The sequence below is a fragment of the Pseudorasbora parva genome, chromosome 20 (assembly GCF_024679245.1).
Source record: "Pseudorasbora parva isolate DD20220531a chromosome 20, ASM2467924v1, whole genome shotgun sequence".
In the NCBI taxonomy this organism is placed as follows: Eukaryota; Metazoa; Chordata; class Actinopteri; order Cypriniformes; family Gobionidae; genus Pseudorasbora; species Pseudorasbora parva.
The window spans coordinates 2,883,577-2,994,641 of record NC_090191.1 but is presented as its reverse complement, the minus strand read 5'-3'; the positions used below and the strand labels follow the sequence as shown (position 1 = coordinate 2,994,641).

Below are 111,065 nucleotides of genomic sequence, written 5' to 3'. Positions count from 1 at the left end.
TAGCAGAGGGCTCTGGCGAGGCAGCGGTCATCTTGGCAGAGGGCTCTGGTGTTGTGGTGGCAGCCATCTTGGCAGAGGCAGCTCAGAAAGAACTAAACAGTCCTGTATCAAATGTACTTTTTAGTTATAATCATGTTTAGTCAACCTTGTCCAGTTTTTGGTTAGTCAAGTTTTAGTCAAATAAATGTCTAAGCATTTTAATGAAAATAATAAAGTTACATTTATATAGTGCTTTTTCTGGGTCCTCAAAGCACTTACATATAGAAGGGGGGAATCTCCTCAAACACCACCATTGTGCAGCACCACCTGGATGTGACTGCAGCCATATTGTACCAGAACACCCACCACACACCAGCTGATTAGTGGAGAGGAGAGAAGCCAATCAGGAGAGGGGGATGATTAGGAGGCCATGATGGATAGGGGCCAATGGGCAAATTTGACCAGGATTACACCCCTACTCTTTTTCTGAAGTACATCCAGGGGTTTTTAATGACCATAGAGAATCAGGACCTCGGTTTAACATCTCATCCAAAGGACGGTGATCTTTGAGAGTATAGTGTCCCCATCACTATACTAGGGTTATATGATCCACTCAGACCACAGGGTGATCACAACTCCTCCCTGAACCTCCTGCTGCCCTGTATCTTACTCTCTCATTGGCTTTCGGTCATCGCTGATGTGATTTTCAGTCAGAACTCATTTCACACAGCAGGAGTTTGAATCGCCGACAGGTCCAGATATTTAGCATGGCAAATATCTCACCGGCGTTGGCGACTCGTCTGCGATTCTCTCTGATCGCGTCTTTGATCATTCACACTGCGTGATTGTCACTCGCGTGCACGAGCACCGATTTGCCTGTGATCTCGGGCATTTGTCTGTGATTTCGCAAAACCTGTCGGAGACTCAAAATCGGGCAGTGTGAACTAGGCTTAACACAACCTACTCAGACACTCCCAAAAATGATGAAATTACTAGAAGAATTTGTTTTCATCTCGGGTTATAAAATTAATAACAACAAAACTCAAATATTAAAATTGAACTATGACCCACTGACCTTTAATTAAGACCATGTATAATTAGAAATGGGATACTGTGTTTACTGTCCACCAGACGCTGACACACGAGCAGCAGCAGAGTTAATAGCGGAGAATGCGAACCCAATGCTATGTAAATACCCCCGAGCCCCGGTGTTTTATATGGGCGATTACAACAACCAACTGCAGTCTTGACAGCGTACTGCCTTCCTTCCATCAGTATGTGCATTGTCCCACAAGGAAGGGAAATACCTTGGATCTGTGTAGCGGGAATGTTTTGGATGCGTTTACAGTTCGGGCTGATCCTCCTCTGGGCTCTTCGGACCATAATGTTTTGGTCTTCTTCCCTGGTTACAGACAGGAACTGAAGCGCATCAAGCCACAAGTCCACAGCGCTCCTCAGTGGTCGGCGGATGCAATTGCATGTCTGCAAGGTTCTCTTGCATGCACAGACTGGACCGTTTTTAACGGCACTTTGGACCAGAGACTGTCAGTTATAACGGATTTTATAAAGTTTTGTATGAGTAACTGCATACCAATAGCCTGACGTTGTCATACTCAATTCTAGTCAGAATATGAAGTCTGAAACTGCTCCATTGGGCTGTGATTATGAGGCGCGTTTCATCCAAACCAGGAAAGACATCAATTGGATAGACCTTGGTAGGTCTCAACTACACTGTGTTGCCAAGTCCGCGTTTTTTTCGGCGGGTTGTTTTCTAGGTCCAAAGGTTGAAGCGACTATTATGTGATATATAGACCCATGAGTGCGAATTTTAGCTGGCAACCTTGCTAAAATAACACACATTTTACCCCCCAAACACCATTTTTCCCCGGAGAACCCCCCGAGAAGTTTAGGGCTAGTAGTTGGCGGATTTTGTTGTAAAAACTTGGCAACCCTGTCTGCACACGCGCTGGAATAAACGATCTTTGCCGGTGATGTAAAAAAAAAAGGAATTTATTGATACACAGAGTACTTACCCAACATGATCATCATCTTTGAGAGAAATTATGAAGGTGAATGCATATACAACCAAGCTCTCCGTTTAGGATTCGAGTAAATATAATCCAAGCTTCTTTGATGAAGTGATGATTACGTTACTGTTTATCATCTGTCCGTCATCATCTAAAGCCCGCCCTGATGATTTCATTGGTCCGAACAGTTTCTGTTTGGAGATAATTACTCCTCTATGGAGCAATGCCAGACCGAATTGCCCGACCTAAAAATGTTGTGGGCGGGGCTAAGTTCGGCTGGCATCCAGGCTAGCATACCAACAAAAACCTACAAAACTTTTCCCAACTGCAGGCCTTGAATTACACCACAGATTAAACAAAAATCTTGTTGAAAAACACAAAATATTTCAATGCAAGGATTGGCTTTCACTTTAAAAAATAGACATTATTAAGGAAAAAACTTAAATACAAAGAGAAAAGAGAGCATGAGTTTTCCACAATGAACAAAACAAGCCTTCCAGAAAATAAAAATATTGACAGGACAGAATGTGAACCAAGATCATAGCACAATCACCCATCCCACAACTTTTGCAAATAGTCTTAATACCTTCTATTCTAGATTTGACGTCACTGACTATTCAGCTGTCTGCAATGAGCTACTGAACGCTCTCCCTTTAAATCCACCAACAACTCCTCCCTTTACAGAGGCGGATGTTCGACAGGAGCTGAGTAGGTGTAAAATTGGCACGGCCACTGGGCCGGACGGCATTCCATAATGCATGAGTCATATAGTACAGCACGGTGGCCCACCCTATGGAAAAATTCCACCATCATTCCTTTACCAAAGAAGCCACGCCCATCAGAGCTCAACCATTACAGACCTATTGCTCTCACACCAATAGTGAGCAAATGTTACGAAAAACTGATTCTGCGCACCATCCTGTCAACTGTCAATCCACAGTTGGACAAACATCAGTTTGCTTATAAAGCAAGGCGAGGGACGGAGGATGCTGTCGTATGTCTCCTTCATTCCCTCCTTCAACATCTGGAACTATCTGGTAACTTTGCTGCTGTTCTTTTCGTGGACCTAAGCTCAGCTTTTAATTCAATCCAACGTCATCAGATGATTACAAAAAAATACACCAACTGAACGTTGAACCTCAATACATCCATCTGATTCACAGTTTCTTGAGCAACAGGCCACAGGCTGTAAGGATAGGGTCTGCCACATCGGACACCATAAAAAACTAACACTGGAGCTCCTCAAGGTTGTGTCCTCTCTCCCTTTCTCTACACACTCTACACTAATGACTGTATTAGTCCTTCACCCAGTACAACATACTATAAATATTCTGATGACACTGCAATTTTGACTCAGAACTCAATGATAGAGCAAAGCCTGCCTTGCCCAAAGCATAATAACAGACCCAGAGCAGCCCCTCAACTCTCACTTCACTCTCCTTCCCTCCGGCCAGAACCCTGACATGGAGAAGGGCTCGTTTCAAAAGGAGCTTTGTACCATCAGCAATTTCAACTCTTAACAGGCAACAAAGTTGAACTTTTACCTTCTTTTTTTGTGTGTTCTTGTTGTTCTTGTTTGTTTGTACATAAGTTTCGCCAGTTTGCGTGTACTGTATGATAGTTTGTGAAAACAAATTAATGTCAACAATAAATGTCTATCTATCTATCTATCTATCTATCTATCTATCTATCTATCTATCTATCATACTGAATGTATAAAATATTTGAGTGTTTTATTACCTAGGGCCCTCTCAAGATTATATGACATCAATTACGACCCATTAAGGTTTAAGATAAAATCGGACATACAGAGATGGAATGTTATTCCCTTTTTGAGTTTAAGTTCCCAGATAGAGTCGTTCATTCCATTTAAATGTGTAACTGTGTATTTGGGCAATCTAGGGGTTGAAACATGGAACATTAATGATAAAAAACTGCTGCCGATACTATTGGCAGCAAGTAAGAAATCTGTTACAAGGAAATGGTTAAAATAGACCCAACGACCATTGATGAATGAATGGATTGAAATTGTCTATGAGGTGATGTTTTAATTACCTGAAGTGGTGCGTATACCGGTTCTGTTTTGTTTTGTTAATGTTCTCAACTGGAATAAGTATTGGTCAGTAAAATAAAATCTCAGAAGGGCAATATGGACAAACTCATCTAAAATATCTGAATCCATCCCTACCTATGTACTTGAACTGAAGTTGTAATCTATGTATGTGATGGGAAATTGCCTTTGCAAACAAAACGATAATAAAAGAAAAGAAAAAAAGAAAAGAAAAATGAAACCAACCTGTTTGCTCTTCAGTTTCTTCATGTTTGACTCTCAATGTTTCTTCAATCTTCACGTCTTCACTCTCCTCTTTAATAAACGCCATCTTTGTTTGCTCTTCAGTTTCTTCATGTTTGACTCTCAATGTTTCTTCAATCTTCACGTCTTCACTCTCCTCTTTAATAAACGCCATCTTTGAGATAAGAATAATCACAGAAATAAAAAACACATCCAAACTAAATCAGTAGTTCAGTCACTGGTAAGAGAGTCAGTCAGAGTGAGAGTTAATGGCCTTAAATGACCAGGGGCGAGTTTCGCAAACTTGTGTGGTTGGGACGACAGCTCTTAACCCGTGATTAGAAGCAGAGCTTCTTGTTTGCATGACATGTGGATTTAATAAACCCTTATCTTGAGCAAAATAAGCAAACTGGCATTTACAACAATCTAAATCTTTTATTTTGAATACATACAAATGTCATTTACGTTTTTTAAGTTTGTCAAGAGATTTAAAGCTCCTTTTTCGAAAAGTGCGCATGTTTGGACGTGCTCGAGTACGTAAGAACGAGCCTATTTGAATACGGAAAGAAAGCAAAATAACTGAGAAAAATAAGAATTAGTGCCATGTTAAAATAATGTCCATATTTTATAGCAAAAAAAATCTACCATGAATTCGATCGCACAATAATTCATTAAAAGCAGTTATTACTCCACCATATCCGTCACATCATTAACCAACGTGGTTTATTGACAATACGTATGCGACAAAAAATATACGGTTTCGGGACTAAAAACAGTCGTGACTAGCTAATTGATTTCCTCAATGATGCAACATACTATGGTAGTTAAGCAGTGAGTAATGTCGTTGGATGGGAAACGCACCCCTGATTAGACAAAAACAAACTCTAAATACTGCAAATTAATAAAAGAACACAATTTATATAGTAGGTTCATATTTAGACATTTTATACTGCATTTTACATTTTTGCTGTTTGCTGTTCTTGTTACTTTACACATTTAACATTATTACATTTAATTTGGCTAACTTTAGGCATATAAGACCATATTTAACAACAGAGGCAGCAAAACTATTTATACACTCGATGATTTTTGCTCATGCTTTACTATCTGGTCACAAGCAAACACAACAACTTTAAAATCAATCGACTCTCTTTACAAACAGACACTCAAAATATTTCTAATAATTACCATCATTACAATACTGTTCAAATACATAACCTATTGAGTTTTGATAGTACTAAACATTTAGTTAATGCTCACTTGATTTTTTAAGATTTTAAATGTGTTTGCACAGCCCCCTTTATGCCAGTTTATAATGCAGAAAGAAAATAATGTCGAACAACGAGAGCAATTACTAGAGGAGACTGTGTTGAACAGTTTAGATGGACAACATTTGGGTGATCAGTCTTTTCAGTTAAAGCCATTCATTACTGGAATACTCTACTAACTCAATTAACGGATAGTACAAATTACTCAACATTTAAACAGACACTAAAGGAATGGCTAAAAGCTGATCAAACTAAGCAGTCATGTGTAAATTATATAATGTTTAATGTTTCTGCTATTATTATCTCTAGGAGTGCTACTGTGTCCGTGATTTGGCACTATACTGCTTTGATACCAATTCTTTGTGTTTGATAAATGTTTTATTATTTGTGGATGATAGTGAATTTAATGCATATATTGTATTTACATGTAATAATTTACTCTCCATGTTTATGATAAACTGATTCATGATATATAGAGAGAAATGAGACGCATCTTTTCTGTTACACATGTGTGAATGAAAAATAAAGTTCATTAATGTTAAACGCATTATAATGTAAAGTTCAATAACCAAACATTCATTTAACTGTTCTTGTTGAAACTATAACATTGACCGAACAGTTTTTATTGATTTAAACACTTTAAACGCTTAAAACACAAACCTTTCTTCAGCAGAATCACAACAGATGCAGGAGCGCGGCGCAGCCTTATGACGTCACATCTCCACTACAAAATAAAAGTCCTTAACTCACGCTCAAGTCACAGATGAGTGTAGACATTCACATACAAACAATAAAACACACATCAGTTTAATTCTTCATTATATATTGGGGTCATTCCACGAAATCGGTGCCTTTTCAACTTTGAAAAATTTAAATTTGAATAAGTTAAATCTATGTTTTAAAAAATATCAATGAAATGAAGACAGCTTAAAATTACAAGAAAATGTATTGTGCCATCTCAGGCTATGATTTTTTTATTTTAAGACTATTTATCTTCCTCATGTTTTGATATTTTTGTCTTCCTTGTTACAGACACAAGCGTTTATTTTTTTATAGAAACAAATAAAGGAAAATGTATGAAATGAACGTTATTGTAACGTTGCGGTAAGGACACTTTTTAAGAAGATGACCCAAAAAACATAAAAAATAAACATGTTCCAGATTAAAATCTTAACGACTACATTACATTTTGTGTACATTGTTATATGTATTACAGACCATGATTGTTAAAATGTAAATTCAAAAAGGTTGATTTTTTAAAAATTGGGATAGTTAAAAGTGCCCATAGTTGCAGAAACACCCATATACAATAGTTTTAATGTGAACTATGTTATAGTTTTAACATATTTGAGCTGTATTTTAGTCCTCTTTTCAGTTGGATTGTTTCAAATTTTGGATAATTTTGTTTTATCTTATATTTGTCAATCATAGGACCAGAAATGTACTAATTTTAGAGGATGATCACACGCCAATATTTTTTTGCACGTACTTGGCAAAGTTGTATTAGTGAAGCACATTACATTTCAAAGATATCTAACATTTTGACTACCATAGTACAGGAAAAAAATAGTACCATTTTAGTCAATGGAGGGCGAGATCTGCTTGGTTACAAACATTTGTTCCAAAATTCTTCCGTTGTGCAGAACAAAGAAACAGATTTGGAAAGACTTCGTAATCATTACAAAAAGATATGCCGTTTTGTTGGGCGTTCACAGTGATCCCGACCAAGTCTGTTATTTAAAACCGCCACTAGACAGCAGCAATTCACTTTTATTGAGCGAGTCACTGATTCAACCGTTCATTCAAACGGCTTATTCATTTACGAAAGAAATAACAGTTTAGTTTCAAATAAAAATATCCTATATATATATATATATATATATATATATATAATTACTGTTATTTTAATACAAAAAAGTCAACCTTCAAATAATTATGTTCAGTTATGCACTCAATACTTGGTGGGGAATCCTTTAGCAGAAATGACTGCTTCAATGCGGCGTGGCATGGAGGCGATCAGCCTGTGGCGCTGCTGAGGTGTTCTGGAGGCCCAGGATGCTTCGATAGCGGCCTTAAGCTCATCCAGAGTGTTGGGTCTCACGTCTCTCAACTTTCTCTTCACAATATCCCACAGATTCTCTATGAGGTTCAGGTCAGGAGAGTTGGCAGGCCAATTGAGCACAGTAATACCATGGTCAGTAAACCATTTACCAGTGGTTTTGGGACTGTGAGCAGGTGCCAGGTCGTGCTGAAAAACCAAATCTTCATCTCCATAAAGCTTTTCAGCAGATGGAAGCATGAAGTGCTCCAAAATCTCCTGATAGCGAGCTGCATTGACCCTGCCCTTGATAAAACACAGTGGACCAACACCAGCAGCTGACATGGCACCCCAGACCATCACTGACTGTGGGTACTTGACACTGGACTTCAGGCCTTTTGGCATTTCCTTCTCCCCAGTCTTCCTCCAGACTCTGGCACCTTGATTTCCGAATGACATGCAAAATTTGAACAACAGTCTTCTCTGCAGCCCAGGTCAGGCGCTTCTGCCGCTGTTTCTGGTTCAAAAGTGTCTTGACCTGGGGAATGCGGCACCTGTAGCCCATTTCCTGCTCACGCCTGTGCACGGTGGCTCTGGATGTTTCTACTCCAGACTCAGTCCACTGCTTCCGCAAGTCCCCCGAGGTCTGGAATCGGTCCTTCTCCACAATCTTCCTCAGGGTCTGCTCTCCTCTTCTCGTTGTGCAGCGTTTTTTGCCACACTTTTTCCTTCCCACAGACTTCCCACTGAGGTGCCTTGATACAGCACTCTGGGAACAGCCTATTCGTTTAGAAATGTCTTTCTGTGTCTTACCCTCTCGCTTGAGGGTGTCAATGATGGCCTTCTGGACAGCAGTCAGGTCGGCAGTCTTACCCATGATTGCGGTTTTGAGTAATGAACCAGGCTGGGAGTTTTTAAAAGCCTCAGGAATATTTGCAGGTGTTTAGAGTTAATTAGTTGATTCAGATGATCAGGTTAATAGCTTGTTTAGAGAACCTTTTCATGATATGCTAATTTTTTGAGATAGGAATTTTGGGTTTTCATGAGCTGTGTGCCACAATCATCAGTATTAAAACAATAAAAGACCTGAAATATTTCAGTTGGTGTGCAATGAATCTAAAATATATGAAAGTTTAATTTTTATCATTAGATTATGGAAAATAATGAACTTTATCACAATATGCTAATTTTTTGAGAAGGACCTGTAACTGATCCTTATATACCACCCACAATATAGGCATTAGCTCAATAATACATGCAGGATGATATTTAAAAATGTCTATGTTTTACTCAGAGAAACTTTAAAAACAGTGTTGCTTAGGTGACACATAATGTAATGTCATCCCTGTTACCCACAAGTATGCAAATCAAAATGCACCCCGATCCAGAGCACTACCAGACCCAGAGCCTGTTTCACCACCAGGGACCACGGAGAAGTCACGTGAGCCCCCCGCAGACCGAGCGGCACCATCCGTCGCAATGGGCAAGCCAGAGCAGGATAAAAGGGCAGAACTTGCTATCGCCCCAGAAGAAGTGCCCAAACGTGGATCTGGATCTGACCACCTACAAGTGACAGCTGCAGGCATGCTTCAGAGCCTCAGAAATACAAACATTGATCTAAAGTAAAATGTCATCTAATCCAGCGCACATGTACTTCACTGAGAACAGCCTTTCCTTGGCTAGTCGGGTGATATTTGGTTTCATGAATCTATCATTTGTTCCTGGGCAAATCATTCTGGCTGAGGGCAATAATTGTATATATTTAGGCTATTTTACTTAACCATTGTAGCTACTAGAGCGCTGCCTTTGTACATTTGACTGAATTGCTTGCTTTATTTTACATTTAATCATTTAGCAGACACTTTTATCCAAAACGATTTTTTATCAGATAGCTTCCTATTCCCTTTACTTGTACTTTTATAATGGTTATTATTGATAATTTAAACTGACATTAACAAGAAGAGGGTTGTTTGTCATATTTCATTTTATTACAGTGATGATAATCATAGTACATATTCACATATTGCCTGAACCATATATTAACTCTTTCCCTGCCAACATTATATACAATGGGTACCGAAAGGATTCAGACCCCCTTAAACTTTTCACTCTTTTATATTGCAGCCATTTGCTAAAATAATTTAAGTTAATTATCTCATTAATTTTAATAATTAATATTAATTAATATTAATAATTAATAATTTTAATAATTACACAACACCCCATATTGACAGATTTATTTAAAAAAAGAAAAACTGTAATATGGTCCTAAGTATTCAGACCCTTTGCTGTGACACTCATACATTTAATTTAGGTGCTGTCCATTTCTTGGACAGAAGAAGGCTTCTCTCCAGTGGGAATATTCATGTGTTCTTCAAGTCTTCCTTTTCGAGTGAAACTCTTTCCACACTCTTGGCAGGTTTAAGGCTTCTCTCCAATGTGAAGTCTCATGTGTTCCTCAGGTTTTCCTTTTCGAGTGAAACTCTTTCCACACTGTAGGCAGGTGTAAGTATTTTCTCCAGTGTGAGTTTTAATTTGTTGCTCAAAGCTTCCTTTATTAGTGAAACTCTTTCCACACTGTAGGCAGGTCTAAGACTTATCTCCAGTGTGAACTCTCATGTGGGCTTTAAGATGCTCTTTTCGAGTCAAATTCTTTCCACACTGTTGGCAGGTGTAAGCGTTCTCTCCAGTGTGAATTTTCATGTGTTCCTCAAGGTTTCCTTTTCGAGTAAAACTCTTCCCACACTGGAGGCAGGTGTACGGCTTCTCTCCTGAGTGAATTCTCATGTGTTCCTCAAAATGTACTTTATGATTGAAACTCTTTCCACACTGTTGGCAGGTGAAAGGCTTCACTCCAGTATGAATTCTCAAGTGGACTCTGAGACTCCCTTTGTCAGTGTAACTCTTTCCACACTGTTGGCAGGTGAACGGCTTCTCTCCAGTGTGAACTCTCATGTGGGCTTTAAGATGCTCTGTTTGAGTGAAACTCTTTCCACACTGTTGGCAGGTGTAAGGCTTCTCTCCAGTGTGAATTCTCATGTGTTTCCCAAAGCTTTCTTTATAAGTGAAACTCTTTCCACACTGCTGGCAGGTGAAAGGCTTCTCTCCAGTGTGAACTCTCATGTGGGCTTTAAGATGCCCTCTTTGAGTGAAACTCTTTCCACACTGCTGGCAGGTGTAAGGCTTCTCTCCTGTGTGAATTCTCATGTGTTGCTCAACGCTTCCTTTATAAGTAAAACTCTTTCCGCACTGTTGGCAGGTATAAGGCTTCTCTCCAGTGTGAACTCTCATATGTTGCCCAAAGCTTCCTTTATAAGTAAAACTCTTTCCGCACTGTTGGCAGGTGTAAGGCTTCTCTCCAGTGTGAACTCTCATGTGGACTTTAAGATGCTCTGTTTGAGTGAAACTCTTTCCACACTGTTGGCAGGTGTAAGGCTTCTCTCCAGTGTGAACTTTCATGGGGACTTTAAGTTGATGTTTTCCAATTAAACTCTTTCCTGGCTTTTGATTGTTTTTTTGTAAGAAAATCTTATCAGTCTGTGAGCAACTAAAAGATTGTTCTCCAGTTATGAAATCATTATGTCGCCCATACATATCTTTCTCTTCCATTACATTTAGTTCTTGACTCTCCACTTTCAGAGCCATCAGACCTAAAAGAGACAAAAACAAGTTAACCCCAGTTAAATGGCACAAAACAACAGACATCAAGACATTAAAACATTTAAAGGGTTAATTCGGCGATTAGCATATGGCCATTTGTGACTTAATGCCAAAAGCGACTTAAATGCCAAAAGCCAAACGCCTGGCCTTCTTGCTGGCAAAATCCTCAATAAAATACAGTTTTAAAGCCAACTTGCTTTCAATGGACAGTATGGCAAGGTTTTTCAACCTCTCCTGAGCCATGGTTGACCTCAAGTAGTTCTTTATCAATTTAAGCTTACTAAATACCCTCTCTCCACCAGCAACAATGACAGGAAGAGTGCAAAAGATCCTAAGGGCAAAGCACACCTCTCCAAAACTGCTCTGGAGTTGCATTAAGGAGAGCAAGAGGAGAACAATCAGAGGGGAAAGTGGCTAAAAATACTGCATTGAGATGCCTGATTTCAGCCTCAAACTGTGGTGTGAGGTCCCTAGTATACTTAATTATGAGTGGCTGATACACAGTTGCAATATCACTGTCACTCAACTGCCCCAGTTTTATTATGGCAGCAAATTCCTCTACAATACCTGCAGTTGTTTGGAAGCGCATGTCCAAACCACAGATAATGAGATCCATGGCAGAGAAAAAAACAGTGTTGCCAAACACTTTGTCAACACTGTCCTTCTTCAGAGCCAGGGATCTCGTCATGTTATCTCTTTCTCTTCCTCTCACAACCTAGTTCCTTAATAAATTTAGGTGGTACCCCCATCTGACTGGAAATCAAAGATGCCTCTGAGAAGAGAGCATCCCAACTCTCCCTGGGATTTTGCATCTCATTTTTAAGATCCCTTACATTAGCTGCCTCTGCCTCAATGGATATTTTCCCTGACTGGAGAATTGGTCATCAATGCATTGCAAAACTTTTACCCAAATAGTTAAAAGCACAATAGCATCAAATGAGGTAAAGTACTTTCTGAGTCCAAAAGCTTCTGCCCTAGCCTCATATGAAAGACTGCATGTGCTCAGTATGGTACTCAGGGCCTCTATGACATCCGGCAAGTGTTTTGCCACAGGCTTGACAGCATCAATTCAAGCACTCCAGCGAGTGTCAGATAAGCTATGTACAGAGCAGCCTACAATGTCTTTGTAAATAGCCCATCGCTGTGGACTGGCACTTACAAAACTGTACAAGCGGTTGATGAAACCAAAAAATTTAGACACTTCAGGGCTTGACCTTGCAGCATGCACACTGACTAGATTCAATGTATGGGAGGCACAAGGTGAAAATGTGGCAAGATTATTTTTTTGTAATATTTGGGCCTGGACTCCCTTGATCTTCCCTGATATATTTGCCCCTTTATCATACCCTTGCCCCCTGCAATCACTGATGCCTATCCCTCGATCCACAAGGACACTCTCTATCATCTCTGCTATTTCACTTCCTGTTTTCTTGTAGAAATCCTTGAATTCAAGGAATCTTTCAGTAATCTCTCATTCATCCACATTTTTATTGTAATGCACATATCGCATGAGCACAACATTCTGCTCAGTGTGGGAAATGTCAGGTGTAGCATCACAAATGATCCCATAATATATGGTATCCTCCCTTTCCTTCAAGACTGTTTTCTGTACTCTTTTGCAACACAATTCAATGAACTCATTTTGAATGTTTGGGCTCAAATAATGGGTTAACCTGCTTTCTTTTTTGGATTCCTTGACTTTCTCTAAGTGGTCTTTCAACAGTGGATCATAAAGAGACAACAGCTCTAGAGTGCCTAAGAAATTTCTGTTATGGACATCATCTATGTCTGTAGTTTTACCTCTGAAAGGTTAATTCCTTGACGCCAAGTGCAGAGTTACAGCAAGGAGCCTCTGCAAGAGAGCTTTATTGCTCTCAATTTCAGACTGTAACTCTCTCTGCATCTGAATGTTGATGCCACTTGCAGCTTTTACAGAATATTGCAGGTTTTCCTATTTAAATAGTAGTCCCTGTGAGCCCTGTTATTTTCATGGTTTGGTAGTTTATCATACATACGACGCCATTTAACATCACACATCTTGTAGCCCTGGTCACTATTTAGAAGACTATGAGAAGGTCGTTTCTGCCCAAGAGAAAAAATAACACATGGGATGCAAAACTGTGCCTCTGCACTCTCTCTATAAATTAACCAATCCCTTTTCATCGTTTCTCTACCATTTGCTGCCTTACTGTATTTCAAGTAGTCTGGAAATGGCTTTCCCTGTGAATCATTAGGCATTTCTCTTTCTTCTCTTTGTGCCAGTTTACCAACGATAGCTGCTCTGTCTTTGTCACTTATTTTTTTAGGCCACAAACCAGGTCAACTGACAGCAGGTCATGTTGCTCAGTATCCAAAGTGTCAATCTTAACCTCACTCTGTCCCTTGTACTGTAAACTCCTGACTGCTTCCTCCTCCTCATCTGTGCTGCTGTTACTGATACACTCCTGAGCCTCATCTGCTGTCTTAAAATCTCTTTCTGTGTCCTCTCTGACAGACTGGCCTGAGGAACATCCTGGCTCTGGAATATCCAAAGATCTACAATTAATTCAAAACCTTTTCTACGTGGACATAGAGTTTCTGTACAACACTATTCTGCTGATATGAAATGAATTTGACTACTTAATTACTTAATTAGTACTTAATATACTTTATAATGTTATATTAATAGAAAACAAAAAAGACTAAAATAATAAAGACTACTTTTGTAACACCAGCATTTCCAGCAGTATCCAACATTTCTCAATCATGATCTTACTACAAAAAGTAGATTCAGCTAAGTGTGACGATTAGCTTAACAGTTGTCCAACCTATGCACGTTTACAGCATACAATGTTAAAAAAATGTCACAAAAAAATGTGTGTGTGCTGGCTAATATTAAAGATATAAGTGTTATTTTTACAGAATGTTGTTTATATATATATAAACATTCTGTAAAATATATAACATTTATATTTTTAATATTGACATAATTAGGCCATATCAGAGATTGAAATCATAGTCTAGTGAAATGAATGCTTGAAATTAAACTGTGATCCTCTTTATCTCACAATTATTTAGATTTAAGACTTAGTCTGGTTTTCACAAACAGGCAGAATCTCAGTGACATGCTGATTAAGTTACCTCCTTTAACTGGGAGAAGAGTTGGGGGGGGGGGGGGGGGTCCTGGGGAAGAGTGGGTGAGGACGAGGCTGCATCTGTATGAGGTAGATGTAGACCTCATTAGTGAACTAACTAGTTATCCGCTAGCTAGCAGACGCCCCTGACCGTACTCTCCAGACGATGTTCCAAGTGACCAAACTGCAAACTAATTTTACCTCCAGCGATCTCCCTTCTCCAGACTTGCTGAATGTTCCAGATAGTTGCGACAAGGTTTGTGCTTATTGACTCATCCCTCTCCTTCCACGCTCTCTTGTGATTGTAAGATTCTTAAGATTGGACTGCTTATTCCCTTCCTTACTCCAACCGTTTGCAAGAGATTCTCATTACTTACCTGAATTCATTTGATTTATTTAATTTATCAATAAATCACCCTTGCACTGCATTCTTTCTGTCACCGAGTGTGCTTCTGTAACAGAAAACGGGACCCATAACAGACTGCAGTACGATGGACATGTTCCTTATCCCACAGGGCCAAGCCAATCTGCTTCTCTCCATCTCCCAAGACCACCGCCCCATTGATGAATATATCAAGAAGTTCCTCGAACTTGCAGACCAGGTGCCCTGGAACAATGTGACCCTCAAGATGATTATTTTTTGGAGCAGTTTAGATGATCCACACGTCAGACAATTACCAGCCAATGCCACCTCATGCTCTTTGAAGAGGTACATTCTTTGTGGTTCAGTCCAAGGGAAAGAACTCTCAACCATGTCACCAGTCATCCATCAGGAATGTAAAGCAGTTTCAGACTCCCACCCAACCTCCCTCACCCAGTTTCAGCCCTTCTTCCATCTCTGTCTGCCAGCCCCTCTGCTTACCTTCGGAGTGGGGTGGTCGCCGTGGGTCTGCCAGTCTACAGCTACTTTTGGACTAGTGGATCCATTATTGCTGCCTCCGGCCTTCACAACCAGGACTCCATCTCAGCCCGTTGAGCCATTGGCGCTATCATGGCTCTTACCTCCCTCAGCACCACCGTGGCTCAGCAGTCCAACAGCTACGCCGGGCTCCCTCCAATTTCGCCTTGATCGTTCATCAACCCGCCCTCGCCTTGAGTCATCATTTCTCTGCCACCATCCTGGGCCTCAGTCGCTCCAGCTCCACCGTGGCTTTATGGGTCCCTGTCAGCACCTCAGTCGCCAGAGCCTTGGGCATTGCCAGATCTTCAGTGTCTGCTCGTCAGCTCTGCGGCAAGACCCTGGCTCCCACTGGCACTTGCTCCGCTATCTGTTAGTCGGCCCCCTGAGGTCATCGGTCCTGTCTCCTCCACGAGTCTTCCCTCCATCAGCTCTGCCCTGGTTCCGGTGTCGCCCTGTGTCATCTGTCTACCCTTCACCTGAGCCCCTCTCTCCTGCCACAGTTGCTCTATATATGGCACCTACAGGGAGGGGAGAGTTCTGTTACAGAACCACCATGTCACCACTACCTTTCCCATCATCCTCCCTGGGTACAGAAAGTATTTAGACCTCTTTACATTTTTCACTCTGTTTACATTGCAGCCATTTGCTAAAATCATTTAAGTTAACTTTTTTCTCATTAATGTACACACAACAACCCCACATTGACAGAAAAACAAAGAATTGTTGACATTTTTGCAGATTTATTAAAAAAGAAAACCTGAAATATCACATGGTCCAAGTATTCAGACTCTTTGCTCATTATTTAGTAGAAGCACCCTTTTGATCTAATACAGCCATGTGTCTTTTCTGGATGTAGTGAAGGGACATGTAGATAGTCGGTCTGAGAGAAGAGGATACAGAGGATAGGACTGGATGGAGGCAGATGATTCGCTGTGGCCAACCCTGAAGGGGAAAGCTGAAAGAAGAAGAAGATCAAAGAAAAAATCTGGGATGCTCTTTCAAAAAGATACCAAGTGGTTCAAAAAAGGTTACAAAAATGGTTAAAAAAGATACCATTATACCTCGTAATAATATTTATTTGTCAATTGTTTTCATAAGGTATACATAGAAACCTAACTTCTATGCTATGTTCTTGTCTTGCAGTAGGAGTGCATTCAGCAGTTTTTGGAGGAAAGCACGGCCTTAGACCCAAGATTTAAGTCAAGATTGGCAGCCATAGATGCAGTGTGGGACAGAGTAGAGAAGGAGCTGATTAGGAGGAGCTTTTTTTTTTTTTTTTTTTTTTTGACAAACAAACAAAATTTAAATGGATAGTTAACCCTTTAGGCACCAGAGTTTTTTTTCCTAAAACGTTCGATTTTGAATTTTAACAGGCTATATCTTAAACGTGATAAAAGATAGACATTTTATGTAAATTAGAGAAATATTAAGGATTACCCAAAGTTTGTGTAGGGTTTACATTTTCCCATCTAATTTGCATATTATGATGTCATAAAGTGAATCTTGGATTATAGAATTTTCATGAAAAGCCACATGTTTACATGATAAAATGTAGCACTGCTTTCCCCCTTCAGTCAAGTGGCCGCTTTTGAAGCCGGATTGGTTGTTGTCCAGGAGGTTGTTCTGTTCAAGAAACATAGAGAGTTGATTGAACACAACTCGCTCATGTGTCTTTGCAATGAAAGGCAGAAGGGATACCGGTCTGTAGTTTTCTAAAAGTGATGGATTCAGAGAGGGTTTCTTAAGCAGTGGGGTTACCCCAGCCTGCTTAAAAGCTGTGGGAAAGGTTCCTGTGTGGAGAGAAGTGTTGACAATGTGAGTTAGTGCAGGAGTGATTACAGAAGAAATGGCCTGAAGGAGGTGAGTGGGTTTTGAAGAGTATGCGAGAGTCAGAGCAATTGTTGATTTTGTTGTGGTAATATGTTGTTTTAGCAGTGGAGACATTTGTAGACAAAGAAGAGAGAAGAGACTGATACAAGGTAAGGTCAGTATAGTTTTTAGATTTCCGCCATTTCCTCTCTGCCGCCCTGAGTCCAGAGCGATGTTCACGGAGAACATCAGACAGCCAGGGGGCAGATGGGGTTGGGCTGGCTGGTCTGGATGAAAGGGGGCAAAAACTGTCTAAGGAGGATGTTAGAGTGGAGCAAAGAGTGCCAGTAGCACTGTTAGTGTCCAGTGCTGAGAACTGAGCAGGTGGAGGGAGTGAAGATGAAACCATAGTGGATAGGCGAAAGGGGGAGAGTGAGCGTGGATTACGCCGAAAGCTAATCTATGTAGGAGTGTGTTGTGTCAGGAGTCAGTATGAGGGCAAGAGTGATGAGAAAGTGGTCTGAGGTGAGTAATAGAGTAAAGTGTTGTCCGTGGAGCAGTTGCGTGTGTAGACAAGGTCTAATTGGTTACCTGATTTGTGAGTAGCCATAGTAGATACTAACTTAAGGTCAAATGAAGTCAGTAGAGTGGTGAAGTCTGTGGCAAGGTGTTTATCAAGATGGATGTTGAAGTCACCAAGCAGAATCAGTGGAGTGCCATCCTCAGGGAAGCTAGAAAGTAACACATCCAACTCCTCCACAAAGTTACAGAGGTGACCTGGAGAACGATAGACCACTACCACATGGATTTTAACAGGGTGAGTAATAGTGATTGAGTGTGATTCAAATGAACTGGCCGATAGAGATGGTAAGGGATCAAATTTCCAATTTCCAATTTGAGATAAGCAAACCAGTACCCCCACCCTTCCCAATTGGTCGAGGGGTGTGTGAAAAAGTCAAATTAGTTGAGAGGGCTGCAGGAGTGGCAGTGTCCTCAGGTTTGATCCAGGTCTCAGTTAGGGTCATGAGGCTGAGCTGAGAATGAGTCCCAATAGATGAAATAAAGTCTGCTTTGTTTACAGCAGACTGGCAATTCCAGAGACCAATTGGAATAGAGGGTAAAGTAGCAGAGGATTTATGTAGACTGCGCAAATTATTAGGATTGCGGCGTCTTGCCCGTACAGAGCATGATTTACGAGTGCTAGTAGTAATAGTAGAGATTTGAAAGCACATGGTGAATACAGATCAGAGAACAGGCCAGATAGAAATAAGAAAACTGAACACAAAAATGAAAAGGAAAAATTATACTCAAGTGCCTTGTCGGGGTCCTTGCTTGGAAGAAGTTGCACAGGGAAGAGTTGAAGTCTTTACATTCGGTCTTCACACAAGGGCTGCCGCTTCCGCGGACTATCACGCTATTTATACTCACCTGAGTATCGTGATTGAAAGCAGCTGTGAACGCCCCCAACAAACACGTTCCCTCACAAACGTGGCAATGATCAAACAAATGCTAACTCCGCCACACACACACCGCGAGAATACACCAAAACTACTAATACACACCACTGCACTACACAGACACACTTATCCAACAGGTACCTCTGTGTACAAGCCTTATCGACGCCCTCAGAGTGTACATTTTCCACTGCTGGGGACACCATTAGACAGGAGCTGGCCTGTCTGTTACCAGAAAAAGCCGACATGTGGATCTTTTTGAGGAAAAGCTACTGAGTGTTTAATCACAAATGCAGTTTGATTTTGCACTAAAACGTTTTTTTTTTTTTTTTACATTCCTTTGCAATTAAGTTGGTTCAATAATAGCATGTACACAATGTAATTTGTTCATTTATTTATTTATTGTCTGTTCATGTTGTGGCAAAAGGGTCTCTTTTTTTGTTAATTTTGGCCAAGTTAGGATTGATACCAATCCTGAGTGTCTGCTGGCGCACCCCTATCCAAAAAGCACAACCAGTTTTATTAACAATGTTAACCTGAGTGAGAAGTGTTACCATAATTTGTTTTAATTAAGGTGAAAAATAAAATTATGTTTTATGACATGATTTCAAAACATATGGTATCAAAAAATCATTAGGAACCGGTATCGAAACTGAGGTATTGAAATTGGCACTGGATCGAAAGATTTTGAACAATACTCTGCCCCAGTCCTCAGATCTTTACACTGGCTTCCAGTTATATCTAGGATCGATTTTAAAGTACTTGATTATAAATCACTCAATGACCTAGAACCTCTATACATTGCAGATATGTTGATTAAATACAAACCCAACAGATCACTCAGATCAGCAGGATCAAGTCAGTTAGAAATACCAAGAGTTCACTCAAAGCAAGGAGAGTCTGCCTTTAGCTATTATCCCAGCCGTAGTTGGAACCAGCTTCCTGAACAGATCAGATGTGCTCCAACAGTAGCCACATTCAAATCCAGACTCAAAACACATCTGTTTAGCTGTGCATTTACTGAATGAGCTCTGAGCACTGTATGTCCGGCTGATTGCACATTATCACCTGATTGCAGACAGTGAAGAGGACTCGAGAAAGGGGAGGCCCTGCGGGGAAAATCTAACGTCCCCTACAGGAGCCCGTCTTGGAAGGTCTAGGAGACATTGCGAACCTGCTCCATCTCTTCCATCTCAGATAGCGGTACCTGAATTTATCAGTATGAGTCAGGCAGATAGGGATCTATTTATCACCATTTTATGTTGAATTCTCTTTACAACACAGAAATAAAAAATAAAAACATTCAAAACATTAGCAAACAAATACAGGCTAAACAAATACAAATGAATGAAAACAACAATTCAAAACAATACAAACAAAACCATGACAATAAATACATGATCAGTGAGTACAAGTAGAACTGTTTAGAAGAAACTGTTTGTAGAACTTTTTAAAACACATGATGGATGGTATTTTTCTTATGTGATGTGGAATATCATTCCAGATTTTGGTGTATGTATAAAAAAAGATTTCTTACCATAGTTATTTTTATATGGAGGGACTGGTATAAGTGCCTGTGAAACTGACCTAGTGAGATGTACCGGTCTCATATTGTATGACCGATGAAGTGCAGGAAGTGTTGAAGAAGTGGCCTTCGGAATTTGAAAATAAAATTTAATAGCATGACTATTTATATAGTGTTGAAAAGTCAGAGCATTTGAAAGTTTAAATGCAATGCAATGATGGGATTACTGTGGATCTTAAAAGCTTGATTATATAATCGTGCTATCGGTTCAGTACTTTCCTTAGTGGTAAGAGACCAGATTGGAAGACAATAAGACATTTTTGAGAGCACAATTGCATGTAAATAAGTTTCAGAAACAGAAAGAGACAGATATGATCTAATCTTGTTATATGCATAAAGTTTCTGATTCAGTTTTTTTGTTAAATTAGAAATATGATCTCGGGATATGTAAGATGTGTATCAAGTCTTTGTAATGACAAGATCTTGGTTTGGCAAAGGTGAACTTTTTCTAGGTGTATGAAAATACATATTTTCAGTTTTTTTTTTTTTTACATTTATGGTCAGATGGTTCTTTTTCAATCAATCATGTAAGCACTGAAGATCAGATGTCAATTTAAAATTTAAAACGTCAGGATTTGAGTCAGAATCAAAAATTCACAGTATCATCAGCATACAGTTAGCATCCTGAGTATTTACACACTAGAGGGAAATCATTAACGTATAAAAGAAAAAATAGAGGTCCAAGAATACTGCCTTGAGGAACACCCATATCACAGACTAAAGATTGAGATGTTACATGATTAATTTTAACAGCTTGCGACCTGTTTGTCAAAAAAAGAATAAAGCATTTTTATCACAGATGAAGACAAATGAAATGAATGAAGTTTATTAAGCAAAATCTGATGGTTCACTGTGCCGAAGGCTTTACGAAAGTCAATAAAAACAACTCCAGTGATATGACCTTTATTAAGAGCGTTCGTATTTTTTCAGTAAAAAATAATGCTGACATGGTAGATCGCTTAGCACGGAAACCGTGTTCACAATCGCTAAGCAAATGATTCATTTCTAAATAAGAGATAAACTGGTTGTGCAAAGTTTTTTCAAGCAACTTCGACATTATTGGAAGTTTTGTGATAGGTCTATAATTTGAAACGAGTAGAATCATCAGATTTAAAATTGGAGTGATTTGTGCTCTTTTCCAGTCAGTAGGAAAGATCGAAAGCCTGATGCAAAGGTTGATTAAATGCTGAAAAAGAGGTACAAGGCTATCAGCATCAGTCTTAATGAGTCACCCAGATAGCAGACAAACAGTGAATCAGCGTTGAATCAATGTTAATGCATCAACTAAAATATCATTGAATCAATGTTGAGATTTATCATTGATTTTTCATCAGGTTTGCACCCTGAAATAATGTTATTTCAACGATGAAAAATAGATCAAGATGGGCTTAAAATCAATAGTTTTTCAACTAAAATTAAACCACTTATTTAAGTGAATCAATGTTGAATCAATGTTAATGCATCAATCAAAATATCATTGAATCAATATTGAAATATAACATTGATTTTTCATCAGGTTTGCACCCTGAAATAATGTTATTTCAGCGATGAAAAATAGATCAATCTTGCTTTATGTACAGCAGGATTCTATGCCAGTTAATTTGTCTCTTTATTTTATTCATTTTAATCAGAGACCATGTGTGGCTGCAGTCGATATGATTTTGCATCAAAAAGTCACTCAAAGTAAACACCATCCTTCAGTTTAGATGCAAATGTCTTTATTTATCCCCCCACAGTTACAACAGGAAATCTCACATTGACTTAAAACAATTACATCTGAATTTATAACACAAATGAGAAGAGCCCGGAAAAACACGACAACGTGCATCTGCAAAATGGAAGTAAATACAAATGTAAACTTGCCAATAAATACAGAAATGACACAGTACTACTGAAAGAAAGAAGGTAGAAGAAAGAATAAAATCCTCCAAACTCAGGGGGTTCCACCATGAGCAATGTCCCGAAGCCTTTCAGGTTGTAATGGAGCCAGTTTTGCACCGTCCCAGCAAAGATAAATTCTGATGCCTCTTTTTATCAGCATTCACAGCATCTAAAACAATAAGAAGTTAGTAAATATTTGGAAATGTGATTAATTATACATTACAAATATAGCCTACTACAAAATGAAGTGAAACTTGAAATTTTATCAAAATCTTGATATCCCAGTTAAAACACGGTAACATTAAATTCAGGACTATTTAATGCATTTTAGTATAGATGTCAAAGGACCTGCAGACACACAATGAATGAAAGAGCAAAGTGACTATATCCGGTGTTTTATCTAATATTATTGTATTTAATAGTAAATAAATAAAGTGTGAAAATGAAACAAGTAAATGAATGACCAAATAGCTAAATTAAGAAAATAAAAGAGGAGCTGTATAGGCTACATGGTGGTTTGGAAGAGATTTTTTTTCCATTTACAACACGAACTGGAGGCACAACTGTTTACTAAAATTTCTGTAGTTTGATATAGCTGCCTACAGAACTTAAAGATCTCACTCTTTTCTTTTTTCTTGCTGCGTTAAAGATTAAACTGTAATGATGTCATTGTGATCTGCTCTCGTGATGATATCGTACAGCTGAAGCAGAGCTGAGCTGATTGTATTTCCCCACACCGCTAGCAGGTCAATCAGTTCTAGCTCTGCTTCAGCTGTGAGATACTCTCACGAGTGGCGAACACAATTACTGACAAGCCAGAAATTCATCTAACCTTCCGATCGCCTCTCGTTTATACACTGGACGAATATAGGATGATTCAAAATGATTCATCTGTGTGTGCAACGAGTAAGATACGTTTGTGGATCCGTGCCGCGCATTCATTGACTTGTGAGTCGATCCTATATGGTCTCAAAATCCAAATGAATCAAATAGGATCGACTCACAAGTCAATGAATGCATGCGCAGCACCGTTTCCACAAATGCACATTTTACTCGTTGCACGCACAGATGAATCATCGAAATACTAAAAACATCTCATAAAATAGATGAACACCTCACAACAAACGACGCACGACAAAAAAAAAGGGAAAAAAAAGAGTTGCACGAGTCAGCATTCGGACGCAATTCACAGTGTATATGCCAATCTTAAGAAAAAAAAATGATGGTGAAAAACAAACTGAAACTCAATGTATTAAGATTATCCTGGCCGTTGGTTGTGTAACTTACGAGGGCGCTCATGTGACTATTACGCTCAGGAGAAGAACACAAGTTGTAAAACATAAAGATGAATAAAAACACTAAATTAAAATTGAGATGAATTTTATAAATATATTTTTGTAGGCCACTTACCTCTAAAAAACACGGTCGTTGTCCTGTGTCTCTTTTTCGCGATTGAAGTCTGTTCAGCTGCGCTTGCTTTGGTTGATTATTGGATGTCTTGAAGGTGCATTACCGCCACCTGCTGGATTGGATTGTGGCGCATTCGATATTCGATAGGGGCACATATTCTAAATTCTTCATTAACCCTGTATTCTTTAGATAAATAATGAAATGCACGTACATTTTACATGATTTAAATAATAATAATAATCGCCTACATTTTTATTTATTTAAAACTGATAGACTAAATTTATGGTAGAAGTTCTTTGTTTTTATTTTTATTTGTTTTTTACATTTTTTATTATAATAACATGAAATGTTATTAATGACAACATTACATGCCAGTAAGCAGGAAAATAATATCGTTTTTACAGCTTTCTTATTGGAAGAGTCAGAAATCAAACACGCATACAATTTTAACTCTTCCAGAAAAAGGTTAAAGAAAGGCTTACAATTACAAAATCAGGGCTCTCAAGTTTTGAACTGAGTTCAGAGTGAGATTTCGGCCGTGGGTTTGGCTGGGTACGGGGGTCTGATATGAAAAATGACAAATTCATACAAATAAAATAAATATGTATTTAATTAGTGTGTGTGTGTTTGTGAGAGAGAGAGAGAGAGAGAGAGAGAGAGAGAGAGAGAGAGAGAGAGAGAGAGAGAGAGAGAGAGAGAGAGAGAGAGAGAGAGAGAGAGAGAGAGTGTGTTGTTTATTGGTGTTGGTAGCAGGTTTCTGAGGCCTTCAGCCCAGGGGTTGGTGGCACCTTAACATGAGCGTGGTCGCGCTGAAGTGAGCTGTGGTTTACAACAGAGATTATTTTACTCTCAAATAATCTTAGACAAGCTGCCTATGATTATTGTGTGCTATATCAGTATGGTTGTATTTTTTCCTCTCTTTATGACAGCGGAAACAACTCCCACACCAATACACCATCATTTTTTAGCCATACAGATAGGCTAAGTACAAGACATAATTATAAACTGTCTACTTTTATTTGTGTACACTCAAAATAACAACAAAGGCTGTGGATTCAGGGAACGGAGCACCCAACTCCAAACAGTCTTTATTTCAAATATGTATTTTGTTTATTAAAGGCAAAGTTTTTCATTTCAAAAGCATTTAATTTAATTAATGCTTGAATAACACCTATGTCTCCTTTCCATTAAAAATAATGGCTAGTGCGGTGATGTGGCATAATTTTTGGAATTGCTTGAACATGTTAAACACATCTAATTATTACTGTAATACATTTTAATTTTAATTTTGCAACTTATATAAAGTATTAGCCTACAATATACAATTTATTAGGGGTGTGCATTGGCACTGCCTTCACGATTCGATTCGATTACGATTCACCAGGTAACGATTCGATTCAATTCGATTCTACGATGCATTGTGATGCATCAAAATTATACTGCACACAAAGCAAATTTTTCATCAGTCATGAGGCAATACAAGCAGATATTAAACAACAGATTGTATTGGCTGCTATGTGTCTCCTGTATCTTTGACATAAAAGTTATTAAATAAAATAAAATGTAATTAAATAAAATTAAATAAAATGCAATTAGCCCTTAAATGCATGACTGTTTCACCAAACATTCTTACATATTCAGGTCGTTAAAGACCCGGATCTATATTTAACATGGATGGACCTCTACCTGTCGTGATAATAATTAAAACTCCTGATTTTAGAGTAACAGCTACAGAAGAATAAAATAAAACCTATTTCGTTACCTTTTGGAGATTGGAAGGATTCAGTTTGAGCAGATGTACCATCATCATATGATCTCGTCAGAGCTCGTTTACCAGTTTACCAGCATCTGCCTCATATTCGCGATCTCACGCATATTCTCCAAACTCACATCCATCATCAAGAGACAGTGACACTAACATATGATTGTGTTTAGTACTTGCTCTCTGAAGTAAATCACTAACCCATTTCAAGTTTTGCAGATTATTGTTTCGTTTTCTGTCAGAGGGAACTATGAGTGAAACGTCACTTCATCAATGCGTATCAGACATTGCCACCTTGTGGAATAAAGGTGAATTGCGCCGTATTTCGTCATTATAGATTAATTTATTATTGTGCAAAAAAAATATACGTACAATCCTACACACCTCGGGTCGTTAGCGCGTTTTTAATAACCCGTCTATCGCGGTCATCTTCCTCCGCCTCAGCCATCTTCCTTGTTGTTGTTGTTATTTTCCTTGAACCGGAAGTATTTGAAACTTCACAACTTTATCGTCCGCCAGAAAATAAACAGAGACATAATCGATTATGGCACTTTGCCGCATCGATGCTGAATTGTTCATGCCCCGCATCGCGATGCATCGCCGAATCGATTATTGTTGACACCCCTACAATTTATGTTTAAATTTTATGTTAAAATTAGTGTAGGAAATAGCAAATGTAAATTATATTATTCAATTTTAATTATTATTTTGCTTCAAATGTTGCACACATGGTATGGAAAATGTAAATGTAAATTTTGAAATGCATTGTCATTTTAAATATTGCATTGCAAATTTTATATCGCTACACTTCAGCTTCCATAAATAGGGGTGAGCACAAATATATTTGTTCTGTAATTAATGTTCGAAAAATAAAAATAATATTGAAATTTTACTATATTGCTTCGCTGGCCTAAATGCAGTAAATCCATTATAAATCCCTCGAAATCTCGCAGTTATAACTAAATCCACTGGGTGGTGCTGTGGAGCGTGTTAATAACTCGACAGTATTTGATCACTAATGCCGTCTGCCTCGTGATGTTTGGAATTACTTAAATGAAAATGATCTTACAAAATGGAGTTACTTTTAATAAATTAATGAATGAAAGTGAGTTTAAAAAAATCACATCCAAAGAGCAGTGGAATGAGGACAAGCTGGAATCAGAACGTAAACGTTCTTGGGTGGAGGAAATATCTATATCTTACCCAGATACAGCAAATCTATTTTATGATTGGCTGTTCGGTCTCCATTTTTATTAGATTAACTGGTGCGTGGCAGGGCCGTCAGAACTCTATGGGGAACTCGCTTGATTCCTCTAATTGCGCGCGTGTTACCCTGGCGATTTCTCTGCGTGAGAAATACAAGGTGTGGCGTGTGAGCGTGTTGAAATGTGTGTCTCACGCCCATTGCGTGAGACTTGAGAGCTCTGCAAAATGTACATTTATGTATTCTTTGTTAATCCACACACTCGTTGGTGTACTCATCGTATCCTTTGAGGATAATAAATGTGCTCACTTTTACACAAATGTACCCAATTGATTTGGATTAGCTTTAACATGTTGAATAATGTGACAGATAGATTGACCGTAAGCCTCACCGGTGGAGAATTAAGCGGACCAAACATCAGCATTGATTCAATGTTTGTCTTTTCAACACTGAAAAGCATGAAATTATCAACATTGATCCAATATTATTTAGCAGTGAATTTTCAACCTCAACCAAAATGATGATTCTGATGGAATTTCAACATTGAATCAATGTCACAATGCTATCTGGGCAATGAACACAATATTCTTCACTCTCATTCGGTGTAATTTTGGAGAATGAAAACTGTTCAGATGTTAAAGTAAGTACAGCTGAAAAGAAAGGAGTTGTGAAATTAATTGCCAATTCGTTAACAGATTATATAAAATAATCATTAAAAGGCATTTGCAATCTTTTCTGAATCTGAAATCAGAGTACCCTGTAGTGAAATTTGAATTTTTTTTCTTTCTCATTATTGCCGGTGATGACTTTAAGTATTTTCTGAAGTTTAGTGTGAAATTGCGTTAAAATTGTATCTGGATTTTCCATTTTCATCTCATCGCTCCTATCAATAACACTACATTCCGCATTAAATTGCGGTAATTTTGAAGTTGGTATTCTTGGTACAGAATGAGGAGCCTGAGTTTTCGAGGATTTTAGGATTGTCCTGACTGCATCTAAATAAGAAAATGAACTGAAATAACCGAATCTATAACACCAGACATTGCATGTTTTGAAGGCTAATTCGTAAAGATAAGATCTAAAAATGAGCTACGCGTTCTGCCAATTCTTGTTGGTTTCTTAATTGATAAAGTCGAAATTTAATTGCAGTGGCTTTTAAAGAATTTGATGAACCATCATTCCAGTCAAGGTTGATATCACCCAGAATTACAAGCTCCTTTGTTGTAACAGATTTAATTATGTTAGAAAGCTGAAATAAATAAGCACTAACAGTAACATTAGGAGGTTTGTAAGTCACAATAATAGTAATTGCATGTTGTGGGGTAAAGTGTAATACCAGTTTTAAAGTTTCAGTTTCAGTGTCAGGTTTTAAAGCTCCACTGTGTGATATTTTCCCCCATCTAGCGGTGTAAAGGTATATGACCATCCAGTGAATATTAGTTTAAGTTCCTCTCAATTCTGATTTCGTTTGAACTCCTACGGTGGCCGATTTAGTCCAAGATTAACACGGCAATCCCCCTCTTCACATTCGACACGGTGCCATCGAGTGTTAAAACGCGAAAGGCGAAGCTTGAATTTACGGGTATGTCCCTCTTTGGCTACTGTACTTTCAAGATGGAGGAGCAACATGGCGACCGGCACTCGAACCCCTCACCCGTATGTATTTTCAATGGCATATTAAAAACTTACGAGAATACTTTATTACGTGAAAGAAGTAAATATACATTAATGAGCACATATATTTTTGAAAGAACTAAGTGATTTTAGCTAAGAATAAACTTAAAAAATTACAGTGTAGCTTTAATATTTGGTGTGCATAGTTCTGGTTCACATAAAAGAGCACTCCACGCCAGTCTTAATAGTACAATCTTTACGATACAATTTATCATTTTCTATGGAAAGGAAAGAATCAGGAATACTAGGAGTTAACCATGATGCTCTTTTATTTCCAAGATGGTGCCTCTCCGTGAACGCGTAAGGCACTATGTTTATAAATTCTCTTCTTATTAAACTGTTTGTACTCTTACAAAGTTCTCAATGCTTCGGTTTGCATGTAGGGACCCTCATTATGCTGCCGTGTTAGTGTGAGGCTATTTTGAGCCTTGTTAGTGGTATTAACTAGCGATTTAATTTTACCACCCTGTGTCTACCCTGTGCCCCATAGACTAGCGTTATAAGCTAATCTGTTTTTAAAGATAAAACTCTTTACATTCGATTTTCATTAAAACGCATCCCAGAGAACGATCTACTCGGTAACCATCTGTTAATTACCCCTAGGATCATTTCTCACCGGAGTTGTCCTTTAAACTAATCCAGTCCGAATAGGGCTATAGTCAGTAAAGATTACCGAGACTTTTACCTTCTGTAAAAAGGTCTGGAAAAATTCTGACATTTCCTGTTTAAAAGTTTTTAAAAAGCGCATTTCGCGAACTTGGAGGCGCTTGAAGCATTCGGTTGCGTTGTAGGTGGTGGGACAAATCTGTGGAAAATGTCCAGTATTTTTTGCATATCATTTAAAGCCAAAAGAAGATCAAACTCACTTATTAGAGGCACAACACATTTTAGCTCTAGGAAAGTGTCTATTACCAACACAATCCAATCAGAATCGTTAGACTGGACCTAACTGTTTATTAAAACACACATATATATTGGAGACGGAGTTCAGACTGGGGCTCAGGTTGTGTGTTTGCTCACGTTATAACGGTAACGTCATACGCACATGACGTCAAGGAGGTGCGTAAAGCCAGTTACTCCTCCCACTTCTGCTAGTTTTACTGAGATGTCTTATCCCGTGCGAATTGGCCATTAATATTACAGACGTCCTGAGGTAAAATGACTTCACCCCCATGTCCCCATGTTAATCTAATCCTGTCCGAATAGGGCTTTAGATTAATTGGACTTTTTCTTGGATGAAAATGTTTTCTTTGTGCTTTAAAGCTCCACTGTGTGATATTTTCCCCCATCTAGCAGTGTAAAGCTATATGACCATCCAATGAATATTAGTTTCAGTTCCTCTCAATTCTGATTTCGTTTTAACTCCTACGGTGGCCGATTTAGTCCAAGATTAACACGGCAATCCCCCTCTTCACATTCGACACGGTGCCATCGAGTGTTACAACACGAAAGGCGAAGCTTGAATTTACGGGTATGTCCCTCTTTGGCTACTGTACTTTCAAGATGGAGGAGCAACATGGCGACCGGCATACGAACCCCTCACCCGTATGTATTTTCAATGGCATTGTAAACTTACCAGAATACTTTATTACTTGAAAGAAGTAAATATACATTAATGAGCACATATAAATTCCAAAGAACTAAGTGTTTTTAGCTAAAAATAAACTAAAAAAGTTACACAGTGTAGCTTTAATTGTTGTTTTGACCAACGGACAAGCAAAGGCTATTTCAGAAGGCAGAGTCGGAATAGATGGAGTAGCAAGAGTCGAAGCTGGATTTCTAAAATAGGGTAAATAGTTTTGTGTTGTAAGTTAAAACATACACAAAGGTTGTTGTGGTACAGCAGTAAAAATCTATTACAATTTGCATATATCATTGATAAGTTTCATTTTTTGTGAAGTTTCATTCACATAAACTTGCCACTTCTTTCCTAACTGGTGTCTGGTTCTCTGAATCAACCATCACAGGGACAAAGCTTAATTTTCAAGTCTACAACGCAGCCACAATGCAAAAATGGTTCAGGAATGGTTTGAGGAGCACAACAATGAGTTTGAGGTGTTGAATTGGCCTCCAGATCCCCCAGATCTCAATCCAATGGAGCATTTGTGGGAGGTGCTGAACAAACAAGTCCGAACCATGGAGACCCCACCTCGCAACTTACAGGACTTACAGGATCTGCTGCTAACATCTTGGTCCTTTTGTAAGAATCACCCTTACATCTGATGGTTTGCTTTGGTGGATATGGAAGAAACCAAATTAAAAACTATAAGTGAAATTGCAAAAGAGTGTGATTACAAACGCAGATGGGGCAATTTTACTTCTATTGTGCATTTCATTAAATTAAGTTAGTTTATATCTCTTTCCTGTTCTTATTAATAAGAACTAGTTACTTTTAACTAGTTAACTTTTAGTAACTTTGCACACTTCATATCACAGTCCTGCAAGGATGACAAGGATGTATTCACATAATTTGCTCACCTGTGTATAACTTTATGATGTCTGTATCATCTCAGTGAGCTTTTATGAGGTTTTACACATTGGCAGTAAGTTGAATTTGGCGTTTCAGTGTGGATGAGAAACTTTTGGACAACGTTAGTGTGGATGGAGAAAATTTTGAAACGAAAACTGTTTTCGGATCTATCCAGATTAATGTAGACGCAGCAGCATTAGTGTTTGTCAGGTCATGTGATCTCAACAAGTCTGTCCACGAGGCAACCCACTTTATGTCAAATAAAAGTGCTTTGAATTAGGACACAAAAAACATCACTCATATCTGTAGAGATGGACATTTGAATAAAGATCAATCGAGTTCAGCTTTGAGAAATAAACCAACCTGTTTGTTCCTCAGTTTCTTCATTGTTGACTCCAAATGTTTCTTCAAACTTCAAGTCTAATCTCTCCTCTTTAATAAACGCCATCTTTGTTTGTGTCTCAGTTTCTTCATGTTTGACTCTCAATGTTTCTTCAATCTTCACGTCTTCACTCTCCTCTTTAATAAACGCCATCTGTGTTTGTGTCTCAGTATCTTCATGTTTGACTCTCAATATTTCTTCAATCTGCGAGTCTGCACTCTCCTCTTTAATAAACGCCATCTTTGTTTGTGTCTCAGTTTCTTCATGTTTGACTCTCAATGTTTCTTCAATCTTCAAGTCTTCACTCTCCTCTTTAATAAACGCCATCTTTGTTTGTGTCTCAGTTTCTTCATGTTTGACTCTCAATGTTTCTTCAATCTTCAAGTCTTCACTCTCCTCTTTAATAAACGCCATTTGTGTTTGGTCCTCAGTTTCTTCATGTTTGACTCTCAATGTTTCTTCAATCTGCGTGTCTGCACTCTCCTCTTTAATAAACGCCATCTTTGTTTGTGTCTCAGTTTCTTCGTGTTTGACTCGCAATGTTTCTTCAATCTTCACGTCTTCACTCTCCTCTTTAATAAACGCCATCTTTGTTTGTGTCTCAGTTTCTTCGTGTTTGACTCGCAATGTTTCTTCAATCTTCACGTCTTCACTCTCCTCTTTAATAAACACCATCTGTGTTTGGTCCTCAGTTTCTTCATGTTTGACTCTCAATGTTTCTTCAACCTTCGTGTCTTCACTCTCCTCTTTAATAAACGCCATCTTTAAGATAAGAATAATCACAGAAATAAACACACATCCAAACCAATGGCGTTTCACACACACTCTGTCTGCAGTGCATATCTGATCCACCACAAACACAACATTTAATCATTTAAAATTAATTTTTATTTCAAATCCATATTATTTTAGCCTAAAATCACAAACATCTTAAATTAAAACTCACAATACGACAAAAACAGCTGACTCTGAACTTGTATTTAATTTTTTATTTACAAGATATCCTGCAGGTCATAAAGAACTTTTTTTTCACTTCCAAGAAAGGACAAGTGCTATTATTTACCTAAATGCCGGGAACACGTCTTTTTCTGCAGCTCAACATGTCTTTTCAAGTTAAAAAGGTAAATGTAAAGAATAAGTTGATTGTTGAAGCAATAATTGTTAAAATGAATGTTTTGTATGTAATATTTCAGACTTGATGAACTTTCTGTGTTCATCTTGCGGTGCCGGCGAGGAGGAGCGTGAATGACCAGAGGGAAAGACGGTTTATGGTGCACAATGATGTAGCATCAGCATCAGATTTTGATGTTGATTTAGTGACATAATGTTGACAACAGAATGTTGATTTAACATAGTTTCAATGAATGTTTGCTATCTGTTCATTTTAACGGGGGCTGCTGTTTTCGCACCGCTCCTGGAACGGACCGCCGCATGCAGTGTGAAAGATTTAATCGGTTAACTTGTACAGAAAAAAATATCCACTGCATACACACAGCAATGTGTGAAAGGGGCATCAGTAGTTCAGTCACTGGTAAGAGAGTCAGTGAGAGTGAGAGATAATGGCCTTAAATGACCTGATTAGACAACAACAAACTCTATAAATACTACAAATTAATTTAAAAAAATAGTAGATTCATATGGTAAGTCCATTTTATACTACATTTATCTATTTGTAGATGTGTATCACATCTCTTTACTCAAACAAAATAAAGCTCATTAATGTCAGCTAACACATTACAATGATACGTTCAGTAATCAAACATTTATTGAACTGTTCTTGTTAAACCTATAAAATTGCCTGAACAGTTTGCTTTGATTTAAACAATTTAAAAGCTTAAAACACAAACCTTTCTTCAGCAGAATCACAACAGATGCCGGAGCGCGGCGCAGCCTTATGACGTCACAACTCCACTACAAAATAAAAGTCCTGATCTCATGCTCAAGTCACAGATGTGTAGAGACATTCACATACAAACAATAAAACACATTTCAGTTTAATTCCTCAATACATATTTAAATGTGTGTTGGTCAATGATGTGCTAAAATAACTACCAAAGAGAGATTTTGAACCACATCTAATATGTGAGGTTCAGTCAATGCTAAACACAAATGTTTGTGTGCAGAAATCATTTATACAAGGGGTAGAGAACTTTTAATTTATTTATAATTATTTTTAAAGTGTTTCATCAAAAACAATAAACGTTTTTCAATATTATTATAAAACTATAATGTTTATGATAAAATTATATGTATTATTTTTATAATAAAATTATAAACAAACATTTATTGTTTTTGATGAAACGCTTAAAAAAAGAATTATAAAAAATTAAAAGTTCTCTGCTGTACATCACCGCTGACGTTGTGATTTTTGGATCACCCATCACTTAAAGTTATATTTCATCCTTTTGTATAATTTTAGTAAAGTTTTAGCCTGGTTGCTATTTACTGCCGTTATATGGAGGAGCGCATGCAGGACTATTTTTAAAATGTTCTGTTTTTGAGGTCATGGCTGTATGAGAACACTAATCTAGGGATTAATGTAAAGTGGGGAGAGTTGGTCAGCTGATTTATCTGAAAGATTGGTGAGATTTCTAACTTGTAGAGCCTCTTCTGTATTATCAACACAAGGAAGACACAATTGTAATAAAATTGATTTTATTACTAAAAGATTAACAGAACACGTGGTTGAGTAGGCAGTCTGATGGTGATGACTTCTTCCACTGGTTTTTCTGGGAGACGATGCAGTGGGTAAAGGAACTGGAATCCGTTTCAACAGTCTTGAACATGAAGATCTGTGGGATGCTGATCTCCTAGGGCACCGAAGGGTCCTAAAATCTGGAACACGTAAATGAGGCCCTGAGGTAGGTGCAGAAGGTCCTTAATCTGGAACATGCAGATGAGGCCCTGAAGTAGGTGCAGAAGGTCCTTAATGTGGAACACGCAGATGAGGCCCTGAAGTAGGTGCAGAAGGTCCTTAATCTGGAACACGCTGATGAGGCCCTGAAGTAGGTGCAGAAGGTCCTTAATCTGGAACACGCAGATGAGGCCCTGAAGTAGGTGCAGAAGGTCATTAATCTGGAACACGCAGATGAGGCCCTGAAGTAGGTGCAGAAGGTCCTTAATCTGGAACACGCAAATGAGGCCCTGAAGTAGGTGCGGAAGGCCCTTAATCTGGAACACACAGATGAGGCCCTGAAGTAGGTGCAGAAGGTCCTTAATCTGGAACACGCAGATGAGGCCCTGAAGTAGGTGCAGAAGGTCCTTAATCTGGAACACGCAAATGAGGCCCTGAAGTAGGTGCAGAAGGTCCTTAATCTGGAACACGCAGATGAGGCCCTGAAGTAGATGCAGAAGGTCATTAATCTGGAACACGCAGATGAGGCCCTGAAGTAGGTGCAGAATGTCCTTAATCTGGAACACACAGATGAGGCCCTGAAGTAGGTGCAGAAGGTCCTTAATCTGGAACACGCAGATGAAGGAACCTTTAAGTGAAGGTTTGCTCTCCTGAGCTTAACCTTGTTGCAGATGTCTCCGTGTGAATTCTGCCTCTTTGTGCCAGACACTCAGAAGTTGGTCAATCTGCTCTGATATCTTTAGCATGGAGAATTGGGACATGCTGTAGTCGTCTCGCTGGACTGAAACTCTGAACGTAATGTTGGTTAATGTCTCTTTCCTCACAGGCTGGAGGCTCAGACCGTTGTCGTATCTGTTGCTGCCTCACAAGCTGTAGATTCAGATCCTTGGATCTTGTGTTGTCTCTCTGGTTAAACCAGAGGCTCAGAATTTGGTTGCTCTGTCATAGTCTCATCCTTGCCGGACAGACTCAGTACTTGGTTAACTGTTTGTCTCTGTAAAGGCCGGAAAACACCAAGCTGCCGGTCGGCCGTCGGGCAGTTTTTGTCATCGGCCAACTAAGTTTCCTCTGTGTGTTTTTTATTTAAGAATAAAAATGAACATTTTGCTTTTGGTAAAGTGGCCACTGAATGTCCAGATGGGTCTATTTACAAGTAACTCAACACATTAACTTCCACAATGTGCATCTGAATAGATCCATTTCGCCAATTTGCAGGGTATTGTTTTAGCTATGGCCTGTTATTGCTATAGGTGATTGGTGAACAAGTGTAAGAATCTATGTTATCACATCGTTCACATTTTGATTGTTTTTTTAAGGAACCTTTGTCTGAAAGTGATCCTGTTCACCCTCAGATGGTTACCTGATGGGTACTGCCACATTTCCAGCACGAGGTTGATACATGCATTTCCAAATATTCAGTGGGCCACAACCATGCACTGGATGCATCTGTCAGTCAGTATACAAACCTGTAATGTTGTCATATTTAAGGCACGATGTAAAGTGTAAACAGATTTTATAGCATATTGTAAATATGTCATGCACAGTTGTAATTTACTTTGTATAGTTACTAAGTGTTTTACATCGCTTTTAAATATTTTTGTTTTCTATTTACTATTTTTGATAATTTTGTATCAGCTTTATAGCTATTCGTTCCCATTGTGCTAAACATTGGAAAATAAAACACTTTGACTTTGGGTACTTGCATTCACAGTTCTTTATGTAAAAAAGGATCACAAAACACAAGATGATGTAGAATTCTAACCCTTATTTTGCAATTTCACATCTAACTATCAGGGTAAATAAACCAATCTATATATGTTTATATTTCTGATTAATAAAGACATTTTCATCATGTGTTACTTCCACAATACAATGTTATCAAAGAGCAATATCTGTAAACTAATATTACTGTCAGTTAAGTTCAGTGTATGGTTTTAGGTGACATTATTTTCATCAACATTTCCGTGCAACTTACTGGTGATTTAATTTCCAAACTGCTGTTATGTGATGTGCAAGAAGCAGATTATGATCATTGGCAAATCAACATTTAAATCTTAAAATGTAACCTTAACATGTGTTTATTTAAATCCAGTCAGGCAGAATGTATCTAAATATATATATTAACAATATTTGGGGTAAGTGGCCATTGATTGTTCAGATGGGTCAATTTATAAGTAACTCAACACAAGCCATTAAATTAATGCGCCACATTAACTTCCACAATGCATCTGAATGAGCCATTTCGCCAATGGCTAAAGGGTATTGTTTTTAGCTATGCCCTGTTATTGTTATGGGTGATTGGTGAACAAGTGTAAGGATCTATGTTATCACATCGTTCACATTTTGACTTTGGGTAAAAGGTAGGTGAGTTCACAATTCTTTATTAAAAAAATAAATAAATCTCAAAACACAGATTTAGAATTCTAACCTTTATTTCACACCATCGTCATAAAACTGAAAGCAAGGTCAATGATGGGAAACAAACAAGTTTGCCACATGTTTATATTTTGCCCCACTGAAACGGCACTGCACCAATGTCTGAGTTAAAGTACTGGCACAGTTTATTCCTGAGCTGTTTGGCATGTGTTGTACTGTTGGTTTTGTGTGGCAGAGCGGCCTGCTGTAGGCCAGGGTCTTGTCTCCATCTTCCTGGGACAGTGTCATGATCTAGTCCTTCCTGGTCTATTCCTTCCATGTATACTTCACCGCACTCTGTACGCAGAAAGTTGTGCAGAGCACAACAAGCCAAAACAATGTCCTCCACTTTGCCAGTGCTTTGAATATTCATGGTGGTTAGAAAGACTCGAAAACGATTTGCCAGGATGCCAAATGCATTTTCAACCACCCTTCGAGCTCGCGAAAGCCTGTAATTGAAGATGCGTTGCTCTGCAGATAGCCTGCGGTTCGGATATGGCTTCATGAGGTACTCCTTCAAGGGAAATGCCTCATCTGCCACAATGCAGTAAGGGGCCAGCTGGTCAGATTCCGGAAGTGGTGCAGGGGCAGGCGTGTTGGATATTCTTTTCTCCAAGGCATCCTGCAAGGAGCATCCACCAAACACTCCACCATCTGAAATACGCCCATTGCAGCCCACATCAACATACAAGAATCTGTAATTGCTATCAACCAGTGCCATTAGAACTATGGAAAATGTATGCTTGTAGTTGTAGAATGTTGATCCCGTTCCTGGTGGGGGACGAATGTTGATGTGCTTCCCATCCAGAGCACCCAGGCAGTTTGGGAAGTTCCACTGAGCCTGGAATCCAGTCGCCACTTGTTGCCACTCTTCCACTGTGTCTGGGCACTGAAGAAGAAAAGAAAATTTAAAAGAATTTTTATTTTTATTTTGTCACACCCTTGATAACTCAGTCATTTAGGCATGTTTCACTGTCAAAATGTGAACAAAGTGCAGTATAAATGTTGAAGAAAAAACAAACAGACACATGCATACCTTCAGGTATTTCTCTTTTAAGACCTGATAGATTGCTGCACAGGTTTCAGGAATGAATTGCTGAATTGTAGACATTCCCATTCGGAACTGGTAAGAAAGGCTCTTGAAGCTTTCCCCTGAAAAGATTACAATCACATAACTCTTATAAATACTCATTATACATTTTCCACACCTTTTCCAGAGTCAAATGAAACTGCATTTTCATAATATTAAACCAGATTATTGTTAATTATTAAAGATATGGTTCTTTAAACAACCAGAATTAAGTGTTACACGTTGACTTTTTATCAAGTAGGCAACAATTGCCACCCGAAATCAAATCATTTTCTCTTTCATAACGTTTAACAATACTTACACCAAAATATAGACGACTGAAAATGTGTTGTAATGCCATGTTCAAACAAAGAATAATCTTTAGTTTGCTTACCTGTTGCCAAGAATCGTAGTGTAATCATCAGGCGCTCCCCTACGGAGATACAATCCCGGTAGTTCGTGTTTCTCCTCTGTATGATTGGACTGATAAGTTCCTTTAACATGTGAAACTGCACAGGAAAAAGCCGAGCAAAATTTTTAAAATCTAAGGTTTCAGCTAACTCAAGCTCTTGACACAGGTTGGCGAAAGCCCCTTGAGCCTGTCTCTGGCGTATCCATGGTTTCACCCATTTAGTGCGCTTTCTTCGTATTTTTCGTGTCCGCTTCTTCCTTTCCTCTTCCACAAGTAAAAGACCAAGGGCTGACAACGTCAATGCCATTTGCAACGTATCAGACATTTCTGAGATGTGCATTAATCCGTCTGTGTGGTGAACGAGATTCTGGGCTGCTTTATATCTTTATACCTCTTCCGGTTTCCTGGTTCGAATAATGAAAACAGACTACTGCCCCCAGCCTGTACGGAAAGATATTTCATCTGACGAAGTGATGGAAGTGAAGTGTTTGTCTCTCGTGTGGAGACTCAGAACAATGAGTGTCTGTTGAAAGGATACCTTATCCCTTTCTGATGAGAGCAATTTGGCACTTCTCCATTCCAGTGTTGCTATTGGCTGCTGGTATCAGAGAGGTGTGAGCACACAGTGTGGCCCACCCTTTTCCCCCTGTGGAACTCATTTGCATACTGTACACAGTTAGAAGTCTTTAAAGTTTCTTTAAAGTTTATTAATGCATTCCTCACTTTCCAAACCACCATCAGAATACCCATGGCAATATACTAAACAAATAGACACCAAACATGATGGAAAAATATTGAACTATTTTGCATTCATTCATTTGTTCATTAACAGCTGATTCTGTGTAAGATGTTGCATTACAAATAGATGTCACTGAGAATACTTATTTCTCTGAAGTCTTAAGTTTTATTCAGCAGAAAAGCTTTACTCTTACAGCAGTGTGAACAAATGTCACAGCAGCCGCTAACATCATAACATCATCTCGACACTCAGATGTGTCTAATATGATTGGCAAGGCAAGGCAAGTTTATTTGTATAGCACATTTCATACCCAATAGCAATTCAAAGTGCTTTACATAGAAATTAATTAAAGTAACATTAATAATTACATCCATCAACACAATTTCGATTATAGTAGGTAAACTGTATCCTGAAGATCCTGCTTAAAGCCCTAATATCCCGCGTTATATTCAATAGAGTTATATTCACTGCTTAGTTCTTTTACTTTCTTTCGCATTACTGTTTTTATATTTATACGGCCTAAAATTACAGATTTTGTGAACTGTGTGTGTGGCAATATGTGTGGCATTTCATGTGTGGTTTTTCAGTCAATTTAACATTTTCATTACTTTTCTGGACTCTGTCATTTCTAAAAGGGGAACACTGATAATACATTAAAAGTGTAATCTCAACATTTTATTTAAAATATAACATCAAATAAAACTTGGTGAATAAAACATTATATTGCACAGTTGCCAAGTCTGCACATAACACACAACTTTGGACTTGTTTTTTTTGGCAAGTCGCGTTAAAAAAATCTAGAGTCACGGGTTGTGGTTTTTTGGCCTTATTTTAAAAAATGTGGTTGCTTGTTAGGAAAATATGATTCGAAAAAAAAAATTCTTTACATTTATGGTCACTGTTTTGTCCAGTACATTGACTGACACTGACTACGTTTACATGGACAACAATACTCCGATATTAATCTGATTAAGACAATACTCTGATTAAGAGGCTACCATGTAGACAGCGATTTCTAATTACCTTAATCTGATTAAAGTCATAATCTAACTAAACATAAATCGGATTAAGACATGTGGAGTATGCCTATTTTAGTCGCATTATCGGAGACATGTGCACACCTTAATCTAACTATTAATGTCGTGTCGGAGATTTCGCCGCATTTTGTGACAGGACACATAACGTTACGCACACTAGGAAAGTGCAGAGGGGAGGCTTTGTGGGTTCAAGCCTCTGCCCTTTTTGAAAATGAATCAAAAGTGCCCCACTCAACAATTATCGATAATATTGTGGCCAATAAAACAGAATTGGAATTATAATTAATATAACGTCTACAAACCAGTAACAAATAGCGGAAAAGTCCCGTTTATCTTTTATGTATTTGTCAGTCTGAAATGTCGTTGCCATAACGCGTCGCTATGGGCGGTGTGTGTTTTACTTGACTGTTCATTCTGGACACTGCGTCCTCTCTCTATATTTTTATTTTTGTTGTAATTATTATGCTCATTGTAAAAGTAAAAAACAATAAGTTTGTATCTGTAATCGCAAACCAGATGGGTCATTCAGTGAACGCCTGTGGCTCGACGGCAGGAAAAACAATCCAAACAGTCGCGATTTTTAAACCTTTTTCATCATTAATCAAAGCTATTATTCTAAATGTAGGCTGTCAATAAGGAGGAAAGAGGGGTAGTGTCTCTTCAAAAAAACAGAAAGAGACAATACATAATATTACAAAAATAAATCAACGTAAATGTATATAAAACATTATAAAAACGCATGTTTTTTATACTTCTTAATGTAAAGTAACACTGTCTTAGCGAGTTAGCGAGTTTCCGAGCCCATAAAATTAACAGACCTGCCAAAGTCACGCTATGATTGGATGTTGGAGAACATAGCGTGGCATGGGGACGTAATGACGTGCCATAATCGATCTATGTTCTATCACATGTAAAACGGGAACATGAACGGAGTACTCTTAAAGCAACCCATGTAAACACCTTAATCAGAATATTGTCTTATTTAGACAAAGGTCAATAATTAGATTACTGCTGTCCATGTAAACGTAGTCACTGTCGTCTCACAGCTAATAGCCATTCAATGCAGCAACACAAGTGTTGTAGTCATTTTCTTCAATGTGGTCCTCATAGATCCTGCCTCCTTTAGCCCCTTACTGAAGAAAAATCTCATTCAACGTGCAGGCACGCAACATTATAAATCCACATAATGATAGTTAGTAGACGTAAATAAATGTATACATTTTTACAAACAATGCAACCAGCAGAGATGTACAATGATGGAGAGGAAACAGGGAGGAGAGGCACCTTATTTTTATATTCTTATAATGTATTTATGTCCTGCGGCTACTTATTTGTCTTTCAAGAGTTGGCAACACATGTATTGCAGTGTTTCCACAGAATTTTAGATATGGGGGGTCTGGGGGAAAAAGCTCACCCTTTTGAAAATGTTACATATTTTATAGGTATCAATCAATTTTGTATATTATGTATCAGAGACAAACCAATTTTGATTTTGATGTGTGTTTATTTGTTTATCTCTTCATCATAAATCTAGGCATTTATATATCATCTTACCAAGATGTATTATCAAGGTATATAGAGAATGTCTCAAGTACTTCACTGAAAACAGCCTTTCCTTTGCAAGTCCTTCTGACATTTGCCGCTGGATCTGATGTCTCTGCAGTGGTTAAACTCGATTTAGTATTATTCGTCTTGTGTAGCCCTAACAAGCCCCTTCTTATCTTTCAGAGTACATATTCACATATTGCATTAACCACATATTTAGAGGTTGTTTTAAATTTCATTTTGTTTTAAATATAAATGCAGTGAAGATAATCAATTTATGCGTTGCCTGGACCACATTAGTGTGGCTATTAATGTTTAAGATTCTTGAAATGAAAACAAAGAGGCAGAGTGGTGTTTTAAAACATTTTGTTTCATTGTTGTCTAAAATATACATAAAGATAATCACAAGTATCCAGAGTGAGTTGAGTGAAGCTATCAAGAATGCTGTTCGATTTGCCTGGACTGTGTCCTCCCATCCTCGAGAGTTCAGCTGAATCCCAATGACGCAAGAGTCAGGCGCTGATGTGTAGCATTTAACAGTGCAAACACGGAAAATTCTGTGTTTGGCAGGGAAGAATTTTCTCACAAATAATAGAAATTTCTGAATTTGACAGGAAAAGAGTTAATAGGTTGAGTTTTATATTTCATTTTGTTTTAAATATACATGCAGTGAAGATTCTTATCATTCTTCTGCCTCCATCTAGCCCTATATTTTATAATTCTTCTAGAAGCTAATTTGTGAGGTCAGGCCCTGATGTTGGACGAGAGGACCTGGCTTGCAGTCTCTGCTCTTATTCATCCCAAAGGTGTTCAATCGGGTTGAGCTCAGGACTCTGTGCAGGCCAGTCAAGTTCCTCCACACTATGACTTTATGGACAAACGCTTTGTTCACTGGAGCGCAGTCATGTTGGGGCAGGAAGGGGCCATCCCCAAACTGTTCCCACAAAGTCGGTAGCATGAAATCTTGAGCTTCTCTGAAAGCCACATAAGTTTGGAGGTCTGGAGTTATTGATTCTGCAGAAAGTTGGTGACTTCTGCACACTATGACCCTCAGCATGCACTGACTCCGCTCTTTGGTTTTACGTTGCCTATGACTTCATGGCTGAATTGCTTTTGGGGAATTTGAATTGCTAAATTGATGAAATTTCATGAATGGACTTATTGCACAGATGGCAACCTATCACGGTACTACGCTTGAGTTCACCGAGCACCTGAGTGCGACCCATTTCACTAATGTTTGTAGAAGTGTCTGCCTGCCTAGTGCTTGATTTATACACCTGTGGCCATGGAAGTGATTAAACAACTGAATTCATTGATTTGGAGGGGTGTCCCAATACTTTTAGCAATATAGTGCATCTGTGTGTACCAGATTCAGTTTCAGATTGTAGTGGTAGCTCCTTGTTTAACGATAAACTCCTCATCTTCATCCCTGCCTTTCACAATAGTTGTTTTCATTCTGCATTTGAGATGTGAATGGGTTAAAGATTAAAACCATCATCTAGGCTTCATTTTCATTATTGCAGGAATACAAATTCTTAAAATGGGAACAATTTTTACCAGTATGTTGTAAACGATAAAATACCAACCCTAAGTGTGAAGCACTTTCCACACTGTTGGCAGGTTTAAAGCTTCTTTCCAGTGTGAACTTTCATGTGGACTTTAAGTTGTCCTTTTTCAGTAAAACTCTTTCCACACTGTGGGCAGGTGTAAGGCATCTCTCCAGTGTGAACTCTGATGTGGCCTTCAAGATGTTCTTTTCGAGCTAATCTCTTTCCACACTTTGGGCAGGTGTAAGGCTTCTCTCCAGTGTGTACTCTTCTGTGGCCTTCAAGATGGTCTTTTCGAGTGAAACTCTTTCCACACTGCTGGCAGGTGAATGCCTTCTCTCCAGTATGTAATCTAACATGCCTATTAAGGACTACTTTTTGACTGAAACTCTTTCCACACTGTTGGCAGGTATAAGGCTTCTCTCCAGTGTGTACTCTTCTGTGGCCTTCAAGATGGTCTTTTCGAGTGAAACTCTTTCCACACTGCTGGCAGGTGAATGCCTTCTCTCCAGTATGTAATCTAACATGCCTATTAAGGACTACTTTTTGAGTGAAACTCTTTCCACACTGTTGGCAGGTGTAAGACTTCTCTCCAGTGTGAATTCTCATGTGTTCCTCAAGGTTTCCTTTTTGAGTGAAACTCTTTCCACACTGTTGACAGGTGTAAGGCTTCTCTCCAGTGTGAATTCTCATGTGTTCATCAATTCTTCCTTTTCGAGTGAAACTCTTTCCACACTGTTGGCAGCTGTAAGGCTTCTCTCCAGTGTGAATTCTCATGTGTTCCTCAATTTTTCCTTTTTGAGTGAAACTCTTTCCACACTGCTGGCAGGTGTAAGGCTTCTCTCCAGTGTGAATTCTCATGTGTTCATCAACTCTTCCTTTTCGAGTGAAACCCTTTCCACACTGTTGGCAGCTGTAAGGTTTCTCTCCGGTGTGAATACTCATGTGGGTTTTAAGATGCGCTCCTTGAGTGAAACTCTTTCCACACTGCTGGCAGGTGTAAGGCTTCTCTCCAGTGTGAAGTCTCATGTGTTCCTCAATTCTTTCTTTTCGAGTGAAACTCTTTCCACACTGTTGGCAGGTGTAAGGCTTCTTTCCAGTGTGAATACTCATGTGGGCTTTAAGATGCCCTGTTTGAGTGAAACTCTTTCCACACTGTTGGCACGTGTAAGGCTTCTCTCCAGTGTGAATTCTCATGTGTTCCTCGATGCTTCCTTTTCGAGTGAAACTCTTTCCACACTGTTGGCAGGTGTAAGGCTTCTTTCCACAGTGAATTCTTATGTGGGCATTAAGATGCCCTTTGTTAGAGAAACTCTTTCCACACTGTTGGCAGGTGCAAGACTTATTTCCAGTGTACATTTTCCTGTTGGCTTTAAGGTGTCTTTTTTCAATTAAACTCTTTCCAGGGTTTTGAGTGATTCTTTGCGAGGAAATACTTTCAGTCTGTGAGCAAGTCAAATATTTTTCTCCAGTTATGAAATCATGACGTTTCCCATATGGATCTTTCTCTTCCATGGTCGCCACTTTCAGTGCCATCAGATCTAAAATAGTCAAAAACAAGTTAACCCCAGTTTAATGGCACAAAACAACAGAAATAAAGACACTAAAACATTTAAGACATCAAAACCAAAAACATGTTTGCTAGATCTTATACCCACTAAGCTACAGAAAGAGGGGTTACATTTAGCTCAATCTCAGAACTTCTTTTCCAAACTCTATTTTTCCCATCATATTTGGATTCTGTGTTCAGGACATTTCCACATGTTATTGAAGTGGTTTGGAATGTGACCAATCCAATGGCAAAACATTAAAGTCACTCCTCTAACCATGGCAGACCTAAGACAGTTGAGCAACTAGAAGCCTGTATTATTCAAGAATAGGACAACATTCTTTTTCCTAAACTTTAGCAACTTATCTCCTCAGTCCCCAGACGTTTGCAGACTGTTATAAAAAGAAGAGGAAATGCCACACAGTGGTAAATATAGCCTTGTCCCCAGATGTGTTGATGCCATGAAATTTAAAATCAACTTTGTTTTCAAATCAGTTAAAAAAAATTGATATGCCATCTGTGTTGTATTCTGAATAAAATATTGAGATTTGAAACTTCCACATCATTCCATTCTGTTTTCATTCACAATTTGTACAGTGTCTCAACTTCTTGGAAATTGGGTTTGTACCCAAGCTCCTGTTTTATGCCCACGTTTGAAGAGCTTTTTATTCCTTGATGTAGAGAAAAAGGAGGCATACTGTATGGTTGTGAATCTGGCTAAAATTTCTTCTGCAGAAGTTGTTCCAGAAACTAAACCTGCCAGGAGTGAGCCTACAGATGAAAGTGAATCGGCACCAAAGAAAAAATGGTAAAGCAGACGAAGATATCCTTGCTGATGGCATTGATGAAGAGCAGCATGTAGAAGGACAGAAGGATGAAATGAACATGTACTTGGAGGACAAAACAAATGTTGATTCTGGGCCACTAACATGGTGGCAAAAAAATGAGGAACGTTTAAGAGTCAAGTTAAGTCAAGTTTTATTTATAGATCACAAGTTTAACACAACAGTAGTTAATCCAAAATGCTTTACAATATAATAAAACAGCTGCTAAGCGCCTGCACTACATCCCTTCCACATCTAACCCCATTTGAGCAAATTTTCTCAAATAGTCTCTCAATAGTTAAAGTCAAGTTATATTTGACTATATTTTTGTAGTGTTTCTCTGTGTATGTTAGCCTATATATTTAATTTATTTGTTTTATTTCATGCATAAGCAGTATTATTTATTTTGTTTTGGAACCTCCTTCGAAGGCCTGTGCTTTATAGTGAGAGTAAATTATAATAGTCCATAATTGTTGTAGTGTTTCAGTTTGCTGTTAAATATCTTTTACCCCTTTTTCCAATGAAAACATTTAATATGCTATATTTGATTTGGGATTTTGTGACTGAAACTTTTTTTTCATTTGATGTTTGTGTTTGCAGTGTTATTTCTCTTTCTTTTTCAGTTTGCTGTCGTTACGAACTGCTCAGAGACTTTAAAAGGTTGAAGCTTTTATTAGAGGCAAGCAAACAAGGCAGGGGACACAGACAAAAGGGTTATCCAAGAACAGGCAAGAAATCCAAAAAAACAGAGGCAAGACCCAGGGAAACGCTCAGAGATGCAGTGCACCCACATACAAAACCTTACAGTAAATGACAGAATGCTAGATAAAAGCAGAGGTAATGGGGTATATGAGACACATGTGTAAACAATGAGTGCTGATGAGTCCAGGCAAAGGATTATGGGTAATGTAGTATTTGATTGAATGACAGTCTGTGGTAGATTGCCCTCTGGTGGTAATCACGGGCACTCTCAATGGTGAATCGTGACATAGCCTAAAAGGAGCAGCTTCCAGACGCTCCTAAAATTGTCCAGGAAGTAGGTGGAGCTGAGGCGGACCCGGGGGCGGCATGGAGAGCCAGGCCCAGGAAGCAAAAGAGGGCCTTGAGACGGCTCCACGGACAACACTTTAGTTACTCCATTACACACCTCAGACAACTTTCTCATAACTCTTAACCTCATACTGACTCCTGACACAACACACACACCTACACAGATTAGCTTTCGGCATAATCTATGCTCACTCTCTCCCTCTCGCCTATCCTCTATGGTTTCATCTTCACTCCCTCCACCTGCTCAGTTCTCAGCACTGGACACTAACAGTGCTACTGACACTCTTTGCTCCACTCTAACATCCTACTTAGACAGTTTTTGCCCCCTTTCATCCAGACCAGCCAGCCCCACCCCATCTGCCCCCTGGCTGTCTGATGTTCTCCGTGAACATCGCTCTGGACTCAGGGCGGCAGAGAGGAAATGGCGGAAATCTAAAAACTATACTCACCTTACCTTGTATCAGTATTTTCTCTCTTCATTATCTACAAATGTCTCCACTGCTAAAACGACATACATAAATAACCCCACTGCTTTAGAAACCTTCTCTGAATCCAGCACTTTTAGAAAACTACAGACCGGTATCCCTTTTGCCTTTCATTGCAAAGACACTTGAGCGAGTTGTGTTCAATCAACTCTCTATGTTTCTTGAACAGAACTACCTCCTGGACAACAACCAATCCGGCTTAAAAAAAGGGCCACTCGATTGAGACTGCCCTACTCTCAGTCACTGAAGCTCTGAGACAGGCAAAAAGAGCTTCCAAATCCTCAGTACTCATCTTGCTGGATCTGTCTGCTGCTTTTGACACAATTAACCACCAGATCCTCCTGTCAACACTTAAGAAGGTGGGTATCTCAGGAACTGCTCTCCAGTGGTTCAGGTCTTACCTCTTGCATCACCTTCAACTTAATCTTGCAAGGACAGAATTACTTGTTGTCTCAACCAACCCAGCACTTCATCAAAATTTCTCCATTCAGCTTGGTTGATCAACCATAACTCCATCCAGGACAGCCAGGAAACTTGGAGTTATGATTGATGACCATTTAAACTTCACTGACCACATTACTGCAACAGCCTGGTCCTGCGGATTTGCTTTATACAACATTAGAAAGATTAGACCCTTCCTATCAGGACAGGCTGCACAACTCCTGGTCCAAGCTCTTGTTCTCTCCAGACTGGACTATTGTAATGCTCTTCTATCTGGCCTTCCAGCATGCACTTTTAAACAATTGCAACTAATCCAGAATGCAGCGGCGAGTGTGGTCTTTAACGAGCCAAAGAGAGCGCATGTACGCCTCTCTTCATCAGACTGCACTGGTTGCCAATGGCTGCTTGCATCAAATTCAAGGCACTGGATCTTGCCTACAAAGCAACCACTGGCTCTGCACCAGTATACCTAGATTTGCTTGTTCAGACTTACACACCCTTCAGAAGCTTGCGTTCTGGAGAAGTTTGTGTACTGTGCTCGATTAACTGAGATTTCCTACAGCTCTTGCAGGTTGTTGGCCTTGTTTGTTTCGTTGCTTCTTTTGCTCTTCCCTTTTTTAAGTCGCTTTGGATAAAACCGTCTGCTAAATGACTAAATGTAAAATGACTGGGATAGAGCAAGCAGCTAGGATAGAGCAGGCAGCCAGGGCGGAACAAGCCAGGCAGATGACCAGGGTGGCGCAGACAGACAGGGGTGAGTATGCTGTGCAGATGGCCTTGCAGCTGGGCTTGAAGACCCCCACGGCATAGCAGACGACCACCACAGTAGTGCAGATGGTCTTGATCCCCATGGTGGAGCAGAGAACCACCGCCATAGTGCAGACAAGCTTGAAGACACCCCCGACAGTGTTGGCGACCACAGCTGAATATACAGGATAGAAGACCCCCACGGCGGAGCAGGCTGAGCAGGTGTGGTGGCCGGAGTCCTCTCTGGACTGGGGACAGGAGACGGAGTCATCTCTGGAGACGGGACAGGAGACGGAGCCCTCTCTAGAATTGGGAGAGGAGATGAGTCCTCTGTAGACTCGAGGCATTAGACGGAGTCCTCTCTGTACTCGAGGCAGGAGACGGAGCCCTCTGTAGACTCGAGGCAGGAGACGGAGCCCTCTGTAGACTCGAGGCAGGAGACGGAGCCCTCTGTAGACTCGGGACAGGAGACGGAGCCCTCTCGGGACTCGGGACAGGAGACGGAGCCCTCTCTGGACTCGGGACAGGAGACGGAGCCCTCTCTGGACTCGGGACAGGAGACGGAGCCCTCTCTGGACTCGGGACAGGAGACGGAGCCCTCTCTGGACTCGGGACAGGAGACGGAGCCCTCTCTGGACTCGGGACAGGAGACGGAGCCCTCTCTGGACTCGGGACAGGAGACGGAGCCCTCTCTGGACTCGGGACAGGAGACGGAGCCCTCTCTGGACTCGGGACAGGAGACGGAGCCCTCTCTGGACTCGGGACAGGAGACGGAGCCCTCTCTGGACTCGGGACAGGAGACGGAGCCCTCTCTGGACTCGGGGCAGGAGACGGAGCCCTCTCTGGACTCGAGGCAGGAGACGGAGTCCTCTCTGTACTCTAGACAGGAGACTGAGTCAAATCTTGAGCCAGGGCAGGAAACGGAGTCCTCTGTGGACTTGGGACAGGAGACAGAGTCCTCTATGGACTCGAGGCAGGAGACGGAGTCTGGACTTAGCCAATCAGGAATGGGGGATGATGAAGAAGGCCATGATGGACTGAGGCCAATGGGCAAATTTGGCCTGGGTGCCGGGGTTACACCCCTACTCTTTTTACGAAGGACATCCTGAGATTTTTAATGACCACAGAGAATCAGGACCTCGGTTTAACGTCTCATTCGAAGGATGGTGCTCTTTGACAGGGTAGTGTCCCCATCACTAGAGTGGGGGTTTATGACCCACTCAGACCACAGGGTGATCACCCCCGGCTGGTCTCACTAACACCTCTATCAGCAGTCTATGTTCTATGTTCTATGTTGCTGTAGCAAAACAACAGCAAAATACCAGACTTGGTATGTGTCACACAGAGGTTGCGTAAGTGCAGTTATTCAGCAAACACAATGGCAGATAGTCAAGAGATCCATGGACGTATTACAGTTCATCCCTGAGAAGGTTTAATGGCAGATTTAGTCGCACTAACAGCACAAGAGACAGAACACAGACCAACTGCGTGACACTTGACTTGAATATGCATTCTTTTAATAGAGAAGCTCTGAATGGGGGATTTAAATTATTGAAATTTGGCAAATGCAAGCATGAACGCTCCTCTTAGTCATGGAAAAAAAATGTTGTCAACGAAAAAATTAATACTTTGAAAATATCACTAATTTCTATAGTGCTTGGAGTTGAAGAATGAAACCAACCTGTTTGTTCCTCAGTTTCTTCATGTTTCACTCTCAATGTTTCTTCAATCTTCACGTCTTGACTCTCCTCTTTAACAAACGCCATCTTAGTTTGTTCCTCAGGTCCTTCATGTTTCACTATCAATGTTTCTTCAATCTTCACGTCTTCACTCTCCTCTTTAATAAACGCCATCTTTGAGATAATAATCACAGAAATAAAAAACACATCCAAACTAAATCAGTATTTCAGTCACTGGTAAGAGTCAGCAGTGTTAGGGAAGCTACTCTGAAACTGTAGCTTTACAAGCTACAAGCACTTGTAAGTTAAAGTAGTTAAGTTACATTCAAGCTACCATTTTGAAAAAGTAGTTAGCTACAAATTACTTTTTTTACAATGACAAATAACTTTGAATTTTGAATGAATAATGTTATACTATTTGGAGTTTCAAGCAATATAATGCAATGTAATTGATTTCAAAGAGTATAGTATGAATTCAGGTTGATTGGGACACTTTTTCCCCAAGTCATTTCAAAGACAAAAACTTAAATTATCATTTGAATAATTTATACCATAAACACAATAATCTAATTCAGCCTACATCTCAAACTGACTGTCAAAGTGCAACATGGCTAAAAATTTAACATCAGTGCAAAAATAAAATATATGCAACTTAAATGAAATATTCAGGAGTCAGGATTAGGTTTATCACCATCAAACAAACCAAATATGGGAGGATTACTAAGTTTGTGTGGGACAATGGCCCTCATTTATCAAAAGTGCGTACACCAAATATCCAGCGTACACCTTGCGTACACCCAAACCCACGGTGACTTTGAGATTTATCAATATGGACGTTGGCGTACAGCACGCTCAAATCCTACGCCAGCTCAGGAGGCGGTGTACGCACGTTTGAGTTAGTGGGAAAATGCGCAGAAAAACAATTCCTAACACCACAAAACGCACTGACAAGGAAATGCTATATCATGATCCACTGTTAAATACCACAACAACAACAACATAGTAATTATCAACTTCAGTGTTTATTTTTGTGCAACATGGACTTCAATATTTAATTTGTGTGATACCAAGCATGTATTCCTCCATTTGCGAGCCTGTGCGCTTTACCTGACGGTTAAGGGTTTTGCCCGGCAGCTGCGACGGACTGGGACAGAAAATAATTCAGACTGACAAAATAATAAAAATGACATTCTACTTCTTTTAAATAATAATAATAATAAAATAAATAATAACACTATTCTTCTTCTAAATAACAATAGGTGTCATTAATAATAAAAATCCTAATAATAAGAAGAATCTTGCAAATTGTCATGTAATTATTAATGTGAATGAATGGTAGGCAACTCCACATCATCATTATCACTATCGTACACCCCAATAGCCTGCATGTGCCGTGATACAAAATTGAATGCTAATTGTTTCAAAATCATTGTTCTGTAAAATAATGCTTTGTGATAATTTATCATCCAAACAGCTTTAAACTGCTGGAGTGCACTTCTCAACCCCCACACTATTAACAGTACTCGTAATTTAAGTCCATATTTTGTTTCTGTTGGTGCCTTTAATCCCACTCTTTAAACTCCCAAATAAAACAATTTCGCTTTTTCCACTTCCTTGGTGATGGTCTCGGTGGGCGCGTCTCAATCATCTCACTAGTTCAGTAGTCAGGGCACTGATCAGGGAGTCAGCCCGTTGACTTATGTCCTAATCACTGCCCTGACTAGTGGACTAGTGAGATGATTGAGCGCGCCCGATCGCCACGTTGGAGAAGTTTCGCTTCTTTGCCGTCTTCCGTGTGTCCATGGCGTAAAATGAGGGCGTGGGGGAGGCGGAGACTTGAATATATAGGGGCGTGTTATTCTAATGATGATCGTTTTCAGCCGTGGCATTTATCAAGGGCAAGTATTGCGTACACCTGGATTGCAGAAGTGCGCACAGCTTTATAAATCAGGAGGTGAGTAGGGATGGGCGTATCGATATGAAGTATCGATATATCGATACTGGTGTGAGTATCAAAAGTATCGATGCTCAAATAAAAATATCGATACTAAGGTGTTTTTTTTTTTTTTTTTAACCAGTAATTTTGTTTATTTAAATGCATACAATACAAATAAACTATGTTAATTGTGTAGTATAGGACTATTTTCCTGCTCATCTTAACCATGATCTGAATGCATGCAAACGCTACAAGACAGAACCAATCGTTCACAGAGAGAGCGTTCGTTCACGGATGACACTATTCAAACAGAACTGCGTTTCCCAAAACTATCATAAGAAACCATAGATGCTTTTGAACACACAGCCCAGAATAATGCTCATCAAAAGACAGAAAAACATAATAGTTTGAGTTATTTCACAATAAACAAATAGAAATTGTAGCCTACATAGTGCAATCACACTCTTTAAATGTAATGTTAAAAGTTGAAATTGATCATGTTCTATGCTGTAACTAATACTAATATAAATAACTATCAGAATGAAAAGGTTGCATTTTATAAGTGCAATGTTCAGTTGTGAAACTGATGCATGTTTTTTTTTTTTTTTTACTACAGTAGGCGTAGTTCAAATAGGCTAGTATTTGTAGATTTCAATGGTTAATTTCACTACTACTAAACATTTTATACATGCGTTAAAAAATTAGGATCTAATAAGTTGCAATTAAGGCATATTGAATGTTAAAATACCTTTCAAATATGTTAAGTGGGTATTTTTACTCTTAGTCATTTAAATAATTTAATATATTTAATAATTTAAAAATATAAGTTTAAAAGTATCGTATCGGTATAGATTTCGGTGATACTGGCCTTGAAAGTATCGGTATCGTATCGAAAACAAAATAAGTGGTATCGCCCATCCCTAGAGGTGAGAGGAGTGTAAGCATAATCTTACGGCAACATATACGCCCGTTTCTAAGCAAGATTGATAAATGAGGGCCAATGTAACATAACATGTCTTTATTTTACATGTCATTTAAATTCAACATCACTGAGCCCAAAGGCAGCAGGCATCATGCAGATAAACGATTTTTGAAAGAATTCTGACCAAGTCCAACTAAAACCCAACAAAATAAATAATGAACAAATAAAACATAAATCAACATGAAATTAGTTCATTTACAGTTTTATGTATTCATTTATATTATATATTAACAATATAACCAATTTACCGAATTATCCAGTAGTTCTCTGAAGAGATGCATTTATTAATATGATAATTAAAAACTAACAGACTGATGGAAATGTGGGACTTTTTATTTTTCTGAATATGCGACGTGCGGGACAAGGGGTGAAAATGCTGTAGCCTACGGTACACCCAAAGCGGGACGGGTGGTCACCCTAAAGATTAGTCTAAAATGGAGGGTAAACTCTCAGCACATGCAGTGATGGAGCGCAGCGTTATGAACAGAACCGCTGTGAGTATCATGAGCTGCTCGCGTGAATGGTGCAGGCACTTTGCTTGCATATTTATTTTCATTTTGAATGGTTTCGTTTAAAAGTGTACATTTCAAGCTTTCTATAGCCTACACGATATATCTCATGTCTGTGAGGCAAGTAGCCTACTGAGTTTTGGTTTATTTACAATGTTGATTTACTGCGGAGCAGCTCATATGAATGAAGCACGTCTGCAAGCTGAGCTTCCGTCACAACGCTCAGCTCCGCTCGTTCTCGCCGGTCGTCAGATTCAGAACCTCAAAACGAAATGTAGCTTTTGGTCGCGCTACTCCGCTACTTGCTGTATAATGTAGTTAGCTACTGGAAAAGCTACACTGTTTTAAAAGTAACTGCGCTACTGACAAGCTACTGAAAAATGTAGTTAAGCTAGTAGCGTCGCTACTGCCCAACACTGAGTCAGTCAGAGTAAGAGTTAATGGCCTTAAAGGTGGGGTAAGTGCTTTCTGGTAACCATTGTTAATATTTCAAATCAAATATCAAACACCAAAACAAACACGCCCCTACCCCCAAAAGTGTCTCGCCCTTAATTTGATAGCTCAGCCCCACACATACATAATAGGGATGTCCCAATCAGGGTTTTTTTGCCCTTGAGTCCGAGTCATTTGATTTTGAGTATCTGCCGATACCGAGTCCCGATCTGATACTTCTATAATACATAAAAAAGAGGTTAATTAAACTTATTTTAACATTAGCCTTATTTTAACATACTACTATTTTAACAAGTAGTAGGGTGATTGAAAAGGATGAGTTTAGAAATATCTGCTTCGGAGAGTGGAGAGAAGGATGGAAAGTTCAATGCATACGGAAATATTGTCTTTTATTGCCTAAAAAATGGTCGGTTTGGACTACAACGAGCTTCTTCCTGGGTTGGTGACATCATAATCCCTTGCTAGTCTCCGCAGATGTGATTTCTGCCTATAATGGGAAGGGGTGTGGCTTCCGGACAACCTGTGCTTGGCACTTCAGCCAATAAAAACACAGGAAACTACATTTGGCCATCTAACCAATCTAAGACCATTGTGTTTTTCAGAGGGATGGGCTTCATAGAAGCAGGAAGCAAACGAGCCGTTCAAAGGACAGTGGAGACAACGGTGTGGAATAAAGGGCAAATATAAGAAAAATACAGCGTTTAAAAAAAAAGAAGAAGTATTAAAACATGTTATACTGCGCCCCATAAACACAACCAAACCTAGAAAAGAAAAAAATGGAACCACCCCTTTAATAAACCCTTATCTTGAGCAAAATAAGCAAACTGGAATTTACTACAATCTATATCTTTTATTTTGAATACATACGAATGTAATTTACGTCTTTTAAGTTTGTCAAGAGATTTAAAGCTCCTTTTTTGAAAAGTGCGCATGTTCGGACGTGCTCTAGTACGTAAGAACGAGCCTATTTAAATATGGAAAGAAAGCAAAATAACTGAGAAAAATAAGAATTAGTGCCATGTCCATATTTTATAGATAAAAAAAAACTGGCATGAATTCGATCACACAATAATTCATTAAAAGCAGTTATTACTCCACCCTCTCTGTGACATTATTAACCAAACGTGGTTGAATGACAATACGTGCACAACAAAACAAATATATAATTTTTGCAACAATAATGTTTCGGGAAACAGTCATGACTAGCTAATTGATTTCCTCAATGATGCAACATACTATGGTAGTTAAGCAGTGAGTAATGTCGTTAGATGGGAAACGCACCCCTGGTTAGACAAAAACAAACTGCAAATTTATAAAAGAACACAATTTATACAGTAGGTTCATATTTAGACATTTATAGTAAATATATATATATATATATATATATATATATATATATATATATATAAATGAGAAACATTGTTTCTGTCACACATATGTGTGTGAAAAATAAAGTTCATTAATGTTAGAAAACGCATTATAATGTTAAGTTGAATACTCAAACATTAATTTAACTGATCTTGTTAAAACTATAACATTGGCTGAACAGTTTTTATTGATTTAAACACTTTAAAAGCTTAAAACACAAACCTTTCTTCAGCAGAATCACAACAGATGCAGGAGCGCGGCGCAGCCTTATGACGTCACATCTCCACTACAAAATAAAAGTCCTGACCTCATGCTGAAGTCACAGATGAGTGTAGACATTCACATAGGAACAAAAAAAAAAAAAAATTCAGTTTAATTCTTCAATACATATTTAAATGCGAGTGGGTCAATGATTTGCTCCAAATAACAACCAACGAAAGAGTTTGAACCACATCTAATATGTGAGATTCAGTCAAATGACAAATGAAATTTAAAATAATAATAATAATAATAATACAAAATAATAAAAATAACATTAAACTAAAAAAATTCTTCAAGGCCACTGTCAGAGCAACCCCGTATCTCATAACACCTGAGCCGAGCCACAGACTGATCGACTCCAAGCCACGGCGCATTGCTGCAGTAATTCAGGCAAAAGGAGCCACAACTAATGAGTGCTGTACATGCTCATACTTTATGTTCATACTTTTCAGTTTGCTGAGATTTCTAAAAATCCTTCCTTTTTTATTGGTCTTTGGGACTTTCCTTAGTTGTCAGTTATAATCATCAAAACTAAAAGAAATTAACATTTGAAATATATCAGTCTGTGTGTAATGAATTGATATAATATACAAGTTTCACTTTTTGAATGGAATTAGTGAAATAAATAAACTTTTTGATTATATTCTAATTATATGACCAGCACCTGTATATTCACAGTGCAAGTCCCTGATTGTACAAGAGAGCTACATTGCATCTGTAAAACAGACAGCGGGTATGATCATTGTTCCTGTTCAGATGCTCAGGTCATAATATAGCTATACAAACAGGAAGATAACACGCCATGGATGGAGATTGGCACTGCATACACCATGGAATGAAGAAAAGAGTATATTTCATGCTGTTGTGATTCAATGAAACTATACGTGTTCATACACAAATGTCATAATCATATTGTATGGTAATTGGTATGCCAAAACATGGGTATGGGGGCCCCCTTCGAATGCGCACTTCTTTTACAGGATTTCGGCATGTGCATGAGGTGTATCCTTCACTGCTGCAGCAACCGCATATATTTTTTTATATTATTGTGCTATGGTTCCTTTTGTGGTCAGGAAGGAAGAAGACAGGGGTCGGCTTGACTGGGACTCGCTTTCTTTATTCAGTATTCTCAAAGCAAAACAACAGACGCTCGATGGCGTGTCTCCATATCCTCGATATGGATCGCTCATATTCACTTCTTTATAGCTGAGGTCTCAGGTTTCTTAGTCAGTCACCCGCAAAGTCCCAGTCCAACTCTCTCTCAACTCTCTCCCGGCTGCGGCTTAAATGCGCTCTCTCCACGCCAATCACTGCAATCAGAAACAGGTGTTCGTCATCTGTGCTTGACCTACTTACCTGCCTCTCTGGATATTTTGGCTGAAGCACTGGTGTACGACAGGGCTGCATGAGTTCACTTTTGTTTATTATTTTTCAATAAATAATATCTGTAACTTTTATGGCATGACAGTGAATCTGAGTAAAACAAAGTTAAGATTTTAAGAAGAGGAGGCTCTTTAAATACAAATGAAAGATGGTTGGGGATATAAGAACTTTTGGGTAAGACTGCCAACCTGACTGCTGTCCAGAAGGCCATCACTGACACCCTCAAGCGAGAGGGGAAGACAGAAAGAAATTTCTGAACGAATAGGCTGTTCCTAGTGATGGGCAGACCGAGGCTTCGTGAAGCACTGACACAGTTGAAGCAAATGTGCCGAAGCTTCGAAACAACACCCGACACCCGTCTCCATGACGCCATCTAGTGGACACTGGCGTGTATTGATCTGAAATAACCTTGACTGTGATCTACTGTTTATAAAAAAAACAAAAAAACACGTTCCCTTTCGGGGAACTCGAGCTGCGTCGAAACGCTGTGAGAACGCCTCTGCGTTAATGCGTCGTGAAGCGCCTGTAGAACCATTCCATCGGAAAAAAGATCGATCGTCGGCGTGATGACGTCATCGACCGGAAGCTATAAAACGTCCGTGAAAACAAACAGGAACTAGCTTCTGTGCCTTCAGTAAGCGATCTGTGTGAACCTGTCTGTCTATTTGGTGTTTTTGTCTGTCTATTGAAAGAGTTTTTCCACCCTTTGTTAAATATTCCATATATTTTACAAAAAAGAGAAAATAAAATAGATAGAGAAATGGCGAGCGAAAGCAGTAACTTTAAGAGGTGTGTTCATCCCTGCCCACGCTACATCACGAGTGGGGATACACACTCTCTTTGTGTTGCCTGCTTGGGAGCGCAGCATGCCCAGGCAGCCCTCGAGGGGGCTGCTTGCGAGCACTGTGAGCGTATGCCACTGAGAACGCTGCGCTCCCGCCGGGCACTCTTCGAGGAGGGTGCCTCGGCTCGTGTTCCCCGCGGCTCTGGTCCCGCTGCTGCCGAGGCAGAGCGGAGGCTGCAGTCGTGGGGTTCACAATTGGATGTTGCGGAGGGGTTTGAGACGGGCGCTGCCTTATCTCTGCCCTCACCCGCTCCATCCAGCGGTTCTTCTCGGGGCTTGGAAGCACGCATTGCGGTTTCTTCCCCCCCGAGAGAGCCGCCGGTGCTCCAACTATCCAGCTCCGAGGAGGTGGACGTTGAGAGCATCGCGACTGAAGATTCGCCACTTCAGTCTCCTGCGAGTGATGAGCTCGTTGAGGTTCTAACGCGAGCCGTGGCCAGATTAAACATTGACTGGCCCGTAGAAAGATCTGAGGCAGGAAAGAGACGTTCTAGTAAATTAGACGAAAGATTCCTGCCCGCTCGCGCTTCAGAACCTCAGCGGCGGGGCCTGCCATTCTTCCATGATTTGCACACCGAGGTGGCAACATCATGGAGGAGACCGGCATCATACCGTGTGTTCAGCCCTCAGACTACGGTCTATAGTAACATCATGGGGCTGAAGCACTACGGCTATGGGGCGATGCCAAAGGTAGAAGAGACGCTTGCGAGCCATCTCTCGCCTTCCTCGGCATCGTCCCTAAAGGCCCCGACTTTGCCCACCAGACCATTGAAAACAACGTCGGCACTGGTGGGCAAAGCGTACTCGGCGGCAGGTCAGGCTGCTGCATGCCTTCACACCATGGCAATTATGCAGGCTTATCAGGCTGACCTGCTCAGGGATCTAGATGGACGCGATGAAGTGGGGGGTGACGTCATAAATGAGCTTAGAACAGCAGCTGATATAACTCTCCGGGCCACCAAAGAGACGGCCAGATGTGTTGGCCGCTCGATGGCAGCATTGGTGGCTACGGAGAGACATTTATGGCTCAACCCCACCGAAATCAAAGAGAGGGAGAAGAGCTTTCTGCTCGACGCGCCGCTGTCTCCTGGTGGCCTCTTCGGTGACGCAGTACACACTGTCACCGAGAGGTTCCAGGAGTCAAAGAAACAAGCTGCGGCGCTGAAGCAGTTTCTCCCTCTCCGAGTCCAGGTCCCTGGGGCTGCCGCTGACATCAGGCAGCCCAAGCCGAGTACGAGCTCAGCTCACAGGGCACAACAAAAGCAGAGCGTCGCCGCTCGGGCTCCCCCTCAGCGCGGGGACCAGGGGCGGCGCTCTCAGACGAAGCCTTCGAGGGGCAGGGCTGATCTGCGGACAGTCCTGATCGCCAAGAAGGCTTCGTCGAAGCGTTCCTGACGCCAGAAGCGTCAGGACGCTGAGGGTGGTTCCCCCCGTAGGGAAACGGTGCTTACCCCTGCCTACGGTACCCGTTTCCCTACGGCACCCTCGGGGGGCCGCGCTGCCAACCCTGCCGCAATGCCGGGGCGCAGTCGGTCTCCGCGGGCCACCCGAGGGTGGTCCGCACCCCCTTCGGGGGGTCCCCGAGCAGTCAAGTCAGTTGTTCCCTGCCGGTCCGCCGCTTCAGGGCACTGTGCTTGTTGCTCAAAATACACCAGAGGCCAGCCTCGAGAGGCTGGTTCCCTTAGTAGATTTTCTAGACGAATGGAAACGTCTATCAAATATATCTCAGTGGGTCCTGCAGATAGTAGAAAAGGGGTATGCCATTCAATTCAGAAGTCGGCCACCTCCTTTCTGCGGTGTCCTACCTACAGTGGTGGGCCCGGAGCAGGCTCTGGTAATGGCACAGGAAGTAGAGACACTCCTGCAAAAAGGGGCTATAGAGAGGGTTTCCCCTCCCAGCAGGGAGTCTGGCTTTTACAGCCGTTACTTCATCGTGCCGAAGAAGGATGGGGGCTTACGCCCGATATTAGATCTGCGGCTATTGAATCGCTCGGTGGCCAAGCTCAAATTCAAGATGCTTACACTCAGACAGATTGTAGCGCAGGTCAGATCGGAGGATTGGTTTGTCACCATAGACCTCAAAGATGCGTATTTTCATGTCTCCATCCGTCCACATCACAGGAAGTTCCTGAGGTTTGCCTTCGGGGGAGAGGCATACCAATATCGTGTACTTCCCTTCGGTCTAGCACTGTCACCCCGCACGTTCACCAAGTGTGTGGATGCAGCTCTGGCGCCGCTGCGTCTTCAGGGCATCCGCATACTGAACTACATCGACGACTGGCTGATTCTAGCGAATACAGAGCAGATGGCGGTTCAGCATCGAGATGCTGTTCTCGCCCATATGTCGAAGCTGGGGTTGAGGCTGAACGCCAAGAAGAGTGTGCTTTCTCCGGCTCAGAGAACCACTTTTCTAGGTGTGAACTGGGACTCGATAATTATGCGGGCGCAATTATCGCCAACACGCATAGCGTCGATCCTGGCAGCCGCCAAAGAACAGAAGCTAGGCCGAGCCGTCACTGTGAAACAGTTCCAGAAACTGTTAGGTCTCATGGCAGCAGCGTCCAACGTGATACCTCTTGGCCTACTGTACATGAGGCCACTGCAGTGGTGGCTCAAAACACAAGGGTTCTCCCCGAGGGGAAATCCGCTCCGCACGATCAAAGTCACGCGGCGATGCCTACGTGCTCTGGTCATGTGGAAAAACCCGGGGTTTTTATCTCAGGGTCCCGTGTTGGGGGCTCATGTTCGTCGCGTAACGCTAACGACAGACGCCTCCCTCACGGGCTGGGGGGCGACCATGAGTGGTCGCTCATCCCAGGGTCTATGGCAGGAACATCAGCGGCACTGGCACATAAATCGGCTGGAGATGCTCGCAGTGTTTCTTGCATTGAAACAGTTCCTGCCCGACCTCAGGGGCCACCACGTACTAGTCAGAACAGACAACACGTCCGTGGTGGCCTATATAAATCACCAGGGGGGTCTGAGGTCTCGTCCGTTGGACAAATTGGCACATCGGATCCTCCTGTGGGCCCAAGGGAAATTGCTGTCAATCAAGGCAGTATATATCCCGGGGGCCCTAAACCAGGAAGCAGACAACCTGTCGAGACAGGGGCCGAGGCCCGGGGAATGGAGACTCCACCCAGAGGTGGTGGAGCTCCTATGGAAGGTTTATGGGAAAGCAGAGATAGACCTGTTCGCTTCGGCAGAGAACTCTCACTGCCCGCGGTGGTTTTCTCTGACCCATCCGGCTCCGCTGGGGCTGGATGCCATGGTACAGGAGTGGCCGAGGCTGCCTCTGTACGCCTTCCCCCCGATTGTTCTGCTTCCAGGAGTTCTGGAGAGGGTACGCCGGGACGGGGCCCAGGTACTCCTAGTGGCCCCGAACTGGCCGACCCGAGTATGGTTTTCGGACCTGATATCTCTCCTGGAAGGCTCTCCGATGGAGATTCCGACCAGGAGGGATCTACTCTCTCAGGCGGGCGGGAGATTCCTGCACCCACGCCCGGAGATGTGGAAACTGTGGGCCTGGCCTCTGAGGGGGCTAGGCTCATAGAGGAGGGTCTCTCGGCCGAGGTCGTAGAGACCATCCTACACTCCAGAGCTCCGTCCACGAGGAAGCTGTACGCTTTGAAATGGAGACTTTTCTCAGCTTGGTGCAGAGAACGCCAGTGGGATCCAGTTAACTGCCCGGTTGGTACAGTGCTGGAGTTCCTGCAGGAAAGGTTCTCTGCAGGGTTGACCCCCTCCACACTTAAGGTGTACGTGGCGGCCTTGGGCGCTGTCCACGTCCCTTGCAGTGGAGTGTCTTTGGGAAGACACCCTCTAATTACACGCTTCCTTCGTGGCACTTTAAGGTTGAGGCCAGTTATGCACTCGAGGGTCCCGGCATGGGACTTGGCCATTGTTTTGAGGGGCTTGTCCGGACCTCCGTTCGAACCTTTGGAGGAGGTTTCGGATAAGTTCCTCACCCTGAAAACTATCTTCCTTTTGGCCATTTCATCTCTTAAAAGGATAGGAGATATTCAGTCCCTGTCAGTAGGGCCCTCATGTCTAGAGTTCGCGCCTGGGATGGTGAAAGCATTTCTGCATCCCAGGCCGGGTTATGTCCCCAAGGTTCCTACGAGCCCACGGGGCCCCATCACTCTACAAGCCTTCTGTCCTCCTCCATTCTTGACGTCAGACCAGGAAAGATTAAATCTGCTGTGTCCGGTGAGGGCACTGGATACTTATGTCCACAGAGCTGCCCTGTGGAGAAAAACTGAACAATTGTTTGTTTGCTTCGGACCCCCTAAGAAGGGGGCTCCTGTATCCAAGCAGAGGATGAGCAAGTGGGTGGCCGAGGCCATTTCACTTGCTTATGAAGCTGCCGGGCAGCCATCTCCTTTGGCTGTCCGGGCACATTCTACCAGGGGTATGGCTGCTTCTAAAGCACTTTTGTCGGGGGCTTCCCTCCATGATATATGTAACGCGGCCGGATGGTCGTCTCCTTCTACCTTCGTCAGGTTCTACGAGCTAGACCTGGCATCTACAGTAGGGGCACAGGTTCTCTCGTAACCGTGTGCGCTTCGGTTTCACACATACGAGACACTTGGTCCTATGGCGATGTGGGTATAAGCGTTCTCACAGCGTTTCGACGCAGCTCGAGTTCCCCGAAAGGGAACGTCTCAGGTTACGTATGTAACCCTAGTTCCCTGAGGGAACGAGACGCTGCGTCGCTCTGCCATACTCCCGGCGTGTCCGTGATCACTTACTTCAGGCTTTATCAGAAGTTAGTTCCTGTTTGTTTTCACGGACGTTTTATAGCTTCCGGTCGATGACGTCATCACGCCGACGATCGATCTTTTTTCCGATGGAATGGTTCTACAGGCGCTTCACGACGCATTAACGCAGAGGCGTTCTCACAGCGTTTCGACGCAGCGTCTCGTTCCCTCAGGGAACTAGGGTTACATACGTAACCTGAGACGTTTTTCACATCTGGCTCACAACTACTTGGTTTTGTAACCTGTAGCCTCCTCATTGTAAATAACTTTAGTTTTTAGTTTTTTTTTGTTGTTGAAAAATTAAGATTATTAAAAGAAATAAAGCCACAATGTGCCATTTGTTACAAAACATTTTTATTCAAAAATATGAATAGCTCTGCTGGTGAAGGACTTAGTCGACTTATATATATATATATATATATACACTCCTGAACAAAATCTTAAGACCAGGGGATGCACTGCAAGTTTTACACATTTCGCAGTTGTGGATCATAACCGGGTTGTAAGCGCTGCTTCAAAATGCCAAAAGAAGAAACAGAAGCAAGAGAAAAAAAATAGAGAGTAGGCAATTTATTGAAAACTGCATTTAAACTGAAACAGGCCGTTCAACAGCTGACCAAAAGTCTAAAACCATAGCCCAAAAATAAATGCACAACAGTACTAAAAGTGTCACAAAAAAAAGACTCAGTAGTGAGTAGCCCCACCGTTCTTGTTGATCACTTCAAAAACTCGTTTTGGCATGCTTGATGCAACTGTTTCCTGTTGCTGGTGGGAATGTTGCTCCATGTGGTGAAGATGGCTTCACGAAGGGCATCCATGGTCTGGAACTGACGTCCATTTTTGTAAACTTCCCTTGCCAACCATCCCCAAATGTTCTCAATGCAATTTAGATCAGGGGAACATGCAGGATGGTCCAAAAGAGCACCGTTATTCTCCTGGAAGAAGTCCTTCATCAGGCAGGCTTTGTGAATTGCAGCGTTGTCCTGTTGAAAGACCCAGTCATTACCGCACAGACGGGGGCCCTTGGTCAAGAGGGATGCCCGCTGCAACAGATCCACATAGCCAGTCGCCGTTTGACGCCCCTGCACAAACTAAAGCTCAATTTCCCATTGAAGGAAAAAGCACCACAGATCATGATGGAGCCTCCTCCTCTGTGCCGCGCAGAAAACAGACGGGATCTCCTTGTCATGCCAGTAACGGTGGAAGCCATCAAGACTGTCCAGGTTAAAATTTTTCTCGTCAGAGAATAAAACTTTCTTCCACTTTTCAATGTCCCATGTTTGGTGCTCTCTTGCAAATTCTAAACGGGCAAGTTTGTGTCGTGGGAGGAGACGTGGCCTTTGAAGATGTTTTTTGTTCTTGAAGTCCTTCTCTAGCAGATGACGTATTATGGTTATTGGGCTGCAGTCAGCATCAGTAAGGGCCTTAATTTGGGTTGAGGATTGACCTGTGTCTTCACGGACAACCCGTCGGATCCTGCGGCTCAGTGCTGGTGAAATCTTTTTGGGTCTACCACTCTCAGGATTTTTTAAGAAATGTAAAATGACTGTCTTACTGTGTCCAACCTCAGCAGCGATGGCGCGTTGCAAAAGGCCTTGCTTGTGCAGCTCAACGATCCTGCCACGTTCAAAGAGAGAAAGCCTTTTTGCCTTTGCCATCAGGAGATCTTGAGAGTATCACTGCTTGAAGGACAATGACATGAAAGCCATATTTTTGTGCAGATTTGACCTTTTTATGGCTATGGTCTTAAACATTTGATCAGCTGATGAACAACCTGTTTGAGTTTAAATGCAGTTTTCAATAAATTGCCTACTCTCTATTTTTTGTCTTTTGCTCCTGTTTTTTCTTTGGGCATTTTGAAGCAGCAATTACAACCAGTTTATGATCCACAAGTGCGAAATGTGTAAAACTTGCAATGTTAAAATTAAGTTAATGGATCATGCATTCTGGGCCAATGCAATACACAATACACACATCTCACTTTATGTGGTGTTTCCAAATGGAAACGCTCCCAACACCAGATGTACGACATCTCTTATGTGGAGCCTCCATATCTATCTATCTATATAGGCTATGTATATATCACTTATGAATATCTTCTATAGCTGTATAATTCTATATATTCTATATTATATATATATATATATCTATATTTCTAATTTAGCCTATATGAATGTGTCACTAGCCTATATCTATCCTAACTATCTGTCGCTATCTATACCTATCAGTCAATGTATCTCATTTAAATCTCGGAGCAGCGTTTCGAAACATCTGCGCTTCAGGATCTCGACACAGCGTCGAAACGTCAGGTTCGCGTCAGCCATCCCTAGCTGTTCCCAGAGCGCTGTATCAAGGCACCTCAGTGGGAAGTCTGGGAAGGAAAAACTGTGGCAAAAAACGCTGCACAACGAGAAGAGGTGACCAGACCCTGAGGAAGATTGTGGAGAAGGACTGATTCCAGACCTTGGGGCACCTGTGGAAGCAGTGGACTGAGTCTGGAGTAGAAACATCCAGAGCCACCGTGCACAGGCGTGCGCAGGAAATGGGCTACAGGTGCCGCATTCCCCAGGTCAAGACACTTTTGAACCAGAAACAGCGGCAGAAGCGCCTGAACTGGGCTACAGAGAAGCAGCACTGGACTGTCATTCGGAAATCAAGGTGCCAAAGTCTGGAAGAAGACTGGACTTCAGGCATTTTGGCACTTCCTTCTCCCCATTTTCAAGTACCCACAGTCAGTGATGGTCTGGGGTGCCGTGTCATTTGCTGGTGTTGGTCCACTGTGTTTTATCAAGGGTAGGGTCAATTCAGCTAGCTATCCGGAGATTTTGGAGCACTTCATGCTTCCATCTGCTGAAAAGCTTTATGGAGATGAAGATTTCGTTTTTTCAGCACGACCTGGCACCTGCTCAAAGTGCCAAAACCACTGGTAAATGGTGGTCCTGATCTGACCACCTACAAATGACAGCTGCAGGCATGCTTCAGAGCCTCAGAAAGCAGCGAATTGAGGGACCGAGAGCAGGCCGGTGACGAGCTAATGAGTGCCAGCTGCGTTCCGCAACGTTCTCGTCTCACGGAGGAGTGACGGGAGCATAAAAGGAAGAGCGACAACAGTGCAAGACGAGAGAAGAACAGGCCTGAACTTAATGTTATGGATTTGTTTACATTTTATTATATGTGTGCAGGCAGTCGTCTGTAAGGTGCTGCCCCTTTACCTTCAGTTAACTTTTACATTTCATATACTTTCAGTTTGCTTATTTTATTTGATTAAAATCTATTGAACGTTCGCCCGGTTCCCGCCTCCTTCCTTCCCATATCTACAAACGTCATTACAGTCATCTAATAGGCTCAGAGCTCAAGTACTTCACTGAAAACAGACTTTCCTTAGCTAGTCCTTCTGACGTTTGCCGCTGGATCTGATGTCTCTGTAGTAGTTATACCTGATATATAAATTGTCTTGTGTAGACCTAACGGCCGATCTTTGGTCTCTTGAATCTATCATTTGTTCCTGGGCAAATAATTTTGGCTGAGGGAAAAGTGAAGTTTCATAACTTTATATATTTAGGATATTTAACTTAATCATCTTAGCTAATAGAGCACTGACTTTGTACGTTTCACTGAATTGCTTGCTTTATTTTTTATTGGATAGCTTCCTATACCTTTACTTATACCTTTATAATGGCTTTTATTGATCATTTAAACTGACATTAACAAGAAGAGGATTGTGTTTTTCATATTTCATTTTATTACAGTGAAGATAATTAGAGTACATCATTCACATATTGCCTGAACCACATATTAACTCTTTCCTCACCAACATTATTTATATATATATATATATATATATATATGCATTATAATATATTGCAAGTTGAAAACCTACTTGGAAATCATGGAGGGGTCTAAAATTGTAATCATAGGTGCATGTCCACTGTTAGAGACAATCTAAAAATAAACAAAATCCAGAAATCACAATGTGTACCTCCTTCCCTCAACAAGAGCATTGAAGATGAGTCGAGGCTGGGTCTTCAACATGACAATGACCCAAAGCACACAGGTTAACCAAGGAGTGGCTCTGTAAGAAGCATATCAAGGTTCTGGCATGGCATAGCCAGTCTCCAGACCTTAACCCAATAGAGAATCCTTGGAGGGAGCTCAAACTCTGTGTTTTTCAGCGACAGGCCTGAAACCTAACGGTTCTAGGGAAGATCTGTGTGGAGGAGTGGGCCAAAATCCCTCCTGTAGTTTGTGCAAACCTGGTGAAAAACTACAGGAAACGTTTGACCTCTGTAATTGCAAACAAAGGCTACTGTACCAAATATTGACATTGATTTTCTCAGGTGTTCAAAATACTTATTTGCAGCTGTATCATACAAATAAATCATTAAAAAAAATCATACATTGTGATTTCTGGATTTTGTTTATTTTTAGATTGTCTCTAACAGTGGACTTGCACCTATGATTACAATTTCAGACCCCTCCATGATTTCTAAGTGTGAGAACTTGCAAAATAGCGGGGTATTCAAATACTTATTTTCCACACTATATAAGTTGCAAAAGTTGCAACTATATAAGTTTCTAAAGTTGCAATCCACCGCCAGGGGTTTTGATAATTTTCACAAAAATATGCCGGCCAATAGATGGCCCTATTTCCATAGCATATGCTTCTGCTTACATATGATCACTTGTTTTACTCTATCTTCCTCACGTGTGTTTTGATCAGGAGATTCTGTACTCATTCAGAAGAAGGCTTCTCTCCAGTGTGAACTCTCATGTGTTCCTCAAGGTATCCTTTGTGATTGACACTCTTTCCACACTGTAGGCAGGTGTAAGACTTCTCTCCAGTGTGAATTTTTATGTGTTCCTCAAGGTTTCCTTTTCGAGTGAAACTCTCCCCACACTATTGGCAGATGAAATCCTTCTATCCAGTGTGAGTTCTCATGTGTTGCTCAAGCCTTCCTTTATGAGTGAAACTCTTTCCACACTGTTGGCAGGTGTAAGGCTTCTCTCCAGTGTGAATACTCATGTGGGCTTTAAGATGCCCTTTATAATTGAAAGTCTTTCCACATTTTAGGCAGGTGAAAGTTTTCTCTCCAGTGTGAATACTCATGTGGGCTTTAAGATGCCCTTTTCGTATAAAACTCTTTCCACACTGTTGGCAGGTGTAAGACTTCTCTCCAGAGTGAATTTTCATGTGTTCCTCAAGGTTTCCTTTTCGAGTGAAACTCTTTCCACATTGTTGGCAGATGAAAGGCGTCTCTCCAGTGTGAGTTCTCATGTGTTGCTCAAGTCTTCCTTTGTGAGTGAAACTCTTTCCACACTGTAGGCAGGTGTAAGGCTTCTCTCCAGTGTGAACTCTCATGTGGGCTTTAAGATGCTCTTTTCGAGTTAAATTCTTTCCACAATCTTGGCAGGTGTAAGCCTTCTCTCCAGTGTGAATTCTCATGTGTTCCTCAAGGTTTCCTTTTCGACTGAAACTCTTTCCACACTGTGGGCAGGTAAAAGGCGTCACTCCTGTGTGAACTCTCATGTGTTCCTCAAAATTTACTTTATGAGTGAAACTCTTTCCACACTGAGGGCAGGAGTAAGGCTTCTCTCCAGTGTGAATACTCATGTGGGCTTTAAGATGCCCTTTATGATTGAAAGTCTTTCCACATTGTAGGCAGGTGAAAGGCTTCTCTCCAGTGTGAATTCTCAAGTGGGTTTTGAGACTCCCTTTTTGAGTGAAACTCTTTCCACACTCTTGGCAGGTGAACGGCTTCTCTCCAGTGTGAACCCTCATGTGGACTTTAGGGTGTCGCTTTTTGATTAAACTCTTTCCTGCCGTTTGGGTGATTTTTTGTGAGGAAATCTTTTTAGTCTGTGTGCAACTAAAAGATTTTTCTCCAGTTATGAAATCATGATGTTGCCCATTCATATCTTTCTCTTCCATTTCATTTAGTTCTTAACTCTCCACTTTCAGAGCCGTCAGATCTAAAAGAGACAAAAAAAAACCAGTTTAATCGCACAAAACAACAGAAATCAAGATATTAAAACATTTAAGGCATCAAAACCGAAAACATGTTAGCTAGATCCTATACCAGAGCAACAAAAAGAGGGGTTACATTTAATCTCATTACCTTTTCTCAACATTTGTAACCATTTCCATTCATTAGGACAATTTCCAAACTCATCATGTTTGGATTCTATTTGTTTAGGACACTGCCAGAGGTGTTATTAAAGTGGTTTGGAATATAGTTTGGAGAAAATATCTAATTGCGATTTGATGCAGATCACAATTAGTGACAGATATTGCAATTTGAATATATTAATATAATTCATTAATTTTATTATTGATATGTTAAATAATAAAATATAAATTATATAAATTAAAAAATATAAATTAAAGAACCACCTCAATCGATTTATTCTGTGATTGATTGGATTCGGGGCAGCCCAAGGTGTTTCTAATCACTGTTTGTGAAATACAGACCAACCGCTTCATGAACACAGGATATGCAAACTAACGTTACATATTTCAACTGGATAAAGTTTTGATGGATGACAGTTGTAATGAAGGTAAAGACAATTGCAGTGACATACATTAGGCATGCACGTGTCCGAAAAAAAGTTGTAGTATTGTTGAAGTAACAATAAACTACAGTGTTTGTGTCCATTAACATTAAATCTCATAGGCTATTTTCTGTCAGTATTATTTGTAACAAAAATTATGAAATAATACCATGAATATAGTAATATAAATATATCTATAGTCCAATGGGAAACACTTTACTACATGTTATACATTTATTCATATTTTTTAAATAAAAAGTTTATACTTTTAGCCTTTTTCCATGAAGTATAAACTACTGTCTTTGTATTCATTGATATTAAGCATGATCAATAGGCTGTGTATACTATATGAACAGAAAAGTGACTTTATTTAGAAGTATTGTTGTTAAATTTTTTAGACATCGATCCAATCAAAATCCATGTGAAAACAGCTTATAATTAACAAAAGAAAATTACATATATGGATAGCGCAACTATGACTGTTTAAGCCCCGCCCCTCACTTCTGTGGTTCTGTGGATGGATTCTGGATTCTATTGGTCCGTGGCGCAAACAAACCGTGTATGTGTGCTCTCTGGTCACTGAAAAAAGTTTTGTTTGGATGATGATTGTAATGAAGGTAAAGACGATTACAGTGACATGCAGGAGTCAAACATAGGCAGGGGTGAGTAGGTTAATACTGATGCCCAAACAAACCGTGCATGTGTGCTCTTGGCTCACTGATCGCTATAACATCATATTTCTGCATGAACACAGTTCAATATATTTATGTAGTTGTCAAAATTAATGTACTGTGAGTGTTTTATAAAGGATGCTCACCGAAGAAGTGTGTTTTGGAGAAGTTTGTGAGGATCAGTAGTGTTTATGTACACATGGGCATCAGCTCCATGATTGCTTGTTCTGACAGAAGAACTGGTAACTGTTGACATCGGATGACTTCAGATTGCTAAATTCCTATACATTCAGAAATATTTTATTTTTCATTTGTATTGTAGTATGTTTATTAATTATGAATGGATTTGTATAGTAGTTATTTGCGATCCTTTGGCATCTCCCTGTGGTCTTAAGTCGAGTTGAATTGTGCTTGTTTGTACTTATTGTACTTACAAAGTACTTTTAAGTTGTAAAGAACATCTGTAATGTATGTTTGCAAAAAACCAATACGGACAGTTAATCCCCAGAAGCGATAGGCCCGCTTTTTTTCTTATCGGTGCCAAAGAGACTCAAATAACTCTGGCGGTTTTTATAATTCTGGCAAGTGTTATACATCGTTATAATCTGTCAAGTTTCTATTATTTTTTGTGTTAAGTCACAATAAACACAAATTGTTGTGCTTCTTCCAAAATTAAGAAAAGAAAAAACATGATGCACAATCTGCAGCCTCTCTGTCAAAGACGTCTAATCTGATGCTTTTCAGAAAATGATCTGTAACTTGGTGAAAACTTATCACAAACATAAGACATATGTCATGATGAATCACTAAAAACATATTTGACCCTAAAATACCCTTAAATAGAACCAAAAAACTGGCCAATTACCTAGTTATTAAACAACTGAAAGAAAGACTAATCCTGTCCAAATACAGATTGAGTGACCATGATCTAGAATCTAGATATAGAGACAGGAAGACCTAGACAAACATGGACAGAGAGAGAGCAGAGGATCTGCAGACACTGTGATCTACAGCAAACACTCTCTACTCATCTGTACTAAATATCACAATGTAAGAGAAATATTTCTGGCCAGATTTGAAACACTGACTCCATCATTCACTGATACTGAGAAAATGTCCTTTATGCTTGGAGAAGATGCGAGCAAAGCCGCACTCAGGGCACAATATGTGTTAGCCATTCACAATGTTAGAGACAGTTAACTCTAGAGAGACCCGCTTCATTTAATCACTTCTTTAGATGGATTTGATTGACTTATTTACTATGGTACATGTGACATTATCTGTATATACACTCACCTAAAGGATTATTAGGAACACCTGTTCAATTTCAAATTAATGCAAATATTTAATCAACCAATCACATGGCAGTTGCTTCAATGGATTTAGGGGTGTGGTCCTGGTCAAGACAATCTCCTGAACTCCAAACTGAATGTCAGAATGGGAAAGAAAGGTGATTTAAGCAGTTTTGAGCATGGCATGGTTGTTGGTGCCAGACGGGCCGGTCTGGGTATTCACAATATGCTCAGCTGCTAGGATTTTCACGCAAAACCATTTCTAGGGTTTACAAAGAATGGTGTGAAAAGGGAAAAACATCCAGTAGGTGGCAGTCCTGTGGGTCAAAATGCCTTGTTGATGCTCGAGGTCAGAGGAGAATGGGCCGACTGATTCAAGCTGATAGAGGAGCAACTTTGACTGAAATGCTGCCTGGTCTAATGAGTCTCAATTTCTGTTGAGACATTCAAATGATAGAGAATTTGGCGTAAACAGAATGAGAACATGGATCCATCATGCCTTGTTACCACTGTGCAGGCTGGTGGTGGTGGTGTAATGGTGTGGTGGATGTTTTCTTGGTGTACCTTAGGCCCCTTAGTGCCAATTGAGCATCGTTTAAATGCCACGGCCTACCTGAACATAGTTTCTGACCATATCCACCCATTTATGAACACCGTGTACCCATCCTCTGATGGCTACTTCCAGCAGGATAATGCACCATGTCACAAAGCTTGAATCATTTAAAATTGGTTTCTTGAACATGACAATGAGTTCACTGTACTAAAATGGCCCCCACAATCACCAGGGGACTCATTTATAAAGCGTGCATACGTTTCCAGCCCTGTTTTGTACGTACGCCAGTTCCCACGCAAAGGTGGTGATCTATTATAAATCAGAATTTTTTTGTGCATACTTAAAATCTAGCTTTTGTACATACGTACACTTTTAGGATGAAATCTACGCAAAGTTTTATAAATAAGACCACAGATCTCAACCCAATAGAGCATCTTTGGGATGTGGTGGAACGGGAGCTTCATGCCCTGGATGTGCATCCCACAAATCTCCATCAACTGCAAGATGCTATCCTATTAATATGGGCCAACATTTCTAAAGAATGCTTTCAGCACCTTGTTGATCAATGCCACGGAGAAATAAGGCAGTTCTGAAGGCGAAAGGGGGTCAAACACAGTATTAGTGTGTGTTCCTAATAATCCTTTAGGTGTGTGTGTGTGTGTGTGTGTGTATATATATATATATATATATATATATATATATATATATATATATATATATATATATATATATATATATTAGTACTGGGCAACGGTTAAAATGTTTAATCGTGATTAATCGCATGAGTTTTCTGTGATTAATCGCAAAATTCAATAATGAATACAAAAGTAGTGTATTGCATACTTTTATTTTAAGTGTTGCTATATGAACAAAAGTGCAATAACATGGTTTGCAAACACTTTAAACAAATAAGGTGCTTTACCAAAACTAAAACCAAAACTATTTGCCACTGCCAGGGCATTATTGTTTGGTTTGGTTTGGTATTTAAAAAAAAAAACAGGTTATGTCTACATAGCAAATTGTATGTATAAAGAATGTCAAGCCCTTGGATTACAAACAGCCCTGCAAGCTATTCTCCTGTGACCAATGGTTTGTCTGTATGTTTATTTAGAGGCAGTGAGCACCGGGCTTTCAATATAATAACTACATTAATGCGCCATAAAATAATTATCGGCATAATTAATTAATGCTTTAACGCGATAACACCTTAACTTGTGTATATATATATTAGTAAATATGTTTTTTTTTAAATTAGTTATACATAATATGTTAATGATTTGGCAACACAGTCTGGCTCATAAAGCTAATTTGAAATTGAAAATTGACATTTGAATACGGATCAAATGACTGAGTTGAGCTTTGAGAATGAAACCAACCTGTTTGGTCCTCAGTTTCTTCATGTTTCACTCTCAATGTTTCTTCAATCGTCACGTCTTCAATCTCCTCTTTAATAAACGCCATCTTTGTTTGTTCCTCAGTTTCTTCATGTTTGACTCTCAATGTTTCTTCAATCTTCACGTCTTCACTCTCCTCTTTAATAAACGCCATCTTTGAGATAAGAATAATCACAGAAATAAAAAACATCCAAACTAAATCAGTAGTTCAGTCACTGGTAAGAGAGTCAGTCAGAGTGAGAGTTAATGGCCTTAAATGACCTGATTCGACAACAACAAACTCTCTAAATACTACAAATTAATAAAAGAACACAATTTATATAGTAGGTTCATATTTAGACATTTTATGCTAAATGTATTCATCTGTAGATTACATTTAATAGATTACACTTCAGTGAGAACATTAGCAGTTGCTTTACAGAAGTTTTCATTACTTGTGTTTGCTGTTCTTGTAACATTTACACATTTAACTTTATTACATTTAATTTGGCTAACTTTAGGCATATAAGACCATATTTAACAACAGAGGCAGCAAAACTATTTATGCACTCTATGATTTTTGCTCATGCTTTACTATCTGGTCACAGCCAAGCACAACAACTTTAAAATCAATCGACTCTCTTTACAAACAGACACTCAAAATATTTCTAATTATTACCATCATTAGCACCCATAGACCGTAAAAAAATATGGACGACTCGACATCATCCATTTCTGCTTGCCAGATTTGAAGCTTTCAGGCGGCCTGCACGGCGCTGACATCTTGGGACCGAGTGCGCAGTAGAGATTTCGGGACCGGAGTTGCGCAGTAGACAGCAGGAAGTACAGTTGCGATATCAAAAGCCCACCCACACTCTTACAGATGCAGAACAATTATGTTGGTGGGAAATTAACAGTTATGGAAATGTAGAAACTAAAGCTAAAGCTCCAATCGGCTCCCAAGAATTCTGAAAATAGTCCATTAGTGCCTCAGGCACCCCCCGTTTTTATTGCATCAAATAACTAACTTAAACTAAACTTATTTTAAAAACGAACACTTGAAATGAAATCATCATTATGGTAACTGCCTTCAATGACATAAACTACCTTTGGGGGGAAAATATTTGAAGTGTAATTTTATTGTTTAATAAATTTAATTGTTTGCCTCGCGTCCATTAGAAAACACAGAGGGGCGACTATACTGGGGCGAAAAAAGCTTCAGTATCTGAGAGGGATACTACAGGCTTGTTACCACCATTCAAATAAATAACCTATTGAGCAAACACAACAACTTTAAAATCAATCGACTCTCTTTACAAACAGACACTCAAAATATTTCTAATAATTACCATCATTACAATACAGTTCAAATACATAACCTATTGAGTTTTGATAGTACTAAACATTTTGTTAATGTTTGCTTTATTTTTTAAGATTTTAAATGTGTTTGCACAGCCCCCTTTATGGCAGTTTATAATGCAGAAAGAAAATAATGTTAGAACAACGAGAGCAATTACTAGAGGAGACTGTGTTGAACAGTTTAGATGGACAACATTTGGGCGATCAGTCTTTTCAGTTAAAGCCATTCATTACTGGAATACTCTACTAACTCAATTAACGGATAGTACAAATTACTCAACATTTAAACAGAAACTAAAGGAATGGCTAAAAGCTGATCAAACTAAAAGCAATCATGAGAAAATTATATAATTTTTTATGTTTCTGCTATTATCATCATATCTAGTGCTACTTGTCTTGATACCAAATCTGTTTGATAGCACCTTTTATTATTTGTGGATAATAGTACATTTATTGCATATAATGTATTTACATGTGATAATTTACTTTCCATGTTTATGATAAACTGATTCATGATATATAGAGAGAATTAAGACATATTTTCTGTTACACGTGTGAATAAAAATAAGTTAATTAATGTTAGAAAACGCATTATAATTTTAAGTTCAATAATCAAACATTCATTTAACTGTTCTTGTTGAAACTATAACATTGACCGAACAGTTTTTATTGATTTAAACACTTTAAACGCTTAAAACACAAACCTTTCTTCAGCAGAATCACAACAGATGCAGGAGCGCGGCGCAGCGTTATGACGTCACATCTCCACTACAAAATAAAAGTCCTGATCTCATGCTCAAGTCACAGATGTGTGTAGAGACATTCACATAAACAATAAAACACATATCAGTTGAATTCTTCAATACATATTTAAGTGATTAGCTAAAAATAACTACCAACAGAAGAGTTTGAACCACATCTAATATGTGAGAATCAGTAAATGCTGAACACAAATGTTTAAAAGGGGAGAGAACTTTTAATGTTTAAACTTGTATTACTTATTTAATTTATTGAGTTTAATCAAAATCAATAAACGTTTGTCAAAATATATTTGGTCAATATAATTTTATAATATAGTCCCACAGACTCAACAAACAAGTATTTTGTGATTTCTCCAAAGCTTTTGATAGCTTCCAGTCTTCTGTATTTCACTCATTAAGAATAGCATTGGAGGAATATTTTGGCTGAAGCACTGGTGTACGACAGAGCTGCATGAGTCCACTTTTGTTTATTATTTTTTTATAAACAATATCTGTAACCTTTATGGCATGACAGTGAATCAGAGTAAAACAAAGATATGGTTTTTAGAAGAGGGGGCTCTTTAAATACAAATGAAAGATGGTATTTTGCTGGTCAGCAGATTGAGATTAACTGTTATAAATATCCAGGCATGTGGTCATCAACAAAATTGTCTATGTCTAATTATCATTATCCAAGAAACTGTTATAACATACTGTATCAGTTAGATGAAGTCGGTGGGAAGGAAAAGATGTGGTAGAAAAATGTGTACAAGCAATAGGGATAACCACACCCTAGAGAGGATTGTGAAACAAAACCCATTCAAAAATGTGGGGTGAGATTCGAGATTCAAACGATTGATTTGTGTGAAGAAAATCCCCAAAAGCGATCAGAACATTGAGTCCATCCGCCAAAGATTAATAAATACATTTCAAATATTGCCGTCAAAAGAAACGTCACGTCAGCTTTGGCTGTCGTTTGTCTCGTGACCAATTGCTTCATTACGTCAGCTTTGATTGTAAAGGCTCTCGTGTGTCTCGTGACTGATTGTGTTATTACGTCAGCTTTGATTGTAAAGGCTCTCGTGTGTCTCGTGACCAATTGCGTCATTACGTCAGCTTTGATTGTAAAGGCTCTCGTGTGTCTCATGACTGATTGTGTTATTCTAAACTTGTGTGAATCAGAAATATGAACGAGTGCGCGTTCTGTTCACAAAGGGGCCAATTATCATTTCAACGACTAAAACATGTCCAGCTACCAAACTGGGTGCCCATATTAGTATGGTGAAAATTAGAGTTACCAGTCAGTGTGGATAGGTAAGGTAAGGAAATTGATGTCATTAATGACTCGCCCTATTGTCATTCCACACCCGTAAGTGTATTGAAGGTTCATCTTCAGAACACAGTTTAAGATATTTTATATTTTAGTCCAAGAACGTATCCAAGTTACTTGTTTGACGTCAATCTCAAATAAAGATTAAAACGGTTGTGAATCAGCCTATTGATTCATGATTCGGATCGCGTGCCAAACTGCTGAAATCACGTGACACTGGCGATCCGAATCATTGATCAATTCACTGAGCATACACTTGGATAGGCTCTTGGACTAAATATAAAATATCTTAAACTGTGTTCCGAAGATAAACGGAGGTCTTACGGGTGAGGAACGACATTAGGGTGAGTCGTTAATGACATCAATAACATTTTTGGGTGAACTAACCCTTTAATCAGAGAAAGTGGATTACTAAACTCTTGTTCAACGTCTACCCATAGAGCATCTCCAGGTTTATATACCCAATCTAGGAGAATCCTAGCCTGTATTGCCCATACATAATATTTAAAGTTTGGAAGTCACCATCCACCTGTATCAGTGGGTGATTGTAATGTTTGTAATTTAACTTTAGGTCACTTACTGGCCCAAATATATTTAGACATGGTTTTACTAATGCCTTTTATATCAGCGTTTGACAAATTTAAGAAGGTCATGGATAGCGGGTATAGGATCTTTGGAAAAATTATCATCTTTATAAGGTTTCTTCTTCCTGAGAAAGAGACTGGAAGTTTTGACCATCTTGTGAGGTCTTCCTTGATCCGGGAAATTTATGTTTTAATATTGGCGTCATAAAGTTGCGAAGGTTTGTGTGAGAACACCAAGTATGTGATACCTTTTGGAGACCATTTGAATGGCTTTTCGGTGTACATCCCTAGTAAGATTCCAGGTATTGAATTTTGATCGAAATGGCATATTATATTAAATAGTCTTCTAGTATTACAATAGGAGTGGTGGCCTTTTATAAACCCTGTCTAGTCTGGGTCTATGATGTCCGGAATTACAGGGTCAAGGCGCTTGGCCAAGATTTTAGTCAGGACCTTTAACAAACTGATTGGTCTGTAAGAACTGCATTCCTCTGGGTCTTTTCCCTTTTTGTGAATTACAGTAATATTATCTACATTCATATAGTTAGGATGTTTAGATGTGTGGAACGAGGTTTTAATATTAATAACCTTTAAGAGGTGGGGGCTTAATTTATCATCCATAATAAAAAAAAATCCACTGGCTACCCATCAGGCCCTGGAGGTTTTCCTGACTGTAAGGAATTTATTGCACTTTTAATTTCCATCATGGAAATGGGGGCTTCCAAGAGTTCTTGCTGTTTATTATTTATTTTAGGGATGAAAAGATCTTTGAAAAAAGTATTTCCCGGTGTACTTCGTGTGTTTATATTGGATTCGGAGGAATTTTTGATCAAGAAGATGGAATGGATTAAGTTTCCATATCCAGGATTGGTAATTATTATAATTATGATTATAATTATATTGTTCCCCTCTTGTTTCATGTGGTTACAGAGTAAGTATATATGTGCAGGCTTTAAATTAAAGTGGCTCTTGTTCCCCTTGTTTCATGTAGTTACGGGGTAAGTATGAATTTGCGGGCTGTAAACTGAAATGTCTTTCAAATTTTGTATTATTATTTATTAAAAGAAGAAGTAGTACACCAAGAAATGCTGTCATAATTTAGTAATCTTTTCATATCCGATCAGCTGTTACCAGCACATGAGATGCATGAGATGCTTCAAGCTTTCATGACATTCTCATGCACGTTTCATCTGGAACACATGGGAGAACTGGCGTCTTTTATTCTTGTTTGTTTCTAATTGCTATTATCATATATCATGTTATTGTTTTTATACTGTTGTGAGCATTAAAAGAAATAAAAACAGACAGCATCAGACATCCGCATGACCAGAGTTTTCGGCGCGCGCACGTCATGCTTCAAGTTACATCAAGTGTGAAATCAACCCCCGCAGATAACTGCTGATTGGAAGCGATATAGTCTACAGTTTAAAAAAAAAGGTAAAATATTGTTATTTCATACAAACACTCATCGTTTTACTTCAGAAGACATTTATTCATCCATTGGGATTGTATGGATTACTCAGAGGTGGAAAGTAACGAATGACATTTACTTGCGCTACTGTAATTGAGTCGTTTTTCTGTGTGCTTCTACTTTTTTTAAGTCGTTTTAAAAATCTGTAATTTTACTTTAATTTAAGTACATTTTGATTGAAGTATTGTACTTCGCTACATTTTACACCACATCCGTTACTGAGTTAAAATAAATTATTAATGCAAAAGGGAGGGAAAAAAAACTTGATCTGGAAACGACTATATTTAATAGAGGGCGCGGGACGCGTGAGAGAACAAGCGCGCAAATATCAGATGGAGACGAACAAGACAGACGTCAGTGACGCAGACCCAGGTGAAAGCAAAACGCCATCGCGAGCCCCCGGCTAGTATGTAAATACTTTGGATATAGAAAAAAAAACGTGGTATTGTCCTGGAGGATATCAAATTTGCACAAAATGTGGATGCAAATGAAGAAACGCATAGAACATGTTCAGGAACACATCCCTGTGTGCAGATAAAGGTATGTTTATAACTTAGGCAGAATGATTTCTGTGACGCAGAGGGAATCCCGGAATCCAGTCATGAGCGTTAACTTTACATTGTTAAAAAAAACCAAAAAAACCTTTACACTGTAACGTAGAAATCACGTAATACACACAAACTGATGAATGAACGAATAACTCGAAAGTAGAGCTGTAGACCTAGAATAAATCAAATCGCGACATGGTCTGTGAATATTAAAGCACAAAACATTGCTATATGAATATATGATCTGCTTGTTCAGTCTCTGTGAATGAGCTGCTCCGACTACTACATACAAAACATTTTAATGAATTAATGATAAAAATAAGTTAATCTAATTCATAATCATTTCTTGAATTTAGTTTATTAGCCATGTTTTATTGAAATTTTAATAAACAAAACAAATGGTTTTAAGTTTGTTATAATAAAGCATTTGTTCAACCAAAAAAAAAAAAGCAATCAAAAGCAACCAATCATCTTCATTCATTTAACATCATTTTAACTAGTGATAATAACCATATTTTAATAATAGGTACAGTTTATTTATTAAATAATTGTTTAATACCGTGATGTTTTCTGAGATAGTTGTCATATCGTGAAAATCTCATTGTATCACAGATTTGATCTATTAGATTAACTTAACTTTAGCCCCAAGATTTGAGAACCTCTCACGTTTGCCGATTGTTCCTGTTATGAGTAACCAAAAAAAAAAAAAAAACAAGGCAGAGAGGTAACAGCGCGGGAGTCTTGTGCTCATAATTTCGTGACACTGAGATGTTTCCTCTGCGTGTCATAGATTACAGTTATTTGTCAACGTTGCTCCAAGCCAAATAGGCTAATGTTTATCACAGTTGTCCTATGCATTCATCGCAGACAATACTTTACACGTTATAAGTACCTGTGAGGGGATATTATAGTTGCTGAGTCAATTCCAAAGGGGAATTCACCTCCGCGAATGTAGACAGGTAAGAGTCTTTACCACCTGCGTATGGTGGCAGGGTATATGAAGGCATATTTGAATGCCTTCATGCTTCCCACAAACATCTTCAGGCCTCTGCTGTCTCCGCTCTCTTCTTCTACATGCCAGCCGAAAAATCTTGAAAGAACGACACTTTCTTCCCCTCAATGTGAAGATCGCCCAAACGTCTCGCTGCTTTAAGGATCAGTCTTTTGTCTTTGTAATTGTGTAACCGAGTGATCACAGGTCTACTTCTCAGATGTTCACCCTCGTTTCTCAATGGTCCTGTGCGATGTGCTCTTTCCAGTTTGATCCGTCCGTCCTTTGCATTCATTTTTAGTGTGGTCCAAGTCAAAAATTATCGGGTCGCTCCCTCAGTGCCCTCTTTGAGACCAACGATTCTGATATTTTGTCGCCGGCTTCTGTTTTCAAGGTCTTCCAGACAATCAAATGTTTTTTGCAGGGACGACTTGATAGATGCAAAGCGCGTTGAGCTGTTAGCTTGGTTATCCTCGTGGTCGGACATTCTCTGTTCAGCCTCTATAACTCGCTTGATAATGCTGTCCAACTTGCCTGATATTTCAGAGATTGAATCATGTATTGCCTGTAGCTTCTTTTCGAGAAAAAGCAGCACTTTTTCGACGATACAGTTAACTACATCTCCTGATAGCGTAGTCTCGTTAGAGGCAGCTGGGCCCAAGCTGTCGCCATCTTGCTCAGCGATCGCACTTTTATTCTGACGAGTATGTCTTCTAGCTTGTTTGCATGACGAATCCCATTGCGACCAAAAAGCGTGAAGGGACATCCTGATCCCTTTAATCCTCGATTCTATGCCCTTTTGTGACGAGTAGAACGACTATTTTGTAACAGATTCAGATATACAGCGAAGAGCTCGGCCAGACACGTCTTGCCACTCTCACAGCATCACGTGACCCCCAATGATTTAGCTTTCTTGTCAATCACTGAACTAATATTTAGTTGTATAACCACGGTTTCCGAGAACTGCTTCACATCTGTGTTGCATGGAGTCAACCAACTTCTAGCACCTGTGAACAGGTATTCCAGTCCAGGATGATTGCACTATATACCACAATTCCTCTTGGTTTTGCCTCAGAAACAGCACTTTTGATGTCACCCCAAAAGTTTTGTATTGGATTAAGGTCTGGGGATTGGGCCGGCCAGTCCATAACATTAATCTTGTTGGTCTGGAACCAAGATGCTGCTTGCTTACTGGTATGTTTGGGGTCGTTGTCTTGTTGAAACACCCAGTTCAAAGGCATCTCTTCTTCAGCATAAAGCAACATGACCTCTTCAAGTATTTTGATATACTCAAACTGATCCATGATCCCTGGAATGCGATAAATAGGCCCAACACCATAGTATGAGAAACATCCCCATATCATGATGCTTGCACCACCATGCTTCACTGTCTTCACAATGTACTGTGGCTTGAATTCAGTATTTGGTGGTCGTCTGACAAATTGTCTGCGGGCCCTAGACCCAAAAAGAACAATCTTGCTTTCATCAGTCCACAAAATATTGAGCCATTTCTCTTTAGGCCAGTCAAGGTGTTCTTTGGCAAATTGTAACCACTTCAGCACATGCTGTTTTTTCAACAATGGGACTTTGCGGGGGCTTCTTGCCGATAGCTTGGCTTCACATAGACGTCATCTAATTGTTACAGTGCTCACAGGTAACTTTAGACTTTAGACTAGATCTCCTGCTGAGCTGATCACTGGCTGAGTCTTTGCTACTTTGGCTATTTGATCCATTCGGATGGTCGTAACCAGTTTTCTTCCACGTCTTTCTGATTTTGTTTGCCATTTTAATGCATTTATTATGATTTTAGCTGAGCAGCATATCCTTTTTGCACTTCTTTATGTTTTCCCCTCTCTAATCAACTTTTAAATCAAAGTACGCTGTTCTTCTGAACAATGTCTGGAATGACCCATTTTACTCAGGATTTTCAGAGAGAAATGCACAGTTCAACATTTGCTGCTTTTGTTCTTAAATAAGGGCCACATGTTTGATATCAGTTTTTTTTCCCCCGCAAAATAAATAATCTCTAACTGATTTCGAATTGAACTCCACACTGCTATTATTTTGAACATGCCCTTTTCAATAAATGATTCAATTACACAAAATCAGCAGCATGCATGTCATGACTGTTGGTTTTCTATTACTCTACTTACACCTACTAGTAAAATATTTGCCATGTAAGCAAGTCTTCCATTTTGAGTGAAATTCTTTCCACACTCTTGACAGGTGTAAGGCTTCTCTCCAGTGTGAATTTTAATGTGTATTCCTCAAGGTTTCCTTTTCGAGTGAAACTCCTCCCACATTGTTGGCAGCTGTAAGGATTTTCTCCAGTGTGAATTCTCATGTGTTGCTCAAGTCTTCCTTAATGAGTGAAACTCTTTCCACACTGTTGGCAGGTGAAAGGCTTCTCTCCAGTGTGAACTCTCATGTGGACTTTAAGATGCTCTGTTTGAGTGAAACTCTTTCCACACTGCTGGCAGGTTTAAGGCTTCTACCTAGTGTGAATTCTCATGTGTTGCCCAAAGCTTCCTTTATAAGTAAAACTCTTTCCACACTGTTGGCAGGTATAAGGCTTCTCTCCAGTGTGAACTTTCTTGTGTTGCTCAAAGCTTCCTTTATAAGTGAAACTCTTTCCACACTGTTGGCAGGTGTACGGCTTCTCTCCAGTGTGAACTCTCATGTGGACTTTAAGACTATGTTTATGATTGAAAGTCTTCTCACATTGTTGGCAGGTGTAAGCCTCTCCAGTGTGAACTCGCATGTGGCCTTTAAGACTCTCTCTATAATTGAAACTCTTTCCACATTGATGGCAGGAGTAAGCCTCTCCATTGTGAACTCTCATGTGGACCTTAAGACTCTGTTTATGATTGAAACTATTTCCACATTGTTGGCAGGTGTATGGCTTCTCTCTAGTGTGAACTTTCTTGTGTTGCCCAAAGCTCCCTTTATAAGTAAAACTCTTTCCACACTGTTGGCAGGTGTAAGGCTTCTCTCCAGTGTGAACTCTCATGTGGACTTTAAGACTATATTTATGATTAAAAGTCTTTCCACATTGTTGGCAGTTGTAAACCTCTCCAGTGTGAACTCTCATGTGGACTTTAAGACTGGCTCTAATATTGAAACTCTTTCCACACTGTTGGCAGGTGTAAGCCTCTCCAGTGTGAACTCTCATGTGGACTTTAAGACTCTTTTTATGACAGAAACTTTTTCCACATTGTTGGCAGGTGTAAGGCTTCTCTCCAGTGTGAATACTTGTGTGTGTTTTATTGTTTTCTTTTTTAATAAAGCTCTTTCCACACTCTTGGTGGTTGAACGGCTTCTCTCCAGTGTGAACTCTCATGTGGGCTTTAAGGTGTCGCTTTTTAATTAAACTCTTTCCTGGCTTTTGAGTGATTTTTTGTGAGGAAATCTGTTTAGCCTGTGAGCAACTAAAAGATTTTTCTCCAGTTATGAAATCATGATGTTGCCCATACATATCTTTGTCTTCCATTTCATTTAGTTCTTGACTCTCCACTTTCAGAGCCGTCAGACCTAAAAGAGACAAAAAACCCAAGTTAACCCCAGTTTAATGGCACAAAACAACAGACATCAAGACATTAAAACAACAATTTAATCTCAGAGCCTTTTCTCAATATTTGTAACCATTTCCATTCATTAGGACTATTTCCAAACTCATCATGTTTGGATTCTATGTGTTTAGGAACAAAGGAAAATATCTAACTGTGATTTTTCTGACAGATATTGCAATTCGATTTGCGTTTTAATTTCATAAAGTCAAGCTTCAGCTCAATATTATCAATAGCGTGCAGCACACCCTCTAAATTAAAGGAGTGCAGGCCTTTAACTACAGACCCCACTACTACCCTGCAGTCTGGCACAGTGGTTCTCAAACCTGTCCTGGGGACCCCTCACCACTCCACATTCTGTACGTCTCCCTCATTAGACACACCTAATTCAAGTCTTGCAGTCTCTAGTTATGAGCTGATAAGTTGAATCAGCTGTGTTAGATGAGGGAGCCATGCAAAATGTGTACTGGTGGGGAGTCCCCAGCAGATCCAGTCTAGCAGATCTAGTGTGCCTTTCTATCAAATAGATGGTAAGCTTCTTGCTGCTTAAATGCAGTTAGTAAAAAAAACCTGAAAAGATATTAACTAATGTCAACATTTATTACAATTTCTTTTTAAATAACCAGTAGTTAAACAATATCACTTTTCTCTAGTGCAAACAATTTCCAGTAAAATCAAATAATGACAAAAACACAATATATGCAAGTAAAATTTCGGATCCACCATCTCATTGCTACATTTCCCATAATCCTCCCTGGCCCTCACCTGCATGCAATTCATAATCACTCACATCTGCACCTTGTTTACACACCCAGCCCGCCACTACTTAAGCACACATCTCACCTCAGTCAGGGGTCCAGTCTCGCTTGTGTGAAGTGACACTTACCTTAAGCTTGGAACATACTCTGCAAGAACAAAGAAATTTGTTCGTTTTCTTGATGTGGCAAGAACAAGAAAGTTCGTTCTGGCCAGTACATCGCGTGGAGTCTTATTTCCAACTCAACGACTCCCGGCGGATGTGGCAGGGACTGAGGACCATCTGTGCTTTTGGAACGAAATCCTCTGCAGAAGTGATAGCTGATCCGTTGCTTGTGAACGAGTTAAACTCTTTCTACGCTCGCTTTGATGGCAATCGCGGCAGCGCGACACTGCCGAGTGACGCGTCAGACAGAATCACTCAGAGCTGCAACAATCACGTGATCTCTGTCTCGGAGGATGAAGTTCGTAGGACACTCAAACGTGTGGATGTTAGGAAAGCTGCTGGTCCGGATGGCGTTTCAGGTCGTGTCCTGCGGTCCTGTGCTGATCAGCTCGCTGGACTCCTCACATCCATCTTCAGTGAGTCCCTTGCTACATCTGTGGTCCCAACCTCATTCAAAAAATCCACCATCATCCCTGTCCCTAAGAACAGTAAACCCTCTTGCCTAAATGACTATCGCCCAGTGGCTCTCACGTCTTTAGTCATGAAGGTCCTTGAGAGACTCATCAAAAACAACATTTGCTCCTCCATCCCCGACACCTTGGACCCTCTTCAGTTCGCCTATCGTCCCAATAGATCGACTGAAGATGCCATCTCTCACGTCCTCCACTCCTCCCTCACACACATCGACAGCAAGAATGGGAACTATGTAAGACTGCTATTTATTGACTATAGTTCAGCCTTTAACACCATAGTTCCCATTAAGCTAACTAACAAACTCCTGGATCTCGGACTGAACTCTTCTCTCTGTCACTGGATTGAAGATTTCCTCACTGGCAGACCTCAAGTGGTGAGAGTAGGACAGTTCACCTCCACCTCCATCACCGTGAGTGTGGGAGCTCCACAGTTCACCTCCACCTCCATCACCGTGAGTGTGGGAGCTCCACAGGGCTGTGTCCTCAGTCCCCTGCTCTACTCTCTCTACACGCATGACTGTTTGTCCACACACAGCTCCACCTCTGTCATCAAGTTTGCGGATGATACTGTTGTCCTGGGCCTCATTTCCAACAACAATGAGACCGCATACTTGGATGAGGTGGAGCAACTGACATCATGGTGCCAAGACAACTGTCTCCTTCTGAATGTGAAGAAGACCAAAGAACTGATTGTGGACTTCAGGAAGAGACAGCAACGGTCATATTCCCCTCTCATGATCAGCGGGACACCAGTAGACAGAGTGAGCAGCTTCAAATACCTGGGTGTGAACATCTCCGAGGACCTGACCTGGACTGCACATATCCAGTCTCAGATGAAAAAGGCCAGGCAAAGACTGTAGCACCTGCGCCAGCTGAGGAAATTCCGGGTCTCACCAGCTATCCTGAAATCTTTCTATTCAGGGGCGATAGAAAGTTTACTGACTCAGTGCATCACAGCGTGGTATGGTAACAGCACCAGTCACGACTGCAAAGCCCTGCAAAGAGTGGTGCGCTTGTCCGAGCGCATCTCAGGGTCAGCTCTCCCGTCTCTGCAGGACATCTACATCAAACGATGCAGAGGTAGAGCTATAAAAATCATCAAGGACATTAATCACCCGGCCAACCCCCACTTCACCCGGCTGCCTTCTGGTAAGCGCTTCCGTAGCCTGATGGCCAAAACTGAGAGACTCAGGAGGAGTTTCTTCCCACAGGCCATCAGACTTCTGAACGCTGTCACTTAACTACATGTGACTTCACCTCACTTCAGTACTAACAAACTCACATACTGATATTGCACTGCACTTTATTCTTGTGTTCCATGTAACTACTCATTATAATGCTGTTTGCACATTACACTCCTGCACTTCTGTTATCCACGTATTTATTTTTATAGTCTCCAGTTTACTTTATCTTACTTATTTTATTCCACATCTCTTATTTCTTTTACTTGATTTATTCATAATTCTACATATGTATATATATAGCACCTTATCCTATTCCTATTTTATCCTATCCCTATTTTATAATTTATTGTGCTTTTTTTTGTTAATTGTTATTTGCTGTCCATGGAGTGGACCTGTTTACATTTCACTGCCGGTTGTATTCTGTATAACTGTGTATGTGACAAATAAAACTCTTGAACTTGAACATTCCATACTTCATGAGAAAAGCAGGTGCCAATTTAGCAGTAATTCTTAACCACACCCAATTTAAATGTATGACCAATCACACAATAGTTCTCGGACCCCAGCAAGAAAAAAGTTCTTCTCAGACGATGTGTCGAGAACAAGCTACGAGAACTCCCAAACCAGGGCTGCGAGAACAAAATGACGTCATTTTGATCTCGCAGCCCTGGGAGCGAGAACTTATTTCTCTGTTCTTGCGGAGTATGTTGAAGCCTTTACTCTCCAGACGATGTTCCAAGTGACCAAACTGTGCAAACTAAGTTACTAAGTGCGATCTCCCTTCTCCAGACTTTGAGTGTTCCAGATAGTTGCAGCAAGGTTGGTGCTTCTTGACTGATCCATCTCCATCCACACTCTCCCATGATTGTAAGATTCTTAAGATTGGACTGTGTATTCCCTTCCTCACTCCAACCGGGTTGCAAGATTCTGCTTCTGCTTCCCAGCCAATCTGCTTCTCTCCATCTCCCAGGACCACTGCCCCATCAATTAATATATCAAGGAGTTCCTCTAATTTGCAGACAGGTGCCCTGGAATGATGCGACCCTCAAGATTCTTTGGAGGGATTTAGACGATCCACATGTCAGACGATAACCAGCCAATGCCACCACATTCTCTTTTAAGAGATACATTGATTACATTCTTTGCGGTTCAGTCCAAGGGAAAGAACCCTCAACCAAGTCACCAGTCTTCTGTCGGGTAAGGAAAGCAGTTCGAAGAGTGCAGACCTACAGGCTTGTCTTTAGGTTAAGAATATAACCCGGTGAGGGAACACCAGCTTAAAGACTTTGTTCTGATCCACCTCCTCAAGACGAGTGTCCAGCGAGGGCTCCAGCCCGCAACCAGAGTCCAGTGAGGGCTCCAGCCCGTGATAAGTGTCCAGTAAAAGATCCAGCCCGCAATGAGTCTCCAGTGAGGGATCCAGCCCGCGATGAGTGTCCAGTGGGGGTCCCAGCCCGTGATGAGTGTCCAGTGAGGGCTCCAGCCCATGACGAGTGTCCAGTGAGGGCCCTAGCCCGCGACGAGTGCCCAGTGAGGGCCCCAGCCCGTGAGGAGTGCCCAGTGAGGGATCCAGCCTGCGATGGGTGTCCAGTGAGGGCCCCAGCCCACGACGAGTGTCCATAATAATTTTTCCACAGGCTTTACCAATCTTTCCCAATTTGTTCCTATGGGTGATTTTTGAATGTCCATACCAGCATAAAATACAGTAAGAGAGAATACTTTCAATAAAAGACTTATAAAAAAAAGAGACAACATTTTGTTATCAACATTAAAATAAGTTTTCAGTGTTTCAGTTTTCCAGTGAGGGATCCAGCCCACGATGAGTGTCCAGTGAGGGCCCCAGCCTGCGACCAGAGTCCAAAGAGGACTCCTTCTCCCGTCCTAAGTCCAGAGAGGACTCTATCTACCGTTCCAAGTCCCGAGAAGAAGTAGTCACTGTTTCCAGTCCCGCGTACAGTAAAGACACCAACCCAGCCTCACCCAGTTTCCGCCCTTCTTTCACCTCTGTCTGTCAGCCCCTCTGCTTACATTATATCCTCCTTCAAAATGGGGTGGTCACCGTGGTTCTGCCAGTCCGCAGCTACATTTGAGCTGGTGGATCTATTGAGCTGGTGGAATGCTGTCTCTGGCCTTCACGACCAGGACTCCATCTCAGCCCATCGCACCATTGGTGCTACCCTGGCTCTTAACTCCCTCAGCACCACCAAGAGACGACAGAACAGCCACGCCAGGCTCCCTCATCCCTCTGATTTCATCTTGGTCATTCATCGACCCGCCCTCGCCTTGGGTCTTCATGTCTCTGGCTCTGCCGCAAGACCCTGCCCTCCACTGGCACCTGCTCCAGCATCTGTTAGTCGGTGAAAGTCTTTGCCAGAGTGCTGAAAAAACACATCCCTTGGAAACACAGAAACCCAATTGCAAGAGAAGCTTTCCGCCACCAAGAACCCTCAATCCTCCAGCAGAGTCCAGGCTGACCACAGGACCTCCATCACAACACCAGAGCTACACAATGGCTCAATCAAAAAAAAAAAAAAATTCACCAAAGATTTGTGTTTTTCTGGCAGGGATGTGGAGTTAGGCAGGGTTGCAGTCTGAGTCCGACTCTATTCAACATCTACATTAATTATCTGGCATCAGTGCTGGAGCTCTCTACTGTGCCCGACCTCACAATACACCACACAGAGGTCAGATATCTGCTGTACATTGTCTGCTGTGATGTGAAATTCATGATCAGTACTGAATTTTAAAAATTGGAATAAAACTTCAGTAGAGAATCTACAATTGGAAACAGAAGCATGTCCAACACTGCCGGCAGGGCTGAATTAGGCCTGTACCTGCTGAACATTGAGATCCAGAAGAGATGTGTTCAGGTTCTGGCATTAACTGCATCAGTCTGATTCTGATTCAGTCTGATATAAATCTCCTCACTAATGAAACCTCAGCAGAGTCTCATCCTCTAACTCCTCTAGCTCTTCAACTAGTCCATCAAACTCAACTCCCGATTGACCACAGCTACAACCCCAAAACTATTATTAAAGAAATTGACAAAATCGAATAGACACTTATGATGAATTACTAAAAACACATTTGACATCAAAATACCCCTAAATAGAACCACAAAACTGGCCAATTATCTAGTAATTAAACAACTGAAAGAGCGACAAATCCTGTCCAAATACCTACAGATCCTCTGCTCTCTCTCTGTCCATGTTTGTCTAGGTATTCCTTTCTCTATTTCTTGATCATGGTCATTCAATATGTAATGTGATCTATAGCAAACAGCAAACAATTTCTACTCATCTATACTAAATATCACAATGTAAGAGAAACATTTCTGGCCAGATTTGAAACACTGACTCCCATCATTCACTGATGCTGAGAAGGAAAATTAAAAAAGTTGAGTTTTTTTTCTGTTTTCAGTTTTTTTTTTCTGGGGTAGGCTACAGGAGCAGCATAGAGCGCCCTCTCGTGGCTATATGTTTATTCTTGTCAGTCTGTATGAATTAAATTTGATATACAAGTCACACCTGGCTATAAGTCGCAGGACCAGCCAAAGTATGAAAAAAAGTGTGACTTCTAGTCCGGATAATGTGGAATGTGTATATATATATATATATAAAAGGCACTGACAGTTCAATACGCGCTTGTAAATTGCGTTTTTTCTTTTCGGTTTTGCATGTAATTAATTATTTATATTTGTCTTCGTTTGAAATAAACCTCTCAGTTTATTTGGCCTCGTTTTGAGTGTGCCTGTGAGTCTACACGCTGATATGAGCAAATATCCAGTCACATGCTCTAAAGTTAGTGGGTGTTTCTAAAGTTTTGCGCTGAGCGCGCGCGCCTGTCAAACACGTGATTACTGGTATTAGTAGACTTACTGCGCTAATACTGTCAAATACACAAAAGGTTAACATATTCAAACACAGTCGGTTATAAAGTGAAAGTAAAATCGCGCGTTTGTATTTGAGATGCGAGCAGGTCTTAGCAGCGCAGTGATTGTGAACACTGGTCCTTAAAGGGACAGCTCACCTCTAAAAGTATGTAAATAAAACATCTAAAAAAAGAGAAAAATCTCTCACTGCTCTTGAATTGAGTATGTACAGTAGCTGTCAATCAATGTATATTGCATATTGAAGACTATGTAGTTTTAATTTCAGCCTACATTTATTCATTTAATTTCGTAGGCCCTAAATGCTGCTGTACATCTCTGAGCTGCCACTATAAATCTTTATATATATTTATTTTATATTATACACCAGGAATGTGTACAAGGTTTTCTTTTAAAGTTAATTTTAAGTAAGGTTTCTCAAGTCTTTAAAGAAAGGGTATTACAATAAAAACAGAGTTTTCTTCTTAACCTCTTTCTGTTCCTGTCGCCTAAGAATAGAATAGCAAAAAAAAAACGAACCGAACCGAAAACCGTGGTTAAAACCTGAGGTATGTATTGAACCATGGACTAACTGTATTGTTGCATCCTTAATACATATATATATATATATATATTTTATATGTTTTTAAATTATTTAGACATATGTTAATGATTTGGCAACATTGTGTTACACAGTCAGGCTAATAAAGCGAATTTTAAAATTGACATTTGTTTGAATACGGATCAAATGAGTGAGTTCAGCTTTGAGAATCAAACCTGTTTGTTCCTCAGTTTCTTCATGTTTGACTCTCAATGTTTCTTCAATCTTCACGTCTTCAATCTCCTCTTTAATAAACGCCATCTTTGTTTGGTCCTCAGTTTCTTCATGTTTGACTCTCAATGTTTCTTCAATCTTTACGTCTTCACGCTCCTCTTTAACAAACTCCATCTTTGTTTGGTCCTGAGTTTCTTCATGTTTGACTCTCAATGTTTCTTCAATCTTCACGTCTTCACTCTCCTCTTTAATAAACGCCATCTTTGAGATAAGAATAATCACAGAAATAAAAAAACACATCCAAAATAAATCAGTAGTTCAGTCACTGGTAAGAGAGTCAGTGAGAGTCAGAGTTAATGGCCTTAGATTACCTGGGCCCGTATTTATCAAGCTTCTCAAAGTGCTATTTTAGTCTTAAGTGCTGAGAATTCATTACATTTACTCCTACTTTCAAACATAAATATAAAAGCAAGTTATCAAATTTCTTAAAGCTAAGATTCACTCTTACTCTCCCAGTTATTTAAGACAGCTCAAGAGGTCTCTCAAGTGGTTAAGAGTTGCCAGTAGGGGCATTTCTACTATAGCAATGTCGCCGTCTACATGCTCACATCATTGTAACAACGTAGAATTGTAAGACGTGACAGGGCTGTAGTAACGTTGTTGCACGACATTCAGCAACTACCAGACGACGTTCTGACAACTTATTATATGCTAGATATAGATATTCCCCAATTAGCATGTTTTGTGGTTAATTTTTAATGTCAGACACTGTATTTTTTTATTTGGGTCTATTGTTTATCCTATTATTTATGGGCCTAATACTAAATTAATTAAAACTATTTAAACAGTTAATACTTTAATTACCAACAATACTAATTAAAAATGTACAGGTTCTTCTAAACAAATTTGCATATTGTGATAAAGTTCATTATTTTCCATAATGTAATGATAAAAATTAAACTTTCATATATTTTAGATTCATTGCACCAACTGAAATATTTCAGGTCTTTTATTGATTTAATACTGATGATTTTGGCACACAGCTCATGAAAACCCAAAATTCCTATCTCAAAACATTTGCATATTTCATCCGACCAATAAAAGAAAAGTTTTTTTAATACAAAAAAGTCAACCTTCAAATAATTATGTTCAGTTATGCACTCAATACTTGGTGGGGAATCCTTTTGCAGAAATGACTGCTTCAATGCGGCGTGGCATGGAGGCGATCAGCCTGTGGCGCTGCTGAGGTGTTCTGGAGGCCCAGGATGCTTCGATAGCGGCCTTAAGTTCATCCAGAGTGTTGGGTCTTGCGTCTCTCAACTTTCTCTTCACGATATCCCACAGATTCTCTATGGGGTTCAAGTCAGGAGAGTTGGGCACAGTAATACCATGGTCAGTAAACCATTTACCAGTGGTTTTGGCACTGTGAGCAGGTGCCAGGTCATGCTGGAAACCAAATCTTCATCTCCATAAAGCTTTTCAGCAGATGGAAGCATGAAGTGCTCCAAAATCTCCTGATAGCGAGCTGCATTGACCCTGCCCTTGATAAAACACAGTGGACCAACACCAGCAGCTGACATGGCACCCCAGACCATCACTGACTGTGGGGACTTGACACTGGACTTCAGGCATTTTGGTATTTCCTTCTCCCCAGTCTTCCTCCAGACTCTGGCACCTTGATTTCCGAATGAAATGCAAAATTTGCTTTCATCCGAAAAAAGTACTTTGGACCACTGAGCAACAGTCCAGTGCTGCTTCTCTGTAGCCCAAAAGTGTCTTGACCTGGGGAATGCGGCACCTGTAGCCCATTTCCTGCTCACGCCTGTGCACGGTGGCTCTGGATGTTTCTACTCCAGACTCAGTCCACTGCTTCCGCAGGTCCCCCAAGGTCTGGAATCGGTCCTTCTCCACAATCTTCCTCAGGGTCCGCTCACCTCTTCTCGTTATGCTGAGTTTTTTGCCACACTTTTTCCTTCCCACAGACTTCCCACTGAGGTGCCTTGATACAGCACTCTGGGAACAGCCTATTCATTCATAAATGTCTTTCTGTGTCTTCCCCTCTCGCTTGAGGGTGTCAATGATGGCCTTCTGGACAGCAGTCAGGTCGGCAGTCTTACCCATGATTGCGGTTTTGAGTAATGAACCAGGCTGGGAGTTTTTAAAAGCCTCAGGAATCTTTTGCAGGTGTTTAGAGTTAATTAGTTGATTCAGATGATTAGGTTAATAGCTCGTTTAGAGAACCTTTTCATGATATGCTCATTTTTTGAGCCAAAATCATCCAGTATCAATCATGCCAAAATCATCAGTATTAAAACAATAAAAGACCTGAAAAATATTTCATTTGGAGTGCAATGAATCTAAAATATATGAAAGTTTAATTTTTATCATTACATTATGGAAAATAATGAACTTTATCACAATATGCTAATTTGTTGAGAAGGACCAGTAGGCAGGTCAGTAAACAGCACACCAGTTAAAAAATTGTAATTAAGACATGTTTATTTTTCACTTCTCCAGGCCCAGGGCCCGTATTTATCAAGCATCTTAAAATTACTCACAAGAACACTGTGAATTTGAATTTGGCTCAAAGCTGTGCTTAAAAGTTAGTTCCATCCCAATCATACTTTAAAGGTGGGGTAAGTGTTATTCCAAAACCTTTTTAGAAAAAGGACTCTGGCCGAGTGGAATAACAAACTTGTAGCCAATCAGCAGGTAAGGGGCGTGTCTACTATTGATGGTGAGAAGAGCGTTCGCTCTCACTCTGTGCACGTCATTATTCAAAACACACGAATCGCACATGATGGACATTAGCCGAGAACTAGCTGCTTTTGCTTCACTATGCTCGTGTGTCATGTTCGCTTGTTAGTCCATTTGTGATCGTATTGCGTCTCACTTCAGCGATGATAAAGACCCATTAATTTCCACACCATATGGAGCGTCTAAACTGGAGCCTCTTATCCTGGCCCCGCCCCAACTGTCGATGCTCTGAGGCTCATAACTAGAGCACATTCGCATCAGTTTGCCGCTCAGTCGCGAGTACTATTAGTTACTATAGCCTACAGTTTGCTAGCTAGCTATGCCTTCGTCGTGGAAATGCGTTACCTGGATGTAGTCACTTACAAAACAGATCGGTGTCCTTATTTAAATTTCCGAAAAGCTATCATATCAAGAAGAGGTGGATTCATTTTAAGAACAGCCACTTTGATGGAGAGCCGAGGATCACCACCAACAACCGCCTCTGTAGTGATCATTTTACACAGGATAGTTTTATAAACTTTCGTCGGAGACAACTGGGATTCACTGATAATCCGCTGTTACTGGTGAATGGGGCTGAACCGACTACCTCCCGCTTTTATCCTCCCGTCCTGCCGACAGCCGGTGCCGTCATCATCCGCAGTAACGTTACGAGCCCACCAATGAGTGTAACTTTCCCGCGAGTGGGGGTGGTTTCGGCGCAGTTAGCGGACACGCCCCCAGCGTGTGAGAGCAGAGAATACTGCTCATTTTTTCAAGATTTTGATCTCTTATTTTACTTACTTTGCGACTTTTTATTATCATTCAAATTTGGCTGGGTGGTTATTTTTCTGTAGTTTGACAAACTCAGATCACATACTTAATTTTGACTTTACAGGGTCTTTAACCAGCGCTGAAAAAGATGATGCCTGCTCTGTCTGTTTGTCGTCAAACATTTTGAACACATTCTCCCTCTCTTGAAATATTTGCGCACGTCTCTGTCTCCTCAGCGCCATCACAAGCCCCTACTGGACACTCTTGACCACTTGAGAGACCTCTCGAGCTGTCTTAAATAACTGGGAGAGTAAGAGTGAATCTTAGCTTTAAGAAATTTGATAACTTGCTTTTACACTTAAGTTTGAAAGTAGGAGTAAATTTAATGAATTCTCAGCACTTACGACTAAAATAGCACTTTGAGAAGCTTGATAGAACAAGATTTATATAGTAGGTTCATATTAAGACATTTTGTACTAAATTTATTCATCTGTAGATTACATTTAATAGATTACACTTCCTTAAGAACATTCGCAGTTGCTTTACAGAAGTTTTCATTACTTGCTGTTCTTGTTGCATTTACACATTTAACTTTATTACATTTAATTTGGCTAACTTTAGGCATATAAGACCATATTTAACAAAAGTGGCAGCAAAACTATTTATGCACTCAATGATTTTTGCTCATGCTTTACTATCTGGTCACAAGCAAACACAACAACTTTAAAATCAATCGACTCTCTTTACAAACAGACACTCAAAATATTTCTAATAATTACCATCATTACAAAACAGTTCAAATACATAACCTATTGAGTTTTGATAGTACTAAACATTTTGTTAATGCTCGCTTGATTTTTTAAGATTTTAAATGTGTTTGCACATCCCCCTTTATGCCAGTTTATAATGCAGAAAGAAAGAAAATAATGTCAGAACAACGAGAGCAATTACTAGAGGAGACTGTGTTGAACAGTTTAGATGGACAACATTTGGGCGATCAGTCTTTTCAGTTAAAGCCATTCATTACTGGAATACTCTACTAACTCAATTAACGGATAGCACAAATTACTCAACATTTAAATAGACACTAAAGGAATGGCTAAAAGCTGATCAAACTAATAGCAATCATGCGTGAATTACATAATTTTTAATGTTTCTGCTATTATCATCTCTAGGAGTGCTAGTGTCCGTGATTTGGCACTATATTACTTTGATACCAATATTTTGTAAACATTAAAGCTCATTGATGTTAGAAAACGCATTATAATGTTAAGTTAAATAATCAAACATTCATTTAACTGTTCGTGTTGAAACTATAACATTGACCGAACAGTTTTTATTGATTTAAACACGTTAAAAGCTTAAAACACAAACCTTTCTTCAGCAGAATCACAACAGATGCAGGAGCGCGGCGCAGCCTTATGACGTCACATCTCCACTACAAAATAAAAGTCCTGATCTCATGCTCAAGTCACAGATGTGTAGAGACATTCACATTCAAACAATAAAACACACATCAATGTAATTCTTGAATACATATTTAAATGCGTGTTGGTCAGTGATGTGCTAAAAATAACTACCAAAGAAAGAGTTTGAACCACATCTAATATGTGAGATTCAGTCAATGCTAAACACAAATGTTTGTGTGCAGAAATCATTTATAAAAGGGGCAGATAACTTTTAATTTGTTTAAACTTATTTTTTTAAACTTATTTAGTTTATTAAGTTTAATCAAAGCCAGTAAACGTTTGTCGATATATTTTGTCTTTATAATTTTATAATATAGTGCCACAGACTCAACAAGTATTTTGTGATTTCTCCAAAGCTTTTGATAGCATCCAGTCTTCTGTATTTCACTCATTAAGAATGGCATTGGAGGAAAAGTTTCTGAGGTATTGAAATCTATGTATTCTAAACTTAAATCATGTGTGAAAGGAACTGATGGTTTAAGAGGATATTTTGGCTGAAGCACTGGTGTACGACAGGGCTGCATGAGTTCACTTTTGTTTATTATTTTCCTATAAACAATATCACAGAAGTGCAGACCCTGCTGTACGCTGATGATATGGCTAATATCTCAGGAGGGTTGCAGAAAGAAATTGAACAGCTGTAACTTTTATAGCATGACAGTGAATCTGAGTAAAACAAAGTTATGGTTTTTAGAAGAGGGGGCTCTTTAACCCCTTGTCTGTCACCTTCTGATAGCATCCAGTCTTCTGTATTTCACTCATTTAGACATGCTCATAGTATAAAGACAGCTGCTCGTACGGTATTCTGAATATACACATAACCAATATATATTTAGAAAGCCAACACTTGAGAGTTTACAGCTGAATACTCAGAATTACTCAGACAGTTATTAATATAGAGATATATAGGCTAAAGCATAAAAATAAAAAATGTAAATATTTTAAATATTTTTCTTCATGTACAGTATTACGTGAAGTATTATGTGAAAGTAGTATAACGACTTATAACTACAACTAAAGTGAAGGCACGAGTGTGTTCATACTTAATTTAAAATCTGAGGCTATGTCCAAAACTAGGAATTTGATGAAACATTTTCTAAGACCATGTCTGGATTTTTTTAAATTTTATGTTTTTATCAAATAAGTTTGTTGGCCTGAAGACACGTTTGCAGTCTTTTGTCTAATGTCTGCTGCAGAGAACAGCTCAATTAATACTGCAATGTGCTCACTCGACGATCGTTTCACACGTTCACACTGAGATGTAATCCTCATTATTCTTTTGTTATGAATCTTTTGTTTTTTTAACAGCCATTATTCAAACTATTATTATATATATGCTTGCCTAAATGGCCCATTAACAGCACAGTATTTCATTTAGTAAGCCACAATTATCTAGTCTTTCTAAAAGAAAAAGAAAAAAACTAAACTAAAAGCACATTATGTGAATTATTGTAACAAAATAGACAAAAGCTCCTGGTGCAACAGGTGCATTAGAGCTTCAGTTAGCATCAAGCTACATAACACAATTTAAAACATTACAATTCTTTGTCACTTTAGACCACCATCAAGCGTTTTTATTAGTTTTCTGTCGCGATATAATAGGGATTACATTCAAATGGTGATGTTAAAACATGTTATATTTATCATTTTATATGGAGCTAATCACTACACCTGTTAGCAGTCATACCCGCCAACTACTAGACCTAAACAATAGCTTCTCGGGGGGTTCTCCGGAAAAAAAATGGTGTTTGGAGGGTAAAATGTGTGTTATTTTGGCATATTTTGGAAACTAACCGTGCGTTCACACCGCCGCCGGCGAGAGCGTCAAAATTTGCTCTTGCCGCTCTGACAACGACGCTGTAGAAAGCTCCGTGGACGTGCTGCCACTGACGTAAGCTTTGATTGTAAAGGCTCTCGTGTGTCTCGTGACTGATTGTGTTATTCTAAACTTGTGTGAATCAGAAATATGAACGAGTGCGCGTTCTGTTCACAAAGGGGCCAATCATCATTTCAACGACTAAAACATTAAGATCAACTCAGTTCTTCACATGAAGATATCGTCTGACTTCAGAAGACTTGGAATGCAACATGAGTTAATACTTTTATACTGTTTTTTGGTCCGTTTTTGCAATAAATACATGTTACTGTACATTTATTTGTCTGTTACGTGTTTTATATTGTTGAGAGTGGGTAGGTATAGGGTGGGAGTGGAGTGGAGATAACTGCTGATTGGAAGCGATATAGTCTACAGTTTTTTAAAAAAAAGGTAAAATATTGTTATTTCATACAAACACTTATCGTTTTACTTCAGAAGACATTTATTCATCCATTGGGATCGTATGGATTACTCAGAGGTGGAAAGTAACAAATGACATTTACTTGCGCTACTGTAATTGAGTCGTTTTTCTGTGTACTTCTACTTTTTAAAGTCGTTTTAAAAATCTGTAATTTTACTTTTACTTCAGTACATTTTGATTGAAGTATTGTACTTCGCTACATTTTACACCACATCCGTTACTGAGTAAAAATAAATCATTAATGCAAAAGGGAGGGGGAAAAAAATCGATCCGGAAACGACTATATTTAATAGAGGGCGCGGGACGCGTGAGAGAACAAGCGCGCAAATATCAGATGGAGACAAACAAGACAGACGTCAGTGACGCAGACCCAGGTGAAAGCAAAACGCCATCGCGAGCCCCCGGCTAGTATGTAAATACTTTGGATATAGAAAAAAAACGTGGTGTTGTCCTGGAGGATATCAAATTTGCACAAAATGTGGATGTAAATGAAGAAACGCATAGAACATGTTCAGGAACACATCCCTGTGTGCAGATAAAGGTATGTTTATAACTTAGGCAGAATGATTTCTGTGACGCAGAGGGAATCCCGGAATCCAGTCATGAGCGTTAACTTTACATTGTTAAAAAAAAAAAAAAAACCTTTACACTGTAACGTAGAAATCACGTAATACACACAAACTGATGAATGAACTAATAACTCGAAAGTAGAGCTGTAGGCCTAGAATAAATCAAATCGTGACATGGTCTGTGAATATTAAAGCACAAAACATTGCTATATGAATATATGATCTGCTTGTTCAGTCTCTGTGAATGAGCTGCTCCGACTACTACATACAAAACATTTTAATGAATTAATGATAAAAATAAGTTAATCTAATTCATAATCATTTATTGAATTTAGTTTATTAGACATGTTTTATTGAAATTTTAATAAACAAAACAAATGGTTTTAAGTTTGTTATAATAAAGCATTTGTTCAACCAAAAAAAAAAGCAATCAAAGCAACCAATCATCTTCATTCATTTAACATCATTTTAACTAGTTATAATAACCATATTTTAATAATAGGTACAGTTTATTTATTAAATAATTGTTTAATACCGTGATGTTTTCTGAGATAGTTGTCATATCGTGAAAATCTCACTGTATCACAGATTTGATCTATTAGATTAACTTAACTTTAGCCCCAAGATTTGAGAACCTCTCACGTTTGCCGATTGTTCCTGTTATGAGTAACCAAAAAAAAAAAAAAAACAAGGCAGAGAGGTAACAGCGCGGGAGTCTTGTGCTCATAATTTCGTGACACTGAGATGTTTCCTCTGCGTGTCATAGATTACAGTTATTTGTCAACGTTGCTCCAAGCCAAATAGGCTAATGTTTATCACAGTTGTCCTATGCATTCATCGCAGACAATACTTTACACGTTATAAGTACCTGTGAGGGGATATTATAGTTGCTGAGTCAATTCCAAAGGGGAATTCACCTCCGCGAATGTAGACAGGTAAGAGTCTTTACCACCTGCGTATGGTGGCAGGGTATATGAAGGCATATTTGAATCCTGCTTCCCACAAACATCTTCAGGCCTCTGCTGTCTCCGCTCTCTTCTTCTACATGCCAGCCGAAAAATCTTGAAAGAACGACACTTTCTTCCCCTCAATGTGAAGATCGCCCAAACGTCTCGCTGCTTTAAGGATCAGTCTTTTGTCTTTGTAATTGTGTAACCGAGTGATCACAGGTCTACTTCTCAGATGTTCACCCTCGTTTCTCAATGGTCCTGTACGATGTGCTCTTTCCAGTTTGATCCGTCCGTCCTTTGCATTCATTTTTAGTGTGGTCCAAGTCAAAAATTATCGGGTCGCTCCCTCAGTGCCCTCTTTGAGACCAACGATCCTGATATTTTGTCGCCGGCTTCTGTTTTCAAGGTCTTCCAGACAATCAAATGTTTTTTGCAGGGACGACTTGTATGTCTTCTAGCTTGTTTGCATGACGAATCCCATTGCGACCAAAAAGCGTGAAGGGACATCCTGATCCCTTTAATCCTCGATTCTATGCCCTTTTGTGACGAGTAGAACGACTATTTTGTAACAGATTCAGATATACAACGAAGAGCTCGGCCAGACACGTCTTGCCACTCTCACAGCATCACGTGACCCCCAATGATTTAGCTTTCTTGTCAATCACTGAACTAATATTTAGTTGTATAACCACGGTTTCCGAGAACTGCTTCACATCTGTGTTGCATGGAGTCAACCAACTTCTGGCACCTGTGAACAGGTATTCCAGTCCAGGATGATTGCACTACATACCACAATTCCTCTTGGTTTTGCCTCAGAAACAGCACTTTTGATGTCACCCCAAAAGTTTTGTATTGGATTAAGGTCTGGGGATTGGGCCGGCCAGTCCATAACATTAATCTTGTTGGTCTGGAACCAATATGCTGCTTGCTTACTGGTATGTTTGGGGTCGTTGTCTTGTTGAAACACCCAGTTCAAAGGCATCTCTTCTTCAGCATAAAGCCACATGACCTCTTCAAGTATTTGATATACTCAAACTGATCCATGATCCCTGGAATACGATAAATAGGCCCAACACCATAGTATGAGAAACATCCCCATATCATGATGCTTGCACCACCATGCTTCACTGTCTTCACAATGTACTGTGGTTTGAATTCAGTATTTGGTGGCCGTCTGACAAATTGTCTGCGGGCCCTAGACCCAAAAAGAACAATCTAGCTTTCATCAGTCCATAAAATATTGAGCCATTTCTCTTTAGGCCAGTCAAGGTGTTCTTTGGCAAATTGTAATCACTTCAGCACATGCTGTTTTTTCAACAATGGGACTTTGCGGGGGCTTCTTGCCGATAGCTTGGCTTCACATAGACGTCATCTAATTGTTACAGTGCTCACAGGTAACTTTAGACTTTCTTAGATCTCCTGCTGAGCTGATCACTGGCTGAGTCTTTGCCACTTTGGCTATTCGATCCATTCGAATGGCCGTAACCAGTTTTCTTCCACGTCTCTCTGATTTTGGTTGCCATTTTAAAGCATTTATTATGATTTTAACTGAGCAGCATATCCTTTTTGCACTTCTTTATGTTTTCCCCTCTCTAATCAACTTTTAAATCAAAGTACGCTGTTCTTCTGAACAATGTCTGGAATGACCCATTTTACTCAGGATTTTCAGAGAAATGCACAGTGCAACATTTGCTGCTTTTGTTCTTAAATAAGGGCCACATGTTTGACATCAGTTTTTTTTTCCCGCAAAATAAATAATCTCTAATTGATTTCGAATTGAACTCCACACTGCTATAATTTTGAACATGCCCTTTTCAATAAATGATTCCATTACACAAAATCAGCAGCATGCATGTCATGACTGTTGGGTCTGTTGGTTTTCTATTACTCTACTTACACCTACTAGTAAAATATTTGCCATGTAAGCAATTCTTCCATTTCGAGTGAAATTCTTTCCACACTCTTGACGGTGTAAGGCTTCTCTCCAGTGTGAATTTTCATGTGTTCCTCAAGGTTTCCTTTTCGAGTGAAACTCTCCCCACATTGTTGGCAGCTGTAAGGATTTTCTCTACTGTGAATTCTCATGTGTTGCTAAAGTCTTCCTTAATGAGTGAAACTCTTTCCACACTGTTGGCAGGTATAAGGCTTCTATCTAGTGTGAATTCTCATGTGTTGCCCAAAGCTTCCTTTATAAGTAAAACTCTTTCCACACTGTTGGCAGGTGTATGGTTTCTCTCCAGTGTGAACTCTCATGTGGACTTTAAGACTATATTTATGATTAAAAGTCTTCCCACATTGTTGGCAGTTGTAAACCTCTCCAGTGTGAACTCTCATGTGGACTTTAAGACTGGCTCTAATATTGAAACTCTTTCCACACTGTTGGCAGGTGTAAGCCTCTCCAGTGTGAACTCTCATGTGGACTTTAAGACTCTTTTTATGACAGAAGCTTTTTCCACATTGTTGGCAGGTGTAAGGCTTCTCTCCAGTGTGAACTCTCATGTGGACTTTAAGACTCTGTTTATGATTGAAACTATTTCCACATTGTTGGCAGGTGTATGGCTTCTCTCTAGTGTGAACTTTCTTGTGTTGCCCAAAGCTCGCTTTATACGTGAAACTCTTTCCACATTGTTGGCAGGTGTAAGGCTTCTCTCCAGTGTGAACTCTCATGTGGACTTTAAGACTAAATTTATGATTAAAAGTCTTCCCACATTGTTGGCAGTTGTAAACCTCTCCAGTGTGAACTCTCATGTGGACTTTAAGACTGGCTCTAATATTGAAACTCTTTCCACACTGTTGGCAGATGTAAGCCTCTCCAGTGTGAACTCTCATGTGGACCTTAAGACTCTTTTTATGACAGAAGCTTTTTCCACATTGTTGGCAGGTGTAAGGCTTCTCTCCAGTCTGAATACTTGTGTGTGCTTTATGGTTATCTTTTTTAATAAAGCTCTTTCCACACTCTTGGTGGTTGAACGGTTTCTCTCCAGTGTGAACTCTCATGTGGGCTTTAAGGTGTCGCTTTTTAATTAAACTCTTTCCTGGCTTTTGAGTGATTTTTTGTGAGGAAATCTGTTTAGCCTGTGAGCAACTAAAAGATTTTTCTCCAGTTATGAAATCATGATGTTGCACATTCATATCTTTCTCTTCCATTTCATTTAGTTCTTGACTCTCCACTTTACGAGCCGTCAAACCTAAAAGAGACAAAAAACCCAAGTTAACCCCAGTTTAATGGCACAAAACAACAGACATCAAGACATTAAAACATTAAAGGCATCAAAACCAAAAACATGTTTGCTAGATCCTATACCAAATAAACTACAGAAAGAGGGGTTACATTTAATCTGTGTATTCCCTTCCTCACTCCAACCGGGTTGCAAGATTCTGCTTCTGCTTCCCAGCCAATCTGCTTCTCTCCATCTCCCAGGACCACTGCCCCATCAATTAATATATCAAGGAGTTCCTCGAATTTGCGGACAGGTGCCCTGGAATGATGCGACCCTCAAGATTCTCCATGTCAGACGATAACCAGGCAATGCCACCACATACTCTTTTAAGAGGTACATTGATTACATTCTTTGCGGTTCAGTCCAAGGGAAAGAACCCTCAAGCAAGTCACCAGTCTTCTGTCGGGTAAGGAAAGCAGTTCGAAGAGTGCAGACCTACAGGCTTGTCTTTAGGTCAAGAATATAACCCGGTGAGGGAATACCAGCTTAAAGACTTTGTTCTGATCCGCCTCCTCAAGACGAGTGTCCAGCGAGGGCTCCAGCCCGCAACCAGAGACCAGTGAGGGCTCCAGCCCGCGATGAGTCTCCAGTGAGGGATCCAGCCCCGGATGAGTGTCCAGTGGGGGTCCCAGCCCGTGATGAGTGTCCAGTGAGGGCTCCAGCCCATGACGAGTGTCCAGTGAGGGCCCTAGACCGCGACGAGTGCCCAGTGAGGGCCCCAGCCCGCGATGAGTGCCCAGTGAGGGATCCAGCCTGCGATGAGTGTCCAGTGAGGGCCCCAGCCTGCGACGAGAGTCCAAAGAGGACTCCTTCTCCCGTCCCAAGTCCAGAGAGGACTCTATCTACCGTTCCAAGTCCCGAGAAGAAGTAGTCACTGTTTCCAGTCCCGTGTACAGTAAAGACACCAACCCAGCCTCACCCAGTTTCAGCCCTTCTTTCACCTCTGTCTGTCAGCCCCTCTGCTTACCTTATATCCTCCTTCAGAGTGGGGTGGTCACCGTGGTTCTGCCAGTCCGCAGCTACATTTGAGCTGGTGGATCTATGAATGCTGTCTCTGGCCTTCACGACCAGGACTCCATCTCAGCCCATCACGCCATTGGTGCTACCCTGGCTCTTAACTCCCTCAGCACAACAGAGACACGGCAGAACAGCCACGCCAGGCTCCCTCATCCCTCTGATTTCATCTTGGTCATTCATCGACCCGCCCTCGCCTTGGGTCTTCATGTCTCTGGCTCTGCCGCAAGACCCTGCCCTCCACTGGCACCTGCTCCAGCATCTATTAGTCGGTGAAAGTCTTTGCCAGAGTGCTGAAAAAACACATCCCTTGGAAACACAGAAACCCAATTGCAAGAGAAGCTTTCAGCCACCAAGAACCCTCAATCCTCCAGCAGAGTCCAGGCTGACCACAGGACCTCCATCACAACACCAGAGCTACACAATGGCTCAATCAAAAAAAAAAAAAAAAAAAATTCACCAAAGATTTGTGTTTTTCTGGCAGGGATGTGGAGTTAGGCAGAGTTGCAGTCTGAGTCAGACTCTATTCAACATCTACATTAATTATCTGGCATCAGTGCTGGAGCGCTCTACTGTGCCCGACCTCACACAACACCACACAGAGGTCAGATATCTGCTGTACATTGTCTGATGTGATGTGAAATTTATGATCAGTACTGAATTTTAACTTTAAACTTCAGTAGAGAATCTACAATTGGAAACAGAAGCATGTCCAACACCGCCGGCAGGGCTGAATTAGGCCTGTACCTGCTGAACATTGAGATCCAGAAGAGATGTGTTCAGGTTCTGGCATCAACTGCATCAGTCTGATTCTGATTCAGTCTGATATAAATCCCTCCTCACTAATGAAACCTCAGCAGAGTCTCATCCTCTGACTCCTCTAGCTCTTCAACTAGTCCATCAAACTCAACTCCTGATTGACCACAGCTACAACCCCAAAACCATTATCAAAGAAATTGACAAAATCGAATAGACACTTATGATGAATTACTAAAAACACATTTGACCTCAAAATACCCCTAAATAGAACCACAAAACTGGCCAATTATCTAGTAATTAAACAACTGAAAGAGCGACAAATCCTGTCCAAATACCTACAGATCCTCTGCTCTCTCTCTCTGTCCATGTTTGTCTAGGTATTCCTTTCTCTATTTCTAGATCATGGTCACTCAATATGTAATGTGATCTACAGCAAACAGCAAACAATTTCTACTCATCTATACTAAATATCACAATGTAAGAGAAAAATTTCTGGCCAGATTTGAAACACTGACTCCCATCATTCACTGATGCTGAGAAGGAAAAAAACAAAAGTTCTGAGTTTTTTTTCTGTTTTCAGTTTTTTTTTTCTGGGGTAGGCTACAGGAGCAGCATAGAGCGCCCTCTCGTGGCTATATGTTTATTCTTGTCAGTCAGCAAAAAGTATGAAAAAAGTATCAAAAGTATGAAAAAAAGTGCGACTTCTAGTCCGGATAATGTGGAATGTATGTATATATATATATATTAGGGCTGGGATAAACGATTATTTTTTAAACGATTAATCTAGCGATTATTTTTTCGATGCATCGATTAATCTAACGATTAATTTTTCCTGTTCGATTCGGTTACGATTCGATTCGATTACCGATTATCTCCCCATTAATTGCCTAATAGCAATTTATACATGTTGATTTAATTATCTGAATGAAAAAAACTAATTCCTTAACATTGCAATATAGGTTTATTGCTCTTAAAATTCCAAAGTAAGACTATACAAGAGCAATGCATTCAATAAAACCTTGAAAACATAAAGTAGGCTACACACACACACACACACACACAAATAAATAAGTATTAACCTACAACAAAGAAACATATTATACGATAAAAACGTCAATTATCGATTTTGAAATATTGCAACTGTCAATACAGAACGAAATATTCTGTAGCCTATTTTGCCGTCAATACCATAGATATGTGGCTACTCCCGACGTTGTCTTTGCTGTATCAGTAGGCTATTTATGTTTAACATTAGGAATAGGGCTTCCCTCTGCATCAATAGCAGCAGCAGCGACGCGTCAGACACGCTTAGTGTGCAAAGGCAGAGAAAACGCCACGCAGCCCCGTGGCTGATCCGCAACAGAAACGCCACGCGCATCCGCGGCATGACAGTGAAAACAGTTACATGTGGAGTGCATTACGGGCGCCAATATTCCGTTTAAAACCGGAATAGTCCTGGGATGAAACTGCTCACTTAGGATGGATACCCTCGGTCACATCAGCGCGATTAGACACTGAACATTTTAAATTTAAAACAGCTTATTATGTAGTTAACGTAGCCAATGTGTCCGATGCTTTCACTTGATGCAAACGTTTGTTTTTCTGATTAAAATACATCAAATTTTACCAAAACATTTGTCTTCCTGTGTGCAGAAATTTGTTTATGTAGCCGTGACAACAAAACGCGTGCGCGCATGCCTGTGATGCTCCGTGCGCACCGCGCGCCAACCCCATAGACTATGGCCAACCCGCAAGCCTTGCACTTCTGAAAGTCTGAGGAGCCACTCGTGTTGCTACCATAGATATACATAATAAATAATATACTTAATTACATAATATACTTTATTATGTACATCTATGGTTGCTACTACTCTCCGGCGCCGCCATCTTTATTTTGAGTCTGACGAATCGACGCGCATATTTTGCGTCGACGTTTATTTGGCCTCGTTTTGAGTGTGCCTGTGAGTCTACACGCTGATATGAGCAAATATCCAGTCACATGCTCTAAAGTTAGTGGGTGTTTAAATAAAAAAAATTTAAATAATTTTTTTACAGCCTTGCCGGTTAAACACGGTTATTCGCGTTTTACATGCGCTGAGCGTGCGCGCCTGTCAAACACGTGATTACTGGTATTAGTAGACTTACTGCGCTAATACTGTCAAATACACAAAAGGTTAACATATTCAAACACAGTCGGTTAAAAAAGTGAAAGTAAAATCGCGCGTTTGTATTTGAGATGCGAGCAGGTCTTAGCAGCGCAGTGATTGTGAACACTGGTCCTTAAAGGGACAGCTCACCTCTAAAAGTATGTAAATAAAACATCTAAAAAAAGAGAAAAATCACTCACTGCTCTTGAATTGAGCATGTACAGTAGCTGTCAATCAATGTATATTGCATATTGAAGACTATGTAGTTTTAATTTCAGCCTACATTTATTCATTCAATTTCGTAGGCTTATTTAAATGCTGCTGTACATCTCTGAGCTGCCACTATAAATCTTTATATATATTTATTTTATATTGTACACAAGGAATGTGTACAAGGTTTTCTTTTTAAAGTTAATTTTAAGTAAGGTTTCTCAAGTCTTTAAAGTAAAATAAAGGGTATTACAATAAAAACAGAGGTTTCTTCTTAACCTCTTTCTGTTCCTGTCGCCTAAGAATAGAATAGCAAAAAAAACAAACCGAATCGAACCGAACCGAAAACTGAGGTATGTATTGAACCGTGGACTAACTGTATTGTTGCATCCTTAATACATACAATTTAATGTTTTTAAATTATTTAGACATATGTTAATGATTTGGCAACATTGTGTTACACAGTCAGGCTAATAAAGCGAATTTTAAAATTGACATTTGAATACGGATCAAATGAGTGAGTTCAGCTTTGAGAATCAAACCTGTTTGTTCCTCAGTTTCTTCATGTTTGACTCTCAGTGTTTCTTCAATCTTCACGTCTTCAATCTCCTCTTTAATAAACGCCATCTTTGTTTGTTCCTCAGTTTCTTCATGTTTGACTCTCAATGTTTCTTCAATCTTCACGTCTTCAATCTCCTCTTTAATAAACGCCATCTTTGAGATAAGAATAATCACAGAAATAAAAAACACATCCAAAATAAATCAGTAGTTCAGTCACTGGTAAGAGAGTCAGTCAGAGTGAGAGTTAATGGCCTTAGATTACCTGGGCCCGTATTTATCAAGCTTCTCAAAGTGCTATTTTAGTCTTAAGTGCTGAGAATTCATTACATTTACTCCTACTTTCAAACATAAGTATAAAAGCAAGTTATCAAATTTCTTAAAGCTAAGATTCACTCTTACTCTCCCAGTTATTTAAGACAGCTCAAGAGGTCTCTCAAGTGGTTAAGAGTTGCCAGTAGGGGCATTTCTATAGCAATGTCGCCGTCTACATGCTCACATCATTGTAACAACGTAGAATTGTAAGACGCGACGGGGCTGTAGTAACGTTGTTGCACAACATTCAGCAACTACCAGACGACGTTCTGACAACTTATTTTATGCTAGATATAGATATTCCCCAATTAGCATGTTTTGTGGTTAATTTTTAATGTCAGACACTGTATTTTTTTATTTGGGTCTATTGTTTATCCTATTATTTATGGGCCTAATACTAAATTAAATATAATCAACACCTGCAACACTTTTGAAGGGTAAAAATGACATACAAGGTTAACTAATTAAACTTTATTAAAACAGCATGTGGTAATCGAACATACATACACGTATATTTTGTAAAATAATTAATAATAAAAATAATAATAAAATTGAATAAAACAAATATTCAGTTAGATCTGCAGAGACGTGCACAAATCTTTCAAGAAAGGGAGATTTTGTGTTCGAAATGTTTGACGACGAGCAGTTAATCAAACGGTATCATTTGGACAGAGCAGACATCATCTTTTTCAGCGCTGGTTAATGTTGGGCTTTATAATAAATAAATAAATAAAACACTAATGTTCGACTAATTCAGCAAGCAGTAGCGATCGCTTCTTCCTCCTGCCAGTTCGGTTTTCTTTTGGAATCCATGGTGGCTGATTATATTTTAAAAAATCTAAGCCATTTTTTTTTCTAGGCAGATCCTTCTGCCTAGGCAGATCTCAAAACATTTGCATATTTCATCCGACCAATAAAAGAAAAGTTATTTTTAATACAAAAAAGTCAATCTTCAAATAATTATGTTCAGTTATGCACTCAATACTTGGTGGGGAATCCTTTTGCAGAAATGACTGCTTCAGTGCGGCGTGGCATGGAGGCGATCAGCCTGTGGCACTGCTGAGGTGTTCTGGAGGCCACGGATGCTTCGATAGCGGCCTTAAGCTCATCCAGAGTGTTGGGTCTTGGTCTTGGGAAAGTCTCTCAACTTTCTCTTCACAATATCCCACAGATTCTCTATGAGGTTCAGGTCAGGAGAGTTGGCAGGCCAATTGAGCACAGTAATACCATGGTCAGTAAACCATTTACCAGTGGTTTTGGCACTGCGAGCAGGTGCCAGGTCGTGCTGAAAAACGAAGCATCTCCATAAAGCTTTTCAGCAGATGGAAGCATGAAGAGCTCCAAAATCTCCTGATAGCGAGCTGCATTGACCCTGCCCTTGATAAAACACAGTGGACCAACACCAGCAGCTGACATGGCACCCCAGACCATCACTGACTGTGGGTACTTGACTCTGGACTTCAGGCATTTTGGTATTTCCTTCTCCCCAGTCTTCCTCCAGACTCTGGCACCTTGATTTCCGAATGACATCCAAAATTTGCTTTCATCTGAAAAAAGTACTTTGGACCACTGAGCAACAGTCCAGTGCTGCTTCTCTGTAGCCCAAAAGTGTCTTGACCTGGGGAATGCGGCACCTGTAGCCCATTTCCTGCTCACGCCTGTGCACGGTGGCTCTGGATGTTTCTACTCCAGACTCAGTCCACTGCTTCCGCAGGTCCCCCGAGGTCTGCAATCGGTCCTTCTCCACAATCTTCCTCAGGGTCCGGTCACCTCTTCTCGTTGTGCAGCGTTTTTTGCCACACTTTTTCCTTCCCACTGAGGTGCCTTGATACAGCACTCTGGGAACAGCCTATTCGTTCAGAAATGTCTTTCTGTGTCTTCCCCTCTCGCTTGAGGGTGTCAATGATGGCCTTCTGGACAGCAGTCAGGTCGGCAGTCTTACCCATGATTGCGGTTTTGAGTAATGAACCAGGCTGGGAGTTTTTAAAAGCCTCAGGAATCTTTTGCAGGTGTTTAGAGTTAATTAGTTGATTCAGATGATTAGGTTAATAGCTCGTTTAGAGAACCTTTTCATGATATGCTAATTTTTTGAGACAGGAATTTGGGGTTTTCATGAGCTGTATGCCAAAATCATCAGTATTAAAACAATAAGACCTGAAATATTTCAGTTGGAGTGTAATGAATCTAAAATATATTAAAGTTAAATTTTTATCATTACATTATGGAAAATAATGAACTTTATCACAATATGCAATTTTTTTTTTGAGAAGGACCAGTAGGCAGGTCAGTAAACAGCACACCAGTTCAAAAATTGTAATTAAGACATGTTTATTTTTCACTTCTTCGGGCCCAGGGCCCGTATTTATCAAGCATCTTAAAATTACTCACAGGAACACTGCTAAGAATTGACTTAAGAGTAAAAAGAATTTGTCTCAAAGCTGCGCTTAAAAGTTAGTTCCATCCCAATCATACTTTAAAGTTGGGGTAAGTGCTATTTCAAAACCGTTTTAGAAAAAGGACACGGGCCGAGTGGAATAACAAACTAGGGATGTCCCGATCAGGTTTTTTTGCCTTCGAGTCTGAGTCCGAGTCATTTGATTTTGAGTATCTGCCGATACCGAGTCCCGATCCGATACTTCTATAATACATTTTAAAAAAAATAAAGAGCGAAAAAACGAACAGGATGTTCCTTATTTTTTATTTTATTCACCTTATTTTAACATTCAACAACTCTAACAAACAGAGCTCTTCTGTGAGGTAGCTTGAACAATCAAGTAATAAAACTAAACTTATTTAAAAAACGAACACTTAAAATGAAATCAAATGAAAAAATATTTGAAGTGTAATTTGCTTGAATTGTAATTAACAATGCTTTTCAGGTTTTTATAGGTCTAACATTAGTTTTTAGTGGTGCAAGTGCTCACCTTTTAAACGGCACCCCTGCTCACCTCACCCCATAATATACATATATATCCGAAGTCCTGATCGGGATGCAACGTCCGATTCCGATCGAGTCTGAAATCACGTGATCGGGCCTGATTTCCGATCACGTGATCGGATCGGGACATCCCTATAACAAACTTGTAGCCAATCGGCAGGTAAGGGGCGTGTCTACTATTGATGGTGAAAAGAGCTCTCGCTCTCTCTCAGTGCACGTCATTATTCAAAACACACGAATCGCACATGATGGACATTAGCCGAGAACTAGCCTAATATATGCTGCTTGACTATGCTCGTGTGTCATGTTCACTTGCTAGTCCATTTACTATCATATTGATAACGAGTGGGGGTGGTTTCGGCACAGTTAGCGGACACGCCCCAGCGTTTGAGAGCAGAGAATACTGCTCATTTTTTCAAGATTTTGATCTCTTATTTTACTTACTTTGCGACTTTTTATTATCATTCAAATTTGGCTGGGTGGTTATAACATTTTTCTGTAGTTTGACAAACTCAGATCACATAATTTTGACTTTACAGGGTCTTTAACCAGCGCTGAAAAAGATGCTGCCTGCTCTGTCTGTTTGTCGTCAAACATTTCGAACACATTCTCCCTCTCTTGAAATATTTGCGCACGTCTCTGTCTCCTCAGCGCCATCACAAGCCCCTACTGGACACTCCTAACCACTTGAGAGACCCCTTGAGCTGTCTTAAATAACTGGGAGATGAAGAGTGAATCTTAGCTTTAAGACATTTGATAACTTGCTTTTACACTTAAGTTTGAAAGTAGGAGTAAATTTCATGAATTCTCAGCACTTAAGACTAAAATAGCACTTTGAGAAGCTTGATAGAACAAGATTTATAGTAGGTTCATATTTAGACATTTTGTACTAAATGTATTCATCTGTAGATCAGATTTAATAGATTGCACTTTCTTTAATAACATTAGCAGTTGCTTTACAGAAGTTTTCATTACTTGCTGTTCATTACATTTACACATTTAACATTATTAAATTTAATTTGGCTGCTTGGATGCTAACTTTAGGCATATAAGACCATATTTA

General features: G+C 40.0%; 2 protein-coding genes and 3 pseudogenes across 2 annotated transcripts; all 5 read right to left on the bottom strand.

The window, feature by feature from the left end:
- Window positions 1–9,660: 9,660 nt before the first annotated feature.
- LOC137049411 (zinc finger protein 850-like) lies at window positions 9,661–49,477 on the bottom strand (annotated as a pseudogene).
- On the bottom strand, window positions 30,240–32,802 carry LOC137049360 (uncharacterized). Its single transcript, XM_067427906.1, has 3 exons — window positions 32,758–32,802; window positions 30,892–31,672; window positions 30,240–30,288 (listed from the first exon to the last, which is right to left on the bottom strand). The coding sequence occupies exons 2-3, from the start codon at window positions 31,670–31,672 to the stop codon at window positions 30,272–30,274; spliced, it is 798 nt and encodes a 265-aa protein (XP_067284007.1). The 5' UTR covers window positions 32,758–32,802; the 3' UTR covers window positions 30,240–30,271.
- LOC137049285 (uncharacterized) lies at window positions 36,248–38,535 on the bottom strand. The gene is made up of 3 exons (XM_067427785.1): window positions 37,643–38,535; window positions 37,216–37,331; window positions 36,248–37,068 (listed from the first exon to the last, which is right to left on the bottom strand). Exons 1-3 carry the CDS (start codon window positions 37,998–38,000, stop codon window positions 36,265–36,267), a joined length of 1,278 nt encoding a protein of 425 aa, XP_067283886.1. The 5' UTR covers window positions 38,001–38,535; the 3' UTR covers window positions 36,248–36,264.
- A 16,228-nt stretch (window positions 49,478–65,705) lies between the features above and the next one.
- LOC137049299 (gastrula zinc finger protein XlCGF57.1-like) lies at window positions 65,706–106,790 on the bottom strand (annotated as a pseudogene).
- Window positions 78,612–106,905, bottom strand: LOC137049969 (zinc finger protein 585A-like; annotated as a pseudogene).
- Window positions 106,906–111,065: the final 4,160 nt, after the last annotated feature.

What these genes read in the sequence shown, in the direction of transcription:
- LOC137049360 (XM_067427906.1), bottom strand. Translation starts at nt 31,672, where the DNA reads ATGGCGTTTATTAAAGAGGAGAGTGAAGACACGAAGGTTGAAGAAACA.
- LOC137049285 (XM_067427785.1), bottom strand. Translation starts at nt 38,000, where the DNA reads ATGCACATCTCAGAAATGTCTGATACGTTGCAAATGGCATTGACGTTG. An exon ending in ACTACGATTCTTGGCAACAG is followed by an intron (nt 37,332 to 37,642) that starts GTAAGCAAACTA and finishes TAATCTTTTCAG; the next exon opens with GGGAAAGCTTCAAGAGCCTT. An exon ending in TAAAAGAGAAATACCTGAAG is followed by an intron (nt 37,069 to 37,215) that starts GTATGCATGTGT and finishes TTTCTTCTTCAG; the next exon opens with TGCCCAGACACAGTGGAAGA.